Below are 144,179 nucleotides of genomic sequence, written 5' to 3' on the forward strand. Positions count from 1 at the left end.
CGACTGGCTTATTTATTTTTTATTTTTGGCGGGAGGGCAGACAGTGAGAAGAGGATAAGGGAAAACTGCCAATGGCTTTTCGGGGCTTGCCAGGGCTGATCGTCCGTTACTGCGCGCGCGGCTTTCCGGCTGGGCGGCCGGCTCCGGCGCTGCACGAGGCCGCGGTCAAAGGGCGTGCTCGCCGCAACCGCAGGGCACGCGGGCTGGTGGAGTGGGGGCGGGGCGCAAGTGGCGGTTGCGGGGCATGCGCGGCTCAGTGCGCGGCTTCTCGAACATGGCGGCGGCGGTTTGAAGACCGGTGCTGGCTCGCGGGACAGAGTGACTAGTGTGACTGTATTTTCGCCACTTTCGCCAACGATCCCCGAGGTGTGTGGAGATTCCGGGCCCCGTGAGCACCATAGAGGCCGAGCGGTGGCGTCTGGGCTCTGGCCGTTGTCCGCGGGCGGGCGGGCGGGTGGCCGGGAACCCTTCGCGGCGCGTCCCGCGCGAGAAACGCCCCCTTACTGTCCCGCGGTGTCCGGCCTTAGCTTGGCGCTGCACCCTGTCGCCCACCCTCAGTGGCCTCATCCTCGGAGGCCAGAGCTCCCCTACCCCACGTACTGCCCTCAGCTTCTGTCGCCGCGGGGCCGCCCTCTCCTAGTCGCCCCTTGACCTGAAGCGCGGACAGGACCCTCCCGAGCATCCTCCCGCGGTGTGTGGGGCCGGGCCGGGGCCCCGGGGCGGCGCGGGTGGGTGGCGGGGCTTACAGTGCGTGGTCTGGGCTGAAACCCGCCCGGTTGACTCTCCAGGGACTTGTGAACGAACTTTTGGAGTTTGGGAGGGAAACTTCAGCTCTGAAGGATGCCCCCTGTGGCTCGGGTACTGGTGCTAGGTGCCCGTCGGAGTCTGAGCAGGGGGCTCTAAGCGGTTGGCAGGGGGTGGGGGAGAAGGGGGTAAAGGGGTAACGGGGTGGGAGTGGGGAGAGAGGGAGGAGGGGTGGGGGGGAAGGGGGAGCGCCATTAACTTGTGCTAGGGGAGTAGCGGGGCGGTAGGGCGCCGCCCGCTCTGGTGCTGGTGCGGGGGGGGGACGGAGAGCGGGGTTCCTACTCTCCTGAGGAGTAGCCGCGTGCTTTCCCGGCATGACGGGCTAGGGACCATTGCTGCCTTCGTTTAGAGACACCGTTCTCGGTTTTTTCACCTGGATAGTGGTGGTGCTGCATTACCTAGTGTGAATCTCCGTAGCTTTAGGGCTGAACTGTAATTGGTCTCTCCGAAAATGTTTGGGCAGCACAAGTATTTAGTTACAAGTTCCCATTTAAAACTATTGACTTTTTTTTTAAAGGTAAAAAAGGTTGTAAAACATTTGTCATTCATTACAAAGTGTGATTACAGTTTGAAATCGGCGTCTATTTTGAAGAATTAAAAGATTAGCATTTATGATTTACTTGTAGGCTGACTTTGGGACATCTGTAGAAAGTGAATGGATCGGTTAGTGGGGGAAACGGAGGTAAGGAAAGTGAGTATTTCATTATGATCATAAGATTTACAAAATTATTGGAGATAGTATTTATCAATAACTGCTTGGGAATGTTCTTCACTAATGACAATTTTGCCTTTTTTTTCCTTAATTACTCATTAAATACTGTATTTCCAAGGATGAATGTTCTTTCCTTCTGTGGTTTTGTCTATTTGATGGGAGGAATGTGAAAATAAACTTTTGGAAATGAGTCCATTTGGGAGCTTGGGAAACAAGTGAGTTTATAAGCACTCACCTAATAATGGCTGTAACTTTATTCATAGTCTTCAAAACAGTCTCTTAGAATGTTTTCAAAAACTTAAACACATTTAAAATGGTTTTGAACTTTTTAAATAAATTTCATATATATCACACAACCATACAAGCTTCTTAAAGGTGTATACCTGTTTTCCTCCAGAGAATAAGGTTTGTTTTGAAATTGATAATTTGGAAAAAAAGATTAATGTGACTGAACTACATTATCTGTGAAGATGCTTTAAAGCTAATGATATAATGTGTACAAAAAACATTGGGGTCAGTTTTTTTAATCGTTTTAATCATTTATTTTTATTTTTTAAAAGTTTATTGGGGTGGCAATTGTTAGTAAAGTTACATAGGTTTCAGGTGTACAATTCTGTATTACATCATCTATAAATCCCATTGTGTGTTCACCACCCAGAGTCAGTTCTTCTTCACTCCGAGGGATCAGATACATGGTGATGGAAGGAGTTAGTCTTAAAGAGATGGTATCAGTTTTTCTCATGAAGCAGTTGGTCCGTCCTTTTGATTTATGCTTCAACTAACACATCTTTATTAAGTGCCTGTGCTGCCTGCAGTATGGAGTTCAGTTCAGTGTACATTTATTCAGAGGCTTCTGTGTGTGCTGGTTTCTGGGTGTTTAAGTCTTCCTGTCAGTAGTTTATTCCTGAAAAGTTCAAGGTTATAGCTAAGAAAATCAGTATGAACGTAGAACAAGTTTTATTTCAAGGGCGAATTCAGGGATTTTGCTCATAATTCTCTAAACAAAATTCTGGGTATAACTGAATATTCTGACTTGATATTAACTTTGTGCCTCTTTTGTTAGGATTATACTATATTTCCCCGAAAATAAGACCTAGCCGGACCATCAGCTCCAATGCGTCTTTTGGAGCAAAAATTAATATGACTCGGTCTTACATAATACAATATAAGACCCGGTCTTATTTTACTATAATTAAGTAAAATAAGTTCTTAATTTTACTGTAATTAAGTAAAAAATTAAATTTACTATTAATTTTTGCTCCAAAAGACGCATTGGAGCTGATGGTCCGGCTAGGTCTTATTTTCAGGGAAACATGGTATAAAGCTATACATTTTTATGAGAGATTATTTTCTGGGTTGAACAGATAACATTGGGGGAAAATGAATGGTTGGTATAAGTTGAAATCAAAAAGTGCTCTGGAGACTGGTGATTTTTAATGCTAAAAATCTTTGCTTCTATGACCAAGTAGTTAAGGCTGTAACTAGATACTAACTCACTGATAAATTAGAGCACTTTCTTTGTTCAAAATGTTTGAGAAATTTCTCTGAGCTCAAAAATAACAAGTAAGGGTTATGATGGTCAGCTATAAGCCAGATGTGACTCTCATTTTCTTTTGGGTTTGTTCCTTTTTAGTTGCCTGCCTGTTCCTCCCAGATGCTTCCTATCACCCCTCTTCCTGCCCCTGTTCACTTTGCTGTTGGTGTCTGTTTCCGCATCATTGAAATGGTCAGGGTAATCCTGCGCTGCCTCAAGGAGAAATAATTGATGATAGTAAAGTGCCTTGAAAAGGCCAAATAAATACCAAGTCACTTCAGTGAAAATGATGTAGCTCCTTGTTCCATTTAAGTAAGATCCAAATCTCAGTTTTAGTTTGAGCTCTTGGGGAGTGGGTGAGGGGAGAGGGAGGAGGAGGGAAATTTCACTTGAGTATTTTACTGCCCCTCTCTTTGGGTTAATAGAAATGATTTCTAGCTTTAGGAACTGGAACACTGGCAGATGCAAGGGATCCTCTGCTATTTGAGTTATTAGTCACCTCTATCCTTTTTTTTCCTTTTTTTTTTTTTTTGCCAGGTTACCCTGTCTGTAACTTTCCCCCGCTTTATGCCAGCTCTGTTCTCATTCCAGTTGTGAATGGAAATCTGAGGTCATCTTCTCTATTAGCTCCTTTCCCTGGGAGTCTCATTGTCTCCTCATAGTCACATTTCTGGTTTTAGGATATACAAAATATGAACACAGTGAGCTCTGCCAGCCGTCATCAACGTTAGAGCCAGGAGGCTACGGAGTGAATATTGGTCTGGCATTGCCAGATGTTTTGTAGTTTGGAGTAAGCAAATCAAGCACTCCTAAGAATTTTAGGAACATTATTAATGTATGAAAATTACTACATAATATCTTAGAATTTGAAGTGATTGTTGATTTCAGGAACCAATGGAAATTTAAAAAATGGCAAATGTCGGTGATTTTGACAGAAAAAGTTTATCCTTCCTCAGCTTGGCGTGTTATTTATGATCCTTTTGTCTTGGGAACATAGATGAAAGAAACCACTGCTATTTATCTTAGATTAAAATGGGTTGGTACAGTTTAGTGGTAAGTTTCCCAGGCTCTAACTAGTTTGGGCTTTGGCTACTAAGCATAGAAATGCCTTTATTTCAGTGAAAACGTCTTATTTTTAAAAAGAAAGCAGAGGTGGTGGTTTTTAAAGCTGGGTAAGTTGAGAAAATATCAGAAACCATATAGGATTTGATATGTGCATATGTTCTTTAGTTTTCATGAATAAGGCATTTTTGCTTATTTTGTTTTTATGTTTAATATAAGTAAACCTTTCTCATCTTAGAGGTAATAATACTAGTGATTTTGTACTAAGTGATTTCTACTCAACATACCGCTAAACCTTTATTTTTCATTTTTTTAAATTAAAGTTTATTGGGGTGACAATTGTTAGTAAAGTTACACAGATTTCAGGTGCACAATTCTGTATTACGTCATCTATAAATCACATTGTGTGTTCACCACCCAGAGTCAGATCTTTCATTTTTGGGGCATGTAATGGAAAGGTTTTAATGTAAGAAGTAGGGATATCTTATTGTGCTAAAAGGGAAAGATTTGAGATTCCTATAAAGCAGTTTACCTGATGGTGCTGTTCAATTTAATTTCATAGTCATATGACCTGGGCTAGATGAATTCCTTATTTAACCAAGGAGTTAAAAAAGAAGCTTTGTATGAGTAAAGAGCTGGAAAACATTTGGAAATAGAGAGCATTTGACTACTTACTACTACTTGTGACCTGTGTTTATGGCTGTGGCTCTGCCCCTTCCTAAAGTTTATAGGAGCAAATTGTTGTAAGAGCGGAAAGAGAGTGCCCACCTTTTGTGGTAACATCCCATTGTAAACTTCAGAAGGGACAGATATATTGCAATTCTAGGGCATACCTTGAAGATGCGTTCTTTTCTTGGAAAAGTTGGTGGGACTCTCTTTGCTTGTCTTTAGACTACATTATTTGATTTTTCTCGACCTCTGTTTCTCATAAGGATTAACCTGTGTTGAATTCCAGACATAAACAGCTTCATTTGCTTGGTATGTGCCCTGTAGCCTTGACATAGCCTTTTAAGCACATGTATTGACAAAGTTCTTAATATTTTTTTAACATTTGGTTACTTTTCCCACCTTTCATCATTTTTAGCTGCTTTCAGATTTTGATTATATATTTAGTTTTAAATTAAGCAGTGAATGAATCAAATGTATTTTTCCGGTTCTCTTGCCTTTGAATACAGTTGTGATCGCGCCCTTTGCTGTGAAACTGTTGTGTCATTTTTTTCTTTTGATAGATTTAAAGTATTATTTGGAGTATTTTTCAATATACTTTAAAATTATTTGAAAAGTAATGGTCATCTTTATTTTTATTAACTTGGTAGATTTTCATAAATTTGTTCAAATTAAACACTTTGTCTTTGATGGTTATGGTATTAAAAGAAAATATAGTACTCAATAATGATAAATGCATAAATGCATTACTTGGTTTTAGACTAGAAACTCTGATTAGAATTTTTTTGTGTTGAGATTTTGAGAGGTTGCAGAAACATTTAAATGGGTAATTTACTGATACCTGCCTCATATTTGAAGCATTGTCAGAGATGTTTAGTTTTCTGGTTACTTCAAATTGTGGTTTATTGCATGCTTTTCTATAGTCTGTTGTCTAGCAGGGATTGTTGTTGTCATCATTTCCATTATTTCTTGTAGGGCCAGTGTTAGAAACCATAAATCTAGACTGCTGTGATAATAGGAACAGGCTGTAACCTGACCCAGTTCTTTTGTCAAAATGTCGCATGGAGAGCTGCCTGTAGTAAATTGACATGCCCTGCTATTAACTCCAGTCCTCCGCAAATGTCGGTGGGCAGCAGGTCTTTGGACAATTAGCCTGTGGCTGTGCTTTAAAACCTTAGGAATTTACAACTGTGACCTGGGATTTTGGCAACCCTTGACTTGTCTTTCATTTATCTGTTTTCTGATATAACATACTTAACTGAATGCATAGGTTTCACATAAATTATTTTAAAGTTGCAAGTGATTATTTTAACTTGTAGGCTATAATTTTTTAGATAACTTAAAAATTCTTGAAAATAATGTTTTTCTTGAGCTTGTTTTGACATAAAAACAGACTAATTTCTAATTTGTTGGGGCAGACTTTATTAAGCATTATTAAAACTGTTCCTCTAGAAACTTTGAAATAGGAAGCAGAAGAAGGGGAGCACATTTTGGAGAGCAGAAAGAGTTTGGTTCTGAAAATGCGTGGTGTTTGAGACGGTGGTGAAGCATTCAAACTGACGTTCAATTGGCTGGACTAGAAATCTGGGAGAGAGACTGGGACTAGAGATGCTGATACAGGAGTCATCCATATAGTGGCCGCGTCAGCCATGGCCTAGAATGAGATTCTAGACTCTAAAACTTCTAGAATCTAGAGGAACAGACTGAGTGACTGGAGAAGATCAATGGCTAGGACAGAAGGAGGAAGTAGACACAGAGGGATAATAGAGGTGGGAAAATGAGGGAGTAACACATGCCTGAGGCTCAAATAGGAGAGGTGCCCTGAATGAGGGGTGACCTATCATCCTGGGCTCCTAAAGTGTCAGGAGAATGACTGAAATGCTGAAATGGGGTTTGATGGCCAGGAGGTACTTGGAGCCTTGGAAAGCAGTTATAGGAGAGGTGGGAAGGTAGAGACCAGGTTGTAGAAAGTGAGGTATCTCAGCATCTCTTTGTATTGTGGGTGTAACTGTTATTAGGTTGGTGCAAAAGTAATTGCTCTTTTTGCAGTTACTTAAACCGCAATTACTTTTGCACCGACCCAATATATTTATTACCGAAACTCTGGTCATCAGGAAAAAATTCGTCTGGTAAATATATAATATAGTTGAGAATCTTTTGTATACCTATGAAAATTTGATGTCTCAATTTAAGGTCATTTTATGCTTTCAAAAAATGTGGATTTTAATAGCTGCCAAATGGGAGATTCAGTGAACAAGTCTAATAATGAATGCTCAAGTTTGGACATTATCCCCACCTATGGGACTTCTGGCTGAGAAATACGGCAGCAAACCTTGCTGTTGGTGTGGGAACAAATTTATTTTTTTCAGCTTAACATCTGTATTTAGTTTCTTTATACTGTCGGGTTGAGATGCTATAATTCATCCATTTTATAACATCTGAAATGCAAGGGTTCTGGGAGATTTCTTGCTTGTCAGACTTGTTTAGTTGTCCATGTCACCCATATTGACTCCTCAACTAGTAGTCTCTAATTAGAGACTCAAGATATATTATCTCATGTTCCAAACAAAACAAAAAAGGAAGGGCAAAACAAAGCAAAACCCCCAAACAAATGAATAAGGGGAAGGGTTCTGTAATCTTAGAAGTATAGACTCATTAACTTGCTAAGTTGTCCTTTAAAACTGTCTTTCTCAAAAACACTGTAGAATTTTCTCCAGAATCCGATAAAGGCAATGGGAATTTTAGGTTTAATAATTCCACTCTTAATCACTGCCTACATTGTTTAGTCCTGTTGAGAAAATGTTTGAAAACAATGCAAGACTTTTCAAAGTATGTTTTGATCTATTATCAGCTCTGAATTCTATGATAAGATACAATCGACAAAATAAATGGTTTTGTAAGATCTCAGACTATCTATGCTTGGTCAAAGCCTGTTAGATACAACTACTTGATTTAGTGTAATTGTGGTCTTTTGGCAAAAAATTTAAATGTCAGACACTATAAAATATTGCTAACTTAATACCTTTTGGGGGGGAAGCTTTTTTATATTTGAAATTTTTTTTTAATGCGATAGAGTTGCTCCTTATATCCATTTAGTTGAAGCACCTTCTCTTTATGCTGGCAAAAACAAAACAAAGCTTTTAATTTTTTTCTCAATGAGATTTTCTCTCCCATGTAACATGGAGCCCAACTCTGGGGTTCTTATTTGAGTGTTAAAGCACTGAAGCAGCTCAAAGTAGTATATTGAGAGTAATGTTAAACTTTTTCTGCAGTTTTCTCTGGGGCTTTGCACAAACTTTTAAAAGGCACTTATTGTCCAGTTTTCATTTTAGCTAAAAATGTTGGCTGTATGAATTTATAATATATGCAGAATTTCCCTTGAAAATTATATATGGAATTCGGAAAATGTGCATTTGAGTGGTTCAAATGTGTAATATATATGGATTTACATACGTGATTTTTAAAAATTGAAAGGATATACACCAGATGGTTAACAGCAGGTGTTATTGTTTGATGGTGGGATGATAGGTGATTTTTCCTTTTACTTATCTGTATTTCATTTTTTTTGAGGGGGCGAGTGATGAATGTGTAAAAAAGAAGGAAAAAACCGTTCTAGTTTCTAGGAGTCCACAAAGGTTATTTTGGTTCACAAATGGCCACAAGTTATTTTCAGTACTCACTTAAAGGAAATAATATATTCATGAGTAATTATACCTCAGAGTCAGCCAACACAAGGTGACATCAGGTTTCTTTTGGCTTTAGCTAGAATATGTAAGTTTTCTGATAATGCTGGTTAGTAGATAGCAGCTGCTTTCTTTGGTAATTATGTGTCAGGGCATTACAAATATACACACACACACATTTTAAGAAAGGAAGATATTAAAATTGTAATACTCAACATATACCGGTAACAAAAGATAAATAACAGGTCACGCTTGACTTCTGCACTTACAAGAGGTGCTCAAAGTGGTTCCCATCAGCGTCCAGACAATTCTGATGATGGCGAACTATTGCTTGAGCAACGTTGACCAAAGTGTCCACTTGTATACATTTTTTTGGTATCCCTGGTATATCTGTGTGTGTGTGTGTGTGTGTGTGTGTGTATTCATATATGTAATTACTTAATTTAAGAGGGGGTTAAAGTTAGCATTTCTGTCTTTTAAAAAAAGTTTTAATTTTGATTAAATGGGGTAACATTGGTTAATAACATTATATAAATTTCAGGTGTACAACATTACATTACGACATCTGTGTACTCAATTGTGTGCTCACCACCCGGAGTCTGGTTTCCTTCTGTTAACCATATATTTGAAGCATTTCTGTTTTCTTTTTTTTTTTTTAACTTTTACTTATTTAAGTGTGTTTCCAGGACCCATCAGCTCCAAGTCAAGTAGTTGTTTCAGTCTAGTTGTGGAGGGCGCAGCTCACAGTGGCCCATGTGGGGATCGAACCGGTAATCTTGTTGTTAAGAGGACCGCGCTCTAACCAACTGAGCTAACCGGCTGCCCCGCATTTCTGGTTTCTTTAAACACCATTTTGGTCCATACTTTGAAAGAATAAGTAAGTAATGCTCCGGAATGAAAGTAGGAACACAGTGTGATTTTACAACATGATGTTAAGTATTAATGCTAAAACCCACTCATCTCAGGGGTTTTTTAATTAGGGCAGATGGGCTGGAATAGAGAACAGTCTTTGAGCTTCCACTTATCCAAGATACTATGCTAGGTGCTCTACCTGTGCTATCTTATTTTAATTTTCATGACTACACTATGAAATGTAGATGGTATTACATACACATGGGGAAAACCAAGACTCAGATGAAGTAACTTGGGATGGCTTTAGGCACTTGAAATAATATTTATATGTAATTGATATAGCTACCAGTAATCATCACAATATAAATTTTTTCTTTAAGAATGCATATAATTTGTTTAACTTACATGATAGACCAGCAATGCATATATAGAGCTTCTTAATAATGTAACAGTATTTAGGGATTGTTTTTTAAAAAATAGGGCACTTACCCCCTCATGAAAATAACTTTCTCTGATTAATACATACCATTGTAAAGAATTCCAATAATACATAAAAGTAGAAGGAAGAAAATAAAGGTCACCTAAAATCTCATCACCCTGTGATGCAAAAAAGGAAGATCAGCATCTGTGTGTGACCATCCTTCAAGGTTTTTGGACTGAACTCCTTTGCATAGTAATGGGACTTATTTTAATGTAACTCACAAATTCATTGATTGATTGTAACTCACAACTTTTTGTTCTCTGATTAGAGTTGGTAAGTGCCTTCACTCCCTCCCTGGAATTTCCCTTTACTATCTGCTTCAATTCAGCACCCTCTCTATATTTCACTTTGTCTTTTTCTGTAGCCACTAGGCTATAGTCTTTAATTGACAGCATCCTAGCAGTGGTGTTGAATATTCAGTCCATTTGAATATTCCAGTCTGACTTTCAGAAGAGAGGTCGGGGAAAGGGAGGTAGAGAGACTGTAGAGGGAGATGAGAACCCAGAAGGAACCTTAGCACCTCCAGCATTTCATAATCAAGTAGAGGAGGCAGGAACTTCTGTTAGTCTCTGCTCATTTTGTGTCTTCAGCCTGAAACCTCTGTCTTCTCTGCTCATTGAAATGCTCATCTTTAAAGGACCAGTGCAAGTGCCACTTCCTTTGAGAAGCCTTCTTTTACATTCTCAGTTAATTGCACCTTCTATCTTTCCACAGAATAGCACTTTTACCTCTTTTAATAAAGCGTGTATTTTATTCTGTTTTGTTTGAGAATTGTTTGTTAAAATCCTCTCCAACTAGATTTCCAGCTCTTTTGTAGTAGATAGTGAATCTTCTGTCCACATAGCACCAAGCACATAACAAGAATTTCGTAAATATTTGTTTAATAAGTGACTAGATCATAGCCGGAAACAGAGGATAGTAATGAAGAAAGGCTTCAAGAAGGAGGTTGCATGTATGTTAGGCCTTAAAGGTTGTATAAGATTTCAAGAAGCAGAAGAGGAGGAAAGGGTATCTCATGTAGATAAAACACAGGTTAGTGATTGGCAGTAGTTGTCAGGTGACTTTGAAATTGTGAGGGACTTTAAATATGCCCCGCAGAAGATTTGTTTGTTCAATTTAATAGTCAATGAAATTATTGAGGCAGGAAGGTAATTTGGGCAGAAAACAACTCAGACCATATCTGACACTTTGTGTTGGGTCGGTCGCTGCGAGGAAAGACCCTGGTGAGATGAGTTAGGTGGCTATGGTATTAGACCAGATGGGAGCTAATGTGGGTGTAAACTAGTGGCAAGGGAAGGGGAAATGAGACAGTGCATGTTGGCCACTGATTGAATGTGTGAATGAAAGAAGAGAACCTCACACATTCAGTCATACCTGTAGATTTAAGGCCAAGTACCTGGAAAAGTAGTAGTGGTGTTAGTAGGAGAAACAGAAATGTCAGAAGGAGCAAAAATGAGTGTAAGTTGGTTGAATCAGAAGTGCGGAAGGTGTTTTGGGTGGCTTAACAAATGTATTCTCCATAGGCTTCTTTTAAATAAATAACAAATTATGTTGTTATATACATCATGTTCTGACCATAGAATCTGACCATATTACTCTGACCACAGAGTAATAGTAGGTAGATATCCTTATGCCATATTAAGTATTTCCGTGTACATACCTCTTTTATAGCACTCACATTATGCTTTGTTCATATTTCCTATTTCTGACTAGACGGAGCTATTGGAGGGCAAGGACAGTGTGTTATTTATCTTTGTTGTAGAGTACATGCCATATCGAAGATATGCAGGAAAAGTTTGAATGAATTAGTGGCTCATACTACACAGGCCTTCTAACAAGTAATTGTCTCGTTAGACTTGCCGTTTGCAGTTCTTACACGTTTCACCAACACAGTCATGATTCTTCCACCTCTTGGTAAAATGGGCTTGAATGGGCTTTTGGAGCAGGCCTCAGTTTGAATCCCAACTCTACCAACTTATCATCTGCTCTATTTTATTTAGCCATAAAATTCACCCTTGTAAGTGCACAATTCAGTGATTTGTAGTGTATTTTCAAGGTTGTGCATCCATTACCACTATGTAATTCCAGAACATTTTTATCACCTCAAAAAAGATACCTCTGGGGCGGCCGGATGGCTCAGTTGCTTAGAGTGTGAGCTCTCAACAACAAGGTTGCTGGTTCAATTCCCGCATGGGATGGCGGGCTGTGCCCCCTGCAACTGAAGATTAAAAACAGCGACTGGACTTGGAGCTGAGCTGCGCCCTCCACAACTAGATTGAAAGACAACGACTAGACTTGGAGCTGATGGGCCCTGGAAAAACACACTGTTCCCCAATAAAATTATTAAAAATTAAAAGAAAAAGAAAAAGAAATCTCTTACCCATACTCATTAGCAGTCACTCCCCAATCCTTCTTCCCTTAGCCCTTAGCAATTACTAAAACATATCATTTTTATTTAACGGAAAGAGATTAAGCGATAAGGGAAAATGATCTATCTCTATAACTAATTTCTAATAATGTCACCATTTAGAAATACATTGTGCTAAAAGGAGGCATTAATTGGTCTTTCTCTTTGTAGGAAGAAACACCAGAAGGGGATAACATGGGGCGAACAGTGAGCGAAGGTAAGATTTACTTGTCTAAAGATGATAATATTTTAATTCATTTGGAGTGAGTATCTTTTGGTGGACTGAACTTTTGAAAAAGACTTTTTAAAAATAAAAGTTATAGGAGGTTTTAGGTGATTAGATATGGAATTTTAGAACTGAATAGCTATTATTAAAGGTGATCTTGTCTTCCCTTCCTAGTTTTATAAATGAGAAAACTGACACTCAGGGAGGTTAAGTGAACACGTCTTACAACAATCTGTGACAACACCAAAATCCGAATCCAAAATTAACTGTAATATGTGTGATTAAAAAATGCTTCATCCTATCTTGTTCTAGTGAGAAAGCTGCTTACTGTCTTGTGAATATGCCACACTCATTTGCACCACTGTTTTGAATTGTGTTTTCTTTCCCATAGTACATACTTCGCAACTTTGCTACCTTAAATCCTGTTCTTCAAGATTCAGTTCGAGTCCTGTGTCCTCTCATGACTTTTTCTCTGGCTGAATATTGAATGTTGTTCTCTGCTCTTCCCAGTTTTGTCAAGTGTATTAGTTTAATGTAGTCTGTGTAACTATATTCTTAGCTTCTCTAGAGCAGCACCCATGTCTTCACAGTTCTACTTTCTTTCCTATTAGAAAATCTTACTGTAGAACTATTTAGTAAATATAAAGATGTACTTTCTTTGTATTAGCCAAATATTTAAATAGAAAGCAGCCCATATACCCACTCATGTTTTCACATATCTTGAAGAGTCACTCAATCATCCAGAAAGTAGATCTGTTACCTTAAACGCTACACCCAGCATCACTCATAGATCCTTCTTTAAGAAGATCGTCACTTGACAATTCAAGCATTGATAAGGGTAAAACAGCAATAGATGGAAACATATCAAGTATGGTTGAATCCATGAGTTTATAATGATACTGAAAAATAAAACTTATTGGTGATCTGTGGAGAATGCTAGGGGTCCAACTCATTATTTTGAAAACTAGAAAATAAAGAAAAAGAATAAAATGTTGATTGCGACTTCTCTATGTGATCTGTAGTACCTCAGGGTAGCTGGTTGAAGAGTGGAAGTTTCTCTCTATAGAAGTTTTCTGGCTAATAAAGATAGGATGATAAAATTAGAATTGTAACCATTTCTCTATTTTGTAACCACTAATGAACAAATGGATCTAGGCAATAGCCATCTGTGGCTGCTCATATCACACACAAAAAAGAGAACTAGATATTAGGAGCCTCCTGTGAGAAGTAAACAAAACCACCTATGAAGTCATCTTCTGTTCTCCCCCGCCAAAAGCCAAATCTGAATCTTATTAAGTTCTAGAATGTAGTCGCACAACAGCCTAGCCAACTGTCCCCCGTGTCTTTCCTTAAGGAAAGAAGAGTCTGTGAGACTGTGCCTTTCTGGAACTCTGTTCCATCGTGTTTACACCTTATGTCTCTCTGGTCCGCAAAAGATGGTTTGCAGCCAAAGACGGGTAAGATATCTCACGGGAGATACAACCTAAGCCAGGCGGAACCAAGTGGGGACCCCCAATGAGCTGCCGTAGAAAAATGTGGGAAGGGTCCTTGCCTCCCCTTGCCCCTGCCTGGGAAAAACTGTTGCTGGCTCTGGCTTTTCCCTGGCACCTGTTTGTGAGAGAAGTCATGAGGACAACTAAGATCAGTTCTCTCCACTTATCTCAACGGAGCTGTTACAATATGAGAGACTTGACCCTGAGAGGGTACATACCTTAGGTAAGACATCATGGGACCTTGTGCTTCGGCTGTTTGAAGATCAACATAATTGGTTTGGGATGTTTCTATAACGTGATAAGTGAGTCTCACAGACCGTGCCAAAAACACTGCTACTCCCTTGCATACTTATCAATAAAAGCCTCCAGTCGGCTTTATTCTGGGCTCCACTCCTTTGAGACGGAGAGACCCCTGGCCTTCGGAGAGATTTAACTGCATTAAGTCTCTGTTTGTTTCTTTCTTAAGAACTTAACCCAAGCCGCCCCTTCTCGCACCCTCACTGCCCGTGTTGCGCTGGACGCGACACTTGAACAACGTACCAGTGTCAATATAGAGAAAATAAAAAGACCAGAAGAACCCATGAGGAGGCAGTCAGCAAAGTCCAGATTGGAAAACTCTAAATTGGTATCACCAGCAAAAATATTGCTAGAGGAAGGAAGGAAAAGAAATGACGAGGAAGAGCCTATAGATCAGAAGACTTATGAGATATATCAACCATTGCTATGTATGGACTTAACTGGGACCTGATTCAAACAGACACACTTAAAATAATTAAGACAATTGGGGAACTATGAACACTGACTGCTTATTTGATGATATTAAGGAATTATGGTTAATTTTTCCCAGCATAATCGTATTACAATTAATTTTTTTTAAAAATGAGCTAAGAGATATGTACTGTAATATATGTGGATGAAATAATATATCTTAGATTTGGTGAAGCCACAGGTCCAGCATTGTTTGAGGTCCTCAGCTTGGCACAGAAGAAAAACCTGCCTAGTCCATTGCATTACATTATATTCTAGATTCCTTGTTGTACTTGAAGCTCTCAAAAGCATGCACTTTATTTCTAGGGCACATTAATTTGAATATTGTAGGATCAAGTCAGCTTGTTTTGGTTTATTTATTCACTCATCTAACAAATGCTTGAGGGTGTTATTTCCTGCCAGGTCCTGTTCTAGGCACTGAGGATACAGTGAACAAAACAGACAAAGTGAAATAAATAAATCCCTGCCTTTTTGGAGCTTACATTTGAGTGGAGTGAGACATACAATAAACAAAATAAATGAACAAATTATAAGGTACATAGTATTTAAAAAAGGAGTCCTATTCAGAAAATGAGAATGTTAATGATAAAATTAAAACTGGCTCCTATCCAAAAATAGTTTTAGTTTATAGTTTTTCTAAGTGCTCTTTCTGACTATTGCTATGGCCTTACAGTATTGCTCACGATTCATTCTCATTCTCTCTCTCTGTCTCTCTAGGCTCAATGGATGCCGAGAAGGAGAATGAAGAGAAAACTCCTCAATCAGGCACATCTGTGGAAAATGGTAGGTTTTAAAGTAGTTCAATCCAACATATTTTTCTTCTTCACTCAGTGTTAAAATGAACTCTTACTGCTTTTTGTACAGTCTGTGTACAGTAGACTCCTGTAAATATAAAATCTAAGCAATAAGAAAGGTCAAAAAGTATTTTATTTTGAAAATTTTAGTTTCGTTTTAGAGATAAATTGGTATGGGTTTCAATGCAAATTTTGCCAAGTTAAAGATATCTAGTTATTAATAACCATGTAATACCAGTTTAAAATGATTATTAAAAACCCTTCTTCTAACATTAGAGTCAATGTGAAAGTCCTGTTTTGATGCTTTGAAAGACAGTTCAATGGATAAAAGCATAGGCATTGGGAGGTCTGACAGACCTGTTCTAGAATCCTGGCCTCATTCATTACTAGCCTCCTGATCGTGGGCAAATTATTCAACATACTTAGTCTCTTCTTCTGTGGAGCACAGGGATAAGGCTATTTACCTCATGGGATTATTGGAAATTAAATAAAGAAAATGTAAAGCACCTAATATAATTCCTAGGCACATCATAAATGTTCAGTAAATGTTAATTTAATTTAACACTGAGTTATTAATTCATGTTTTAAGTTTCTTATTGTGAACAGTATATGTATAGCACTGAATCAGAGACTCAGGTGATAGAATCTGACCTGTTGTACCTGCTCTTAAGGAAAATAAGTCATGCATACACAAAAAACTGAATAAAAAAATACTATAGCAAACTTACTGTACTTACCAGAGGTTTCAGGCAAACCTGTTGCCCTTTGTCTTTCTGTTGTACTTGTCCTGCCAGCCCCACTCTTGGAGTAGTTCACACATAACTTTCTGTTCCTACAGGAAGGGAATTGCCATGGAATCATTCTCTCTCACTGCTGGGCCCTCAGTGCTTCCATGTTTTTCCCATTGGCCTTATTTGTTCTTCAGCTCTTTCCTCCAGCCTCTAAAACCCTCCAAGGAAATGTATGCCATTAGGTTAAAATGTTCTTCTTCATCCCTCCAAATTTCTCTGCTTTTTTTTTTAAATTTATTGGGGTGACAATTATTACTGAAATTACATAGATTTCAGGTGTACAATTCTGTATTACATCATCTATAAATCTCATTGTGTGTTCACCACCCAGAGGCAGTTCTCCTTCCATCACCATATATTTGATCCCCTTACCCTCATCTCTTTTTCAATATTTTGGAAGAGTTTGAGCAGGATTGGTATTAGATCCTCTTTAAAGGTTTGGTACAATTCACTAGTGAAGCCATCTGGTCGCAGACTTTTGCTTTTGGGAAGGTTTTGGGTGACTGATTCAATTTCGTTACTGGTGAATGGTCTGTTTAGATTTTCCAGTTCTTCATGGTTCAGCCTTGGAAGGCTATATGTTTCTAAGAACTTGTCCATTTCTTCTAGGTTATTGAATTTGGTGGCATATAGTCCTTCATAGTATTCTTGCATGATCCTTTGTATTTCTGTTGTGTCCGTGATAACTGCCCCTTTTTCTTTTCTGATTTTGTTAATTAGTGTCTTCTCTCTTAGTGAGTCTAGCCAAGGGTTTGTTGATTTTGTTAATCTTTTCAAAGAACCAGCTCTTTGTCACATTAATTTTTTCTGTTGTCTTTTTGTTCTCTATTTCATTTAGTTCTGCTCTGATTTTTGTTATTTCCTTTCTTCTGCTGACCTTGGGTTTCACTTGTTCTTCTTTTCTAGTTCCTTAAGGTGTAACATGAGGTTATTTATTTGTGATTTTTCTTGTTTCTTGAGATAGGCCTGTAATGATATAAATTTCCCTCTTAAAACTGCTTTCGCTGCATCCCAAAAATTTTGGTAGGATATATTTTCTTTGTCATTTATTTCTATGTATCTCTTGATCTCTCCTGTAATTTCTTCTTTGACCCAGTCGTTCTTTAAAAGTATGTTGTTTAATCTCCTCGTATTTGTGTTTTATCCTCATTTCTTTTTGCAGTTGATATCCAATTTCAAAGTCTTGTGATCAGAGAATATGCTTGGTATGATTTCAGTGTTCTTAAATTTGCTGAGGCTGATTTTATGTCCCAATATATGGTCTATCCTTGAGAATGTTCCATGTACACTTGAAAAGAATGTATAGTCTGATGTTTTAGGATGAAGTGCTCTATATATGTCAATGATGTCCATTTCATCTAATGTGTCATTTAGGGCTGCTGTTTCGTTACTTATTTTCTGTTTGGATGATCTATCCATAGCTGTCAACGATGTCTTTAAGTCCCCTAGTATAATTGTGTTTTGGTCAATTTCTCCCAAATAGTTATGTTAGTAGTTGCTTGGTATATTTTGGTGCTCCCTGATTGGGGGCATAAATATTGATGACTGTTATTTCTTCTTGTTGTATAGTCCCCTTTACCATTATGAAATGTCCATCTTTGTCTCTTGTTATCTTTTTCACCCTGAAGTCTGTTTCATCGGAAATCATTATGGCTACACCTGATTTTCTCTGGGTACCATTTGCTTGGAGTGTCAATTTCCACCCTTTCACTTTGAGTCTATGCTTGTCCTTGTAGCTGAGATGTGTCTCTTGGAGACAGCATATGGTTGGGTTTAGTTTTTTGATCCAATCTGCTACTCTGTGCCTTTTTATTGGTGAGTTCAGCCATTTACATTTAGGGTGATTATTGATATGTGAGGATTTCCTGTCATTCCATCTTTAGTTTTCTGGTAAGGCTGTGTCTCCATTGTTTCTTTGCCTTTTTGTTGTTGTCTACTATTTCTGTGTGGTGGTATTCTGTGATGTTTCCCTCTGTTTCTTCTTTTATTACAGTATATATTTCAGTTCTGGATTTTGTTTGAGTGGTTACCCTTAAGTTTATGTAAAAGAAAGTTTGATGTTTAGAGTATTCCATTTTCTTCAGCATGCTTACTTTCTCCGTTTCCATATTCCGGTTCAGGCCTTTACTCTTCCCCTTTTTATGTTGCCACAGACTGTCCCTGTTGATGGTGGTCGAATAGCCTCCTTTAGTAGTTCTTGTAGTGCGGTCGTGTATTAGAAGATTCCCTCAGCTTCTGTATGTCTGGAAAGGTCTTTATTCCTCCTTCATATCTAAAGGATATCTTTGCTGGATATATTATTCTTGGCTCATAATTTCTCTCTTTCAATAGTTTGAATATTTGGTTCCACTCCCTCCTGGCTTGTAGAGTTTCTGCTGAAAAATCTGATGATAATCTAATGGGCTTTCCTATGTAGGTTACCGTCTTCTTTTTCCTGGCTGCCTTGAGGATTCTTTCTTTTTCGTTGATTTTAGACAGTTTCAATACAGTGTGCCTTGGAAAAGGGCTGTTGGGATTGAGGTAATTAGGTATTCTATTTGCTTCCTGGATTCGAGGATCCAGTTCTGTCCACAAGTTTGGGAATTTCTCATCAGCAATTTGTTTGAATATATTCTCTGTTCGCTTCTCTCTTTCTACTCCTTCTGGTATGCCCGTTATTCTTATATTTCTCTTTCTGATGGAGTCAGAAAGTACTTGTAGAATTCTTTCATTTATTTGAAGTCTGAAGTCTCTTTCTTCTTCCATCTTTGTCATTTCCAGGTTTCTATCTTCGATGTCACTGATTCTTTCCTCCATCTGTCAACTCTACTACCTGAGTTGGTTATTTCATTCTTAATTTCTTCTATCGAGTTCTTAATGTCCATTAATTCTATTTGGTTCTTTTTAAAAATTTCAGTCTCTTTCATAAAATGCTCATCTTGTTCTTTGATTATGTTTCTGAGTTCATTAAATTGCCTATCTGTGTTTTCTTGCATCTCGTTGAGTTTTTTCAGAACTTTAGTCTTGAATTCTCTATCATTTAAGTCACATGTTTCTATATCTTTAAGTTCCTTTTCTGGAGACTTTTCATTTTCTTTCTGAGCTGTCTTGTTGCCTTGGTTATTCATGGCAATTACTGATTTATTATTTCTCTTCCTAGACATCCAGTTTGATAGGAAGAGTTCTTTCTTTTGTTTTACAGTACTTGTTGGTAGAATGTTTTATTTTCTCTCTGACTGCAGCCTTTTTTTCTGTCTCCCGCTGTAGTGCTATGTTTTCTTTGCACTATTACAGCTTCTCACACAATGGGGGGATTCCCTGAGAGACGGGCTTCTCCTCTGTTAGTTTGACTGGGTCACAGGGCTCAGTGTCCGTGTTGGGATGCGGAGAGCTTTTGAAGTGCCAAAGCTCTCCCTGTACCAGATTCAGAGCCCATATGTGTCAGCAGTTCTGTTTACTCCTGCAGGGATCCGCCCAGATAGGTGGGGCCAGGGGCGGGGTGAGTTGTGAGAGGTGGCCCAGAGCAATGTCGGGGACCACCACCACAGCCGGTCCCGCTTCCACAGCTCCCTCCTCTTTGCCAGAACTAGTTGAACTGCGAATCTGTGTCTGTGGTCCACAGTTCTCAGAACAGTAAATATCCTGTCCTTTTGATCTGACACTGGTACTGTTCTGCTTCTAGCACCGGGCAGGTGGGGGCGCACGAGCTCTGGGAGGGTAGGGAGGGGGTGGCTAGTCTCAGTGCCTAAGGCTTCCGTTCTCTGCTCGGCATTGAGGGCTTAACCACAGTTTTCAGCCTTCTTCCCTCAGTCTTTTCTCCGAGGTCTCTGCCGTGAGCGTTGGGTTCAGCCATGTCATATGCTGCCCCCTCAGCCCTGTGGGCCATAAGCGGAGCCCTAGCAGTCCGAGTTCTTCCCTCTCCTGCAGCTGCGGTAGTTCCGGGAGTAGCGAGCTCAGAGCACTCAGCCAGGTCTGCGTCCTCCGCCCAGGGCTCCGTCTCCGCACTTCTCCCTTTCCTCCTTCCCCACTGGCGCGATTCGCCCACCTTTATGTTCATTCAATAGTGGGCCTCTTCGTCTTGCCTGTCTGTTGTGCAGGGAGTCCTTTGTGGAGTTGTTGTTGTTCGATTAGCTGTAAATTCCAGGGCAGCGCTACAGAGGCTCACCTCACGCTGCCATTTTGACGACGTCTCTCTCTCTCTTTTGTTTTTTAATATAACAGTTTTGTTGAGATATAATTCACACCATATAATCCGCCCATGTAAAGTACACAATTCAGTATTTCTCAGTATATTCACAGAGTTGTGCAACCATCACCACAATCGAATTTAGAACATTTTAGTCACCCTAAAACATCCTGTACCCAGTTAACAGTCACTACCTGTTTTCCTCCAGTGTCTGCCTTTCCCCAGCTCTAGGCAACCAACCACTGAATATGTACTTTTCGTCTCTAGATTTGCCTATTCTGAAAATTTCATAAAAGTAAAAATATCTAAAACATATATATATATTCTTAAAGGTTGAAACTAGTAACTTTTCAACATTCTCCAACTTTTTTTTTAAAAAATGAGACTACTTAATGAAATTGACAGACATCTGCAGGTATTTCTTAGGGTCCTGATCTTAACATCTCATCTTAGAAATCACTGAATGACTGCTGGAAGGTAAGCTCCAAGAGAACCAGGTTTTTTGTCTTATTTTAGTCACTGCTGCTTCTCCAGGACCTAGGACAGTGCCTGGCACATACCGGTGACTTTCTAAGGAATTCAGTGATTAGTAAGACAAATATGGTTCCTGCCCTCTTTGAGTTTAGGAGGCAAGACAGACAGTAAACAAATGCCCAACTGCAGTTGTGATGCATGCTATGAAGTAGTGAGTGCTATGACCATTCTGCTGAGAGGCTTCCAGCTCCAGATATTTTGCCTACCTTCTTTACATAGACTCTGAATGCAAGCCTCACACTGGTGGAGGGCATGATTCTATTTACTCTGGAGAAGACAAGGGAGCTCATATAAATTATGTTCGGTTTACCAAAAGGTGTTTGGACAAATAATGGACTAGAATAGAATACAAGGCAAACAAGAAGGGACCATAAACATGTGCAAATAACAATCAGATCACAAGGTTATGTATGTACACCTACCTCATGAACAAACCTATCAGTTCCCAGGCTTCTTTTCCGAGCGAGCATAACTGCCTGCTCCCCCCACCCCAGTCTGTCAGTGAGGTTCAGATGCAGAGGCAGACTGGGGCCTCAGGCTTGGCTAAGACCTTCTGACTATTTTGGCTCCTGGTCAGGAATTCTAGCTGTGGTATTGTAGATGTGTCAAATCTAAATTAGTAAAGCCTGTTGCTATGCGTATTTCTCCTATGGTATTGGTAAGGTCTCAGCACAGGGACAGCCAAGCTAAACAGTTTTATGGGCTAAAATTTTACCTTATGAATAACAGAATTAAGGTCCCAATGGTTAAATCCTACATATGGGTCATTAGCTAGCAATGTAATAGAAAATGATCATATTATAGCACACTGATATAAAGGATTTGTTAGCTTAAATTATAGTCCATTCGGACATGAATGGTGATAGATTATTTTAAAAACTGTGTTAGAGAGATGCATTAAGTATTTTCCAATGTCATTGAAAAATTTTACAAATGTAACTGGATTATGGAAGAATCTTAGTTCTTTTTAGGTATAATTGTGAAATGGTTTTAGTTTCCAATTCATTATTTCCAACTTAAACTCTCTTCTTCCTGGGATGTCAGCATTAATGACATCCTAGCCAAATTTGTCCGCTATTCATGTTTTGTTTTGTTGGTTTTTAAAGTGCTCTCCAACACCATATGGTGGTCGAGCTTCAGTTAGAATCTTAGGTCTCCTGATTGTCAGGTTAGTGCTTAGGAGGTCACTGAAATATCCTGGTCAGTTTAATTTTGGAGCCATGGGTCTCAGTTTTCACGTCTGAGAAAGCTATCAAGTATTCATAAATTTAGGCACAACTATGATATTTAGTTTTATAATAACACATACTATTTATTGAGTGGCTTACATGTATGCTACTTCACTTAATTCTCAAAATACCTTATACCATATTCGTTATGTTCCCCATTTTATAGAAGAAAGAAGTGAGGCTGAGAAAGTGAAATGACTTGCCTCGGGGTCACATAGCTAGTAAAAGGCAGAGCCACACTGGAAGAAGGCAGGTTCGGTTCCAGAGCCCATATTCTTGACATTCTGCTGTGTGCCTTTCAGCAGTGTGGTAGTACTTGCTTCACATCATCTGGAAGCAGATTTCAACACTGTTTTTTTTTTTAATGGGACAGTCTCTTAGATTTATTGTTAAGTTAAAAAGAAAGCAGGGTGTACAATGTTATGTATGACATGCTTAATACCATTCATAATATGTGTACATGCATCTAAATGCGTGCAGACATGTATTGGTGGTATGCTGAAGCTGTTTCGTACCAGCTTGGGAGAGCTGATTGTGTGCATCTCTTCCCAACTTTGTGGTTGGTGACTTCACCTTGGGACCTTACAGTCAGATATGGTGGTGCTATTATTTACATCACAGAAATCTGCAAGCACTACAAAGAGTCAGGCTTTTTGGTTGTGTGTTCTGAAAAGCTGGTTAAACATTTATCAGCACTTTATGTGTGTGTATATGTGTTTAAGTATGTTATATCCTTTAAAGGATATATAAGAGTCCAGTAACGTAGATTTCCCCAGAAAGGGGAACTGTTAAAACCAATATTTTTATCATGAGGAAATTAGAGGATAGAAAAACTTCGTGGTTGATGAGAATTAAACTTTGTATGAATTAACAGTACCTTTAACATAGCTATCAAGTTTTCTCTCAGTGTCTTTGGCATCTGACTGGCACAGTGAATTGAAGTGTTCAAGCCAGGCAGAGTACACTGCTTTCTGACCTCCTCTAGCATTATCATGTGTCATGAAGACTGAATGAGAGAAGGGACAGCAAGAATTTGTAGAAAATGTAGATCATTAAAATAATCTGTATCAATGACTGTACCAATGACTGGTTTACTGCTTTGTTCTGCCGCCATATTCTTGACACCTGGATGGAGATCTACTAGTCAATTGAGAAACAATGCTGGTTCTCAGATTTTTTTCTTTCCATAAAGCATTGCAGGGGTAAAATTCTGTTAGACCACACCTAAACACCTTTAGCTCCCCATGAAAAACAATGCACCTTCACGTTAATGGGATAAAATGGTAAAAACACACGTCTTGAGTAAATTTGTATTAGAGACAGATGAGTAGAATTTGCTGTTACTCTATAAAAAAATCCTTTAGGTGTTTCTAGAATCTACATTTTTAGAATTACTGTGCTATAGTTTTTATTACATATAAGAGCTGGTTTATAATTTATATCAGCCATTATTATCAGGAAGTGGTCTTTATTTTTTATTTTTATACTGGTAATCAAATGTAGATCAGGAAGTTTGAATTTGCTCTTTAGGAAGTTGTTTTTTTCAATTTTTTTTAAAATCGGGGAATATTGGGGGAACAGTGTGTTTTTCCAGAGCCCATCAGCTCCAAGTCAAGTCATTGTTCTTCAGTCTAGTTGTGGAGGGCACAGCTCAGCTCCAAGAGTCGCTGTTTTCAATCTTAGTTGCAGGGGGCACAGCCCACCATCCCATGCGGGAATTGAACTGGCAACCTTGTTGTTGAGAGCTTGCGCTCTAACCAGCTGAGCCATCCGTCCACTGCTCCGGAAGCTCAGTGGCAGCTCGTTGTCTTCAGTCTAGTTGTGGAGGGCGCAGCTCTCTGGCCCATGTGGGAATCGAATCGGCAACCCTGTTGTTCAGAGCTCACGCTCTAACCAACTGAGCCATCTGGCCGCCCCTAGGAAGTATTTTTAAAGAGAGATTTTGAGCTAAAACCCATTTTATTCCTGAAAGTTAGTATACATGTTGTAAATACTAAAAAACAAAACAAAACAAAACAACCCCTATTTTGTATATATTTTTTTCAGAGGCTTTCCAATGGACCAGTTACTTGCAAGAGACTGATTCTATATCTGCTCCTTCAGAGTGTTTCAGACAGGTATGTCAAAATCCTGTAGATGTTGTACATATTAATGTAAGCTATTAACTTACTGAAGAGTGTGTGATTTTTAGGTTTAGGTAATTTGAGGAGATAGTGGTATTGTGGTAGTGCCATTTAAGAGCCAGGTGGTCTCTATGCATTTGTTCATTAAGAATTTACTCAACGTCAGGTATACTAAGTCCTTATGACTGCCTATCTGGAGGGAAAAAGAGACATGTAAATAATTATGAGAAGTGTGGTAACTTTATACTGCAAGGCTCACAGAAGAGGTGCCGTTGAGCTGGTTGGAATGAGAGGAAGAATGTTCTAGGTAGAGAGAACATCCAAAACAAAGGCACATGGGTGTAAAAGAACCCGGGTATTGAAGGATGGCATGGAATGGCTGGAGCACAAAGTGGGTGGAGGCAGTAGTGTGGGAATGAGGTTAAAGGTTTGGGGGCTTTTAAACTGTACTGAGCACTTGGACTTGATTTTAGGCAGTGGTGAGCTGCCAGTTGGTTTATTTCAAGGGGAGTGGCCTAATCAGGTTCTTATTTTAGAAAGCTACTCTGTGCATTTTAGAGGCTGTATTTGGATTGCCTGGAAGTGGGCAAATGAGTAAGACCAGCAATGGGCAGTGTTTTTGTGCTGCATGTCAAGCCAAGGAGAGGTTTTAGAGATCTTTTTCTTGACCCGTATAGTTCTTTCTTTTGCTCACCATTTGCTGTGACTGTTACTTAAAATGCTCCTCAAGTATTCTGGTAACATAACTGACCATTTGTTTTTCTTATAGTTGATGCATTTTAACAAAATTGTATTTTGTGTGTGTGTATGTGTGTGCGCAGGTACGCGCGCGCACAGACCCAAAACAATATATACACATTTTAAGAAAGGAAAAAACTGTATTAAAATTGTAATACTCAATATATGCTGATAACAAAAGATGAATACAAGTCATGTGTATACATTTTTTGGCACCCCCAATATATAGTCCGAGATTCCACCATCTAATGACTTCAAAGTTGGTATGAAATTGGAAGCCCGTGACCCTCGCAATATATCTTCGATATGTGTTGCGACGATAATTGGAATTACTGGTGTCAGGCTGCGTTTACGCCTGGATGGCAGTGATAACAAAAACGATTTCTGGAGACTTGTCGATTCTAAAGACATACAGCCTATTGGGACATGTGAAAAGCAAGGGGACTTACTTCAGCCTCCACTGGGTAAGGATAAACAGTTTTTAAAATATCATTCTTACCAATGTAATATTCAGTAGAAATAGTTTTAAGTGGCCTTTTAAGAATCTCTTCTCCTAGGTATTCTTGCAAATAGATGGTCAGGTGGTTACTGTGGAGAATGTATGAGAGAGGAACTCACCAGTACCATATGTTCAAGTTTTACTTACGTACGCATTTGGCGTATGTGTGTTCATGGTTCGCCACTCCAGGGCAAGACTCATGCTATCTTCAAACGTGGTCACAAAAGCAGCTCTACCGGATTACACATGCAGATTCAGAAACCCTTCTGGGGGAGAAGTTTGTACCATTTGATATAAGTCACTGCCTCCCTCAGTACATTCACAGAGCCATTCAGCATTTTTGGTATGGGGGTGAGCACTGGATATAATTCCCCATCCAGACTGCAGTTTCAAACTTGGGAATTGCATTTCATCTATAGTGGGAAGGAATCATAGTGAGAAGGTAGGAGTCATTACCTTTAGGTCTTTGAAAAGGGGGAGATGGATGGAATTCAGCAGCAAAGCTTTTTAAGTATAAAGCTCTCAATTTTGACCAAGTTTTTAAAAGGTAAAAGTAGATGATTAATTTGGGGCAAAATTTTTCTCTTTTAAGACCTAGGCATACCATGATGTTCTGTAGAAAATACATGATTTAGTTTATCACTTCTACATTCGAGTGAATGGTGGGTTTTGGTTTTTGTTTCTTTTTTACAATGCTGAAAATGAAAATTCCCTATTGTAAAGCATGAGAGAATGGATTTTATTTTTGTCTCCTACTAGTGAAAAATTCTCTGACAGCTAAAATTTAATATGTTAATAATAACCCCTCTTAGCAATATCTTTTTATACTGTCCTTGCTCTAATTGCTAATTATTCCTAATTTGGCTTAAAATATTTTAAAAAACTAACTAGAGATGTGTTATTCCAAGAAGATGGTTTAGGTTGTGTGTATATGTTTTCTGCTTTTTGCCTTCTTTTTTCATATCATTTATATTTTTTGTTGTTTATTTTTATAACATTTCTTAAATCATACAGAATTCTATAAGAAATATAAGGGTAAACCTGAGGCTTAGTGCTTCCCTGTTTGGATTTTATGTCTCTGTTTGCGATATGATAATATATTCATGTATTTTGTTTAAAGGAAACGCAGCTATTTTGATTGCCAGGATTTCAAACACATAACCAGATTTATGATCATTCTTTTTTCCAAATTGCTTTTAGAGTTTATTTTTTTTAATGTGAAATATGTAGTAGTAAATGCTGATTAGTATATATTTTGACAGTACATTGAAAAATAGTTTTTGTCAATTTGCTCATTAGGTGCTTTTGACTAGTTTAATTTCTATTTTAATATAACATAGCTTTAGTTTTCTTCTTTAAAAGGTTTATTTATTTAAGCCTTAAAGGTTATTATTTAAAACATTTTTGAAGCTTTAATGTACAAAAAGAAAAGTGTATGAATCATAAGGTATAGCTTACAAATGAATACACTTGTTTAACCACCACCCAAATCAAGAATTAGAACATTATCAACACCTAGGGTTTCCGGGTGGGAATTCCTGCCTGTTCTCGGGAATTTGTTTTACTTTCCTGTTCCCGAATCCCGAGATATAAACTGTTTTCTGTTCTCCACGATGAATCGTTTCCACAAAGTGATGGCAGGTACTACCAACCACCTGGGTTCAAGGAGCCGATTTTCCCGATTTCCCGACCAATTTTTCTCAGGATTATGGAACGGGAAAGTGAAAAAAATTCACGAGAATGTGTGGGAATTCCCACCCAGAAACCCTATCAGCACCCCAGAAGCCCTACTCCTGCTGATCCCCCAGTCATAACCTTCTCCTTCCCAAAGGTAACCATTGCCCAGATTTCCTAACATCATATATTAGTTTTATTTGTGTTTGAATTTTTTATATGCACTTTCATCAATTTTTTAGCCTTTTAATCTTAGTTTGACTTTAGGGATTTATAGAATTAAGAAAAATCATGGTACGTGATGTAATAGGGTAAGACGGGAGTTAAGAGAAAGGCATAAGGACCAGTGAATGATTCTCACGCAATATTCAAACCACAGTGTGGAAAATCCATGCTGTGGGTAACTTTATTAGATATCACTAATAATACTGATCTATTATAAGGGAGTGTGCAACAAATCCTTCCCCCCATTTTTTCCTAGCAACAGTTATTTCTCTATTTAGATTAGGAGGTTTTGGTACAGGATTATTTTAGGATGACTTTTCGTCTGAACTTTTCTGCATGTTTTATCCTATTGATGGACTTGTTGCCAGTGATTCATGTGCCTCCCTGTCTTAATGCATGTATCCACCAGGGATGAATGCCAACTTCTCTCTAATTTTGGGATCAAGGCAAGCGAGTGTTTCATGAAACAAATTGCCCCCCAAAAGCAGTAAAACTAGCAGACCCCTAATCTCTGCTACACGTGCCAGGTGCTGCTGTGGTATTCACCATTGATAAAATTTCTACGAAATATACCTGTTGAGTCTGTTTTGATAACCTCTGATACAGATTCTAAGAGAGGATCATGTCTAGTGTGTGTAAAGATTGCTAAAGTGAGAGCTCTTTTTTTCTAACATATTGTGTGAAAAATTTCCATCATGCAGGAAAGGTGGAAGAATTTTACAGTGAACACATGTATGTATACCCACTGCCTAGTTTCTACACTATCATTTCATTATACTTGCTTTATCACTTATCTGTCAATCTGCCTGTCTGTTAGTTCATCAGTCCATCTTATTTTTAAATGTGTTTCACAGTAATTGACATCAGTACATTTCCCCTAAATACTTTAGTATGCATATCATTAACTAGAGTTTAGTGTTGATTTACAATTTTTTTCTTTTGAGGTGAAATTTACATACAATGAAATGTACCATCATAAGTGGACACTTGCTGAGTTTGACAGAAAACTGTCTTTCTGAAAGGAAATAAGGCAGGGGCTCTGAAGAAAAAGAGGGACTGGAAGTCTTTTGCAGCCTTTGCCCTGCTTGAGTGGCTGTTGGTGGGAAATAGAAGCTCTCCTGGGTTCTGGCTTGGATCACCCCGAGCATTATGGCCCATTCCCAACATATATGTGGGTGAACTCCACCAGGGGCTTCTCTAAAATAAGTTTCTACCTCCACTGTAGTATTGTTGCCAAGTTGTACAGTGGGTACAATAGCACCGATTGGAGGGTGCAGCTGCTCTTCTTGCCCATTTCCTGAATTCGTCAATAACAAAGTCATTCTCTGGAGAAGAATGGTAATCAAAGCTATTTTTTAATACCAACTAGCTGTAGTATCATAGGGAGGCTTTTTCATGATATCTGATTTATTTTATAAAATAGGATACCAGATGAATACATCATCTTGGCCAATGTTTCTCATACGTACACTGAGTGGATGTGAAATGGCACCTGCAACATTCTTTAAGGAGGTAAGCAAGATACTAACAAAAAGCTTCCATCAACTGGGCTGTGGTTTTATTGTTTTAATACTTTGTCTTTTTTGACATGGAAAAGTAAAAATGCTTTTTAAATTACTGGATTGGCAAGTGTATTAGTCTGCTAGGGCTGCCATAACAGTACCACAGATTGGATAGCTTAGGCAAAAGAAATTTTATTTTTTATTAAATTTTTTTTTTAAATTAAAGTTTATTGGGGCGACAATTGTTAGTAAAGTTACATAGATTTCAGGTGTACAATTCTGTCATACGTTATCTATATCTCACATTCTGTGTTCACCACCCAGAGTCAGTTCTCTTTCCATCACCACATATTACATCCCGTTTACCCTCTTCTAGAGCCCTGCTCACCCCTCCCCCTTTACCCTCTGGTAACCCCTAAACTATTGTCTGTGTCGATGAGTTTTTATTCTTTCAGTTGTTTGTCTTGTCCTTTTGTTGCTTTTGGTTTATATACCACATATAAGTGAAATCATATGATTCTGTACTTTTTCTGACTTACTTTGCTTAGCATTATGATCTCAAGATCCATCCATGTTGTCACAAATGGTCCTATTTCATCTTTTCTTACCGCCGAATAGTATTCCATTGTGTATATATACCACAACTTCTGTATCCATTGATCTATCGAAGGACATTTTGGTTGTTTCCATGTCTTGGCCACCGTAAACACAAAGAACAAGTCAAACGAGACAAGTGTCCATCGGATACGCTGCAAAATCTTTACACCATTACTGATTACATTCCCCAAATTAAATTTCGTATCCCCGTGGCAATCTTGTGGTTACCTATTGTACTTTCTAAACCCCTCACCTTTCCCCTTATCCCCATCTCCCTCTTTCCATCTAGCAACCCTGAGTTTTTCCTCTATGTTAAAAGAGCATTCTTTACCAGCCACTTTCAGAACAGAATCATTTTTTTCTCACAATAAAAGAGAATGATCCCTTGTTTATTTTAGCTATTGGCTTTTGTAAATTTTATCTTTGTGTTTAGGAACTGATGTTGACAAATCATATTCTTTAAAGACATATTTAAAAGCAACTAAAATTACTTGGATATAAATGATGTATCATTTGATATATGGTTTGATATAATGACATAATTATCAATGCCTTTTGTGGACAGCAGAGGGAACCATTTTGCCAAATATCTAAATCTGGAGGTAGCTTGTTCTGAGATAATAAAATCCTTTTATTTACTATGTTATGCAAAAAGAGCAGTTCCTTTGATTTTTTTAATAAAGATTTGTTTTCTTCCAGAGCTCTGTTAATATTTATTTGTATGGCTATACTGATGTAAGTAAATTTGATAGACTATTTATGAAATTTAGAAGAATTAATAAACACTATGAAAATCTTCAGAGAATAAATTGCATTTTGTCCGTAATCACTTTTTGGTTTTTGTTACTTGCTAGCTAATAGTGGCTATTATTAGTTGATAACATACTGTCACATTGGGATATATTTTAAAGTTATACATTTGAGTTTTAAAATTAGTTCAGTTTCTCTGCTATTCCTAATTCTGTTTTGTATCTGAAAAATGTGTATTGCCATTTGAACTTCATTTGCTACAGAAAGTCTTACTCTGTTATATGATAGTGTAAGGTCCTTACCTTGAATGTTTTCTGCATTCTGTGAGTGTCCAGTGCAAATTTATCAAATACCAAGGTTATCCTTTGTTAAATCTGCCCTACACTCTTTTCCCCCATATGTAGTAACAGACAGTTGATCCTTAGCCACTTCATAAAGTGGCAGTATGTAACTCTGCTTCTTAACAGCTATTTAGTTATTGAATACTTTTGCTCTGCTAACTTTGAGGGTGGTTTTAAAGAAACAAATTAATATGTAATTAAAAGGCCTTTGAAGGCTAATTAAGGAACTTTCAGATTGCACGGGTATAAAGGATAACAGTGGAAAAGTATGAGATGATGAGATGGGTTTAAAGGGGGCATTTAAAAAAGGAACCAACCTACAAGATACGTTTTTTAAATTATATCTTGGTGAAAGAATTAGTTGTGAGCTTATTTACTGTTCTTCAAATGATTCCTTGGTTCATTTAATTTTTTAAAACAATATGCTTGTTCTTGGGTAGGTACTGTGCTGGAAATAACAGTATGAATAAGATATACCTGCTTTTGAGAATCCTTGAATTCTTAGAAGAGTGAAGACATTACAACAGTAGTTTCACAATTGAAGGCAAGAGTGTCTCTGTTTGAAGTGGGCCTAGGAGTGAGCAGGAGTTGGTCGGGGACGCCTAACAGAGGCCAGGAGAGCGGGGCTTTGAAGTGGATGAGTTGGAGTTGGCCAGGCAGATGATGGGTTAGGGTGTGCCAAGGAGTTAGCTGCCTAGGTTTAAAATCCATAGTGTACTCTTAGGCAATTGTGCATCAATTTTATCATCTGTAAAATGGGGATAATGATTACACTGACTTCACAGGGTGTTGTGAGAATTAAATGAATATATAGAAAACATTTAAAACAGTGCCTGGTATATACTAACCAACTGAAGATTAGCTTTTAATGTTATTGTAGAGATCTAGGGGGTAGAATTGGCATGTTGTGGTCTTTGAATGTGAGTATTAAGGGCAAAGGATGTCCCTAGGACAGTGGTTCTCAGCCTTGGATGTACATTAGAATCACCTGGGGAATTAAAAGGTGCTGACCAGTTTAATAATTTCTCTGATGGTCTGGCCGTAGGGGTTCTAATGTTCAGTTGGGCTGAGAATCACTGGTCTAAGACTATTTCCAGGCTTCTGCCTTGGGTGACTGGGTTGCTGATGGTGCCATTTACTGGCATAAAAAGCAGACTGAAAGAAAAGATACTGCTTTTAGTGTAGCATTTGGGCTTTCTAAGAATCCTGTTACCATTTGCTTGCTTTAACTTTTTGAAAGAGGAATACGTTTTTAATACTTGTTTCTGGATTGAATATCACAAATGACCTCAGACTATATGACTTTCATGTTCCTGTGTCTGCATTTTATACTTTGAGTTTCTTTTCGGATAGTATATGCTACTGTTCCTTCTCTTTGGACTTAATCACCTTTCAACATACCCTATAATTTACATATTTACTGGTTTGTTTGACTCCCTCTTTCAAAATTTCTTATTGATTGCTTCTCCCTCTTTTCTCTTCCCCAGCCCTTAACCAGTATTACCACCACCACTAGGATGTAAGCTCCTACAGAGCAGGGATTTTTGATATTTTTGTTCACCAGTGAATCCTAAATTTCTAGTACATAGTATATAACACATATTTCTTGAGTAAATGAATGAATGAATTACTTACTGTCAGGCTGGTTTTGTTTCCTTCCAGGTTATTATTGGCTCTGTTTCAGAGTAAGATATTGTAGAGCAGAATTTCAGAGAGCTCTGTGACAACTGTTTTATTCTTGTATTTAATTGATAAACATGGAGTACAATTTTTGGTTGCTAAAGGTTGTAACAGTACAGTTGAGCAAATGCTTCTTAGTACATCTAAACAATGAAAACTTTTTTTTTAATGTTTTGGTAGGAACCACCAAAGCCACCTCTAAATTATTTTAAAGTAGGAATGAAACTCGAAGCTATAGACAAAAAGAACCCGTATCTGATCTGCCCAGCAACTATTGGAGATGTTAAAGGAGATGAAATTTATATCACATTCGATGGCTGGGGTGGAGTTTTTGATTATTGGTGCAAGTACTATTGTCGAGATATTTTCCCAGTTGGGTGGTGTAATCTGACAGGAGATGTATTACAACCACCAGGAACTCACGGTAAGATAATAAATAACAACATTTTCTTTTATTTTAATGAAATTGGGTTGCTCAGCTTCCTTTATAGTTGATGTTTAATTTAAAATCACGTGGTATTTCATTGTTTATATCTAGAAGATCGTTTTTGAAAGGTTGGACATAACTGTTACATGCATGTTTTTTTTAAATTAAAGTTTATTGGGGTGACAATTGTTAGTAAAGTTACATAGATTTCAGGTGTTACATGTTTTACGTGATTTGGGTCATTTTTTCAAGTTAAGTGGATATTTTGATAGTCTTAAGTAAAATCTGTAAAAATTTTGACTCTGGAAGCTATCGTAGATTAGTGTGTTATTTTAGTAATGTGCTTATCAGTTGTAATGCTGTGCTTCGTAAGTTGAATACTATGATTGTCTAGATATTTTCTTTCAGAGAAAAGTCCTCAAAATATTGAAGCTCCTTTGTGACTCTCCCAAGGCCTTAAACATGCCGAACCTGGTCTTCTGCAGTGGATAACTGCTGAGATTTAAGAGGAGTCTAAGCACAGAACCCAGTCACTGACCTAACTTAAATATAAACTTATTTGTATAGTCAAATGGAAACACACTTAAAATTTACCTCACTATATTTATTTATACCATAAAAAAGAAAGATGGGTATAGAAAATGAGTAGGTCAGGTGTGGAGGAGGGCAGTGGCCGGGTAAGAGCAGATGGCCATATTACAGTTGTCCCCCCTTATCCGTAGGGGATACAGTCCAAGCCCCCCAGTGAATGCCTGAAAGCGTGGAGACTACTGAACCCTATATATCCTATGTTTTTTCCTATACATATATATACTTGATGGCTTCTCTGAATTACCAGCATCACTACTCTTGCACTTTGGGGCCATTATTAAGTAAAATCAGGGTTATTTGAGCACAAGCACTGCGATACCACGATACTTCGATACTTCGACAGGTGATCTGATAACTGAGATGGCTACTAAGTGATTGACGGACGGGTCGTATATAGTGTGGAGATGCTGGAAAGAGGGATGAGTCATGCCCCAGGTGGGATGGAGGCGGACAGCATGAGATTTCATCATGCTACTCAGAACGCCGTATAATTGAAAACTTAGGAGTTTATTTCTGGCATTTTCCATTTAGTATTTTTGAACTGTAGTTGATCACGGGTAAATGAAGCCATGGGAAGCAAAACCACAGATCGGGGGACTACTGTATTCTCGTAACTTCTGTGATTTGGGACTTAAGCACATCCCATTATACTACAGTGTTTCGTACGGTGACGTTCTTTTTATTAGGTACCTCTGTTACCAGTTCCCTGCTGCCGTAATTTTAGGAAGCAGGTATTGATTCATTTTTGTAAAATTTAGTATGTATAGCTGTACGTGCATGTAAGGTAAATGAGGCATAGTTTCTGCCCTCAAGAAATTCACCTTTTTTCAAAAATAATTTATTAGGGAATATTGGGGAACAGTGTGTTTTTCCAGGACCCGTCAGCTCCATGGCAAGTCATTGTTTTCAATCTAGTTGTGGAGGGCGCGGCACAGCGCAGCTCCTGGTCCTCCCTTTTCAGTCTACTTGGGGAGAGTGCAGCTCACTGGCTCATGTGGGAATCGAACCAGCGACCTGGTGTTATGAGCACTGCGCTCTAACCACTGAGTGAACCTGCCACTCGAAATTTACCTTCTAATGGGAGAGGTTTGAATGGAAGGATGGGCTTAAATATGATATGGAATTAGCAGTGCAAAAATAGAGATATGTGCTAGGTATGAAGGTGGCCCAAAGACATCCAGTCTGTTTAGGTTGGAGGGAAAGGTGGTTGGGTAAAGGAAAGCTTCACCAAAAGACACATGATGTATTAAGCGAGCAGAAGGAGTTTGTCAGGCAGAATGGCGGTAGGGTGGACACATCACAAAGGTTAAAATTGCAGTTTATCCTGAAAACTGATGAGTTCAGTGTGGGACACAGTGATTTTGGGATGTGTGGCCAAGAATGCTCTCCAGTGTTTACTCTCCCTTTTTTCCCTTAGTAATACAATTTGACTGCCTAACACAAAAACTGTATTTCTAGTCTCTAGCAGTTAGATATGGCCGTGAGACTAAGTCCCGGTCAATGGAATGAAAGTACATGTAGTGTGTTCTACTTCCGGGAAGTACATTACGGAGAGATGAATGTGCTCTTCTCTTTTCCTTCTTCCTACTTCTATCCTGATGCTAGGAATGTGGTGGTTTTGGGTGGAGCTCCATTTGGACCATGAAATGGGGCCATATTCTCGGCATAGTGGAGTGGAGAGCAGAAAGGAGCCAGACTCCCTGAGTACTCTGTGGAGTGGAATTTTCATCCTAGCCTGTCACAGACTGCTGAGAGAAATAAACTTTTATAGAAACCACTATTCTTTTAGGTTTTTCTGTTACTGTTGGCTGAACTTAATCCTCCTAACTGATTCAGGGAAACTTCAGGACATCCAGGTGGACATGTCCATTGGATAGCTGCATGTGCAGGTCTGGAGCCTAAAAGAGAGAGGTCGTGGTTGACAAAGCATTTTTGAGAGGCGTCATGTTCATTTAAACAAATACTCTGTGTCGGGGGGATTATAGGTGCTGGTAGCGTGCGGGTAGGCAGCTTGTATATCCTATTGATAGCAGTAAGTGGTGGAAGTTTGGGGTGTGGTTTTCATTGTGCACGTGTAACAGGTGGAGGTAGAAGAGGACCAATGACAGCCTTGTAGGTCAACATTTAAAAATAATAATTTTCACGCTTCACCTGGTGGAGCTTGTTACAAGGCTGACCCCGTGGAACTCACATCCATGGGTTCTGAATCGGTAGGTCCAGAGTGGGGCTCAGGTGTTTCCATGACATGGTTTGAGGCCCAAACTTTGAGAAACACAAAAATCAGGGGTGGGTAGAAGATAGAAGTCAATTTAGGACACTGGGAAAAAGTATACATAAATGTAGGAGTCACAAGTTTGGTTCCCCCAACAACAGGAGAGGAACGATTTTAAGGAATAAACACTATCAAATGCAGCATAAAAGTCAACATGAGAGCTCACTAGTGGTCTTAAAGAAATGCGTGGTTCCTGGACTTCTTTGAAAAGCCAGATTTCAGAGAGTTGAGTAAATGGGAGATGCAATGTGTTTAAAAAAATGTGGCATTTCACCAGTTAAAGTGAAATTTAGAAACTTTTCGTTGATTTACGTCCCTCTATCCTGCACCGTTTATAATATAATTATCTTCAACATTTCCTCTACTTTCATTGAGAACAATGGCATTTAGACAGTGTTATATTTGATTCAGCCATTAAACATAATTTAGAAATCTCAAGAGAAGGAAAGACTATTGTATATACTTCCATTTTTGCCCTTTTGGTTCTTTCCTAATTTTCAAGGAGCCCTTCTTTTATCATTTTCTTTCTATTCAGAGAACTTTTTGTAGTCATTCTTTTAGGGTAGGTCGTCTGGCTGCAGATTCTTAGTGTCCCTTCATCCAAGGAAAACGTGTTTAATCTCCACAGTTCCCCATAATTCTTGAGAGATTGTTGCTAGATATAGAATTCTAGGTTGACAGTTATTTGGTTGGTGCAAAAGTAATTGCAGTTTTTGCAATTTTTAACCTTTTAAACCACAGTTACTTTTGCACCAACCTAATATTTTCTTTCAGACCTTGAAAAATATTGTAGAACTTCTTTCTGGCTCCCATGGTTTCTGATGAGAAGTTTGCTGTTATTTGAATTGTTTTTCCCCCTGTAGTTTGCATCACGATTCTGGGTTTGCGTTTCTTTGTACTTCCGGTGTTTTCTTTATACTTTAATTGCTGCATTGTGTACAAGTTTTGAACTATTATAACTTCCTGGTGAGTTGAACCTTCTGTAGTAACTCTCTTTTTTATTTTGTTTTTTATTTTTTATTAAATTTATTGGGGGTGACAATTGTTAGTAAATTTACGTAGATTTCAGGTGTACAATTCTGTATTACATCGTCTATGAATCCCATTGTGTGTTCACCACCCAGAGTCAGTTCTCCTTCCATCACCATTTATTTGTGTAGTAACTCTCTTAATGGTAACTTTAAAAATATATCTTAAAGTCTGCTGTATTTTACACGAATGTAGCTATACAGTTTTTGTTTGGTTGGTGTTCTTGTTTTCTTTCTGTTTGTCTAATGTTCAACCTTTTTCTATTGTTATATAAATAGATGCATGTCTTGCACACAGTTGGATTTTGATGTTTTGTCCGATCAGTCTATCTGTCTTAACTGGAGCTTTAATCTTTTTGTATTACAGTTACAGCTATACTTGGTTTTCAGTATGCCACCTTAATTTGTGTTTTTTATTTGTCCTGCCTTTTCTGTTTTATTTTACTTTTCTGTCCCTTTTTGAATTTTTAAAAAATTTTTTTTATATTGGGGAACAGTGTGTTCTTCCAGGGTCCATCAACTCCAAGTTGTCCTTCAATCTAGTTGTGGAGGGCGCAGCTCAGCTCCAAGTCCAGTTACCGTTTTCAGTTTTAGTTGCAGCGGGCGCAGCCTACCATCCCATGTGGGAATTGAACTGGCAACCCTGTTGTTCAGAGCTCACACACTAACCAACTGAGCCATCTGGCCGCCCCGATTATTTTTTTTCTCATTCCATTTTACCCCCTTCTTGTTTAGAAGTTATATACTATATTTTCTGTCATTTTAATATGCTAGGAATTTTAACATGCTTTCTTAACTTAATGGAAGTCTGAAATTAATCAATACCTTTATTTTGCAATTAGATAATAAAAGGAACTTAGAATACTCTACCCATCTACTGCCTTCCAATTCATGTTGTTAGTGTTATATATTTTAATTCATTATATGATATCTTTTTGTAGTCTGATAAGCTATTGTTGTTTATATAGTCAGTATTTGCTGAGATTCATCAACATAGTCAACATATTTTTTACTCTTTATTCCTTCTAGGCGTCATCTGGGATTAATTTTCTTCTGTCTGAGGTAGATCCTTCAGACTTTCGTTTAGTGTGGGTCTGCTAGTGGCACTCTTTCAGTTTATGTGCATTTGAGTATGTCATTATTTTAACTCCTTCCTGGAAAGCCATTTTCTCTGGATATTGAATTCTAGGTTGACAGTTTTTTTCTTGCCTGGAAAGCCATTTTCTCTGGGTATTGAATTCTAGGTCGACAGCTCTTTTCTTGCAGCACATTGAATATATCCTTTTGCCTTTTGGTTTCTATTGCTGTTGAGAATTCAACTGTCAATCTATTTTTTCTCCAAGTGTAATCTGTCAAGTTTTTTCCTCCAGCTACTCTTAGTTTTTTATGTCATCTTTGATATTTTGCAGTTTCATTCTGATACTTCTAGGTGTGAGTTTCTTTGAATCTTGATATCTTAGCAAAACCACACATACACAAATAATGTTTGTGTACCTTCAATGTGAAAATTTTTTAATGTTTGGTAATATATTTTACTGTTTTATCATTAAGGATTTCAAATGGCACGAGTAATTTGATGTTGTAAAATGCTTTCATGACTACTTTTTGAATATAAATAATCCAAACCATGTTAAAGTAGAATTTGTAAGCGGAGGAGTAGAAACAAAGATGTGCCCACTGGTACCATATTCTGTTTTGTAAAGATTCACAGAAGTTCTCAGAAGAACTTTAGGATTTAGGGAAAAGTATAGTTAAAAATTGTTAGTTGATACTCACCCAAATATATTACATATATGATTCATTTTGATTTTTTGCTTTTAAATTACAGATAGATTAATAGTGTTAGTACTGTACTTACACAAGGTGAAATAGTCTTTTTGAGTAGAGAAAACATTTACTTTAGCCAATACATCATTCATTAAATGGCAGCTATTATAGAAAAGTATCATTTCTTAGATATGTGATACATTCTTGAAAGTAAAATACTGTAAAATTATTTTTCATTATTAATGTAAAAATTTTTCTCTAATAGAAAATGTAGTAAGTGCTCAGAGGAAAAAAATGAGAAAAGCATGCAGAGATAACCATGGCAACCAGTTTGATTATTAGTTGCTTTCGTACTGCTTTTTTCTTTTTGTCTTACATCTTTAGAATACACACATGGCCAAATCAATATAGAAATGTTGAAATAAGTTATGGTATAGTTATTCTTTAGAATAATACAGAACAATTTAGAAAAATGGAGGTGTTCCTATTTACTAAGAAAGAAAGCTCTCCAAGATAATATTAAGTGAAAAAAACAATCCCTCCAAATACATAGAGTATACCGTTAAGTCAAAACAAATATGTATTTCTATATGTAACTATAGATACAGTATGTATATAAATACATAGGAAACATCTGAAAGGCCATATATTGAATCTGTACTAGTGATTATTTCTGGAAAGGGGTGTAGGGTGATGAAGGAAATGGTAAGGGGAACTTTTGTTTTTATCTGTGGCTTTTTTCTAAAAAGAAGAATAATTGCATTTTACATTTGTACTTTAAAATTAATTAACAATTTTTAAAAGTTTATTGGGGTGACAACTGTTAGTGAAATTACATAATTTCAGGTGTACAATTCTGTATTACATCATCTATAAATCCCATTGTGTGTTCACCACCCAGAGTCAGTTCTCCTTCCATCACCATATATTTGATCCCTCTTACTCTCATCTCCCTCTCCCACCCCCCTTACCCTCTGGTAACCACTAAACTATTGTCTGTGTCTATGTGTTTTTGTTTCTCATTTGTTTGTCTTGTTCTTTTGTTGGTTTTGGTTTATATACCACATATCAGTGAAATATAGGGTTCTCTGCTTTTTCTGTCTGACTTATTTCGCTTAGCATCATACTCTCAAGATCCATCCATGTATACAGATTTAATGCAATCCCCATCAAAATCCCAATGGCATTTTTTAAAGAAATAGAACCAAAAACCGTCAGATTTGCTTGGAACTATAATTAACAATTTTAGTTTGAAAAGGGATTATCCTGCATATTCTATTTTCTTGCCTACATTTTCATAATATATTGTGACTGTATTCCCATGTAAAATATCCCTATAAATTCAGTTTTATTTGTATGTGTATTCCATGACATGGCTATACCATAATTTATTTAACCAAATTTCTATTGTGTTTGACATTTAGAACATTTCTAGATTCATGTTATTAAACTAGCTGATATGATGAATATATATTTGCATACCTCTCTAGTTCCATAGGATAAGTTTGCTGAGTCAGGGGGTATGTTTCTAGGGCTGACAAATTGTGTTTCAGAAAGGTATATCCATTTCCACTCCCCTCAGAGGTGGGTAGAAAATGTTTTTTTCCTTCTCTGGTCAACTTTGGGTATTATCTTGTTTTTGCTAATTTAAAACATTATTTTAAAAATTTCATTTTCTAGATTACTAGTGAGGTTAAATCTTTTTCTTTCCATGTATTTTGGCCATTAATATTCCTTTATAGTTTTCTTGCTAATTACCTTTTCCTACTTTTTTCTTAGAATGTTCCTTTTCCTTGTTGACTTGAATGCTTTATTTATTGCACATAGCAACCTTTTGTCATAAAAATAAAAAATTTTTCTCAGTCATTTCCTTCTTAATATCATTAAAATCATACAGAAATATTTATTGACTTGAATATTAAACAATTTAAGGGCCTTAGAGTTAGATAATTTCAAAAGGTACACATAATATTAAATTAATTGAACTTCATAAAATTTAAAAAATCTATTTTCATTAATTTTGAATATTTCTTAAATCACTGAAAATGTTTTTTAACCTTTATATAATTGCTTTTTCAATTTTTAAAAAAGGATAGATCACTTAAAACTGTTTCAAATAATTAATGACCAAAGAGAATTCACTTGCATGGTTTCTTAAAGAAATGTAGTGAGGCATCCATGAATGCTACTTGATTTGACTTTAGATTAAAAAACTACTTATTAAGCTTTACTGGTTTTCTGTTCATGAATAGTAATAAAGTTTAATTTACTTTAAAATTTTTTCTAACAAAAAATTCCCCTTATGTTAGCACTACTATAATCAGCAACAGCCAAGCTTTTATCATGCTTATCATTGGTAGAAAAATACACTGAGAAACGTACCTTGGATAGAAAATTCAACAAGCTGTGCAGCTTTTTTTCTCGTTTATTTAGGTTTTCCTTTCTTGGTTCTTGTTAGGACCCTACAATTTCTCAAAGCCCTTTGCTTTTGGTTGGTGCTGTCATAGCTCATCAGATTTATTCTAGAGACCTATACAGGGTGTCTGGTGAGAGAGAGAGCAGTATTGCTCTGTCCTTGGCAACTTAATGAAGGCTGAGTCAAGTAAACCAAAACCAGGTCCGTTGTAGGTTTTCTTCTTGAATTTATTTGGTCTTGCTGTTTTCTGTTTCGTCTTGTTCCCTGGACCCCCTTGTATCTTCTATCTTAGTTCTCTCTAAAACAATGATAAATATTTAGGAATGCCCGTAAGCTACTGGTTTCTTCCCATTATTGCCCTTCTTTTGTCTCTAGCATATACAGTTATAGGAATTTATAGCTAGTCATCTCATTGAAGTCCAAATATTTAATACATGAAGGAGCAAGAATTAGAATCCAGCAACTTAGAACCAGAACTGGGACTACCATTATTTTAAAGGCTATATGTGATTTTAAAAAAATATCTTTTCTTTTTCCTGTCCTTATTTGGGAAAGTTTACAAACAAATAAGTTACTATTTTGTTTTCTATAATTTTATTTACGAATATAGTAAATGTAGGATGCTTTTCTGCCTTTTGAGAAATTGGACCAGTTCAGAAGCAGAGGATTCTTTTAAAAATTTGCCCCAGTATTAATTTTTTCGAATATTGTAGGATATTAAAAATGTTTTTAATAGATTGCTACATTGTAAGCCATTATGCCTGGTTTTAAAGGTACTTAAATGCTTTTGTTTTATTTTTGAGGGGAGGGAGAACTGGATTTTTTCTTTTTTTAAAGTATGTTAAGTGTAGTTGGTATACAATTTTATATTGGTTATATTAGCTTCAGGAGTACAATATAGTGATTTGACTTTTTATACCTTACAATGTGATCACTCCACTAATTCTAGTAATCATCTGTTACCGTGCCAACTTATCACAATATTATTGACTATATTCTCCTTCCCCTTTTCACTCATGCCCCCACCCCCTCCTTTTAACCATCCATTGATCTCTGTTTTTATGAGTCTGTTTTTGTTGTTAGATTCAACATTTAAGTGAAACCATATGGTATTTGCCTTTTTCTGCCTGACTTATTTCACTTAACATAATATCCTCCAGGTCCATCCATGTTGTCACGAATAGTAAGATTCTTTTTTTATGGCAGAGTAATATTCCATTGTGTATACTATATATACCACATCTTCTTTATCCATTCATCTGTTGATGGACACCTAGGTTACTTCCATATCTTGACTGTTGTAAATAATTCTGCAATTAACATAGGGGTGCAGATATATTTTCAAATTACTGTTTTCATTTTCTTTAGATAAATACCCAGAAGTGGAATTGCTACGTCGTATAGTATATCTATTTTTAGCTTTTGGCGGAATCTCCATACTGTTTTCCATAGAGGCTGCACCAGTTTGCAGTCCCACAAACAGTGCACAAGGGTTCCCTTTCTCCACATCCTTGTCCCAACACATGTTGTTTGTTGACTTTTTGATAATAGCCATTCTGACTGTTGCGAGGTGGTAGGTATCTCATTGTGTTTTTGATTTGTATTTCCCTGATGATTAGTGATGTTGAGCATCTTTTCATGTGTCTGTTGGCCATCTGTATGTCTTCGTTGGAAAAATGTCTTTTCTTGTCCTCTGCTCATTTTTTGATTGGATTGTTTATTTATTTTTGTTACTGAGTTGTATGCACTTCCTATATATTTTGGATATCAACCCTTTGTTGGATGTGTCATTTGCAAATACATTCTCCTATTCAGTGGGTTTCCCTTTTGTTTTGTTGAAGGTTTCCTTTGCTATGCAGAAGCTTTTTAGTTTGATGCAGTCCCATGTCTTTATTTTTGCTTTTGTTTCCCTCGTTCAAAGGGACGTGTCCAAAAGATATTACTTAGACTGATGTCAGATACTTTACTTTCTATGTTTTCTTCTAGGAGTTTTATGGTTTCAGGCCTTACATTTAAGTCCTTAACCAGTTTTGAGTTTATTTTTGTATATGGTGTAAGAAGGTGGTCCAGTTTCTTTTTTTTTTTTTTTTTGCATGTATCGGTTCAGTTTTTCCAACACCATTTGTGGAAGAGACTGTCGTTACTGCAGTATATATTTTTACCTCAAAAGGTACTTAAATACTTTTAAAGTTAACTATATAAATTAAACTTTGAGCTTAACTGATTTTATTTAACTTAGCTTCAATTGATTTTATTTAACTTAGCTTCAGATTTATGTATCATTGATTGTAAATTAATGACTCACACTGGCGTGAAGTGTCTGTCATCTTGTAGCCTAATTCTTTAAGCAATTGTGACTGTACAGACCAGGAAGGAGGGCAGCAAACTTCCAGATGCTTTGAGTATAAAGTTGCAGAATCCCAAGGGTATAAGAGGAATTCTTTGGGTCCAAAGAGAACTGTGGAGGAGGGGAAACGTAGAATCAGGAAGGTATAGCCAAGCATTCCTGTCTAGTGGCACCACAGGCTATCAGTGACCATCTGAACTCTTTTCTTGATAAAATCCTTCATTTTATTGGGTTTCTCACTCCCCCCTCCACTTTTCCTCTCACAGAAACAGCTTTAATGTACAAGTGAAACTCAGTAGCAACGTGTCATTTTCTTCACAACTTTGTAAAACATTTCTGATAATGTTTGATAGAACTGGCAAGTTAGATTTTCTTTGTTGTTAATTCAGACATAAATTGTGTGAATAGGAGTTTTCTTCTTAGGATTAGGGTAAAAAATTTAAATAGATTTTAAATGCAATTATATTGGGTACTGTTAACTTCTTTGCTGGTTTATGTTATGCATGCGTATGCACATGCATATAGTTTATTTTTTCTTAATTAAAATTCTCAGGGAGCGGGTTTTAAAATCTAAACTTTTAAATTTTTTTAAAAAATTCAACTAGTCAATTTATATAGTAGTAGTATTTTATAAAGCCCTTCCTATATAACATTTTCCTTTTGAACTGTTTTAAAATTAGTCTTGAGAAGTATTTCAAAGCTTCCATTAAGTAAGAAGTAGCTCTACTCCCCACCCCACTGCATTCTCATTTTAAAAAAACAAAACAACAAACCAGAAATTATAGTTGGTTTTGCTCTTTGTTCAGAGGTGTGCAGAGGAATAAGTGGTTTCTGTAACTTGTGCTTCCCCTCTCTAAATTTTGAAATTAAGATTTTAGTTTTTAGGACATGTCTTTACCAACTTTTCCCCTTTTTTTGTACAACTGTATATGTTCAGTAAAAACCACATAAAGCAGCACTTTTTCTTTCTCTGTTTTATAGTGGGTCAGAAGTAACAGGTACATGTAATGAAGGCTGTAAAAAGTTAAAGGTGTGTCAGTCCCATCAGAAAGCTTCTGAATAAACACTCAAGTATTTGTTTAGATTTTTGCCCTTGATGTAGCTTATAATAAAATATAGACTACTAAGCATATTTAGTACTCTTCTTGTTTGGTATAAGTGAAATAGTTAGAAATGCTATCAACCCAGATTATTCACTCAAATCTATGAAATTTAAAAGAGCTGATATTTTCTTTTTCATATGATCAGCTTGGAACACATGTTTTGCTTGTGAAATGAGACAGCTATTATGATGCAAAGAAGTATCTTAAAAACAAAACAAATGTCCTTTTTCTGTTTTAAGTATTTCAGCTAAATACTGTGATTATTGCAAGCAGAGCCTGGAGCTTCTTTCTTATTTCTGTTGTATGATATATTTTAACAAGTCCTCTTGAGACTATTAAAATGTCTTGGTTTTTAGGACATGTGGTCCAGCGGGGATAACTTTGTCTACATATGCAATGGGTTGGCAGTTAGATTTTGCATGTCTTGTCATTTCTTTCGAGTCTCTGACCCAGGTTAACCTTTGGTTCTTCTCTGAAGGCAGGAGTGAAGGAAGTTTGAACAGGTGACTGATGATCACTGTCTATACAGCCCACAGACAATATGTGAATTACTTTCGCAGTCCTTAGTCCCCTCCTCCAACCCCCACCCCCTTAAACCAACAAATGCAAATAGCTTCATCCCCATTTGCTAGAAATTCTGGCTTGCTTGGGCAACATGGGCTTTGTTGTTGGGGCTTTCTTCAGAAAGGCAGTTTTATTCCTGGTAAAGGAGAAAGGCTATCGAGTGGAATCTGAATCACCTTAATGGTAAATGCAGCAACAACTTGTTTCTCTGGAGTATTTCCAAAGGTAGGAATTACCCCCAAAGTTCCTTTATGTTGTAGTTGAAGTGTGGTTAAAGAAATTCATTGTCTGCTTTGTTAGCTTTTGTATACTAAACATCCCAGTTCATTTCTGTTATCTCAAAAATCCTGTTTTGTTCTAAATATCACATACTGAAATTGTTGGCACTGTTATTTGATTAGTCACCTCTAAAAATTGTTTTATGATAGAAGGGAGAAGTCAGTCTTTGGTTATTTCCACCATAAAAAATGGTTTAAAATAATAAAAAATACCCAGCCCTATTAGAAGTCAAACTTGATCATTTAAATGCCCAGTTTGAAATGAAAAGTGTTGCAAAATTATTTTCTGTAGTTTTGAGAAATATGATTTTCACCGATATTACATGAAGGTTATTAAATGTATTTTTATGATATAGAAATGTGGATAACATTTTACTAATTTAATATTGTATCAATACATTTAATGTATTTTGTGGAAATTATAGCAGTGACTGCTGTGATTTTTATAAACAGCATAATGGAAGTCACTCCACAGAAGTCAGTCAATAAGAAGAAATGCTATGGTTTAAAAATTGAATGGCCTTTAAAAGCTCAGTGTTGTAAGATGAATTATGAATTGACCTGAAACAACTGAAGTTGTTTCTTTTTTTGTGAACTTTCTTCTGAAAATATTACAAGTTTTGGAAATGGTCATCTTCTTTAACAAGATCATTGTGACCAAAATCTTGGTTCTTTTGAAGTGAGCACCTATGAGTAGGGATTGTGAAACAAGTGGTCTTCATGGAAGCACCTCCATGAAGCTGAAAGGAGTTGTGTCTCACGCATCTATGATTGGCAAGTAGAAAACAAATACATTTTAAAAGCAACTCTTAAATTTAAGCCCTTCTAAATTCTAATTGTGGTTTCTATAATAGCTTGTTTTTTGCATTTTTATGATTTCTATGCTGACTATTTATGATATATTATATAACAGGGTAGGAAAACCATGTAAATTCTACTAAATTAGATTTTTAAATTTTAATTTAGCATGCATGCCAAAGAAAAAGGCACTGTCATTTAGGTAGGGAGATAAACAACTTTAACTGGACTTTTGTATTTTAAGTTACAGAACTATCCTTTTTCCTTTCAATTGTGTTTGGGACAGTAGGAAAGTGAGAAATAGAGTGAAAAAGCAGTATTGTAGAGAAGTCTTTAAGTGATGATAAAAGGAAGAATGATAAGCAGAGAACTGTGAGAGGCAGGATTGAGGTTTGGGGAGTGTGTGAACAGGAAAGAGAGCACCTCTGCTGCTGTGAATGGAAGTAAATACTGTGTCTCTCTGATGGTCAACTGCTTGGGCAATAGACATGATTTAAGATTATGTTCTACTGAGTCTGCTTGTGGTACTGAGGGGATCTACTCTCTCTCTCTCTCTCTCTCTCTCTCTCTCTCTCTCTCTCTCTCTCTCTCTCTTTTTTAGTGTGGGCAAGTCTATTTTATTGCTGTGTAACAAATTGCTAAAAACGAAGCAATGAGAAACAACACACATTTTTGAATCTCACAATTTCTATAGGTCAGAAGTTGGAGCATGCCTTAACGGCGTCCTCTCATAGACTGGAATCAAAGTATGGGTAGGGGGCCTAGGTTCTCATCTGGGACTTGGGGTCATCTTCCAAACTCTTATGATTGTTGGCAAACGAGGGGATCTACTTTTGAATACCTGTTTTCTTTAGAGACATCTAAGTATTTAGAATGGCTGGTTCTACTGTTATTCAAAAAAGTGGCTAGGTGGTTTATCTTTGTTGGGGTATTTTATATTTTTAATGACAAATTTGGTATTTATTGTAGAACATGTAGAAAACAAGTAAAATCTAAAAATTGCTTATATTCTTGCCATCTGGATATAATCACTGCTAATATTTTGGTATGTAAGCCTTAAGATATTTTAACTAAAAAATCAGGAATATTAATTGCCAATAGTCATTGAGACTGAGGACATCTTCAAAAGCATATGTTGTATTCTATATACACAGAATTGTATTGGTTCAGTCTCATCTACTTAAGTATTCTTATTCTGTTATTTCAATAATTAATAGACATAAAAATTGTTATGATTGTAAATATTTGAATTAGAGAAAATCCACGAGAAATTTAAAGAAAAACTATCAGAAAGTACTCCTCCAATATTTGATGAATTTTTTTCTTCTTAAGGGTATATTCAGCCAAGAGAATTGAAAATGCTAAAGCACCTAAATACTGAATTGTTAAGGACATGTTGATAATTTGTTTTCAGTTCTACTTTAAATGTTTTTCTTTGTGGGCACACATAAGCTCCCTCAAATTTGAACCTGAAAAAATGTTTAACCAAACTATTTAATTCTGCATTTTGTTAAGTTTATAGAAGAAAATATTTAATTAAAAGACCATGTCTTTTCATTCCCCCCACTCCAGTAATTAAAAGTAGTACCCAGTTTAAGCAAATGGGCTTTTGGGAGAGTTAGTCCTGAATTTGAATCCTAGTTCTCTCGCTTTCAGACTAGATGTGTGATACTGGATTGGATGTTACTTATCTCACTGAGTCTTTCTTTATATGTAAAATGGAGATAATAATACTTGCTTTACAAAATAGAAAAGACAAATTTTAATATATGCAAAGTCTCTGGCCCTTTTGAGGTATACGTAGTTCTTTTTTTCCCCCTCTCAGTGTGTTCTTTTTAATGAGGTGAAATTCACATAACGTAAAATTAACCATTTTAAAATGCACAATTCAGGGGGACATAGTATATTCACAGTGTTGTGCAACTACCACCTAAGTCTAGTTCCAAAACATTTTTGTCACCCTAAAAGGAAGCCCAGTACCCATTAAGCAGTTGATCTTCATTCCCTTCTACTCCTCACCTCTGGTAACCACCAATCTGTATTCTGTTTATGTGGATTTACCTTAGACATTTCATGTAAATGGAATCGTAAAATATGTGATTTTTGTGTCTGGCTTCTTTCACTTAGAATGTCTTCAATGTTTATCCATGCCACAGCATGTATCGGAACTTCACTTTTTTATTATGGCTGAATAACATTCCATTGTGTGGATATACCACACATTTGTTTATCCATTTATCCACTGATGGACATTTGGATTGCTCCACCTTTTGGCTAGTGTGAATACTGCTGCTGTGAACATGACCATACATGTACTTGTTTGAGTCCTCTTTTTCATTTCTTTTGAGTATATACTTAGGAGTGGAGTTGCTAATTCATATGAGGTGTGATACAAAAATACGGTGAATATTTAAATAAAATTTATTACAGTAAAAGACACATTGCCATTAATCCCCCTCAAGATACTTCCCCTCCCTTCAAACACACTTATCCCATCGTTCTTGCCACTTTCTGAAGCAGTTCTGCAAGTCCTTTTTCGTGACTGTCTTTAGTTGTGCTCTTGTGGCTGCCTTGATGTCCTGAATCATTTTGACTTTGGGGGCAGAGCCAGAAGTTGCACGATGCCAGATCTGGAGAACAACGCACATAAGGACACACCAACATGCTTTTATTTGACAAAAGTTGCTGTATACCAGAACCGATGTGTGACATGGAGCATTGTCATGATGAAGGATGACTTACAGCACACTTTGAAACACACCTTCTCTCAACTGTAGCTCACACCCGACTGCACCAAGCAAATTGGAGCTTGTCACACACTGTTACTAAGGTTCTAGGTGCCGCTTCCCATCTTGAAGATCCCTGCCTTTCCATTGGATGGCACTCGGCAGCAGTACTCACCGTATTTTGTGATCACTACAGGGAAAGGCTCCGTGTCACACATCGCTTCTGATATGGCAATTTCTGTCAAATAAAAACATTACCGTGTGTCCTCATCCACCTTATTCACCGGATCTGGCACCGTGCGACTTCTGGCTCTTCCCCAAAGTCAAAATGACCATGAAAGGTAAACATTTTAAATCGATTCAGGACATCGAGGCAGCCACGAAAGTGCAACTAAAGACACTCAGGAAAGAGGACTTCCAGAACTACTTCAGAAAGTGGCAAGAATGATGGAATAAGTGTGCTCGAAGTGAGGGGAAGTGTTTTGAGGGGGTTTAATGGCAATGTGTCTTTTACTGTAATAATTTTTTTTATTTAAATATTCACCATATTGTTTGATCATACCTAGTCTGTTAATTCTATGTTTAACTTGTTCAGGAACCACCAAACTGTTTTCTATAGCACCTGCATCACTTCACATTCCCACCATCAATGTACGAGGGTTACAATTTCTCTACGTCCTTGCCAACAGTTGTTATTTTCCTTCTGTTTTTATTATAGCCATCTTAGTAGATGTGAAGTGGTATCTCATTGTGGTTTTGATTTGCAGTCCTTCCTTTTTGAGTAGAATATATTCTAGAAATAGATTTTTAAGTTGGTTGATTGGTATTTGAAGCAAAATAACTAAAATGTTGTGATCAAGCCATGGTAGTTTATTTATCACATCACTACCCAAATTGTTTCTTTGGGAAGTAAGATCCAGGCGGCTGGATGGCTCAGTTGGTTAGAGTACGAGCTCTGAGCAACAAGGTTGCCAGTTCATTTCCCACATTGGCCAATGAGCTGCGCCCTCCACAACTAGATTGAAGACAACGAGCTGCTGGTGGGGCGGCCGGATGGCCCAATTGGTTAGAGCATGAGCTCTTAACAAGGTTGCTGGTTCAATTCCCGCATGGGATGGTGGGCTGCGCCCCCTGCAACTAAGATTGAACATGGCGGCTGGACTTGGAGCTGAGCTGCGCCCTCCACAACTAGGTTGAAGGACAACGACTTGGAGCTGATGGGCCCTGGAAAAATACACTGTTCCCCAATAAAAAATTAAAAAGAAAAGATCAGGGACAAAACTTGAATATTAAGCATTTATTCATTTCACAAACATTCATTGTATGATCATTATATGGCAGGCCGTAGACCAGATGTTGGAGATATAACAATAGGACTCACATGGTTCCTTCCCATAAAGGAATTCACAGTGTGGTAGGACAGATAGATATATAAGTGAGGATAAGATGCTATAAGATCTGTACCAGTAGAGAGAAATGCGATATGTGTGGTAGATGAGCATTGAGGCCCTGTGGTTGGGGAGCTTAGTGCTCCCAGAGCTGAATTTTACGGAGCTGGTAATTGAGCAGAGTTTCAAATAATGTATAGTAATGTATAGCATTGACAAGGGAGGGAAGGCCTTTCTTGGACCAGCCTCTGCAAAGGTAGTGAGGGTCAGAACGTTTGGGGTCCGAGAGCAGGTGATTGTGGCTGAATGTATGACGATGTTTGGGGAAGGGAGGGGTTGAGGCTGTGGAAATACAGTGAGGGCCTTGGACACCAAGCCAGGGAGCTCACAGGGGTAACGTGGCGTCATGAAGCGTTTTTCAGCGGAAACGTGACCTGCAGTTTGTATTCTAGAAAGATCATGCTTTGGGGCTAGAGTACGGACTGGAAAGGGCAGCCAGGAATGCCAATTAAGAGGCTAGCGTAGCTTATGTGAGAAGTCATAAGGTCCGGAACCAAGTCATTGACAGGCATAAAGAAGAGCACAATTGGAAAATACGTAGGAGGTAGGCTTGGGTGGACATCTGCAGAAAAGGAGCACAAAGGCTACTTCAAGATTTCTGATCTCTGATGATTGGGTGAGAAAAGGTAATGTCGTTCATCAAGATAGAGCATATAGGATAAGCACCAGTAACTCTGCTTTTGGATGTGCTGAGTTTGAGATGCCTATTTAGATGGCCTCATTGGCTGCTGAAAACACAGCTCTGGAACCGGAGACAGTTCTGTGCTGGTGGAGCAGTGGTGGCATGTGGACGCTTGAGTGAGCAAGAGGACCTGAGAGCAAGCGATTTGGGAGTCATTATTATATGTAGGCAGTAGCTGAAATGAAGGAGTGAACTCTGCGGTACTCAGAACTCAGGTTGGGGTGGGGAGAAAGTGGCTAATCGTGGGGCACGCCACAGGAAATGTGACAGGAGGACTAGGAGGGGGTAGCTGTGTGAGACCCAAGAAAGAATTTTAAAATGACATTATCAGAAGTGTTTAATGCTGGAAGTCAAATGAGATCAGGAAGAAGTGTCCATTGTAAATGGCTGTTAGGAGGTCGTGGGTGACCTTAACACCCAGAGGTTCCCTAAAAAGAGCTGCCTGGACGTATAATTGCAGAGTTGAAAAATGAGAAAATGGAAGTAATAGTGAACATGGGCTAGTCTTTCAAGAAGTTTGGTCATAAAGGAAAGGAGCAGAAGGAGCCAAGGTATTAGCTAGAGAGAATGTAGCTAAATGGGAGTTCCTTCTTTGGAGGAAACTTTGTCTTCACTTGTTAGGCATTTACAACAAGGTTTCCCCGATATCCAAGCCATGGGTGGAAGAGGACCAGAGGCACCTGCAGGGCTCGAGAAGGGAGTGTGACTATGGAGACTGGGTGGCGATGGAGTTGATGCTGCTGTAGGGGCACTAACATTCATCGGTGTATGTACGCTGTGCCACACGCACAGTTTAAACCATTTGCCCAAGATCTCATAGCTATTATGTGGCAAACAGGAATTGGAACCTAATGAATCTGGACCCAGTGTCCCTGCACTAGATAGTAAGAAGCAGTGGAGAGAGAATAGATGTGAAAGGCAGTTGATACCAGAGTCCCATGTCCATCTGATCTCTACCCCACCCCTTCTGTGAAAATTCAGTCCTCAGTGGGCTTCTGGCTTCCAAATACTGCTACGAGTGTCAGAAACATGCTTCCTGGTTTCTTTTTCCGCTGGGAACTACCCCCTGTGGTTTCCTTCAAGAGTTTTTCTTAGCTTATTTGAGGTTTTCTAAAAAGGATTTTTTATTACTGAAAACAGGAAAGAAACATGCATTTAAAAGAATCTCAGTATGCCTATGGAAGGCTAAAGTCACTCTTATGTGACAATAACAGTCCCTGGGTATTCAAAAGGCTGACGTTAGAGGAAAAGCGGACTGGCTGTTATGAAGGTTAAATTCTTGACACAAGGTTAGGCTGCTAGGATTGGACGGGTGGCTCCTCTGATACAGGTTGGGGGAAGAGAGAGAGAAAATGGGGCAGTGTTTGAAGACTCCAGTCAAGGGAGCCAGTGCTATGGCACGGGATGGCAGCAGGAGTGAGTGGAGGAAGCTCAAGGGGTTTACACCTGACCCTACCTTCCCTTTGCTCTTATTGCTCCCAGGACAGATTAGTTTGTGGCAATGTGGGCTCAGTGGGACAAGGAGCAAAACTCCAGGTAGAGAGGCATTGGGTACTCTGACTTGAGTTTCTGTGAATACCAGGTTTCAAGGTTGGATAGTTTAGGTGTAACTATCTCTGTCTCCATGTTTTTCAAAATTGAGGTTTATGTTTTTTCTTTGGTTTTATAGTTACCAGTGTGAAAGCTGCTTAGTATAAATGATAGTTTCATTGTACATGCAGTTTTAAGAATAAGGAAGATAAGCATTTCTAAACCTGAAAAAGGTTCCAAAATCAAATGTTTATTATGACAGATGTTTTTTCTTTTTTACTCAGTTTTGGTTTCTCCAAACCATGTCCTGCTTTTTTGTTTTAGGCTATTCAAATTCTGATTTCATTTATTTCTAGCCTCAAATTCAGGGCATCTATTAAGATAGTAATTTCTGCCCTTGTTGCTTGTTGTCATATGGTTACAAATAAAGCATTCAATCTATTTCAGGAAATTATATATCTATTTGAGATAGGAATTTTATGCATACACAAACACACACGAAATATGAACTGTATGACTGGGATCCTATTTATCTCTTCTTGATGTCCTAAATTGCTTAGTTTGATAAAAAGAGCACTCTAGGTATTTAGTAAATGGTGAATAGAAAATCTGGAGAATGGTAAGCAACTATACCTCTATTAAGTCTTTTTAGATAAAAAACAAGATGCATATTAACATCTGTCTATGTATTTATGTCTCTCTCTCTCTCTCTCTCTCTCCCTCTCAATCTCACTCACCCTCGCACTCACCCATTTTAGTTCCTGTTAAGGTCAGCCATGTGTAAGCTAAACTAGCACATGTGTAACAATAACTGGAAATAGGAGGTTGCTATTTAAGTATATTTTCTGTGATAATTTTATGTGCTACTGTCTTCTCAGTTCAGAGAAGGCAAGCTCTACCTTTCAATAATAAAGCATCTTCACATGTCAGCAAAAATGTATATTTAATGAAAGTACTATTTGGAAATAAATATTAAATAAGGTTAAGTCCCCAGGCATGAAAAGTGTGTTTTTGTCTATGCTTAATGTTTTCTTCATATAAATATACCTCCACATCTGGTTTAAAACACACACACACACACACACACACACACACACACACAAAACCAAGACTTCCTCTGTCAGAGAGTACCTATTGACTATCTAGTGAAATATCACATAGGAGTTCACAAGGTTGTCTTTTGGGCATTGTTTTTTAAAACGTGAACTTTGACTTAGGGAGTAAATTTAATAAGAGGACAGAAAGCAATGTGGCATATTAGAAAAGCATGCACTTAGGAGACAAAACTCTCTTAGCCAAATGGATGATCTTGGCTAAGTTACCCAACCTTACAAAGCCTAAGATTCCTTATGTATAAAGTGGGGAAACAGTATCTACCTTACAGTGTGTTTGGGAGGATTACATGTAATAATGAATATTGAAGTGCCTAGCATGTAATGGGCGGCCAATAAATATTGGCATCTACTTTTTTTCTTCATTTCCCCTATTCCAGGCTTTCATGCCACCTCTTGGCTTTATATCCTGCTTTCTGATTGTTTCCCAAGATTTATTAATTTCTTTTGTATTTCTGCAATTCAGTATCTTCTCATCTTCTAGACATTTTTCTGTTCTATCTGAAGATAAGCTGAGGAACCAGATAAGTTTTGTGTTAGGTATTCACACAAAAGTTTTATTAAAGTTGATTAGCATATCCTTCTATATATTTCCCATACTTTTTTTAAAAAGATTTTTATTCACTTTGTAAACCACTGTGAATATATGCTTATAGTGCTATATATAAAGTTTTAACCTTGTCATTTAAACAAATCTATTTGAACTGGTTTAATTAATACCGAGCAAAATTTCAGCATGGTAATTATAATATTGTTTTTTGATGGAGAGATAATAGATACAGGTAAAATATAATATATAGTATATATATATATCATTTAATTTTGGTGTCTAATATATTGAATGGTTACTCTTCCTCTTTAGTTAAATTAGTTTAAAAAGTGTTTTTATTCTAGGTGCCAAGGATCTGGCAATAAACAAAACTGAGTCTTTGCCTTTGAGAGCTCACTTTCTAAAGTGAAAAGATGTTTTCATACATAAAATTTTTTATACTGCATTTTCTTACTTTGCTCGTACGTAGCGTATACTATACATCCAGGAGTTTTTATTGGAATGTTGTGTTTTATTGGAATGTTGTGGAATGTTGTTTTATTGGAATGTTATGTTTTAGGGGAATAGTTGAAGCTATAGATCAAATATTTTTCAAGATTAATTTCAAATGCAAAATTTCAAATTCCAAAATTTTTAGATTAAATATTGATTGCGTTAAATTTGCCACATTCCACAAAGTTACTATTTTATTCATTATGACTTACTTATTGTATATAGAATATACTCATTTTGGAGGTATAACATCGACTTGCAGGTTCAAAGAATTTTTCATTAACTTAGTAAATATTGTTTGAGGATCTCCTATACTCCTCTAAGTTCTGCCTTATACCAACCTGGCTCAAGAATTTAAACTCAGATCCAGAGCCCAATTTATTTCCTTTTCTTCATGCTGTGTATTCAGAGGTAGGGGCCAGAACTGTGGAGATGAATAGATTGGTTAAGCGACTGAAGATTTATTTGGATTTAGTAACTAGGAAGAGGTCATTAGCGACCTTGGAAAGACTTTCTTTAAAATATATTTGGCAGAAGAAACAGTTATTTCAGGGAGCTAAGGAAACAGAATAATAAGGAAATGGAAGTATCAGATATAGGTGATGCTTCATATTTTGGTAGTAAGTAGAAGGAGGATTCATGCAAGGACTTGAAAGTATAACAGCAACTAGGGGCTATAACTTCAAAATAAGTGGTATGTGAGGGTTATAAGAGAGCAAGGAGTTGGGGATCAAGTGATTAAATACATGAAGAGAGAGGAGATAATTGAAACCATAATGTCCCGGAGGAACCAAAGAAGATAGTTAATAGGACATAAGTAAAAGGGAATTGGGCTTACAAGAGTACAGAGAAAACTTTTCATTCTATACAAGAGGAAGAGATGAATGAAAATAAAAGTATTTTAAGGTGGAGAAATGGGATGGTTATGGTCACTTCTGAAAGGTAGCCTTTAATTTTCTCATACAGTAAAAGGTAAGGTCATTTACTGAATGGAATAGGTGACAGGGAGATGGGAACTGGGGAAAACGTTCTGCCATGGAAACATACTTGGAAATCAGCGATTTTGCAGCAGTACCACCCCAGTTGAAGTTAATGTGGATTTTATAGTGATCGATAACATCCTATTGTTCTATACCAGGAGTTGGCGAACTACAATCCAAGGGCCACGTCTAGCCCATGTAGCCTGTGAGCTACTGTAAGAATGGTTTTTATATTCATGAAGGGTTTTAAAAGATAAGCAAACAAAGAAGAATATGTGACAGAGACTATATGTGGCCTTCAAAACCTAAAATGTTTGCTATCTGGCCCCTTACAGAAAAAAATTGCTGACCCTTGTTCTGTAGCTCAGGATGAGAGAAAACAAATGCTACTGTGATTTAGAGGTGGGAGCTGACGTGCTGGACATGATCAAAGATGAAAGGGCGATAAAGTAAGGGATACTTACTTGGTGTTGGTGGAGATGGACAGTTGGGTGCAGATTGATAGGGAATAAAGTAAAGCCAGAAGAAAGCCAATGGATTGGATTGAAATGAAATGGAGAGGACTTATGGCTGCATCTCATAATGAGAATAAAAAGCATGGTCAGTTGGTATGAAGCAAAGATGACAGGCAAAGAAGTTGGAGGTAGAGAAAAGGGGCACATTTGGTTATCTTGCAGATAAAAAAGAGTTCCAGAAATTGCTAAGTATAACTATTTCAGTAAGGAGATGAAATCTCCAAATATGAGGTCAGGATGATGAAGTATCAGAAGTACGATAGCTAAATTTCTGAAGATGGTAATGGGGAGACTGTGTAAGAAAAAATAATGTGAATTAGGTTACTGGAGTTATTGAAGAAAGTGGAAGTGAGCATGGAGAATGAGGTAGATGATGGTAAAGAAGTAAGAAGAGACTTATGTAAGTAGGTGAATTACTATAAGTAAGGGGGAAAGTGAGGGTGGTAGTTAAGTGGCCCTCCTCTTGTCCTGGCAGCTGACAGAAGTCTGTTCCCTCCTCTTGGCTTGGTAAGTGATAGAAGGTAGATAAAAAAGCTGCAGGGAAGGTGTATTCTCTATGGGAAGTCAGATTTACACATAGTCTTTGAGTACGGGAGGAGCAAAGTTGTAGATTTGTCTCAAGTTGTAAAATGAAGCCCTCAAAATAAAAGTAGTTGATTTTTTTGTGTGTGATTCTACTCTTGCAAATTTTGATTGTACTTTCACAAGAAAAAAAATACAAGAAGAATCCATTAAATGTTAACAGAAATTCTGTTTATTTTTTAAATTATTTTCAGGTGTGCAAAACAATGTAATAGTTAGACATTTGTCATTTATTTCCTTCACACAGTGATAACCCCTCTCTCCCCATCTACTACCCCTCTGACATGGCATACAGCCATTACATTTCTGTAAAGAAAAGTAGTTGATTTTTGCATAGATGTATAAATGTTTTACATACAGCTCTTCCTATAAAGAATTTTTATTTGACATTAGTACTTCTTACTATGTATAAAATTCATTTTTTCAATGAAATTATTAAGGGATTAATACTAAAGATACCTCTTTTGACTGTGAACATGAAGTAACCTAGCAGGTAACCTTCATTTGAAATATTTAAACTGTCTGAATTGGGCTACCAAGTAACTTAGTAGATACCAATCACTTGGGCATGGTAGTGGTCCTTTGCATGACAACATTAATGTAGAGTCAATATTGTAGTATCTGAAGCTCTGTTATTAGACATACATATAAGGACATAATATGCTTTAGCCATTAAAAATCCAGTGCAGGAGATTTCCCTCCCTTCTGAAAAATGAAACAGGAGCAGTCGGTAGCTGCTTTATGTTTTTCTATATTGATGGGCAAAGTGATTCCTGCATATGATATACTTGATCAGCATTTTTCTAGAGGAAAATCTCTTTTCTGTGCTAAGGACTAAAAATAGAAGCAGATAAAATGTGTTGCTAGAAATTTTCACGGTGCTAACTTTGAAGTTACTGGCTCCTCTTGTAAAAAGCCTCTTCATTTTTTCTGGAGAATTAGATTATTTTCTGATAATCAGAAATCTTAAATACCTAAAACTTCATTTTAAATGATACCTTTATTTTAAGTGGTTTTCAGTGAATAGCTTTTGGAATGTTTTTAAAGATTGAGTTAAATTTCTTTTCAGTCATAAGAAGACAATACCTTAATTGTGTCACTTACTTTATTTTTATTTTTGTATTGTGTTTTTTTCCTCAGTTCCCATTACAAAGAATATAGCCAAAACACAGTCGTCTTCTTCCAAAGAGACCGAGCCCATTACAAAGAATGTAGCCAAAACACAGTCGTCTTCTTCCAAAGAGACCGAGCCCATTACAAAGAATATAGCCAAAACACAGTCGTCTTCTTCCAAAGAGACCCAGCCCATTACAAAGAATATAGCCAAAACACAGTCTTCTTCTTCTAAAGTGACCCAGCAGTCAATGCAGTCTTCACAGAAAACTGCTGTAGCATTACCTACACAGCAGATCAAGAAATCAGGTCGGACTAAACCACCTGCACGTACTACAGTCCCCAGGAAGGGAATTCCTGTTAAAAATCCCACAGCAAAGAAAAAAGGCACAAACACAAGAAGAAAGGTTAGTTGTATCTCCTACTAATTTGTATTATAGGTCTCTGTAGTGCCTTATTATTTATAACATACAGTTTAGGATTTACTAAGAGTATGATGAGGCCCTTCAGGATGTAGCAAGAGTATGTATATAAGGCTCTTTAAGGCTTACATAGCTATTAAGATTGGTATTTCTTTTCTTGGGTAAACTTAAAACTTTGAATAGTGTTCGACCTCTTCAAAACCACTTTAAAAGTACTGCATGGGTATATTTATGTTCAGGCCAGCTTATTTAAAACTCAGTAAACTTTAAAAGAAAAAAGCAGTATGGAGTAGATTTTACTGTACATAAATTATACCTTAGTAAACTGGGGGGATGGGAATCAGTGTGATAAATTCAATGATTCTAGAGTCACATCCTATTTAACTGACTCCCCCAAAGAAAAAAATTCTTAAAACCTGAAAATAATAGAAAAAGCAGCTACCTGAAGACACTGGAGAGTAAATGGAAGCAGACAGACTCTGGTGGGGGCAAGCGCACACACAGGAGGAGGGGTGTTATATAGAATTCACTATAAATATAAAGACATAGAATCTTCCTAGATCTATTAGAACTGAATTAAATTTCAGTAGTATTATCTTAAACATTTCTGAGTTCAGCCATTTGATACCAATTGGTATAACATTTCTGTTTCAACTTACCGTGTTTCCCCCCAAATAATTTTTGCTCCCAAAGAGGCATTAGGGCTTATGTTCAGGGGATGTCATCCTGAAAAATCATGCTAGGGCTTATTTTCTGGTTAGGTCTTATTTTTGGGGAAACATGGTAGCAGTATGGATCAAAATGACAATACCATTTTGACTTAATACTTACATTAATACAGATATTTTTATTTTAAAAATCATTCAAAATCTATAAATTAAAACCAAAAGTCAATAAAACTGAATATATTTCTTATATAAAATCATAAATGTCGAAAAAATCAAATAAGCAGATTATTCTAATGTAAATCATTCGCAGATGAAAATTTTCAAATTAAAAATAAATTATATAAAATTAAGAAAAGTTAATGAAATTTATAAAGGGAAACAATATTTTAAACGCATTTTAAAAATTAAAATATATCAAAAATGTCATGATTCATGTGTTTAATACATATTTTCCAGCTGCTGAAAAAGTCTTTGTGATTCGTTGGTGTAATGATGAAAATAGAAGATAATTCCAAAGTATTTTTTAAATTCCTTTATTTTCAAATTATTCCAATATTAATTTGACAATTTTGAAGAGATCTTTTTGAAAATGTGGTGCTCAGGATGGGCAAGGGACAAAGACTGTAATTTTTTGGATAATAAGCTATTTTGTTTCAAAGAAAGCATTTCAATTCACCTTCATCTTCATTATTCATCTTCATTATTTCATCGTGAAAGGATGAAGGCTCTCAGGCAGTCACCTATATCCCTGTTTCAGTACTGCCATGTGGTAGTTTAGTTTAAAAGTCTTTGAACTAGAGTAAGAATTATTCTTGCAATAGACTCTTTCCTTTGTCAACTGTTTTCTCCCCCCACCAAAGTATTCTAGAGGTATGGAAGCATATTTTCCAAATATAGATGTACCTTTATCATGTTAATGCAAATATACTATTTTGGTATGTCATAAGTCAAAGGATTCAGATTTCAGATTTTTAAAATACTGAAAGAACAAGAAATATCAACACAATAATTGCGATTAAATACTTAAAAATTAACATGATTTAAAAATGCTGTGAACCCAAATGACAGTTACTCATGTAAACAAATCAAGAAAAATTCAACAACATTGAATGTTATCCTAGTTTTTCGTCCTTTGTCCCTGCCTATTAAATATCCTGTGTTATTACCTTTTCTAGGCACAAGAGCCTCTTCTCTGATATTGGAGAGCTGTGTTTTAAGGAAGCTCCAAGAAAACCCCAAGAGTTGATACAAAACTCTAGTGATATCTAACAATGGCCAGAAGACATTTGGTTCTTATATACAATAGGCATAATTTTGTATGCAAGCCACTTGTAATTTTGTCAAAATCATCATATGTAATATGGAGAAATGCAGACTAGATACAGTAAAAACTAAATGAATGACTGCTTTCTAAAGGCAAATTCTGTCCTCTGCTTTGTTGAGAGGTCCCTCACCTCCATTTGATGTATTGCTGTATTAGACTTACAGATGTTTCTTTAGCAGTGTGATAAAAACTTGTCTTATAGGGAACCTCAAAAAATAAAACAAGTTACAGAGTGAACTATTTTGGCTAAAATGTGACCAGTTAGAGCACTGGGAATCATAGCCTCTTGGTCTCTTGCTTTCCCACCTGACCAGGTCATGGAGCATTCTGAGGAGCACAGTTTGGAAAGTACTAAGTTTGTGACAAACTCCCACGGCTTTTCAACCCTGAGGACTTCTGACAACTGATCATTTGTGAACCATTGACGCCGATAATTTTCTTACCTCCTCATGTAGCATTTTTTTAAAGCATAATGTATACTTTGTTTGTTTGTTTACGTGGCTGGTTGTTTTTTTACAGGAAAAATGTATTCCTGTTGTGTGTTCTACTTCTTCAGTTTCTGTAAAGATGCTGATGAGAGGCCGTGGTGTTCCATATAAGGATCCCTCTCCTGGCTCACCTAAAATAATGATGTCTACAGGTAAATTAGTATTTTTAAAAGAGTATAAAATTACTAATCTTTTATTTGGTATTATTTTCCGTGTCTGAACTCCTGGGAATAAGAGGAAAAAGATGATGATAAACATTTCCTTTAGCATTTTTTGTATTAAAAGTATTTTGAAATTCTCGCTGTTTATTTCGATGTTAAGGAAAAACGGTCTAAATACACGAGGCACTTGAAAAGTCAATACCCTTAAAGTTTTTTATCCATCTTTGTAAGATTTACAAAATTTACATCATTAAATATATTCTTGTTTTCCCCTCTCTCATTTCACAATTTGTATTTTTTGTCTTATATGTATTTTTTAAACAACCTCAAACCTTTTTTTAATGCCTTTAAAAATCTTGACAGATCATTGCCTGTCAAGGGACATGATGACTTGGAATTGTTCTCTATGTGAAGAGTATGAAATGACAGAGACCCAGACTAATCAATGCCTTTTATTTGTCATCTGCACATTTTCTTATTCCTGTCCTATTTTTAAAAGCGTGTTTTATTGCTTTATCTCCTAGATCCTTAATTACCTCCCTTATACTCTTCTGTTCCCTGGGCTTTTTACCCCAATTTGTCTTTCCTGACTAAAAAGAAATTAAATTTTAATTTTTTGATATACAAATCACTTAAAAAATGATTATTGTAACATAACTCATTTTGTCAGTGATTTCTGATTTTTAGTCCATTAGTAGGAGAGACTAGCTAAATAAGTATAATGCAAATGAGATAAAACATTGACATCCTTCTTTAGCTTCATTTGTGTTCATTAGAACTTTGTCCATGTCATCAGCACCACAGGTGAAGTTTTTTATAGCTGTTTCATTTCTGTAACAGTCCATCCTTCCTCTGGCTATTGCCATAACATTGAATTACATATTTCAACATCATGAAAGTGAGGTTGATGGGTTTTTATTGGGCTGAATATATGAAAATTTATATATGAAAATTTTCCAATATAGGTTAAGTAATGGGGGACAGATAAAAATAATGTACTTCTTGATTTAGGGAGACAGTATATTTTTACATGTGGTAATAATGTACCTTCATATTACATTATATGTTGATTTGTATTTGTTGATCCTCAGTGAAGAAAAACTATGGAAACTTGACACTTGTGTGATTACAGATGATTTGCTTCTAAATCATATGTTTTTGTTATACTAAAGAAAGCATTTAAATTTTCTTCAATGAAACTTGGCATGTATATAAAGAACATTTTTATTAAAGTTAATGAAAATTTCTCTAGGTCATTAGAATTTACTGTGACATGTGTCTTAAGTTGTTTGGTTACATTAGGCAATATAATGAAGGTACAATATCGGTGATCTAAAATAAATTCAGTTCAAGAAGGAGTGTATTAACATGTACAGTTTTGAAAGAAAATTCCTACACTGTTTGCACAGTTAAAAGGTAAAAATACCTTTATGTCATTTTATATAATGTGGGAATGTGTGAATTGTTTTGTGATGCTACTAAAACTTCTATAGTTTTTTTTTTTATTAGCTTCAGGTGTACAAAACAGTGTAATAGTTAGACCTTTACACCCCTCACAAAGTGAGACCCCTCCCAATCAACTACCCCTCTGGCATCGTATATAGCTGTTATAGTTCCATTGACTCTATTCCCTGTGCTGTACTCCACATCCCCTGTCTCTCTCTCTCTCTCTCTCTCTCTCCTCCCTCTCCCCCCCCTTCTACCTACCTACCATCTATCTACCTACCTACCTACCTACCTATTTATCTATCTATCTAATTGTAGTTGACATTCAATATTATATAGATTTTATTATAATCAGTTTGGGAAAAATTCTAGAAAATTGAACCAAGTATTTGGATTATTTCTAGGTTTAATATTTTTACTCAGATGTAAAGTATAATTACATACATATTTTTAGGTAGAAGAAATGATCATTCATCTTTATTTAGGTTCTCTTTGAGTGAAGTGTGGCTACTGGGATATAGTAATTATGTAGTGTTTATGTTCCTTTTAACCAATTTCATTGTTTGTTATTTCCGTATACACATATTTTTGTCAAGTCTGTGTTTATATAAATAAACATGGAAATGTTGGCCCTTACCTGGATCAGAAGAAAATCCAGCAGCTGCCTGACCATTACGGCCCTGGCCCGGTGAATGTGGTGCTCCGGCGCACTGTGCAGGCTTGTATGGATTGTGCCATTGAAAGTAAGACAGTTTTTGGATTTCTTAAGCCAGATGATCGTGGAGGAGAAGTGATAACTGGTATGCTCAACTAATCAATCCTTCATTCCGCTTTTTTTCCAAATTTGATTTCAGGTTTTGAGAAGGCAAGCGTTTTATGACATATAGATTATTTTGTAATATTTCTGTGAACCATTTATAATATTGGCATATTTATTATATTCATAGAACATTTATTAGTTATGTAAGTTTATAGACTTTTAACTGTTTGGAAAGTTGAACTTGACTTTCAAAATAGGCAATATCGGAGTAATACTGTAAATTGAGGTAAGAGGTACATATTTTTTCCTTTTACATGCTATATTAAGCTCACTGCAGACAAAATACCTTGGTTGATAATGTATTTTTAATTTTTTTAGAAAACAGACTGATCAATAAGCTCTGAATAAAAATGTGACTCAAGAAGTGGTTAAGAGTTAATTATACAGTTTCATGATTATGTGATAAGACATTACAACTTTGGTATCCGTGCAGTGTTTGGAATAGTAGATAGTGTTATAGATCAGTAGGTTTCTGTTGTTTCCTTTATGAATATTTTTAAATGAGAATACTTTTACAAACACAGGCTGTTGTGTTTTAATGAAAGGAACTTTTTTTAAAATTTTTTTGGGGGGAAAAGTGTGTTTTTCCAGGACCCATCAGCTCCAAGTCAAGTCATTGTTTTCAATCTAGTTGGGGAGGGAGCAGCTCACTGGCCCATGTGGGAATCGAACCAGCGACCTTGGTGTTATGAACTCTGCTCTAACCATCTGAGCCACCGGGCCAGCCCCAAAAGGAACTTTTATAATTTAAGATTATTCCTTTATAAATAACAAAAAACACAAATTAGAGTTATGTTACGTTTCCTAAATTGATGGCTTTTTTGTTGATATTGTGGATCTCATTTTTGTATGATATAACTTACATCTTTTTTCTCTCAATAGCCTTCTTTGATGGAGAAACTCATTCTGTCAACCTCCCTCCAGTGAACAGTGCGTCATTTGCTCTTCGTTTTCTTGAGAAGTTATGCCACACCATGGAGTGTGATAACCTTTTGAGTAGCCAGCCTTTTAGTGCTTACAGAGGTAATACTGATAGTACTGCGGAGCTTGATCAAAATAAGTCAGGTAAGAGAAAATACAAAATTTTATATTGTGCTTTTATTACATTCTATTACATTTCACATTAACTTGAGAATCTTGTGTAATTCAGAATTTTTCCTCGTGTGCTCCTCAAAGTAAACATTTTAGCCACAATGATAATTAGACGTGTGTGTGTGTGTGTGTGTGTGTGTATGTACACACACACATATATAACATATAGTTGTTTTTGTTCATTCAAAGCAGGAAAAGTAATTTCTTATATTTGTAATTGACTTCAGAATCAAAACAGAAAGCCATCTCATTGTGGTTTGATTTGCATGTTGTTGATTTGCATGTGGTTTCATTTGCATCTTTTCATGTGCTTATTGGCTATTATTTACGTATCTTTGGAGAGCTGTATTCAAATTTTTGCCCATTTTTAATTGGGTTGTCTTTCTATTATATAGAAATATAATACATTTACATGTATCATATATACTATATTGTATAGTTATACTTGTTATATATAAATACAATACATAAATAATTTTTTATATATTCTGGATAAAAGTTCCATATCAGATACATGGTTTGCATGTTTTCTCTCATTCTGTAGGCTATCTTTACACTTTCTTGATGGTGTCCTTTGAAGCACAAAGTATTTAATTTTGATGTAGCCAGATTTATCTATTTTTTCTTTTGTTTCTTGTACTTTTGGTGTCATAGCTAAGAAAACATTGCTTTAATACAGGTTCACAAAGATTTACTCCTGTGTTTTCTCCTAAGAAGCTTATCATTTTAGCTGTTATGTTTAATTTAGGTCATTGATCTATTTTGAATTAATTTTTGTTTTTGTTTTGGCACAACAGGTGTTTTACTTTATACAGTTAGTTGAAGGTATCTTTAATTAGATATGATTATAAACTGTCAGTACAATCCCCTTATCCATGGTTTTAGTTACTCATGGTCAATCGTGGTCTGAAAATATTAAATGGAAAATTCCATAAATAAATAATTCATAAGTTTTAAGTTGTGCACCATTCTGAGTAGTGTGATGAAATCGCACTTTGTCCTGCCCAGAACACGAATCATCCCTTTGTCCAGCGTGACCACACTACGTGTTACCTGCCCATTAGTCACTTAGTAGCTGTCTCAGTTGCCAGATTCACTGTTGTGGTATCACAGAGCTTGTGTCCAAGTGACCCGTATGGTAGCCGAGCACTATGTCATAATGCCGGCGTCGTTCACCTCACTTCATCTCGTCATGTAGGCGTTGTGTCGCCAGGTCATCACAAGGCGGGGTGAGTGTAGTACAGCAGGATATTCTGGAGACCACATTCACTTAACTTTTGCTATGGTATATTATAATTGTTCTATTTTATTTTCAGTTATTGTTGTTAATCTCATACTGTGCCCAATTTGTAAATTACACTTTATCCTAAGTAGGTATGTATAGGAAAATCATAGTATATAGAGGCTGTGGTACTTGTCATGGTTTCAGGCATCTACTGGGGGTCTTGGAACATATCTGCCATGGATAAGGGAGGACTGCTCTACTGCTTAGTGTGCTTTCTTTGTAACTTGACGGAGTCCCTTGAGTATTTCTTATAGGATAGCTACGCAAGTGAGGAATTCTTACTTTTTATTCATGGAGAAGTTTTTTCATTTTCTCCAGTTTTTAAAGGTTAGTTTTACTGGATATAGAATTCTTTGGGGTTTTTTTGGGGGGCGGCGAAGAGGAGAACAGGACTTTATTGGGGAACAGTGTGTACTTCCAGGACTTTTTTCCAAGTCAAGTTGTTGTCCTTTCAGTCTTAGTTGTGGAGGGTGCCGTTCAGCTTCAAGTTGTTGTCTTTTTCAGTCTTAGTTGTGGAGGGCGCAGCTCAGCTCCAGGTCCAGTTGCCGTTGCTAGTTGCAGGGGTTGCAGCCCACCATCCCCTGCGGGAGTCAAACCGGCAACCTTGTGGTTGAGAGAACGCGCTCCAACCAACTGAACCATCCGGGAGCTCAGTGGCAGCTCGAGGTGCCGTGTTCAATCTTAGTTGCAGGGGGCGGAGCCCACCATCCCTTGCGGGACTCGAGGAGTAGAACCAGCAAGCTTGTGATTGAGAGCCCACTGGCCCATGTGGGAATCGAACCGGCAGCCTTCGGAGTTAGGAGCACGGAGCTCTAACTGCCTGAGCCACCGGGCCGCCCTGGATGTAGAATTCTTGATCAATCTTTTGTTTCAGTGATTTAAATGTGTCATACCACTTACTTCTAGCCTCTGTAGTTTGTAGTCAGTTGCTAATCTTACTGAGGGATCAATCCGTCCTATGTGCTTTTCAAAGTCCCCTAATGGGTTTGCTTTCTCTTGTTGATTTCAAGATTCTCTTTGTCTTTTGCTTTTGATAATTTGTGTTTTATCTAGGTGTAGATATCTTTGAGTTGGAGATTGTTGAGCTTTTTGGATATACAGATTAATGTTTTTCATCAAATTTGGAAAGCTTTCAGCCATTATTTCTTCAAATACTCTGCCTGCCCCTTTTTCTCCTCTCCTGGGTCTCTCCCATTGTGTGTATTTTGGTATGCTTCATGGTGTTCCACAGTTCTTTGAAATCTGTTCATTTTTCCTCATTCTTTTTTCTTTTTGTTCTTCAAACTATACAATCTCAATTGACCTTTCTTTAAATTTGCTGATTCTTTCTTCTAGTTCACATCTGCTGTTGAGCCTCTTTAATGAAATTTTCAATTCATTTATTATACTTAAGTCCTGAATTTCTTTTTGCTTCTTCTTTATTGCTTTATTGATGGTCTCTATTTGATGAGACATTGTTCTCATACTTTCCTTTAGTTCTTTAGACATGCTTTTTTTTTAAAGTTCTTTGAACATATATAAAATAGCTTATTTAAAGTCTATATTTAGTAAGTCCAGTGTCTGGGCTTCCTCAGAGGCAGTTTCTATTAACTATTTTTTTTCTTGTGTACTACCATACTTTGCTGTACCTTTGCATGTCTCCTAATTTTTTTTATTGAAAATTGGACATTTTTAAATGATGCAGCAACTCTGATAATCAGCTTCCCTCCCCATCCCTAGGGATTTTTGTTACTGGTGCTGTTTGTTTGTTTAGTGACTTTCCTGGACTAATTTAATGACTTTTCCTGGGCTAATTTTGTCATGTGTGGCCACTGAAGTCTTCTCAGTTAGCTTAGTGGTCAGTTAATGATTGGACAGGGATTTCCTTAAATGTCTGGAACTGGTATGTCTCCCAGCCCTTGCCAAGGGGTTTGTGTTCTCTCTCTCTCTCTCTCTCTCTCTCTCTCTCTCTCTCTCTCTCTCTCTCTCTCTCTCTCTCCCCCTCCCTCCCTCCCTCCCTCCCTCCCTCCTTCCGTCTCCCTCCCTCTTCCTCCCTTCCCGTCTCTCCCCCTCTCCCCCCCTCTCTTTTTCATCTCTCTATGTTGGGACTTACCTTAAACAGTCCAGGAGGCAGTTTACAAGTCTGCTTTGTGCAGAGCCTCAAGGTCAGCAAGAAATGAAAACTGAGGACCTTCTCTGGACTTTCCTGAGCATGTGTGAGTCTTTGTAGATCCCAGGAGTATCTCAGTGCTTTTCAAAATCCCCGAATGTACATCTCATTCTCCAGTTTTCCCTTTCAAGTTTTTTGGTCCACTTCTTGTCAGCCCCTACTGGTAGCACTGCTTTAGGCAGCTGCAATGTTAAACAATTGCCACTGGAATTTTTTGTTTATTTGTTGTTGTTTTTTGACCAATGCCTTGGAGATAGGGCTGTTCAGACAAAGTAGGCTCTAATTCAGGTCAAGTAAAATAACCCCTGAGATTCGAGCGTTTCAGTTATTTGCAAGATTGGTCAAATAGTGACAGTTCTCTGGGGATGGGACTTTTGGAGAGCTCCAAACCCATTGTGCCCCCTCCAGTGTCTGCTACGCTACTGGTTTTCATAGATACTATAGTTGTGAAGGTGTTGGTTTGCAAAGTTGCTGCAAAACTGGGGTAAAGGTTTTAGGAAGCTAAAATGCCATAAAATTTGCTGTTCTGTCTGAGATCCAGCTTTTTTTTTTTTTTAAATAAACGCTTTTTGGATTGTTGTAATCCTTTAGTTAATGTCCACAGTTTTGAAAAAAATTAATTTTGCCAGTATTTTCATTATTTTTATGAAGGAGTGGATTTTCAGAAGTTCTTAGTCATCCTGGAAGTGCCTCTCTATCGTGACTTTAAATGATCTGGCTTTATTTAGTTATCTTGGCAGGAACAGTTCCATGCCTAAGCTTACTATTATCCCCAGAAGCAGAAATCAAGACATTTTGTTTGTATCAACCCCAGATAGTAGACCATACACCAACTTCATTAACTTTTCACACAGAAAGCATTAGACTATTATCAGTAAAAGATAAATACTTTTTCTGATCTTGCTAAGACATTATAATTGGTTGTCTCACTGCCTCCTGAAATATTTAGAGATATGTGATGGCCCTAGAATAAATAAAGCCTAGACATAATGCTTAAAACTTCTGAATATGATGTCACTGAAATATTTAATAGGATGAAACGAACACATTATTCATAAAAATCAAATAATTGATAAATTGTTGATGAAATCATAGTAGGAATATGATTTAGAAACAAGTGTTTTATGCTGATGTGAAAATGCTAGAGTATATTAGTTATAACAGACACTTTTTTTGAAAACAGTAAAAGAAGACATAACAGAAAAACAAAGCACCAAACGACCTCCTCAGCAACCTCTACCTTATGTTGCTACTCTCTCTCCTAAGCTCCCCAAAACAAATGTCTCTCCAGGTAAATAGTATTTACACGTCCCCGGATTGGACAGAAAAGTCACTCTGTACCACTTATGTATGCTCTTGGGTGGTGGTGTTGGAAATAGGGGGGCGTATTTGCTCAAATCATTTTGGCAATTAGGCTAATACTTTGGCAGCTTTGTTGAGCACTTCATTCACTTCAAAAGGGCACAGTTGTAGTTTCTCTTCAGATTAAAAACAAACAATCAGAGTAAATTTTTCCATTCAGCTTTGTACTGCTAAAAGCTGCTAGAAAGAGAAATAGGGGGGAAAAAAGAAAGAGGAATAGAAAAACCTAGTACTTTTCTCCTTGGAAAGTTTTAAGTGCCCAGGTAGTCAGCAGATGTTAGAAACCAACTGTGTAATCACATAACAAATAATTGTGAAGAATGTCATTTCTAAAAATGAGTGCTTTGGTAAGGTGGTCACAGCCTTGGTGGCAAGACTTTTGCAAGAGATAGTTTCCCTGAGAAATATAGGTGATGTCATAGAATCAATTTGGATTTCAGGATAGGGTCCATTTCTATAAACGCCAAGAAGGGATGTTAGAGGTTTGTAGTTCAGTATAGCATGGCTTAAGTGAACTGTTGTTGCAGATGAGGAGATTTTTGACCTTTTAATAGCATTTGAACTGTAAGTCTATTGAAGATAATTGCCTTTGTCTTTTTTCTTGTAGAACTGTCATTTTCTCAGGGAGATGACATATTCAGAGAGGAGGAGCTTCCTGAAGATCCTGAGAACTCACCACTAGATCCAGCATATTTTTTGACTCCTGACGATACAAGTACTGTAACTATGGTGGGAAGCCCACACTTAGAACTAGCGGAAACCGAATCATCTACCCACAGCAGTTTTCATGAAGTTGAATGGCCAATGGAGAGCGAAAATGAAGGTATATTTAAAAACAGTGATTCTCAACCAGTGTATTTGTTTTTTCCCTTAAGGTTTCCATGTCTAATAACATCCCCTGAGACGGTATCCCATTGGAGAAAATGCCAAATTGAGGCGGTCGAGTCTTCCCCTTCACTTCACTGTCAGTGCCAAGCCACTACAGATGCTGAACTTTGCCTCTGTGTAGATTGCCTCTGCTTTTAGAGTGGAGGTATTTGCAGGGAATCTGAGGATAGATGTTTCTTCCATAAAGGGGAAGTATACCCTGAATTCTTAGTTATTTTCACAAAATACGAGCTTTTGAAGACAGGCCTTCTTAGTAGAAGATTCTAAAAGGTTGCCTCTAATGCTGAATATCTCACTTCCAAATGTATGTCTAACACTGCCATGCCAAAGTAGCCTGTGTTTGGGCTTGAGAAAGCTAGCTTCTGGTCTTCCTAGGGTCCTAGTAGAACGGCTAATAGTGATAACATTACTTACTAGTATTTACTTAATAGTAATAAAAATCGTCATTTTCATCACTATCTGACATTATGTGCCTGGCACATAATATTTTACATAGCCTTACACATTGCATCTTTACAACAATTCCTTGAGGTGTAGGTGCTGGTAAACATTTTTAGGTGAAAAATCTGAAAAGTCACTTGACTAAGGTGTCCCCCAGCTAGAAAGTAGCTGGGCCAATACTTGAAACTAGGCACTCTGGCTCCTGGGCTGTACTCTTAACTGCTGTGCTGCTTGCATCTCTACAGCATAGGTAAGCATTTCACTTGGAAACTGTCTAGAGGTGTCATTACTATTATCTTCTTTAAGGTATTAGAACTGTTATTTGAAGCTGAGTCTACACCTGATTGCCAGTAATGTTCACACAACCTTCTGCCCTGCCCCATTACTTGAATGAAGCAAATTGTTGATATTCATTATAGGAAAGAAATCCAATAACATCATTGGGGATAAAATCAAATCACTTTATTTCAGAAATATTTACTGATATCCTAGTATACACAAGACAAACACATGCAGGAGAAAAGCATGAGCGGACTTTGATTGTTGTTTACAGAGTTTGTTTTATGTAATTATTTGAATAAGATGATGTTATTAATGTTTGTAACCATCTCTGATTGTTTTGAAGATAGGGGCCCAATTAAATTATTTTTCCATAATAGATTAAAAATAGATGATCTTTTCTTTCTTTCTTTCTTTCTTTCTTTCTTTCTTTCTTTCTTTCTTTCTTTCTTTCTTTCTTTCTTTCTTTTTTAAAAATTTATTTATTGGGGTGACAATTGTTAATGAAATTACATAGTTTCAGGTGTACAATTCTGTATTACATCATTTATAAATCCCATTGTGTGTTCACCACCCAGAGTCAGTTCTCCTTCCATCACCATATATTTGATCCCCCTTACCCTCATCTCCCTCCCCCCACCCCCTTACCCTCTGGTAACCACTAAACTATTGTCTGTGTCAAATAGATGATCTTATAGTTCCATTTTAATATAAAATTACAGTTTTATACCAGAAATCATATCTTTACGTAGAGTTTATCTGTAATAATCTGTAAAACTAGTTATACATTATTTAAGACATAACTATATCAAATACTTATGACAGAAACCAGAAATACCACAGAAACATAATTTAGAGGTATGATTTACCTTGCCAGTAACTTTATGTTAAATTGAGTCTTTCTTGAGTTAAAGGAGAAGACTTTTCTGTCTAAATTGTTAGCATGCCTTAGGTAAGGCATGGTCTACACCATCATCGTTTTTATTTCAGTTGATTCAGCCCAGTAGCTTTTCTTGGTCGATATAAGCAACATTTTTATCTCTGACAAGTGGAAGGAAGGATATATTTTAGTAAAGAGTTTTTGTTTCACATCAAAGTTGTGATACTGAAAAAGAAAAGAAAATTCTGAGTCACACACACACAAAATGGACCATTCTATATTCTTTTATCTTCTATTAAAATGTCCCTAACGTGCCAGAGCCCAGATGATAGGAAAGAAAAGGTATACCTATGTCTAATTCACACAAAAAAACATCAAAATTGTGTGGAAGGTCTTTGGTTAGACACAAATCTTCCTAGTGAATTATAAAACTCACTTTTGTTATCACACACTAACTTAAGGGAGTCAAGTGCTCTGGTTGAGTAAATTAGTACTTGTCCAGACACAGCAGTTTTAGCACAACTTAGTGAACAGCACAGCTAAAACTTCGAGGTCTGAGCACTTAAATTGTTTCATGTCTCAGCTATTTCTTTTTTCAACATATAAACCTTCAACCAAAATATCTATTATATGCAATTCAACTTGAAAGAGGTATTGAATATAATGTTAAAGTTACTTCTGACCTAGCTAAGCAGAAGATCTTGTTTTTGTCAAAATTCAGATGAGCATGTAAGCCTTGAGAGACAGGAATTTAAAGAGTAAGGTAATGCTAAAAATGTCCATATTGAATACATGGGAGCGATTCGGTAAAAGAATAATTTGGTTCTCAAAATAATGGAGTTACTGAAATTCATTGATTAAAGTGAAGAAATGTAAGCAGTTAAACTAAATTTGGGACATCTCCATTGTATTTGGCTACTAAAATAAATGTAATCTAGACACACCAATAGGAGAGAGAGAAATTCATTGAAATATTTAAAAAAGAGAGTAATAGGTTAGCTTAGATTAACCTAATTTAACCCAAGTAACAGGTCTTTTACTGTATTTGCCTGTAGCCAAAGAGACCTTGAGTTGCTCAGTCTGTTTTATGATCTTTGAAGCTTTAAGATAACTTCTGAGGATTCTTTTGTTGTTCAGGGGGGGTCAGATGGGATGCTCGTGGGTAGCCATCCCCACGTCATCTTTATCTAGGCTTTCACTGGATTTTACACGTGGAGCCCTGGGTCCTTGCCGGGATATTTAACAGATGGTTCCAGGAATGAAACCATTACTCTGTACTTAACATCTCTTCTTTCAGGATAATGATCAGGTCAAGTATGATTTGTCTTTTTTCCCCCCATTAAAGCTTCAAATTATGTAGCTGTACCTGAACAAGACTTCTATAAGGACCCTTCAACCTGGTCTGTGGATGAAGTGATAGAGTTTATGAAACAAAAAGATCCTCAGATGTCAGGCTCCCACACCGACCTCTTCAGGCTTCATGTAATGTATCTTTTGATCCGGTTTTCCTGCCGTAATGCCTTTGAATGACCTCTGTGCAGCCCCTTCACTTGGTTGCTGATGAGTGTGGGTGGTGGGGGAACCCTATCGACTGATTTTTTCCATATGTGAGAAAGGTTACTTTGCCCAAGTTAGATCCTTCAGTGGTAGAGGCTGGATCTATGCTTTAAATGAGTCCCCGAGTATCTGAAATACTACAAGTCTTCAAGTTCTCAAGGGAAGATAATTCAGCATGGTCATTCTTAGGTGTCTTCTCCTTTGTGAGAACAGCAACTAGGATCCTCCTCCCCACCTGCTGCCTGCTCTGCCCTAGGGCCGTCAGTAGGGGGCGGACCACAGGCTGTGACAGGGTGTCCTTGTTAGGATGCCCGATGAATCCAGCAACTATAAGATTAAGTGCAGCTTCATTTTAAATGGAACTCATGAATACCAAATAATATGCTTCCATGACATAAATTGGTTAATTAAGGAAATAAAGAATTTTAGGAGGATGCCTTGTGTCTATTAATATGTTTATAGTCTATTCTAATACATCATATTTGTGACCAAATATCTGATGTATCCTTTTCAGTATTTTTAGAAAATTAGTGATTATTTTTAGCACTTAATTAGCTTCAGACACCTGATAACTTTCAGCATAACACTGTATAGCACATTTACAGTTTGCATTGATGCTGACATACTCATAATTCCCAGCCTTTCTAAGAAAGTTAATGACCATCTGAAATTCATTTCTACCGGTCATAGTTTTCTACCCTTTGTCATCGATAACGTAGTATTTTTTTTGACACATAGTATTTAAAATCAGATAGTTTGATGCTTGGGCCATTTTTGGGTTAAATTTCCTTTTTCCTAAAATTTGAAGTGAATTTAGAAATTACCAAATGATGCTTGACTATAAATTGTATTTTAAATAGTTTTCAGGAAATAAAGTTGTATTCAGAGAATATGTATCAAGAATACACAGCTGTTCTCTATTTTACATGTTCTTATATATAAATAAGTTTTGACAAAATACGAAAGCATTATTAATTATAATTTCTTTCTCTCTGTAGGAAATTGATGGGAAGGCCCTGCTACTACTCAAAAGTGATATTATGATGAAGTATCTGGGGCTGAAGTTGGGGCCAGCCTTAAAGTTATGTTACTATATTGACAAACTTAAAAAAGGAAAACACAATTAAAAAATGTCTAATTTTAGATTAGATATAAATCTCAGTTGTCATGATAACTTAATAATTTAAAAGTATTTTTATTCTCTTAGCAGTTTTAGTTTTCTAGACAGTTCCGAAAAAAAAATTATTATATCCAGAATTGCAGAACTACGGTCTAGTCCAGTCTGCTTCTTTATAAACCATTTAACATGTTAATATTAGCATATTTACATTGGCAGTTTGTTCTCTATATCTTTTTATTATTTTATCATACAGTTGACAAGTATACTTCATGTAGGAAACAGAAAAACACCTTTGATTTCAGTTAACGTTTATATAAAAAACCAAAACAGCTAAATCCAAAGGGGAAAGTATCAGGGATTGACAAGTTGTCTAATGAATAATCCATGAGAAGCTTTCCTTAGAAGAGAATTTCAAGATGCAACTGCAGACGCTGTCTCTTTTTTAGATAGTGTATGTCTGTTAACTGCAGTGTTCCGTTCGTGTTCTACCAGTTTCCAGAAAGGGAATGGCCATATAAATTGTTTTCCTTTTCTTAGTATTTCTCTGTATGTTGTATTTGTTCCTATTTAAAGGAAAAAAACAAGCTTATAAACTTTCATAAAGTGTTCTTACCAGTTTTTGATGATTCTTAAACAGTTATAGGATAGTTTTATGCAGGAGATATTATACTACAAGGGTGGCTTGGATGGAGTCTGATTTTTTTCAGTAAAACACCTATTATTTTAAAACTACATATTTTTGCTAAATTTAGACATTTAACTGGGCATTCATTTTTCACATTTCTATATAAAAAAAAACCTGTGCCCAAATTTTTAAAAGATATATATTTTGTTGTCTGCATTTATTCTTCATATTGATACTATACCATATTTATATATTCTATAGCTATAAGTATACAAACAAGTAAACTGTCCTTTTTGAATTTAATATGGCACTTTACACTGCCACAGAGGTAATGATAAACTATTTATATAGTTAGACGTTTTTATTCTGTAAAAAAATATGTGCATCATTTGCTCTTACCAGTACCTCTCAGCTGAGTCTTCAGGGGTTAAGAAACTGTGTCCATAGATTGGTTTCCACACAGGGAAGTTCTCTGTTCTATGCAGTGTTCCTAGTTAATTTGCTTGGTTCTGAGCCATTGTACTACTCTACATTTTGGAGGATGATCATTTAGGGCTTCATTTTTAAAGTTAGAAATTTCAAGGGAAATGGTGCTATATGTTTATTGTTATCACTCTGTATAACTTTGAAGTCATGTTTATAAGCTATGAAATTCTGTGCTAAAAGTATTAGCCATTTGTTGTAAATGCCAATAAAATACACACCAGGGGCAAGAATGTACATTTTCTTTTAAGAAAACCAAATGTACTTTATACAAGAATGAAACTATTTAAAGGATGGTTTCATCTACGTTATTGCTTTTTTGTTACAAGATGAAATTCTAATTTAAGTTTATTTAGTCTTCTCTCAAATTGTTTGTGTGAAGATGCTGTGCCCGTTGAACAGTCCTCAGGTGTTTGTATAAATACTATGTTTTACAGTTGTCAGATTTTAAAATATAATAAAGTTAAATAACTGCAACAATTGGTGTCAAAGCTTCAGGTTTCATTTTGTTTGCTTTCACCACATTATTGATAAAGAAACACTCTAAAAAGTTTGTGGTTTTATATGTCCAAATACTTGAATTTTAACACTTGACCTCATTCTATTGGTAAACAGATTCCTAGGGGCAAAGGGCTGATCTCTTGAAGGGGCCTTAAACGAGACCCCAGGGGAACAGTAAGAAGTTAAATCAGTGAGCTTTATCTGTGCTCAAAACCTTACTTGCACTGTTACTGAGGAAGCGAGTATGCTAGAAAATGCAGTGCCCCCTAGATATCGTCCGCCTGAGTTCATGCGTCTGACTGGCAATTGTGGCTACTTTTACTTGCAGGGGCCAGAAGTCAAAGTGTCTTGTCTTCAGCTCTCCCAGCTCACTTGGTGGAAAGGGTTAGAGGCTCAGGGTTGTGCTTGAGTCGCCTTCAGGACCCGACCCCTCATCCCATCCGCTCAGCAGCCGCTGCTTGGTGCCTGGGAACCCAGAAACTTCCTGCTGTTGCTTCTCAGCAGTGTGTCCTGTAGTTCCTGGAGGCGACGGGCCCTAACAGGCTCCAGGGGAGATTCTCAGGTGACTGGCATGTGGTGTCCATTTGCTGTCCACACTTGGGTCATTCAGAACCACTTGTTTGTTCACTGTCAGGTTGGTCAATTTGAAGTCCAGAGAATAAATAGCATGCTAGCCTCCTGTGAACTTTCCTGTAGTTTTGCCTCTCAGTCCATCCTTGGACACTCTGTAGCCAACAGAATTGCAACTCGGGCACATCGAGTATTTGTTTTCTTTCGTCTGCGTGATTTCTGATCATGGGAATATCTTGTAGTACGTGTTCCAGAGAAGGATTTCCCAGACTTAAATCCGGGCCCCCTCTGTAAGCATGAAAAAGCCATGCATGCCCTTCTGTAATATTAGAAATGGAAAATTAAACATTATGACTAGGAACAATGTAATTGGGGGAAAGCACTGCTTTTTCAAGCTACAGGAGGGACTGTACTCATAGTGGGCTGAGGAAGTGAAGTACAGTTCTGTTTCTGGGGCAGTTTCCACAGTGATGCTGGGCCTTGCTTGTATGTCTAAGTCCTGTGAGGCTGATCCAGGGAATGAGGGGGCTCTACGGGAGGGAGGACGTGCTAACCAGGGCCCACCTTCGAAATGCATGGCAGACACTTTTCCCTTCCTTCCCTCCCGACGTTCCCTCTTGTCCGGCAGCTTGATGACACTGAGCCTTGAAAGCACCTCTCCCCAGTGAGCGCAGACTCAGCTCGAGCTTGTCCACACTGCCTGCTCTACTAGAGGCAACTTGAAGGTAAAATCTTGTGCCCACCCCTTTGTTGGCCCTGCATCCTGCTTGGGGCCATGGGATGTAGGTGGACCTGAACAACATCAGGTCCCAGCAGGAGCTTTACAATGGCTTCTTGATCATCTAATTCATTCCCCCTCTGCTCTGAGCACAGAGTGTGCCATAGGGGCTTCTCCTTCAGACTGGATTCTGGAGCCACAAGGCAGTTGGGGCTGGGCCAAGCCATCCTTTCACTTCCTACAGCGTTCCTGAGCAGGAAATCGAAGTGTATGGTTGTAACTTAACTGGCTTTGGGGGATAGTACCACAATTCAAAAATGTGGTGAAATGTACCTGATGTACTTCCTGACATCGTGTACATTTATCTGTACATTAGATGTTCAGATAAATGTGACTTTGGTCACATTACTTCAGCTCTCAGAGTTGGGGGGAGTCACTCCTTCCCCTAAGGGTCTGAGAATTCAGGGAGATGCGGCCAGGAAGCAGCTTCACATGGCGGGTGCTGAAAGTAGCTGCTCCTTTATTCCTGCCTTGCCCTCCCCTCAGCCCTGCTGCTCCCTTTTCTACATCCTGTTCACAGCTCACCCCCATTATACTGGAGCCCAGGAAAGCAGCTGTGTGGCCTTGATACTCAAGAAGACTTTCATTTTTGAAATCCAATTTCAGCATGGGTTCTAGAGAGCCGAACAAGGCCTGGAACGGGAAGGTTGTTGGGTCAGCTTTGGATGGGACCCTAAAGGCTGTGGGAAGCAATGAAAGGGTTATAAATGAGGGGGTTCGCACAGCCAGACCTGCATTCTGGACTGATCATTCTGGCAGCCACAGAGCGTGGGGAGAAGAGCTCTCAGCGAACAGCACCCATCATCCACTCTGCACAGTACCAACCACGTAATCCCATCCTGGTATTTTCCTTGGGGGCGACTCCAGCCATTTCAATCTACTTTTTTTCTTAAATTATTTTTTTCAATTACAGTTGACATTCAAGATTATTTTATATTAGTTTCTGGTGTATAGCATATGATTAGACATTTATATAATTTACAAAGTGATTCCCCCCAATTAGTATCCACCTGGCATTCTATGTAGTTGTTGCAACATTATTGACTATTCCCTGTGCTGTACTTGACATCTGCCTTTTTCTGGGCTGTTCTCAGTAGAGTAGGTGTCCCTCTGAGGGTGGCCCAGTTGTTGAGTTAATTACAGCCAGCAAACGGTCAAGCACAACCATGCTTTTCTTTCAAATGGTAAAAGCAGCTACTTGAAAGATGGCCTGAGGTCTGGGAAGCCCAGCTTTTTGCTGGGGGCTTAGGTGAACTTTCAGGCAGAGCTTTTAAATGTCAGTCTCTCCCATTTGCTTTCTCAGCATTCAAATGTCAGGTTAAGAACGGGGAGGGAACCAGCAGCCTTGAACGCCTGTGATCTGGATTCCAGGCTGCAGATTCCCTGTGGCCCTGCGCTCAGGATCAGAAAGTTCTGGGTCTGGTGGGGAGAGCTGTGTGTGCTGTGGCCACTCTCTCAGGTGTGAACGGTGATGGGGTATGGGTGGGTCCCCCCACCCATAGGCACCCAGGAGCCATGCACCTCGGCCAGGAAACGACATGAGACTCAGATCACTGCCACAAAGAAGGCAAGAGAGGAGAGGTCCCTAGTTCTACCCCTGGTGGCCATTGTCATCCGAAGGGGCAGGACAAGGTGTCAGCCTGGGGACCAAGCTCCTCGCCACCCGCTCCTGGAGCTGGGCCGCCCTCCGTCCCTAGCTCCCTCGGTCTCCACCAGGGTCCCAGTGCAAGACTAGCCTCGGTCAGATGGTCAGACGTACCTTGCTGAGGTCACCTACTATAGGTCACACAACAACGGGGAGATGTTTGCTCTTATTTACCTGTCCTGTCTCCTTCCCGGGTTCTTTCCTGTTCCCAGCTCCCATCGCAGCCCCATCTTCCCCTCAGTCTCTGTTTCTCACGCACACCGTCTCTCACACACAGACACACACACAGAGAGACACACACAGATACACACATAGACACAAAGACACACACACACACACACACGCACACACACACATTCATCTCTGCGTGTTTGGGATCCAGTCGGTGGGATCTAGTCTCATCACCTCTAGGACACAGCCCCTTCTGGGCCTTTCCCTGTCCTTACAAGAAAACGTGTTCCTCAAACTTGCTCTGTCCCTAGAAGTGTTCTGACGGCCTTGGAGCCAACAAGTCCATTGTGGCCCCTGTGGGGGCCGGGAGTGGGAGAGAGTAAGGCAGCAAGAACACGGGTGTTAGTCAAGTGTGAGGTTTCATGCCTGGGCTCTGCAGCCCCCAGCATTTCACACTGGGATTGGTCACTATTAGTGGTGCCTGGTGAAATCCAGCCCATTGGGGGTTTCTGGGAGATTCAATGGAGTCAATGGGAACCATCAGAGTGTGCTGCACACCTCAGGGTGTGTGCTGTTCTGTGAAAAGGCCGTGTCCGTCTTGTGTCTTGTGGGCTGTGGGTGGCGGTGCTGTAGGTTGCATTAAAGCCACTTCACGGTCTCTTCAGTCTGCTGGCTTCCACTGCACATAAACCAGCGGTTAACATGAACGTGCCCAGGTGACGTCAGGATGAAATGCGATGATCCTATGACTGAGCTGCATGGCGTGAATAGCGGTGCGCCTCAGACTGATACTCGTGAGAATCCCCTGGAACTTTTCAAACCCGCCCCCCCCCATGACCCGTGACATGGGAGTCTCTGTGGCCCAGGCCTCGGTACCAGGAGTTTTTACAGCTTTCCTGGTGATTCTGGGTACAGCCAGGCAGGCATCTAGAAGAGTGACCAATGTCAGTTATAACATAGCTGGGCTCCCTGCCTGCCTTCCCTTGGGGACAGTGGCTAGAGTCTGGGTCCTGCGCTCCCCAGCCTGACCGCCCTTCTCCTTCCAGTTCCCTTGGGGACTGTGCAATGTTTTCCTTGCTCTATTTTTCTTGTCCCCCAAACTGAGGTTGTCACTTCAGCTCCATACACTTACTTCAGTGTGAGGCATCCCCCAGCTCATAGCTTAGCTTGTACAGGAAGCTGGAAAGGCCTGGGCCCACAAGGAAGCCTCACTCACTGGGTTTGCTGCAACAGTTTTCTGTTGTTAAAGGGTGAGGAGGCTCCTTTCTGAGAACTTGGACCTTCAAGATTTTCAATCTGGATCTTTCCCAAGATGGAAGATGCTTACAGACTAGCTTTCTCGAGACCAAGATCACTAGCCAGGTGCCTGTGTCAGGACCACTATGTGCAGGAGTGTCCTGGGATTGTTGTGTGGGCTGAGGGTGCAGCAGAGGGCGCGGCCCCCCAGCATAGATGTTTTTATTCCTTCTTTCCTCTATAGTCTTATCTTCTATACCTGGTTATATTTCACTTCGTGAGGGATATTTAAATTTTTTTTTTTTAAAGATTTTATTGGGAAAGGGGAACAGGACTTTATTTTTAGTGTGTACTTCCAGGCCTTTTTTCCAAGTCAATTTGTTGTCCTTTCAATCTTAGTTGTGGAGGGTGCCGTTCAGCTTCAAGTTGCTGTCCTTTCAGTCTTAGTTGTGGAGGGCGCAGCTCAGCTGCAGGTCCAGTTGCCGTTGTTAGTTGCAGGGGGCGCAGCCCACCATCCCTTGGGGGAGTCGAGGAATTGAACCGGCAACCTTGTGGTTGAGAGCCCACTGGCCCACGTGGAAATGGAACCGGCAGCCTTTGGAGTTAGGAGCATGGAGCTCCAACCTCCTGAGCCACTGGGCCGGCCCTATTTAAATATTTTTTGTAGAAATAACTTGATATTATCTCCAGAGGAAAATAATTTGTGTTTGCTTATGCCGAGTACCTGGGAGTGTTAAATCCCCAGATGAAATGAGACTGAACTACAGTTCATGTGTTTAACTGGATGCCTTTTACTCCGAACTGATGGCTCTTAGTGGACCCTGTCCATTGCGGGGGTGGTTTCCCAGCTCCCCTCCCTCAGTAGGTTCCAGACTCTGACTTTTGTCCCTTAGTCCCACAAAGCCACCAGAAGTACAGTCTGGCCTCTTCAGCCTTTTCCGGATCAGTAAATGCCCTAGAGCAAAAACAGTCCTCTCAGCTTCTCACACCTGTCTAGGTTTCTAGTTTTTCCCAGCTCTTAGCTCAGTAGTTGCTCATTGTTTTGTTAACTTTTTGATGTTCTTGAGACTATCTTAGAACATTTCATCCAGCTTTTGTAGTTGTCTTTCAGGGAAATAGCTGCTGCGTGTTACCCAGTCAACTGTTACAGGAAGCAGGACTCCTGGTTCTTGTGCCTGCACTGGGTATTGATAGAAATACCTGGTCTGTTTACAGTGTCTGTGGCTCGGCTCGCACCTCAGCACAGGTAGGTAGGAGTACCAGCATCTCCTCCCACTTCTCTCAGTACTGCGAGGTCTCCCTCGCCTGTCAGACACTATGTTCTTCCCTACTCAGGTTGATGTGGCTTAAGCAGACCAGGAAAAGAAAAGCTAGACTAAGGGGTGACAGTAAGAAAGTATTTCCTCCTTCCATTCCATGTCCATCCATGGAGAAGAGGGGTTAAGTGAATGGATGGTGAGGACTGAGTGGAAATGAGCATTGAGCATTGTGTACCTATTGAGTACTAGGTGCTAGAAGGAGACCCAAAAGAGTGAGTGCATCAGTCTGGGTCTAGGATGGAGAAAAATTACACAGTAATTTGAACAGAGAAAGTTAAATCTAAAAAAGTATTAAGTATAACAGAGGATTGGCATAATGAGAGATTAGCTAGTAAGAAATCAAGACAACTCTAAAGAATACAGGAATAACAGCTATAAGGAACAGCAACTACCTCTAGTGCTGAGATAGTGCATCGAAGAGGCATAACTATGACTTACAGAACGAGACAAGTCACTATTGTGCTGCACTGGGGGAACTTGCTTTAAATCAACCCTCTGGAACTTGCAGGAAAGGGTGTGTGTGTGTGTGTGTGTGTGTGTGTGTGTGTATGTGTGTGTGTGTGTTGCACTCTGCAGCAGCCTGCCTAGAGAGCAAATGGGAACCAGGAAGCAAAACTCATTTCTTCTACAGTCTCTCTCCAGCACATCCTACTGAAAAAAGCTTTAATTGTGCTACTAGCAAAGGGAAAAATATTTAAAGGGCCTATATCAATTTTCATGGAGCAGGCAAAAGGGGTGAATTTGAAGCTGAGAAGCGACAAGTGAATAACCAGCACAGTGCATCTTTCCACTACTCAGCTCCCCCATGCACCCTCCTACACACATTTACACTGCCGTGCAACAGCCAAGCGGCCCTGCATTTCTACCTAAGAAGATGCAGCTTTCCTTCTTACAGGTGAAGAAACTCTCACCCTTCCCCACTCCTAAATGAGGAGACACACAGTGCCAAGAGTCACTGTATAACTGACACAGTGAAATGGGACCAAAATCCAGGCACTGTGCTGGGTGCTTTATATTTTATAACATTTCCTCCTTAGAACCTTCTGAGGGAAGTGCTATTTTAATATAAATAAGACATGATGCTACTCTCCAGGAACTTAGGAGAGCTGTGTTGACAAAGATATAGTTTTTTTCCAATTTTGTTAAAGATATAATTTACATATACACGCACCCCACATGGGAAATAATAAAATGTTAATAGTAGTTAACGTCTACAGAGTTAGCATTTCAAGTCCAAGAGGTATTGATGGATGACCACAGATTTTATCTTGCTAAATAATTTTTTTCTGTATTTCCTAAATTTTCTATAATGAATTTGCATTATCTTTATAATAGGAGAAAGTATTTTAACCCCACCCCCATATATTCTTAAAAACAAAGTACAAAATGTTTACACTTATTTTCATCTTCACTGTCAAAAGAAAAGAGGCTAATGTTTTTGATTTGCTTTTGTGCTGAGGCTGGATTCTCTTGGTCTTTCCGGTCGGCCCTTCCCCGTAGCAGATCTGTTCCTCGAAGCTGGCCAGGAATGCAGGCTTGGCTGGCTGCAAGTATGAGACCTGGTTCCAATTGGTCAGGGCCGCTCTGGGGGAAAACTGGCTCAACAAAGATTTCTAATATCAGGCAAAGTGATTTAAGTGCTAAAAGGAGGTGAAGGTAACCTGCCTTGGAATCCTAGAGGAGTTCCTCATTCTTACCAGGGAGCTGTAGGAAAGTGTCTTGGTGCAGATATTATTAGAACAGATGTTGCACTGGAACAGGCTTTGAAAGATGTTTAAAATTTCCAGAAGCAATTAAGTAGGAGGTAGAATAACATAGGGGATGTGATTTTGTGCAGTGTGTGTGTGTGTGTGTGTGTGTGTGCCCGCGTTATGGGTATTCATATCATGACTCTGCCAGTAGCCATGTGGCTTTGAGCAATTTAAAGTCTAAGCCTCAGTGTCCTCGTCTTTAAAATGGGACAATAATATCGACTTCTTACAGTGCTGGGGACCACATAAGGTCAAACGTTAAGTGGCTGGCTTGTGGTGAGCACTTGGTAAATCTTAACTATTATTATTTTATGAAGGAATGAAGTACATGGCTGTTTGGAAAATGGCAAGTAGAAAGCACTGCAGTGGAAGGGCAGGGTGGCATGGATTTAGTAGGCCTTATTAGGGGCACATTTTAAAAGTTGGGTTATTTTGATTTGTTCCCAAAGCTGGCACTGGACATGAGTATGCAACCTGGAAAACATTAGAAAATTTGAACTCAAATTCTTACATTCTACACTTTTCCTATGATGTGTTATATATGTGAAGAGCATTCTCGGAACGGCAGAGTTACACTGGTGGCTACTGGTTCACATTTTATTTTTTAAAGTACACTTAAAAATATATGAATATAGGTAGAAGGTGAGGGAGGCAAGGCGCCACATTTGTAGTCGTCCCTGCCCCCCCAACGCCCATCCCCCACTCCCCGGCCGCCCCACCCCCACCCCAGCCTTCGCAGGTCGTCAAGGTGGTATTATTGCGCAGCTGCAGAAGCGCCTCTTCTATTTGGCGCCTCAGTCCGCCGCAGTAGTGCCGTGTGCAACGTCGGTCTCCAACCGCAGCGCCAGCGCCAGCACCGACGCCGACGACGCCGATCCCGAGGAACTCAGAGCCGATCTCCTGCCTCACGATGTCTAAGGAGCAGGGTAAGGGACCCCCCTTGAAGCAGCCCCACTAGTTTCTGCCTCTTTTCTCACCCTGTCTGAGGAAAGGTGGACGGGATTTGTACCAAGCCCACCTAGCTGGTCGTCGATCAAGGCATGTCCGTCATCCCCCGATTAGTCAATGCCCGTATGGGAACAGCAGGTGTGGTGGACAGGAACTGGGCCTGGGTCCAGGGTGTCTCTGGGGCTTGATGTATCCCAGGAACTTGTGTTTTCCCCGGGGTTCATGGTGGCCCCACGGGCTTGAGGAGTCCAAGAGCCTCGCCCTATCTTTGTATTTCACGGCGTCCTCCGGCCGTGAGGTGTCCGAGAGGCTCAAAGCGCCTCTCAGGTTCATGGCGTCCCACGGCCGTGAGGCGTCCATGAGGCTCAAAGCGCCTCTCAGGCTCATGGCGTCTCACGGGCTTCAGGCGTTCCAGAGGCTCGCCCTGTTTTCATGGTTCATGGCGCCCCCATGGGTTTGAGGTGTCCCAGAGGCTCATAGGTATCTCTCGAGCTTATGGTGTCCCACGGGCTCACGGAATCTCTGAGGTTTATGGCGTCCCAGGGCCTTGAGGTGATACTGGGGCTCGTGGCACCAGCGCGTAGAGAAGCAGGGCCGGGTTCCCTTTCAGCCCTTTCAAAAGGAAGGTCTTAATTCTTTCCAGGAACCCCCTAGTGGCCATGAAACAATCTCAGCCTTCTCTGCTCCTGAGATGTGCCTCCACAATCCATTTCCTAGCGCCCTCTGTGTAAATCCATTTCCTAGCGCCCATGATGTAAATGATACATAAGTTGTAGCATTTAAAAGTTAGAAACATACATTGAACATGTAATAGAATGGGCCAGGCGGTCATGTTTTTTAAATGAGAAGAAATTTATTGTTCTATAAAATCGGAAGTACTAGAAATAATACTATATGTGTCTGTATACATATGCATAAACATACATATATATCTCAAAGCTTCATACTAAGCAACTGATTTCTTAGTTAGCTTGCAATGATTAGAGATATGAAAATATTTAATGTAATTTTTCAGCTAAAATGTGTTTTTTAAACACTCCATAGCTTTATAAGGTGGTTTCCTATAGAAACTATTTATCGTGGTATCTAACTTAAAGTTTCTCTGTGCTTATTCTTAGATTATGTTGTTGTAACTATTGATGACAGTGAAGACGACGATAGTGATGATGTTATAATAATAGAAGATTCTGACACAGAGCTTACTGAGAACACAGTTTCCGCCAATGGCATGCTGACCATACAACCAAATTCTCAAGGCAGCAGTGACAACTGTCAGCCACCATCCCAAATGTTACATGGTAATTTTGTTAAATCCCCCCCTGTATGAAATTTTGCTTCTGGTCCCCTTTTCCAGTAAATTGATTAAATATTCCTATATCTTTTACATTAATTAGTTATTAGCAGAGGGCCAAGCTTCATAGTAATATCACAATGCTTACTGTGCTTGCATTTTTCCTTCATTTAAGCCTTGGCATGTCTCCTTTTCCATTTTTGCTCTGCAGCGGATGGGGAAGAAAGCATTGGGGAGGATAAGTTCTCTGTCTCTGAAAAGTTATTTATACCTGGGAACTATAATTATAACTGTTTGGTGGCAAAGCTAAAGCTGAACTTATGGGAAAAACAGCTTGGGTCAAGAGTGCATAGAACAAATGACATGATTGTTTATGTGGACTATCTCAAAGAATCAACAACAACAACAAAAAACTCTAGGAATTAATAAGCAATTACAGCAAGATTGTAGGATACAAGGTTAATATGCAAAAGTCAATCCCTTTTGTATATACCAGCAATAAACAATTGGAACTTGAAATTAAAAACACAGCACTATGTACATTAGTATCCAAAAAAGAGTCCATGAAAAGTAGAGTCCTGCTTCCAGAACTGCTGTAGCTACTTGTCCTTCCAATGGTTGCTTCTCAACCACAGTGATGAAGGAAATGTGAGGCCATTCATCTCCTCACTTACATACAGAGTCAAGAGACATTAACCCCTTGGAACATTTTTTCATTAGCTACATGAGAATTTGATTTTTGTCCTTTGCTTAGAGAATTGGGTTTCCTATTTAAAACATTGAGGGCGGCCGGATGGCTCAGTTGGTTAGAGCGCGAGCTCTGAGCAACAGAGTTGCTGGTTTGATTCCCACATGGGCTGCTAAGCTGTGCCCTCCATAACTAGATTGAAGACAATAGATTGCCGCTGAGCTTCTGGAGGGGTGGCCAAATGGCTCAGTTGGTTGGAGAGTGAGCTCTTAACAACAAGGTTGCTGGTTGAATTCCTTCATCAGGTGGTAGGCTGCGATCTCTGCAACTAAGATTGAAAACGGTGACTGGACTTGGAGCTGAGCTGCGCCCTCCACAACTAGATGGAAGGACAACGACTTAGAGCTGATGGACCCTGGAGAAACACACTGTTCCCCAATATTCCCCAGGAAAATTCATTAAAAAAACAGAACAAAAAACAAAAGAAACTCCTTAAAAACATTGAAATGTTATTGCGTAGATTGGAGGTTGGCAAACTTTCTGTAAAGGGCCATATAGTAAATATCTTAGGCTTTGCAGCCATAAGGACTGTCTCAACTACTCCACTCTGCTGTTGAAGCTTAAAAACAGCTGATATATAAACAAATGAGTATGGCTGTTTTTCAGTAAAACTTTATGGACACTGACATCTGAATTTTCTATAATTCTCCATTTCATGAAATATTCTTTTGTTTTTGTTTTTTAATCATTTAAAATTGTAAAAAAAATTATTAGCTCGTGTGCTATACAAAAACAGGTGGCAAGGTAGATTTGGTTGCAGGCAGTAGTTTGCAGAACCCTGATCTAACTGAGGTCCAAAACTCATTTGACCATTTGTCATTTGTTCTGGTTCTAAAAATATGTGCAGGACCAGCAGGATACTTCCTTAGTGTGTTATAGAACATCTGGCTGACTCCAACAGTACTTCTTAGTGGGAATGAACTAGTGTAGAATTTTCAGATGTGAATATCTTTGAGATATCATTTCTACTTCTAGAAATTTGTCCCATAAAACTACTTGCAGGAGTGCAGGACTGATCAGCAGTGTTCTTTGCAAGAGCAAAGCTTTGGAAGTAATTTGAATATCTATGAATCAGGGACTGGTTAAATGAATCATGGCCTATCTTCATGATAGGAAACTATGGAGCTGTTAAAATGATTGCAGTATATCTAGAGGTATTGCTTTGGAAAGGCAAATGCATGCTTAGTAAAACACAGAGGTTTCAGAGCAATACTTATAGTCTGATCCCTTTTATTTATCTGATGGAAAAATTTAGAATAGGAGATTCAGTAACGGTGGTCAGGTAAATTTTTTTTATTGTGGTAAAACATGCATATATCATATTTTTCATTTTAGCCATTTGTAAATGTACCATTTAGTAGCATTAAACAGCCTAATAGCTGGCTAGTATTTTCAGTGCAATGTTGATAGCAGTGGTGAAAGCAGGCATCCTCGTCTTGTTCCTAAATCTTAGAGGGAAAGCTTTCAGTTATTCACCATTGAGTATGACGTTAACTGTGAGTTTTCATAAATACTCTTTATCTGTTTGTGGAATTTTCTTTCTGTTCCTAGTTTTCTGAGAATTTTTATAATGAGATGGTGTTAGATTTTGTCAAATGCCTTTTCTGCATCAATTGAGATGATCATGTAATTTTTTCTCTTTGTTTTATTAATGTCATGTGTTATATTGATGGATTTTCTTATGTTAAACTACCCTTGCATTCCTGTGATAAATCCCACTTGATCATGATGAATTATCCTTTTACTATGCTATTGGATTAGATTGACTAATGTTTTGTTGAGGATTTTTTCATCTATATCTATAAGACATACTGGCCTGTAATTTTCTTTTCTTGTAGTATCTTTATCTGGCTTTGGTATCAGGGTAATTTTGGCCTTATAAAATGAGTTAGGAAGTATTTCCTCTGCATCAATTTTTTGGAAGAGTTTGAGAAGAACTATTGTTAATGCTTCTTTAAATTTTTGGTAGAATCTACCAGTGAAGCCCTCTGGTCCAGGCCTTTCTTTGCTGGGAGGTTTGTGGTGACTGATTCAGTCGCTTTACTTGTTACAGGTCTGTTGAGTTTTTCTATTTTTTTTCTTGAGCCAGTTTAGATTATTAGTTTTTTTAAATTACAACAACAAATTGTTTTCTCTAACATTCAGCCAGAACTCCAGTTCTATTTGAGTTGGCATTCTGAGAACATATCCATAGTAAATTTATTGAGGTCATAAGTGTGTGAAGTAACTTTTTTATGTGTTGCTTTTCAGAAGCTGAAGGTTTAGCAGGGCTAGATAACCAAGGAGTTTCACAAATGAACCATCCAGCAAATTTAAAAAGATGTAACCCCAATTCAGCAGAAGTGGAGTTTGCCCCGTTGAACAAAAAAGGACATTTATCTGTACCAGGGAAGGATGATGAGGTTTGTATAGTAAAGTGAAAATCTTTTTTTTTTTCATTCTGCTTTAGTTCTTTTTTAAAAAAATTGAGTTTAATTTCATACAGTCAAATGCACAGATCTTAAGTGTATAGCCAATGAGTTTTACAAATATGTATACTCATCACCCCTACAAGATAAAGAATATTTTAATCATTCCAGAAATTCGCCTCATGTCTCTTCCTAGTAAGTCCCTATCCCCCCCAAACCTTGGAGAAATACCATTCTGATGTTTTTTCCATTATAGATTAGTTTTGCCTGTTATAGAACATCATATAAATAGAATCATACAGTGATAAGGAACATAAGGAACTGTTTTGTGTCTGTTCCTTAGAATAATGTTTTGGAGATTTCCTATTTATTGCTGAGTAATATGCCATTGTAAGAATATCCGTAATTTGTTCAACAAATTTGGGTTGTTTCCAGTTTCTGGTTGTTATGAGTAAAGTGGCTATGAATATTATTATGGAAGTCTCTTTGTGCGTGTATACTCAGGAGTGGAAATACTGGGTCATGAAGTACATAAAAGTTTATAAGAAACTGCCAAACAGTTTTCTAAAGCAGTTGTACCGTTTTATATTTCCATCATATTCCGCCATGCTTCTTCATTTCTGAGCTTGAATAAAATAGATTATTAAACTATATATAATTTGGCTTAACAGAAAATGCATTTATTTCCTTATGTAAGGAAATAAATATATAATCCTATATAAGATTAAGAATAGTAATACCACCTAACTAGTATAGGCCATTCTCTTAATTTCTGCCAGTCCCAATATTTTCATCTTTGGGGATAATGTTAATCGCCTACCAAGAGTCATGGTTTCTAACAAAAATATGTGAGAGCACTTTGAAAAGCCTAAAGCTGTATACAAGGGTAAGAGGGCAATATTGTTTTTGTAATTACTAATCTGTATTATAATTCCATATAATTTTTGCTAATAAGTTTATAATGCAGGGCCAATTCAGATAACTTTTTAAGCAGATATATTATTGATAACAACTTGTTATATTTATATTGAAATTATTTGTGTAGTCTGCAGTTCATACTTAGACTAAAGAGTTATTATAGTTGAATGTAATCATTTGTCTATTTACTTATTTATTCCCTGTTTTATTACAGAAAAGGATTTATAGTGTCTTAGCGATTAATTTATTTAAAAAAGTAGGTGCTTAAGTGTTTCCTATTTTGTCCACAAAGTGTCACTGTTGGATTATTTGAAAATCAAAAGCCATATAACATTTGGTTCTTTGTTTGCAGTCAGAAATACTTGCTTTTAAAGTCGTTTTGGTGCCAGATTACCAAAAGACTAGTCTATCTACCCTGAAGTACATAAGGGGCTAAGCTTGATGGAAAATGGTGCCTTAAGTGTAGTTGGGTTAATGAGTAAACAGTTCTGCAAGTATATCTTTTCATGCTGTTGTAGTATTTGCAGTGGGCAGAGGTCCTCTAGGCCTTTGGCGCTGCTTGAAAGTGAAATTGAAGTCCTGAACTTTTCTTTCATTTCTTTCTTTCACATTTCTTTTTGGTTTATGGATAAATCTTCCCTAGACATGAATATGAATACCTGATTGTGAAGAAGGTGAAAGTGTCATTAATAAATATATATCAGACTGAATATGTAATATTAATTGCTAACTGCCACATATATATATATACATATGTGTATATATGTATATGTATTTAATATCATAAAGAAAATGATTTAAATTTCTTTTCAGCCTTCATATACTGTGTAGTTACTCTGAAATCGTGAGCTCAAGAAATATTTCTCTTATGAATTTGTATGCTTCCTTAATAATGAGCACCTAACAAGATAGTGAACACTTAATCATTTTATTTTCCTAATCTAATAGGAAATTCATAGCAGTTTTGAACCGTTTCAGTAGTGTTTATAATTTTTGAAATAATTTTAGGTTTATGGAAGAGTTGCAAAAATGTTACAGAATTCTCATGTATACACTTCACACAACTTCCCTTAATGTTAACTTACCTGTATAACTTAAAATTATGGTAATTGTATAACCACAGTGCAGTTTTCCAAACCAGGATGTTAACATTGATACAGTACTATTAGCTAAACTGCAGTCCTTGTTTGAATTTCACCATTTCCCTCCTCCCCCATGCCCTTTTTTTCTGTTCCAGCATCCAGTCCAGTATCCCACATTCAATTTAGTTGTGTATCCTTAGTTTCTTCCAGTCTGTGACAGTTCCTCATTCTTTCCTTGTCTTTCACGACCTTGGCGTTTTTGATGAGTGTACTCATCAGTTATTTTGTAAAACTGTTTCTCAATTTTGGTATGTCTGATGTTTTCTCTTGAATAGAATCAGATTGTGCATTTTTGGCAAGAACACACAAACGATGTTGTCTCCTCATTGAATCATGTCAGAGTAAATGGTGTCCACATATCTTTTTACTGGTGATATTAACATTGATTACTTGGTTAACATGGTGTCTTTTGAATTTTTCCACTGTAAAGTTACTATTTTTCCCTTTGTAATTAATAAATATCTTGAGTAGGAGGACACTTTGAGACTATGCTAATATCCTGTTTCTCCTCAACTTTCTGCCCACTAAGTTGAGTTGTTAGCTCATGTGTTTTGCCTACAATATTCACTACTGTGGTGTTTGCCTAATGATGACTATTTCCTTCATTGCTTCGTATTTATTCATTGGAATTAATTTGTAAGGACGAGCTGTTCTTTCTCCCCTATTTATTTATTTATTTATTTATTATTTATATATTTTATATCAATATGGACTAGTGACATTTATTATATTTTATGAGTAATAATACAATATTGTCATTATTTTACTCATCAGATTTTCTAGATTTGGCTATTGGGAGCTCCTTCCAGTTGGCTCCTGTGGCCTTTTGACATGACTCTAATTTTTTGAGCACTTTCTTATTTTTCTGACATCACAAGATGTTCAGGCTCATTTATATTTTCCCCGCCCCAGCTCTGGAATTCACCTCTCTCCAAGAAGCCCTGGTTCCTTTTATTGGAGAGTGGTACTTAGAAACCAAGGTTTGGACACTAGATGTGTTCATTGCTACTCTTGTATCATTGATCTTAGGCCCTCTTAGTGGACAGAGCTAGGAAGTAAATGTATGTATACTAATCCATGCATACACATAAATCTATATTTCTATAACAGGTTTTATATCTATTATAAACTGTGTGTTCATACTGATACTCACTAGCTTTTATTAAACCTAAGTTCTTATATAATAACTTCTTTCCTTATCCTCCCTTTTAAGCAGGTCTTTTTTTTTTTTCTCATATGAATGTAGGTTTTGGTTTTACTTTATCTCTGTTTTATAAGACTTGTGAAATCTTTTTGGAATGTAGGTGAAAAAGAAAAGCAATTAAAATAGATAAATAAATAGTTTTTTCAAGTGCTTATTTGGCTCCTAGTGCTATGACGCATTAACTGTTTATTTTTATGATTTTAATAGGAAGGCAATGCATCTGGCTTTATCTGTAGTGAAAATCATCGAATCCATCTTAAGGAACTCCATAAATTCTGTGAGGTATCAGTGTTCTGTTTCTTAAATGTAGTTTTCCAAAAATATTGAGCTAAAATTTTGTTTACCTCATTTAATGCCATTGTACTGTTAATAGACATTTTGCTATACTAAGTTCTGTATGATTGTGATACATTAAGAAATTCTAATTAGAATAGCATTCCTGGTTGAAATAATAAAAATATGAAATAAAAAATATGAATATTGTAGCTACCCCCCCCCAAAAAAAAAACACAACAACATCCCATAACTGGTCAAATGTTGTTAAGTCTCTTTCATCTGGATTGCTCAATATTGAATTAATTTTTCCTATAAAAATCTTTAAAGAAAATAGTTTAATTTGGGTAAAATTTAGTATGTGCATGTCATTTAGTATTTAAATGCATGTCAAGAGATCTTAATTGAAACAAAATGGCAGCCTACCGTTGTTTTTACAAGAGTATATCTTACATAATTTTGAGGAGATTTTATAAAAACCAGCATGTTGGTAGAGATTGATAGAAGTATGTAACTATCAAGGATTTTGTGAGCTGTATGTCCTAGAGGTAATCAACATTTACAAAAAAATAAATGTTTTTTAGCATATCTAGTGTCTTGAGTAAAATGAGCTAGCATATGTTGAAAAGTAAAGAATATTTATGCGAGTCTCTATCATTGTTATCACTGAGAGCAGAAGTGGAATGCTTAAAGGGAAGATACCAAGTCTTCTGGGGAAGGATGCACAGAGGGTGGGCCGTAGTGGGGGAGGGAGGAGGTTCTGATTTTGAACAGGGCTATCCCTGGCCTGCCTTACATAAGCACCCATGACAACCTAGGGACACTGCTCTGCCAGGGCCTTCTTAGCGATTGTGCAGGATGTGGTGGGGTAGAGCATCTATAATAAGAAATGCTCAGCTTCCAAAGTCACAGCCCTGAAATGGAGTGTAAGGGATCCACTATATTTCTCCTAATGTGCGGGCACTCTCTTTTCTTCAACTCCTTCCCTTACCAGTCTAGACCACATGGTGCAGCACTTCCATCTTTTCTTATCCTGGCCCAGCATCCTCTAGTAAAAGCTTAGCCATGTCCAGGCTGGGAAGCAGAGGGGACGACCTCTGATGGGACCTGTCTACTGCTGGGTAGTCCTTCAGCAGTTCTCTAGTCAGCTCCCTCTTCCATCCGCCACGAGCTCCAGACACCCCAACCCTTGCCTCTTGTTTAATGGAGAAAATGCAGGGCATGGAGCAGAAATCCCAACAAGTCCTGATTCCTCTCCCTACAGCCAACAAACTTGCGGGAGAGCCATCCCTCTGCTGACCTCCTTCCCGGCCCTTCAAATGGGAAAGGTGTCTTCCTCTGTCAGGCTAACACCTTCACTGGTTTCTGCATCTGACCGTCTATCCCTGGGCTCAGACACCTCCCTTCATGGGTCATGCTTCTCTCCTATTTCTTCAGCCTCTGTCTTACCACTCTCAGCATATTCTTTCACAGTTAAAAAAAAAAAGTCACTCCTTTTAGCCTCCTATCCCTCTTTAGCTGTCATTATTTCTCCTTCCCTTAGTAACCCAGCTCTTTGAATGTCATTTATGTTCACTGTCTAAATATCTGACTTCCTGTTTTCTCTGGGTATTTTTGAATATACTGTTCCTTTTGTCCTGTATGCTCTTCCATGCATCTTTAACTAGTGAATACCTTCTCATCTTTTAATTCTCAGTGTAGACATCTCCACTGAAAAGCCTGCTATGACTGCCAGCCTGTGTTAGGTCCTGCTCTTCTATGCACTCTTAGCCTCCTGTTCTTACCTGTCATGGCACCGGTAATAATGATAATAATAGATGACAGAGTGCTTGCTATTGGACCCATCATCATGCAGTACTGTTATTCTGTTAGTATGAAAATAATGCTATAGCACCCATTTAGTCCTCAAGGTCACAGAGTCAGTAAGTGGCAGAACTGTAGTATTTAAGCCCAAGTGTGTTCCCCTAGAGCCGGCACTATTTACCTCAGCGCTGTAGCCCAATGGGTCTCACACTTGATGGTACATCAGAATCACCTGGAGGGATTGTAAAAACGAAGCTCGCTGCCTCCACTCTCTGAGTTCCCAATTCATTAAGTCTGGGGTGGGAGATTTGGCATTTCCAACAAGCTAGTAGGTCATGTTGAAGCTGCTGGTCCACGGCCCACACTTTCAGAACCACTGCTCCGGGCTTCTGGTCACTTTCTCTGTTGCAATTGTCTCTTTACTTGTCTATCTCTCCAGCTAAAATGGGAGTTTGTTAGGATAGCTGTCCCCCCCCCCCCCGCTCAATGTTCACATTTCCAGCATCTAGCAAAGTAGCTCTGACAGGTGATAGGACCTCAATAAATGTTTATTGGAATGAATGAATAAGGAAATGGTTCTAGTCTTTTATTTAGGTGTAATTTTTGTCCGAATGAAACTTCTGGGTATTTCAAGAATTCTCAGGTTTTATCAGTCACATACCTGGTTGGCATATAGGGGATGTGTACTCAAAGGTTTTATGAAGTTAATTGTTGATTACATGATTTTAAAATACTTTGAAGCCAACAGTCACATCTGTTACATTGGGCTCACTGTTCTTTCAGTGGAACACTCATTGCCCATTCGTTCATGCCGTCATCATGTACAAAGAGGCTCTTTGGCCTTTTAGCAAATTGGAAAATTTTTTTCTTAAGTAGTACCTTCCTTGATGTAAAATGACTCCATCATAAATGTGATGGATTCTAGGAATTGCAGTACATTTACTTTTCCAGAATTAAAACTTCTTAAAATGCCTGAATGACGTGGAATAGTTGCATAGGAGTTTGGGGCTCCTTGTGTCAGCCAGCTGGGCTCTATGTCACCAACAACCAGGTATCAAGTGAGAAACAAGAAATTTCTGACGGCTTGAGAACTTTTCTTTGTTCCTAGCAGTTAAAATTTGGCTAACTACTGTTTTCTTATATGTTGCTTTTATTTTGCAATAGAAACTACTAAAATATTTTTCATTATCATAGCGCATGCAAGACCTTATGAAAAGCATGAGTGCGCAGGTTAAAGAGTTTTGTGAAATCTTTTCAAAAGTACAACATTCTTTGGAGCTACCATGGTTGTCAAACATTGTAAGTGTTACAAAAATATTTTTACTACTTTGATAAACCCCTAGTTCCTAAAGATCCCAATTAGTTAGAAGTAGAGAGAACTAATAACTGTGAGATTAGCAAGTTGATCTATACTTATTTTAGCAGCAGATGGGAGACTAAACCTTTGTTGAAAGAATGATCAAGTCTAGTTTTGAGAAATTATGATACTGAATATTTTTACTTTTGTGACCATACTATATAAAGTGCAATTAAAACGTAGGGTTGAATAGGAATAAAAACCTTGCAATAAAAATTCAGCATTTATCCTTAACTGTGGAAAATGATGTTGCAAGGAAAATAGGTATTAATGTTTTTACCAACTTTTTCATTTTTACTCACAGATGATTTATACTAGGTTTGTGTCATTTGGATTTACACAAAAAAGTTTCTATTGTATGCCTCATGGGGAGAGTAAAGTCCAGGAACCAAAGAAAAGAGCTTAACTCATTCTTTTCTCTTACCTCGGGCAGGGAGGTTGTAGCTCATCTTTACCAGTAGAAAGGCAGGAAAACCGTGCCTGGACCAATCCTGTAGGAATGTCTCTTCCATCAACAGCACTCCCTGAATTGCTGCAGCCGGTCCTCAGGGAGAGTCCACCACTTACCCACATTGCCCCCACATATTCATTACAACCACGTTATCTCATCTGTCCAGGCTTCTCCAGCAGTACGTACAGCAGTTTTGCCAGAAGAAGAACCCAATTTGGCAAACATCCCTGAGACGTTGAACTCCGCCACTTTAATGGAGAATAAGAGCATGGGACCAGACACTGCCTCTTCATCTCTCTGCATTTCTCCCAAGTTGGGTGAGTTTGAAAAGGCACATATTATAAATAACATCCTTTAATCTTGATTAATGTAAGCTAGTGATAGCTTTTAGTTTTCAATGAAAAGTTTTATACATATTGAGATAATTGTAGATTTATGTGTAGTTGTAAGAAATAACAGAGTGATCTCCTTTACCCAATTTCTTCCAATGGTCGCATCTTGTAAAACTACACTGAAATATCACCGCCAGGATATTGATGTTGATATAATCCACGGATCTTATTCATTTTGACTTGCATTCATTTGTGTGTCTCTGCATTTAGTTTTATGCAATTTTATCACGAAGGTTTGTCCACACTGTAGTGAAGGTACAGAACATTTTATCACAAGGATCACTTGTGTTGCCCTTTTATAAGGACACCCATCACCCTCAGATGGCCCTGCCCTTCCCATTCCCCAGTCCCTAATTCTTGCCAACCACTGATCTATTCTCCATCTCTAGAACTTTGTCCCTTTAAAATTGTTGTATAGTTGGATGCATATAGTATATAACCATTTGATACTGGCTTTTTTCACTCAACGTAAGTCCCTAGAGATTAAACCAAGTTCCTTCCTTTTTATTTGCTGAATGGTATTTCATGGTATAGCTCTGACATAGTTTAACTGTTCATCTGTTGAAGAAAATTTCGTTTTTCCCCCCATTTTTGACTGTTAGGAGTAAGGCTGCTATGAATATTCATGTACAGGTTTCTTTCTTTTTTTTGTAAACAGAAGTTTTCATTTCTCTAGCATAAATACCTAAGAGTGCAATTGCTGGTTATATGTTAATTGCATGTTTAGTTTTATGAGATACTACCTGTTTTCCAGTGTGGCTGTACCATTTTATATTCCTGTCAGCTATGTATGAGTGATCCAGTTTCTCTGCATCTGTATTTCTGCCCTTTCCATTGTTCTTTCTTCCTTCTGATGCTTCGTGATTCCTTCTTTTATTATATGCTTACTGATAGAAGATTTCCTTTGACATTTCTTTAAGTCGGCTGGGGACAAAATTTTTTAGTTTTCCTTTGTGTGAGAATATCTTTATTTCCCATTTTTTTCTGAAGGATAGTTTCACCCAGTATAGAATTCATGGGTGAGAGTTCTTGTACTACAACCTTTGAAAACTCTTTTATTTATAGAAATCCCAGGAAAAGTAGAAACTAACCTTGAAAATAGAGTCAATATATTACACAACTTTATTGGGAAATGACAGTGGTCAAGATATTGCTTTTTCATCTGTATTCATCCTTCCCAATTTTGATGAGTTTGAAATGATGCATTATATAAGATAGCACTGTTTAATCTAGACTTACCAATATCCTCAGTGCAAGTCAGTGGTAGCTCTTCTTTAATTAAGCTTTTTATTTTGAGATAACTTTACATTCATGTGTAGTTGTACGAAATTATACAGAGATTCTATTTATGCTTATTTCCCCCAACAATAACATCATGCAAAACTGTAGTAAAATAACACAACCAGGATACTGACATTGATTAAATCCACATTTGTGTATGTATGCATGTATTTAGTTCTATGCAGTTTTATTCCATGAGTCAATGTATCTGTCCACCACCACAGCTGTGATACAGAGCATTTCCATCATCACTACAAGGACCCTTCATGTTGTCCTTTTATAACCACGACAACCTCCCTCTGATAACCCTTCCCTCCTACCCTGCCCCGTCCTAACCCCTGACAAGCAATAAGCTGAACTCCCTTTCTATCATTTTGTCACTTGAATATTGTTATTTAAATGGAATAAAATACTATATGTATGGCTTTTTCTTTTTTTTGCTAAACAATTCCTTGGAGATTCATGCCAATTGCTGCATGTATCAATAGTTCCTTCCTTTTCATTGTTGAGTACTAGTCCATAGTATGGATGTACAGCTGTTTGTTTGTTTCATCTGCTCACTCATTGAAGGACATACGAGAAGTTTCCAGTTTTTGGCTATTACAAGTTAATCTCTATGAACAGTCATATACTGGTTTTTGTGTAAACGTAAGTTTATGTTTCTTTGAGATGAATGCCCAAGAGGACACTTCTGGGTCATATGGCAATTCCATGTTTAGTTTTATAAGAAACTGCTAAAAATTTTTTTCAGAAGAGCTGTACCACTTTACCTTCCATTTGTAATAATATATGTGATACAATTTCTCTACATGCATATTTCTTCTCTTTCCGTTGTTCTTTCTTTCTTCTTGATACTCAAAGATCTATTCTTTTACCATGTTCTTTCCATTTGAAGACTTTCCTTTAGTCTTTCTTTAACAGTAAGCCTGCAAGGGACAAGTTCTTTTAGTTTTCCTTCCTGTGAGACAATCTTTGTTTCCCATACATTAATGAAGGATAGTTGCACTATGTACAGAAATAATGGCTGGGAGTTGTTTTCTTAAGCACTTGAAAAATATTCCTTCTGTAGATATGCCAAAAATAGCAGAAACCATTGTGGACAACAACCCTGAGACAATGAATTACCCAATTTCATTGGGAAATGATGGTGGCCAATGTTCTTCCTCTTTATCTGTCTGCCTCCCACCTAATTCTGGTGAGTATCAAATTATAACTTTCACAGGTAGTAATATTTAATCTAGATGCATCAAAATCCTTAATGCAAGCTAGTGGTAATTTAGTTTTTAAATTAAACTTTTTATTTTTAAAGAATTTTAGGTTCATATATATTTGTAAGAAATAATATAAAGAAATAATATAATATTTGGATCATAATAATGATCCAAACCTTTTACACTTTACCCTTTTCTCCCAATGATAACATCTTGCAAAATTATAGTAAAGTATTATAAACAAGGTTTTGACACTAATACAACACACAGATGCTCTTAAGATACCCCAGTTTCACCTGTAGTAGTTTGTGTGTATTTGTATCTATTTCTATCTGATCTTATCACATGATTAGGCTTGATACTTAGCACCACAGTCAAGATTCAGAACATTTCCATCCCTATAACCATGCCCACCTCTTTCAGGTCACTCTTTCCTTCCCCACTGACCCCCACCCCACTAACCGTTGGCAAACACTGATCTCTCTAAGTTTTTCACTTCAAGAGTGTTATGTAAAGGGAATCTTATGGTATGTAACCTTTGAGGATTAGTTTTTTTCATTCGGCATAATTCCCTGAAGATTCATCCAGGTTGTTGCATATATCAGTACTTCCTTCCTTTTTGTTGCTGCGTGGTTTTCCATATCTTCACTATATGATAGTTGTTTTTAACCATTCACCCAATGAAGGACATTGCTTTTTCTTTTTTCTCTCCAATTTTTGGTGTAAAGCTGCTGTGAACATCCATGTAGTTTTTTTAAATATCTATAAATGTTATTTCTCTGTCATGAATACCAAAAGTGCAGTTGTTGAGTCTGTGGTAATAGCATGTTAGTTTTATAAGAAACTTCCTGTTTTCCAAAAAGGCTGTACCATTTTTTATTCTCACCAGCAATATATGAGTGATCCAGTTTCTCTGCATCCATATTTCTGTTCTTCCCATTGTTCTTTCTTCCTTTCCAATATTCCAAATTTCCTTCTTTCATCATATCCTTTCTGTTTTAAGGTTTTCCTTTAGCTTTTCTATATGCGTAAGTCAGCTGGGAACAGAGTCTTTCAGTTTTCCTTTGTTTTGGATTGTCTTTATTTCACCCTTTTTCCTGAAGGATAGTTTTGCCTCATAGAATTCGGGGTTGAGAATTCTTTTCTTTCAACAGCTGAAAATTACTTACTTGTAAAACTACTAGGAAAAGGAGAAAACAGCGTGGGAAACAGCTCTGAGACAATGCATTACCCAGTTTCACTGGGAAATATCAGTGGCCCAGGTACTGACTGTTCTCTCTCTTTTCCGCCGAATTTTGGTAAGTTTGAAATGATACATATGAAAAGCAGTGCTGTTTAATCTAGATCCATCAACATTTTCAATAAAAGCCAATTGCAGCTCTTTTTAAAAACCCATGGGTATCCTACTGGAGAATTCTCTAATAAAAAAAGTAACAAAATAAAAAAAAATCTTATTATTTTGAAGTGATTAAAGATTCATATGCAGGTATAAGAAATCATACGGAGAGATCCCATTTATCCTTTATCTATTTTCCTCAATGATAACACCATGCAAAACTGTAGTACAGTGTCACAATGCGAGTATTGACACTGATGGAAGTCACAGATGTTATTGAGATGCCTCCAGTTTTACTTGTATCTGTATGTGTGTTCATGTGTATATTTAGCACTGTACCATTTTATCACATCATTAGATTTGCAAGTCCACCACCACAGTCAAGGTAGAGATTATTTTCATCACTCAAGGATCCCTCATTATTGCCCTTTTACAACCATACCCACCTTCCCTTCCCCTAAGAAGCATCCCTAATACCTGGCTTCTATTGATCTCTTCTAGATATAAGTTTTATATTTAGTTTTATTTATAATAAATAAAAATTTTATTAAAACTAAATATAAGTTTTCACATCTTTGTCACAAATGCCTTAAGAGCGCAGATGCTTGGTTGTGTGGTAATAGTATGTTTAGTTTTATAAGAAACTGCCAAATAGTTTTCCCGAGAGGCTGCACCATTTTACATTCCCAACAGCAATGTATGGGTGATACACTTTCTCCGCATCCATATTTCTGATCTTTCCTTTGTTATTTCTTCCTTCCTGATACTCCAAGATTCCTTATTTCATAATAGACTTTCTGTTTAAAGATATTTATTTAGCTATTTTAGTCTGCTAGGAACAATGAAACATTTTTTTCCTTTGTGTCAGAATGTCTTTTATTTCCCCTTCTTTCCTGAAGGATAATCTCACTCAATATAGAGTTCACAGTTGAGAGTTTTTGTATTTCAGTACATGGAAATGTTATATTTACAGGAATGCCAGCTAACGCACAAATCAGCGTGGAAAACAACTCCCAGACAATGCATCACCCAGTTTCATTTGGAAATAACAGTGGCCTAGCTACTGCCTCTTCATCTGTCTCCATCCTGCCCAGTATTGGTGAGTTTGAAATGATACATGTTTCCAGTAGCACTGTTTAATCTAATCCATCAATGTCCTTAATGTAAGCTAGTGGTAGCTTACGTCAACTTTCAATGTTGTAGGTAATTTAAGATGTACGTGCAGTTGTAAGAAATAATACAGAGAGAACCTGTGTACGCTTTACCCAACAATAACATCTTGCAAAAATATAACATCATAACCAGGATATTGACATTGATATAATCCACGGATCTTATTGAGATATCTGCAGTTTAATTGTATTGCTTTGTGTGTATGTGTTTATTTCTACCCAATTTTATCACATGAGTAGGTTTGATATCCAGCACCACAGTGAAGATACAGAACATTTCCATCCCTATACGGATGCCTCACTTTCGCCTTTTGTAACTACACCCACCTCAGCGTAATTCCCTGGAGATTCATCTGACTTGTTGCATGCATCAGAATTTCCTTCTTTTTAATTGTTGAGTACTATTCCATGGTATGGATGTACCACAGTTTGTGTATTGGTTCACCGCGGAAGAACATCTGGATTTTTTCCAGTTTTCAGTATTAACAAGTAAAATTGCTATGACCATTTATGTATAGGTTTTTGTATAAACATATGTTTTTATGTCTCTTAGGTAAATGCCCAAGAGTGCAGATGCTTGGTTGTATGGTAATAGTATGTTTAGTTTTATAAGAAGCTGCCAAACAGTTTTCCAGAGAGGATGTGCCATTTTACATTCCCAACAGCAATGTATGAGTTACCTAGTTTTTCCATATCCATATTTCTGCTCCTTTCATTGTTCTTTCTTCCTTTTTGATGCTCCAAGATTTTTTCTTTCATCATTCTTTTCTGATAGATATTCCTCTAGCCATTCTCAAATGCAAACCATCTAGTGAGATACACTTTTAGCTTTCCTTCATGTGAGAATGTCTTCATTTCCCCTTTATTCTTTTTTTTTTAACAGTTTGAATGCTCATTTCTGTTTTTCAGCTTTATTGGGGTATAATTGGCACATAAAATCGTAACATATTTAAAGTATACAATGTGATGATTTGACGTACATATATATGATGAAAGGATTCTCACTGTTGAGTTAATTAACACATCCATCATTTCCCATATTTACCTTTCTATGTTTTGTGGTGAGGACGCTTACGTTCTATTCTCTACGCAAATTTCAGTTATACAATACAGTATTATCAATGGTAGTCACCATGTTAAACATCCTTGGTCCTTAGTTCATTTTATAACTGATAGGTTGTATCCTTTTCCCGTCTCTCCCTATGTTTCTTACTCTTCGGGCCCTGGCAGCCAACATTCTACTCTCTATTTCTATGAGTTTCACTTTTTTATCTTTTTAGATTCCACATATAAGTGATACCATACAGTATTTGTCTTTCTCTGTCTGGCTTACTTCACTTAGCATAATGCCCTTTAGGTTCGTCCATGTTGTTGCCAATCTGCTTCATTCTTGAACGGTACGTTTTGCCTAATATGGAATTCATGGTTGAGATGTCTTGTCTTTCCATACTTGAAAATATTTTATTTATAGAAATGTTGGTAGAAGTTCAAGCCATCCTGGAAAAGAGCCCTGAGACAACAAATTACCCACTTTTATCGGAAAACAGCAGTAGCCAAAAACATTTCCTCAGGATGTTGCTGCATTCCTCCGGTTTTGCTGAGTTCGAAATGATACTAATGACATGTAGCATATTTAATCTAGATTCGTCAACATCCTTAGTACATGATAGTGACAGTTTTTTCTAATTAAAAATTTAGTTGTCCATGCAGTTATAATAAATAATACAGATTTATTATGGAGATTTTGTATTCCCATTTCCCAAATTTCCTCAATGGTAACAACTTGTAAAATGATAGAAAATTATCACAACCAAGATAGTGACATGATACCCTCCACAGATATTATTGAGATGTCCCCAGTTTTATTTGTGTTAATATTAATGTGTGTGTGTGTTTAGTTCTATACAATTTTATCACATATCCTCTACCACAGGCAAGCCCCTAAACAGTTCCATCACCACCATGACCCCTCGTATTGCTCTTCTATAACCACACCCGCTTTCCTCTGGTTGACGTTCGCCCCCACTCCCACCCCCTGCCCAGTTTCTAACTGCTGGTAACAACAAATCTGTTCTCCAGATCTATAATTTGTCCCTACATCATTGTTATGTAAATGGACTCATGTGGTGTTTGAGTTTGGCTTCTTTCCCTCAGTGTAATTTCCTGGAGACCCATTCATATTGCTGTGTACATCAGTCGTTCCTTCTTTTTTATCGCTGAGTAGTATTTCATGGTATGGGTAGACCATGGCATATGTATCTGTTCACTTGTTCAGAACAGGTTTCCTGTTTTGGACTGTTAGGGATAAAGCTGCTATGAACACTCATTCATAGCTTTTAATCTTGCTTCATTTCACTCTTTCACACAAGCTTTCATTTCTCTAGAATGAATGCCCTTTTAAGAGTCTAATTTCTGATCCTTTGGTAATCACATCCTTAGTTTTTTATAAGAAACTGACAAACTGCTTTCTAGTGTGGCAGTACCGTTTTCCATTCCTGCCAGCAGTGTACAAATGATCCAGTTTTTCTCTGCATCCATATTTCTGGTCTTTCCATTGTTCTTTGTCTTTCTTAATGCTCCAGGATTCTGTTATATCCTTTCTGTTTGAAGATTTTTTTTTTAAGCCATCTTAAAGCATAAATTTGGATTTCCTTTGTAAATATATTTTTGCTTCATTACTGAAGGATAATTTCATCGGATGTAGAGTATAATGTTGAAGTCTTTTCTAAGCATTTGAAAAATGTTTTCCTTATAGAAATGTTGGCCAAAGGAGAACCCATCCTGGCAAATAGCACTCAGATGGTGAATAACCTACCTTCCTTGAAAAATAACCGTGGTGAAGATACTCAGTGTGTCTTAAACCCTTCCAATTTTGGTGAGTTCGAAATGATACATATTACAAGTAGCACTGTTTAATCTACATTCATTAACACCTTAAATATGAGCTAGTAGTATCTTTTTTCCTAATTAAAAATTAAGTAATTAAAATTCAAAACTTTTATTTTGAGAAAATGTTAGCTGCACATGCAATTGTAAGAAATAATACAGAGATCTCGTGTACACTTTACCCAGTTTCCCCCAATGATAACATCTTATAAAACTATAGCACAATATATTAACCAGGACATAGACATTGATGCAGTCCACAGATTTTATTGAGATGTCCTCAGTTTTATTTGTATTCCTATGTGTGTTTATATATATTCAGTTTTAGATAATTTCATGACATGCGTAGGTTTCCATGTCCTCCATCATAGTCAAGATTCAGAACATTTTCATCACCACAAGGATTTCACCTATTGCCCTTTAAAACCACACCCACCTTTCTCCTCTTAGCCTCCTTACCCCTGCCCTGCCCTGTCCTTGCCCTTGGAAGCCACTAATCTGCTTTCCTTCTTTATAATTTTGTCATTTCAAAAGTTTTATATAAATAGACTCATGTAGTATGTAACCTTTTGGGATTGCCTTTTTTCATTCAACATAATTTCCTTGAGATTCATCTAAGGGACTGTGTATATCAGTAGTTCTTTCTTTTTTATTGCTGAGTACTATTTCATGGTATGGGTGTACTAAGGTTTGTTTATCTGTTCACTGGTTGAAGGACGTCTGGGTTGTTTCCAGTTTTCGGCTATTAGGAGTAAACCTGCTATGAACACTTGAGTGCAGGTTTCTGTGTGAACATCAGTTTTTCATTTCTCTGAGAAAATGCCCAAGGGCACAGTTACTGGGCCCTATGGTAATGGTAAATACAATTTTGTAAAATATTGCCAAACTGTTTTCCAGTGTAGCTGTACCATTTTACATTCCCACCAGCAATGTTTGAGTGATCTAGTTTCTCTGTATGCGTATTTCTGCTCTTTCCATTGTTCTTTCTTCCTTCCTCGTGCTCCAGGATTTCTTCCTTCATCATATCTTTTTGGTGTGAAAGATTTTCCTTTAGCCATTTCTTAAAGGACAGGTCAACCAGTGGCAATTTTTTTGTTCAGTTTTCTTTTGTCTGAGGATGCCTTAATTCTCCTTCATTCCTGAAGGATAGTTTTGCCTGATGTAAAAATCACTGTTGAGATTTCTTATCTTTCAGCACTTGAAAATGTTTTACTTACGTTGTTCAAACAGACTCCAACACAGAAATGAGGTCTGAGACAGTGGTTCATACAACTTTAATGTAAAATGGCAGGGATGAAAATACTGACTTAGAATCTTTCTTCCTCACTCCCAGTTATGGTGGGTTCGAAATGACATGTATCATAAGTAGCACTTTTTTTAATCTAGATTCATCAACATTCTTTTTAAAAAGATTTTTATTAAAATATAGCTAATATACAATATTATATTAGTTTCAAGCATACACCATAGTTATTTAACATTTATATACCTAAAGAAATGATCACCATGATAAATCCAGCAACCATCTGACACTGTATCACACTATCACAATATTATTCACTATATTCCCTATGCTGTACATTACATGCCATGACTTGTTTTATATGTGGTCTTTGAACCTCTTATTCACCTTTATTTCCCTCCCTTTTAATTTTTTAGGTTACAGTTTATGTTCAGTAGTATTTTATATTAATTTCAGGTGTACAGCAAAGTGATTAGACATTTATATAATTTAAGAAGTGATCCCCTAACTAGTCTACTACCCATCTGACACTACATAGTTATTATAGTATTATTGACTATATTCCCTAAGCTGTATTTTACATCCCCATGACTTACTTGTTTTATACCTGGAAATTTGAACCTCTTATTACTTCCCCCCCATTTTTAAATTTTTCAATTACAGTTAATATCTTACTATTAATTCTTAGTGATAACGTTTTCAAAATTAAACTTTTCACTTTGAGATATTTCAGAATCACATGTAGGTGCAAGAAATAATACAGACAGCTTTTGTGCACCCTTTGCCCAATTTCTCGCAATAGTAATATTTTGCAAAATAGTAAAATATCAAAGCTGGGACTTTGACATTGATACAATCCACGGATCTATTCAGATGTCCCCAGCTTGACTTGTATTTATTTGTTTGTGTGTGTATTTAGTTCTCTGCACTTTAGTGACATATTTAGGTTCAGGTATTCTCCACTATAGACATGATACAGAACTAGTCTATTACCTCCAGAAACCCTCTTGGCCTTTTTATAACCACACCCACCTCCTTCATGTCATTCCTTCCCTGGCTTCATCCCTAACTCCATCTTTATACTAATATCTTCTCTCTTTTTATAATTTTGTCATTGCAAGAATATTATATTGATGGACTCTTATAGTATTTAACCTCTTAGGATTACCTTTTTTTCATTCAGCATAATTCGCCGGAGATTCAGCCAACTTGCTGCATGTATCAGTAGTTTCTTCCTTTTTATTGCTGAGTACTATTCCATGGTATGAATGCAGCCTGATTTGTTTATCTGTTCACCCACTTTAGGACATCTGAGTTTGTCCAGTTTTTGGCTATTAGAAACAGCCAAAACACTCATGTACAGGTTTTTGTGTGAACATAAGTTTTCATTTCTCTGTGATAAATGCATAAGAGTGCAATTACTGGCAGGTATGATAATTATATGGGTAGTTCTATAAGAAACTGTAAAACTATTTCCAAAATGACTTTGTTATTTTATATTCCCACCAGCAGTATAAATGATTCAATTTCTCTGCATCGTCATCAGCATTTGGTGTTTTCACTATTTTTAAATTTTAGCTATTCTGATAGGCATATACTTTGTTGTGGGTTTAATATACATTTGCCTTTGGATAATGCTGCACAATATCTTTCTATGCGCTAATTCGCCATCTGTGTGTTCTTTTCTCTGATATGTATGTTCTGTCTTCTTATAACAATGTTTATATTTTTACTGCTGAGTTTTGAGAGCTGCTTAGATATTTGTAGATACTAGTCTTTTGTTGGATATGTGGTTTGCAAATATTTTCTTCTTCTCCAGCTTGCCTTTTCATTCTCTACAGAAAGTTTTTAATTTTCATGAGGTTTAATTTATCAGCTTTTCCTTTTGTAGACAGTACTTTTGGTATCAAGTCTATGAACGCTTTGTTTAGTCCTTGATCCCAATTTTTCCTTTGTCTTTTTTCTAAAGGTTTTCTATTTTACATTTCACATGAAAGTTTGTGACCCATTTTGAGCTAATTTCATAGAAGGTCGAGGTTCTTTATTTTCCCCCTGCCTATGGGTATCCAACGGCTGCAGCACCTTTATTTGAATGGCTTTCTTTCCTCCATTGAATTGCTTTTGTACCTTAATCAAAAATTAATTGGGCATATTTGTGTAGGTCTATTTCTGGGCTCTCTATTGCATTCTACTGATCTATGTTTCTGTTCCCCTGCCAAACCACAATGTTGTAATTACTGTTGTTTTACAGTAAGCCTTCTACATCAGGTAGAATGATTCCTCCTACTTTATTATTTTAAAAAATTGTTTTAGTTATTCTAGGTCTTGTGACTTTCCATCCTAATTTTAGAATAACCTTGTTTAAGTTTCCAAAAATCTTTCTGGGATTTTGATAGGAATTGCGTTAAACCTACAGATCAACTTGAGAAGAATTGACATCTTTAGTATGTTGAATCATTTCATCCATGAGCATTGGATGTCTATGTATTTATTAAGGTTTTCTTTGATTTCTTTTCGCAATTTTCAGGATATAGACCCTGTACATTTAAAAAAAATACGTTTCTACCTATGTATTTTGTTTTCTTTGAAGATGTTGTAAATGGCATTATGTTTTAAATTTTGGTTTACACATATTCATTGTTAGTATGTAGAAATGAGCTTGATTTTTTTTTTTTAAGGAAGGCACAGCTCACAGTGTCCTATGAGGGGATCGAACTGGCAGCCTTGATGCTACCAGCACCGCGCTCTAACTAATTGAGCTAACTGGCCACCCCGAGCTTGAATTTTTGAGTGTTGATCTTGTATCCTGTGACCTTGTTGAACTCAGTTTTAGGAGACTTTTCTTGATACTTCCTTGAAATTTTTTACATAGCCATCTTTCTTGTATTATGCCATCTGCAAATAGGGACCGTCTGATTTCTTCCTGTCCAATCTGTCCTTTATTCCCTTTGCTTGTATTATTGCCGTGGCAAGAAATTCCGGTGTTACGTTGAATAATAGTGGTGATAATGTAGCTCCTTGCCTTGTTTCTGATCTTGGGGGAAAGCATTCAGTCTTTCACCATTTAGTATGATGTTAACTGTAGGTTTTTGATGGATAATATTTATTAACTTGAGGTAGTTTCCCTCTATTCCTGACTTGCTGAGTGGTTTTTTTTTATCATAAATGGGTATAAATAATTAATATTATTGATTTGTTTTGCAAATATTTGATTAAGAATTTTTGTGTCCAAGTTCATGAAAGGCATTGGTTCTGTATTTCACCTGTCTCTGTCTGGTTTTGGTATCAGGGAAAACTAGGCTCATACAATGAGTAAAGGTTTCCTTCTCTTCTATTTTATGGATGAGTATATGAAAAATTAGTGTTAGTTCTTTAAATGTTTGCTAAAAATCTCCAATACATTTTGCCACTTAGAATGAAATGTTGAAACTTTAATTCCTCTCAGGTTCCTTTGCCCTTCTCACTTTTAACTATTATAGTTTAGGTGTCAGATGGTATTTTCATTTTTGTTTTAGTCATCACATATGATTTACAAAACTCATGATAATATTGTATTTGCCCATATTTCTGCTCTTTCTGTTCTTTATTCCTTTTTATTGTTGAATAGTATTCTATGGTATTGGACTTAACCACAGTTTAACCATTCATCTGTTGAAAGACACCTGTGTTGTTTATAGATTTTGGCTATCAAGAATAAAGCTGTTAAGAACATGCATGTCTTAACATGGCACTCAGGTTTTTGCGTCGTCATGGGCTTTTATTTCTCTGGAATAAATACCCAAGAGTGAAATTACCATCACACAAAAAACAAACATATACGTGTGGTAATTGCAGGTCTAATTTTATAAGAAATTGCCAAACTATTTTGTCGTGTGGCTGTTCCATTTTACATCTCCTCCAGTAATGTATGAATGATTGAGTTTCTTTGCATGTATACTTCTCCTCTTTCTATTGTTCTTTTTTCCTTCCTGATGCTTCAACATTCCTTCTGTCATCATAACCTTTCTGTTTGAAGCTCTTCCTTTAGTCATTTTTAAATAGTAGGTCTGCTAGTGACAAACACTTTTATTATTATTTTTGTTTGAGAATGTATTTATTTCACCTTTATACCTGAAGAACAGTTTGCTGGATATAGGATTTGTAATTGAGAGTTCGTTTCTTTCAGCACTTATACCTATAAAAGTACCGGCAAGACCAGAAAATGGCAGGGAAAACAGCCATGAAACAATGACTTACCCAACTGTACTGGAAAATAACAATAGCCAAAATTCTTCCTCATCATCTACCTGCAACCTTTACAATTTTGGTGAGTGTGAAATGACACGTATTACAAGTAACACTATTTAACCTACATTCATCAATATTCTTGTTACAAGCTAATGGGAGCTTTTTGTTTTCTAACATGCCTCTTCTCCATTTATAGCCCCCTTAATGTAGGTACCTTTATTACCCCCAATTTCCAAAACCACAGAGCTTGTGAGTGGCAGTTCTGGAACTCTAACCCAGTTTTCTTTGACGTTATAGAATGTGTTCCTTAACAGTTTCCTGTATTGCCTGCCAAGCCACAGTGACAGAGATGATGAGACTCCAGGTTTCGTGGCCTCTAAGGGCAAGCCTTCCTAATGTTTTACAGTTCCTTTGCGTCTCTACTTCTAAGTAGCTAATCTCTTATTTATATTCTAGTGCAGGGCTCAGCAAACTTTTTCTGTAAAGGGCTAGATAGTAACTGTTTTAGGTTTTGTGGGCCATCTCATGTCTGTCACAACTACTCAACTCAGCTGCTGTAGTATATGAAAGCAGCCACCGATATAGGTAAATGAATGGGTGTGGCTGTGCGCTAATATCATTTTATTTATAAAAACCGGTGGTGGGATTGGCCTATGGACTGTAGTTTGCTGATTCCTGTCCTAAAGACCCTTTTCCCTTAAATTATTTTGTTACCCAAACTAGAAGAAATTTCAAAAAATTGTGCTCTTTGTACTAAATGGGTACTGTGATATGCTGTTATTAGCAGTATAAATTGGTGAAAACTCTCTGAAAGGTAATTTGTATAAAAATCCATAGAAGTATTTGTGACAGTTGACTCAGTAATCCCACTTCTATCTGAAGGTATACTTTAAAACAAAGATTTGTATTAAAATCTGGGTCCAAGAATGTTCTTTACAGAATCAGGAAGAATTAGAAACAGCCAAATAAGCAACCATAAGGAATTAGTTAAGTGACTCCTGGCATAGTCGTGGTATGTGAGGCAATAAAGCATAATGGTTAAGAGCCCTGGGTTCCTGAGTCACACTGCCTGTGTTCAAATCCCAACTCTATGTCTTACTAACCATGTGACCTTCAGCCACTTCTCTAACCTAAATATTAGTTTCTTTATCTGTGAAGTGACAAAAACTCTAGTACCTCCTTCACAGAATTGCGAGGATCAAATGAGTTAATTCATTTGAAACACCTAACACAATTCCCAGAGCATAAGTAAAACATAAATGACACCCATCAGAAAAACGTGATGACCAGGAAGCAGACTTGAAAAAAAAAAAAAGAAAATGGAGAAATGCGCAAAGTATAATGTTAATTGAAAAAGCAATATTCAAACTATATATAAAGTATGATTTCAATTTTGTGTTTTTAAAAAAGAAATAGAAAAAGGAATGGGAGACGTTAGCAGAAGATTAATGGTTCAGAGCCCCTGGCTTATAAACAGACTTAGATTTTAAAACTGGCTCTGTAACCAGCAGTGTGATCTTGTTCAAATAACTTATCTTCTCTGGGCCTCAGTTTCCTCATCTGCTGAGTGGGATTAAATTGTTAGGATGATGAAACCGAGCTTATAGATGTAAAATATTTAGCACAGTGCCTGATATATAGTAGATATTCAATAAATGCTAACTATTTTTAAATTTTCTTTTTTTTTTTTTTTTAGCAGGCCAAGGATTTATTTTTTAAAAAAGAAAATATATTCCCAACATGCAGGAGTGGACAGGCCCAGGAGGAGAGAGACCGCCTAAATTTTCTTAATTATACTCACCCAAGCTTTCCAAAATGTCTTCAGGGAACATATATCATTCAGTAATAGTGTACTTTCAGAGTGTCAAAGGGAGCAGTGGGATCTCAGCGCAACATACTCACATATGCACCTGTGGCCTAAAAATTAAATTTATTCAAGACAATGACCAGATTAGTTCAAGTACAGCAAATTCAAGACTAGCAAAATTATGCAAATGGCATTGGAGAAACTTATTTAAGGGAAAGGAGAGATAAGTATAGAAAAAAAATTCACCCAAGTAGAAATTTGTGAATTAGAAATCAATTAGATTAATTTTCTTCGGCACTTTCATAGTAGTCTTGCATGGAAAAACAAGGATTTTACTTTCTCTATATATTTTTAAAGGATTTCTTGGTGATCCAAGAAGAAATGTCCGTGTTCTTAATTTTCATTTGATGACCGCACAAAGGAAGGTTGAACCTAGACAGGCAGCCCGCTACTTGGTTCGTGTTATATTCTCCAAGGAAGTCCTGATTTGCAGCTCAGTAGGTGTCAATTCCTACCTACCAACCTGTAGTGGCCAGCGACCCCTAGATCCAAACAAAATGGCTGCAATAAGAGGTATGTAAATTCACTATAGAATCTTGTTTTTTAATCATTTGGTTACCTGATGGATGTTATTGGCAGTTGAACAAATAATGAATAAGTCTTGGTAAATCTTAGAACTAATCATTTTTTACCTGTCTGACCCAGATTTTACAATTTAATAGTATGTAATGGGTAACAACTTCTAAAGAATAAAATTTGTCTATAGATTGGTTGAATAAGACAAGCTTTATTGATTATAGTTGCTTATGGTTAGTACTAAGTCAGTTCTTCAGTGCTGAAACTTGGTACTAAAAAATAAAGAAAAATAAATAAATGTGGGAGAATAAAACAGTGCTAGTAAATGGCAACACAGAAGTAGAATCTCATGATTAATCCACGTTAGCCTTCTTCCTTCCTGTCTTCTAGAAATGTGTGTGGAGGTCCTAGAACTCATGGGCATTGAGGATATAAGGAATAAGTATTTCTGCCCTCAAGGAGTTCACAGTCTAGAAAGGGACACATTGAGAGAAACAGATCAATCCATCCCAATCCAGTGTGGTAATGTGGAAGCTCAGAGGGCAGAGCAACTACTTTGAGGGCATTAGGGAAGACTTACTGAGGACGAGACATTTGAGTTGGATTTGAAGGATTCCTTAGCTAGGTAAAGAAAATAGGAAGGGGAAATAGCTTATGGGGAAGATAGACATGTAATGTACACAAATAAATAGACCACGGTGTAATAATGTTTGCAATAATACTATTTTCTCTTTATAGGTTTTCTTTTATTTTTAGTTCTGACTTATCCATTGGGCTATTAAATGGCATTAGCACCTGAAATGGTTGACTTTTTGTTAACACTTTTTTTTTTTTAAAGCATCAAAACCCTCTTTACTGGCTCCCTAGGTATTTTAGGAAATTGCACATTGGAAGAAATGAGATATTTAGCAAAGCATCCTCTTTGGGTGGAATTTCTAAACTCTCAGAGTTAGAGAAAAGAATGACAATTAAAAATAGTCATAAGAATGTAAAGTATAGCATAGAGAATATAGTCAATAATGTTGCGACAGCTATGTATAATGCCAGGTGGGTACTAGACTTATCAGGGGGATTATTGCCTAAATTATATAAATGTCCAGCCACAATGCTGTACACCTGACATAAAATAATATTGAATGTCAACTGTAACTGAAAAAATAAATAATTTAAAAAACAAAATAAAAATAGAAAGTTTCAGTATTTTAAATAAGTTTCTTGTCAGTTTCTTTGTTAATTTCCCCCCCTAATTTTCATGAATGATTTTTACTATTTGCAGAGTATCTGGCAGAAGTTTTTCCTAACCATGATTTGCGTGAATGTGGAAAAGACTGGAAAGCCTGTATTACCTATATCAATGCTCTGATCCGCTATTTATGTTTTTATAACACCAAAAAAACACCAGTAAGTTATTTTTCATCTAAATATGGTCACTTTTGTATAAGTGTATACAGTATACAACTCAAGACTGAAAGCATGACACACAGGATCTACCAGCACGTGCTCAAAATCCTATTTAATTTAGGGGCAGGGCACATTCTCTCAAAAGCATACTGCCTGTTTACTTCACTCTTTGGTGTTTATTCTCCATAAAAATATCCTTAAGATAAAATAAATCAAATATAGTATTATAATTAGTATGTTTGAAATTGAGGGCTATACTAGAACAAAAGTTTTGGCTACAAAGATATTTGGCAAATCTTTTTCAGTATCCCACTGAGTAATACAGAAAAGACCAGACTGTGGTACTGCTTCGCTGTTCTAGTGGTCATTAAGGGTGGTACAGGAGAAAAGGGAGGCATGTGGTCACTTGTTCACTTTCAGTGATGGCAGAACCTAATGAAAATAATGCATGTCATGAGGTTAAGTTATCAGAGATACTTTATATTCTGTATGGTTACATGGTAAATGGGAATCTGGCTTCTCTCTCATCCATTCTATCTTCAAAGTCCATCAGAGATTTTTTAACATGAATGGACCAGTGGAGAAGAATGTCCTGTCTGTTGCCGTCTCCTGACGAATTTAACGACAGTTCTTAATTTCCACCCGCGTCTCTAAAAACTCCATTTTATTCTCACCATGTCTAGTCACTCCTGTGTCTCTAGAGTAAGTTTATGGAATCTGTTTGCCAAGAATATTTGTAGCTGAGCTTATGTTTTCCTGGTGAACGGCTTGATTTTAGTGATAGCTCAAGCACCATCTGTCTGAAACCAAATCTGCTTATTTTTCACATTCCCTTTTATAGCCTACAAAAATTGCACCCTAAACATTTGAATGTAAAATTAAGGTACTGCCTGGAAAATTATAATTTGCATATTTGCTTAGGCATCAAAAGAGAAGCAGCATCTGCCAAGTGCCTGCTGTGTAGTTGACTAAGAGTAGGGTAGGCTCTCACCACTCAAAGTGGGTACGTGGACCAGCAGTGGCACCACTGGAAAGCTTGTGAGAAATGCACAGTCTTGAGTTTCACACCAGACTCACTGAGGCAGGATTTGCATTTTAACAAGACCCCCAGGTGATTTGTGTGTACATGGAAGTTTGAGAAACCCTGACCTAGAGCTGTGGTTGTCAACCCTGGATATTAAAATCATGTGAGACACTTGATAAAAAGTTAGTAATGCCTGAGTTCGCCCACTTACTCCATCAGAGGTTCTGGTGGAATTTGCTGAGTGTGGGGCCTAAGGAGAGCTTTTATTTTTTTTTAAGATCCCTAGGGTAGTTCAAATGTTCAAAAGTGTAGCCAGATTTGAAAGCCACTGGGGAAAGGGAAAGCAAACATTAAAAAAACAAACAGAAGTTGTCATCTTCAAGAAACTCATGTATTCGTTTATATTCTAAATATTAAGTACTTATTTCTATCAGTAATTATCATTCAGTTCTTTAGATAGAGCTACCAAGTCCCCTAGGAAGCAGCAGTCATGGCAGCTTGAGGAAGAGTCCACACCTATACTTCTTTGATAGTGACACACAATATCTCTGTGCCTTAGCTCACCTTATTGAAAACAGTTGCTTCCCTACCAGCCTAGGGGACCCTGGTTGATGATGGAGCATGTCCATACTTTCTCACTATGGGACTTCATTTATAGATAAAATTTTGTGTTTCAGGGGAACGCTTCTGTCAACAATAGAGTCCCTATCAACCCCAATACACCAGTGTCTGCAGGTTTGAATTATAGAAAGGATGGTGATAGCTATGAAAACATTTTCCAGTTATCTCCGGGAGCAGCTGCCTTAGAAACCAGAGCAAATGGCAATTCTCAGCAGAACAGCAGTGCTTTCCCTAAAGGATTTATAGAACCTTCCACTGATGATTCAGAGATACCTTTGGATGCCCTGGGTGAGTTTTAAAATAAGTTCTCTTGATGAGAGATATTGAATCTGGGTGATGCTTTTATGGGGCTCATTGTACTACCTTTCTACCTTTATGTGTCTTTGAAATTTTACATTACAAGAAATCTAAACAGCTTAATCTGCTATAGTAATGAGTTAATGAAATATAGGTACCTAGTTCTGAGAATGATAGTTTTAACGTTAAGTGAAATCTGCTATTTTTCCTTTGGGAAGCAGTTCTCAGCCGACTCTTTTGACCGAGTGTGAACTCTTACTTAGGTTAGGCACCTTGCTCAGCAGGTAAAGATGAAGGAGCTACCGGACGAGCCAGAAGCAATTCAGGGCTCTTGCTGTCTGTGTGCCGGGCATATTGCAGGCGCTCCATGAAGCATGAGCTAATGAATCCCACTCCTCAGAACACTGTGCCCTCATGCTGGCTGTCTGCCAGACGTGCTTCCTGCTTCATTAGTGTCGAGTGGCAGTGGCTTCTGTAGGTGACTGTGCCACCTGCCCCTCATGCTTCCCAATGCCCCCTTCCCAGGATGCTGGGGTTTAGGCTCACCTGAGGTAGCAAAACTATTTTCTGTCTCTCCCTTGCCCTCATGTCAACCCTAGGTAGACCATTACCTGTGAGCCTATTCACATGAAATTATTTAAATGATACATCTTCATATTAATAGTATACTATTTCCATTATAAAAGTAATAGAACTATTGTATTTGTTAAGGTCGTACACCGTAGAGACAGACTCCGGCCAAATTAAACCAGCACAACCAAAATCACTAGACGAATAGCTCCTAGATTTAAAGAAGCAAAGAACAAACTGAGCCGCAGGCAATAACCAGAGTGGCCCCAACACTGTGGCACCTGGGGTTCATCTGGGTTTCTGCGGCTCTATGTCTGCAGCGTCCATGAAATCCAGGTTCTAGGTTTCTCTTGTCACTGTTCAGATTTTCAGGAGAAAGAATCCGATTTGGGGAGGTTGGGTTACAGGTCTCAGACCCCGACTCAACTAGAACCAGGGGCAAGCACATTGTGAGTCAGCCAGCCACTCCAGTTTGTATGTAGTCTATGATACCGTTTTATTAAAAAAATGGAAAATATTTAGGAGGGAAGAAAAGCTCCATCAAGATGCCATAACAAAAATTATTATGGACGTTTTAATTTTTTCCAGTGTTTTTTCTTACCCTTTAAAGCATTATGGTCTTTATATAGTTTTTCTTCTTTTTAAACCTGCTATGTATATGTTTTTTTCTCAAGAATCTCCAGTCATCATATTCCTTGCTTTTAACAAGTATGTAAAATTCCATCCAGTAAGTGTACTCTAATTTATTTAACTGCTTCCCTCTTGTTGTCATTGTATTTTTTGGAGGGGATTATCAATCACGCAAATCATGCTGCCAAAAAACCCCAACTTCATTAGTATAGTTTTTTTTTTTTTTTACATATTTTGGATTCTTTCCTTAAGTGAGGTTCTCAGAATTTGAATTACCAGGTTAAAAAGTATAAACTTTTTTGCGACCCGTCATTAATATTGCCAGGTTAATCTTCCAGAGTTAATTCTATGGACCCACTGAGTGAATTTTGAAGTAATTTAATCTCTTTTAGTAAATGTTGTGGCTGAGGGATTTAACAATTTATATTGTCATCTAGTAAATGATGGATGTTCCAAGATGAAAAATCTACTTCTTGACTTGTAAGGATCAAATTGTATTTCTCTAATATATTTTCTTCAGCAAATAATTCTTTCTTATGTGTAAAACACAACATTTTTCAAGTATGGTTCATTTGAATCAGTATAGACTGAAGAGAGGTGGTGATTAGGGTATAGAGTTGAGGAATGAAAACAGGCTTACAATTTATTTTTCAGTTCAAATAAGTTATCTAAAATATGATATTTAAGATGAGTTTGTTGATTTTTAAATGTTTAATACCAAATAGAAAACCTACATTTTAAAAATTATAAGTATTTCAGTAAACCTCATGGTGCTTACTTTTGAAAAGGCCTTTTTTATAAGTAGGAAAACAATGCACTAAAACGACTTAGAATTTGTCACTAAATGTAATGAAAACCTGATTGTGACCTAAAAGGTAGCAGAACACTGAGTTGTCCTCTTGAACAATCAGGGCACGTGTAATCACATCAGCAGTGATTCCCGTCTCATTTCTCATGCTGTCTCATGATACACTAAAAACTTAAGGCTTGAATTTTTTTAACATCTCAAATTCTTGAGCCTAAAAATTCAGAAAAATCAACCTTTTGGTTACAGCCTTTTTAAAAACTTGAACCTAACATCTGCCATGAAAATCGACATCTTTCTCTTTTGCTTCTAGCATATGTTGGAAATCCAAGTAGAAATGTACTGGTACCATATAAAGTACTGAGTACAGCAAAATTGAAGGCTTGCCCAGAGCTGTCAGCCAGATACCTTATTCGCAACTTGTTCCCAGAGGACATCCTGATGAAAAGTAACGTCCACGGCAATGTGACACATGGCATACGTCCCCTTAACCCCAATAGGATTACCGCTCTTAGAGGTTTGTTACAGGCTGAAAATGTGAGAATAAATAAAAGTCACTTGTCTTAGAGAAAGGCAAAAAGAAAAATCCATTCAGTTTTCGTGTGTTTCGAGGAGAGGGAGCTCTTACATATCCCTCATTAGGGCACAGCAAGGACCATGTTCATGAATTTTTGTATTTGGGTTCTCGGGGCTAATTGCTCTGTCTTGAATGGCCATTATTAGTACAGGAAAGGCATTACTGACAATGGCTCCCTGGTATGGACTGTCAGGAGTATGGAAACTCAAACACCTTCATTTACTGAGGATCAAGGTCAAAGATGCTGGGGCTATGTCAATTTGCAGAAGTGTCAACAATAGCACAGCGGGCTAATTTGCGAGTTTTTCTTGTGCACACGAGCCTGGTGTTGTCTTTATCTATGACAGATATAGATGAAGCAATAAAGCTTCCAAGAGCAATTCTGTGAAATCTTACATTTGGACAAAGTAGGAAGCAGAATATTTCTTAGTTGTGTCACTGGTACCCAGCAAAGACATAGTTCTGAGCCCCAGCCTGATCTCAGTTGGTTCCTACCTTCATTTCATGTGTGTTTGCATCCAAAAAATTTGAACAATACTTGTGTTTCAGGCTAAACTAAAGAAGCCTGGCTTACAGCACCTCTCATAAGCATTTGCTGTCATCTAATCCAATTGTTTTCAAGGTTTTTTCCCCACTGCAATCCATAGTAAGATATACATTTTACATTGTGACTTAGTACATGTGTGGTTTTTAAAAAACTGAAGCAAAAATTTTCAGAAACAATACTTTTTCTATGAGAATTACATTCCATTGTTTTCTATTCTATTACACTTTTTGGAAAGTCCTGCTATCACTGATTTCATGACCTAGTAATTGGTCACAATTTGCAATTTGAACATCACTCAGCTAATCCTATGGGCAAAAAACCTGAAACCCAATTCCTCTTACCTTATAGTAAAAAAAGAATACAGAGTTTGTAACCAATTTGGATGTTTATAGAAGAAGTAGTGTCTTTCTAATTTAAAAAAAGTTTATAAGTGAGAAGGAAAAGTGACTTTTATAGTTCTTTAAACATCTGGACTACATCAATTCCTTAAAAGTGGACTAAAGATATTATTCTATGTATTTCATTTTGTTTGATCTATTACTGAATTATCTTACAAATCAAGATGTCTTTTGTAGTAAAAAATATTTAGCATGAGTTGGACATACTATCCACATGGGGCACATTTTAATAGATTTCCCATAAGACTCAAAGTTCTACTCCTTTGTAGAAGGGGAACCATGTGAGTTATTTTAGCAGAGAGAATACAGTAGAATCATCATTATCCTGGTGGGCAGAGCCAGGCCCAAGGAGGAGACGCTGGCAAGAAAGCATATTTTAATTTAATATACGGGCAAAATGAACTTGGAAAATGAAAAGAGTCAGAGCAAAGGTTGAGTGACCAGACATGAGATTCCTGCACTCGGAGACTGAGCTTTATGACCTCCAACATTTCAGTTCAGTATAAACTATTTAAAACATACAGAAATGTACAGAAAATAATATAAATAATGAACACTTGTCTGCCCAGGACAGATAAAGACATTTTACCTTTTTCAAAAAAATTAAAAAGTATTACTGATATCATTAAAACTCCATCCCATCGTCCCTTTCTCCCATCTTTCTCCCCAGAAGTAATCACAGTCTTGGAGTTGGATCTATCATTCTCATGCATATTTTAAACTTTTGCTACCTATGTTGATAGACTCATAGATAATATGATATTGTTCTTTAGCTGTGTTAATGTACATGAATGGGGATATATCGTACATATCCTTTTGCAGATTTTTTCACTTGACATCATATTTCTGAGATCTACTTCATACATTTTAACTGCTGGTTGGTTTGCCATTGAATGAATAAACCAGTTTATTCTATTCTAATGTAATTTCTTATCCTAAGATTTTATTATTTGGTGTTGGGGGGGGAACACTTCTGGAAATTAGTAGTCAAAAGTAAATATATCCAGAAGCCAAAGGTATTGATTTCATATAAGAAACTATTATTTGATGCTCTTTGATGAGAGTTCAGTATCACTTAAGAGCTCTTTAGAGAATGGTTTATGTGGAGAAAGTTAGTAGGCTGTAGATTTGCAATCAGTGAACAACCTTTACTCTTATACCCTCCCATCCAGTTCTGCATATTATAGAACTGTAAAATCTTAGCAATAGGAAGTACATTACAGGTCCTCCAATCCAACTTTGTACCCAAGCAGGAATTCCCATCTTAGCTTTGACTTACAGTTGCCTCTCTTTGGCTTGAACACTTCCATTGATGGCAGTCCACATTTTAAAAGGGCTCTAATTCATAAGAAAGTTATGAACGCGGAAGCCAAGCGTCTCAAAATTTACCTCCCTGCAGGTAAGATACATTTGTTCTAATATCCCTTCCAGAGCTAATTAGGGCAGATCCAATCACTTTTCATATGATAGGCCTTCAAGTATTTAAAGACAGCTATTATCTGTCCTAGCTTTGCTGTCATGGGCAGATGGGACAAACCTACTTTCCATAACTTCTTTTGTTGTTAATGAAAATGTTCAGGATATAGGTAATACCAAATTTAGTGACATACCACTAAAAACCTCCTTCTAGGCTACCATCTATTAATTAGTCCTTTGAGTATTAAAGCCTTTTAACTTCGTTGGATATGTACGTGTTTATGGCTTTGTCCTGATTTCCCAGTTTATTAATTCTATTGAAAAATAAATGAATTAATGTAGCTAACTAATGCTGGCCTGTAGTGATCACCAGATCCTTTTCTAAGGGCTCAAAGGAAGTTACCTAAAAATGTATTTGAGGGCAGCTCCGCTCTTCTAGTTAATACCTCTCTTCCCGACCTTGCCCCTTGCCTTCCCACTTTCTCTAAGAGTGATCCTTGAGCTTTGTTGCTCTGTCTCCCTCCCTTATGGAAGTTTTCTTCTAACTGCAAGATCTAGACTCTCATTCCTTTTTTCTGTGATAAACCAAGCAGTACCACAAAATTTAGTATTTGTAGCTTCTTGACTCCAAGAGTATGAAAGACACTGCAGTCCCTTGTGTGTTTCAGAGCCTTAGCATGTCTTTACTTGATATAATGAATAACATGCACATTTGATAAATTTAAGAATAAGAAAAGTTTACGTTGGGTACTGAAGGCGGCAGAGGATTTCCATTCTGGTTATGTAGCAAAATCAAAATCATGGGATGTTATTGTGATTTAAGAATGGTGCTTTTAGATGAACAGATTTGTTAAGCTAATTTAATGATAGTTGTAGTCATGTGTCTTAATTAGTTAAAGTCTAATGACCCTTTCACAGCAATAGAACTAAGGTGGAATAAATTAATTTCTCTGAGAAGTGATTTCTAAGTTAGCTTATGTTTTGTGACTTTATCACCAGAATTTCTCCGAGACAACTACCCGAACAGGGATCTAAGAGAAGCTGGATATGACTGGAAGTTGTGTGTGACAGCTATCAATAGCTGTATCCGTCATCTTAGATATGAAATCAACAAGTCCATATCTAAAGCCCAGCCACTCCCACCAATGACCCCTTAACAAAGTCAAAACAAAAAAATATTGAATGAAATTATATTGACTGCAATACTCGAATGTGAGCCGTCCTGTCTTTTTTTTTACTGTTGTGTTGTCTTGTAACTTTCTCAAGTTATAATTCCAAAATTAGCCTGTTGTAGTGACATTGTAGGTCTGCATTCACACTTGAAATAGCCAATGTTCTTTTTCTGCCCACATACGAGGGGGAATTGCACGAGGAAGATGTATAGTGTTTCACCTCATGAGCAAAATAAAGGGCAGTAATCTGATACGAACTTCTGATTAAAGGAATGGTAGTAAACTCCGTAAGGTTTTCATTGCTGTTCTTTTTTTTGTTTCAGGTGTACAAAACAACATAATTATTAGACAGTTTATATACCTCACAAAGTAATAACCCCAATGTCTGTTACTCATCTGACACTGTTATTGCATACATAGTTATTAGAATATAATACATAATTAATACATAGTTATTAGAATATATACATAGTTATTAGAATATTATTGACCATATTCCCCATAATGTACTTTACATCCCTGTGACTCTTGTAACTACCAATTTGCACTTATTCCCTTCACCTTTCTCACACAAGCCTCCAGCCCCTCTTCCATCTAGTAACCATCAGTTTGTTCTCTGTGTCTGTAGGTCTGTTTCTGTTTTGTTCACCTGTTTGTTTTGTTTAGATTTCACATATAAGTGAGATCGTATGGTGTTTGTTTTTCTCAGTCTGACATTTTATTTAGCATAATACCCTCTAGGTCCATCCATGTTGTCCAAATGATAAGATTTCATTATTTTTTGTGGTAGAGCAATCAATTGTGTAGATTAGCTTTTTGGATTCCTTTGGTTAAATGCCCAGGAGTGAAATTGCTGGGTCATTAAGGTAGTTAGTTAGTTCTGTTTTCAATTTTTTGAGGAACCTCCATACTGTTTTGCATAGCGGCTGCACCAATTTGTAATCCCACCAACAGTGCACAAGCGTTCCCTTTTCTCCACATCCTCCCCAACACTTGCTGTTTTTTTATTTATTGATGGTGGCCATTCTGACAGGTGTGAGGTGATATCTCATTGTTTTAACCTGCATGCCTCCGATTAGTGACATTGAGCATCTTTTCATATGTCTGTTGGCCATCTGTATGTTTTCTGTGGAGAAATGTCTATTCAAGTCCTCTGCCCATTTGTTAATTGGATTTCTTTGTTGTTGTTGAGTTGTATGAGTTTTTTTTTTAAATAAATTTTGGATATTAACCCCTTATCAGATATATCATTGTATATGGTGTAAGAAAGTGGTCTCGTTTCATTTTTTTTGCAAGTATCCAGTTTTCCCAATGCCATTTATTAAGAGACGGTCTTTATGTGTATTTTTGCCTCCTTTGTCGTGAGTCAATTGGCCGTGTAGTCATGGGGTTATTTCTGGGATCTGTCTGTTTCATTGATCTATGTGTCTGTTTTTATGCCACTACTTTTCTGTTTTCTTAAATTATTATAGCCTTATAGTATAGTTTGATGTTAGTTAGTGTGATCCCTACAACTTTGTTCTACTTTCTTAAGATTGCCATGGTTATTTGGGGTCTTTTATGATTCCATACAAATTTCAGGATTATTTCTTCAAATTCTGTGAAAAATGCCATTGGTATTTTTGATGACATTTTAACTACTGTGTTTCCCCGAAAATAAGACCTGGCCAATCAGCTCTAATACGGCTTTTGGAGCAAAAATTAATATAAGACTTGGTCTTATGTTAGATAAGACCAGATCTTATAGTAAAATAAGACTGGGTCTTATATTAATTTTTGCTCCAAAAGACTCATTAGAGCTGATTGTCTGGCTAGGTCTTATTTTCGGGGAAACACGGTATATTAATTCTTATCCATGAGCGTGGCATAAGTTTCCATTCATTTACCTCTTCTTTATTTTTTCTCTTCAGTGTCATTGCTGTTTTAATGTAAAATGAGAATAGCATGTTATTAATGACACATAAATTAGGTAGTGAGGTAGAAAGCCATAGTTGGATAGGCAAACCATAATGCTGAGTTTAGGAACTTGTAGGCAGTAGACACTCAATATTTGTCAAGTGAATTGTCACCATAGAGCTGAGGTCTAAGCTTCACTGATTCAGAAGGGAGGTATGGTTCACATACAACCACAACACCCATGCTGGCTTTCTTCTATATCCATCAGTAGGGGATTTCATAAGATTGACATCATATTGTTTGACCTAAGCTTTCCAGAGATGAGACCTAGGTTCTTTAGATTTACTCCTGATAAGAACAGCATTCTTTTAATTACCTCCTGATAATATTTTATCACAGAAGTTTGCTAAGAGTCGACATAGAAAATCATATCAGGAGACTTTTGGGTTCCATTGAAGTAATTTGACTTTGAGAATACACCACTATGAATAAAAAGAATCTGACCAGCTTTAGACACTAACTTTTTTTGTTTGGTTTCTGAAATGTTCACTATGTTTTTCTGATTGATTCTACTAGTTGAGATGCATACAAATTTAAATCTTCTAATGTTTAAACATTAAAAAAATACTAATTAGAAATTCAATTAGAAAAAAGTGATCTTACAGGATGTTGGCCCATTGAGGCAGGCATATTAGAGAATTAAATAATAAATCCATTTTGCTCATGAGTAGGATTTTATTTTTAAAGTTCCTGAGTGTTTATTTTATTTTATTATTATTTTTTAATTAAAGTTTATTGGGGTGACAATTGTTAGTAAAGTTACATAGACTTCAGGTGTACAATTCTGTATTACATCATCTATAAATCACATTGTGTGTTCACCGCCCTGTTTATTTTACTTTAAGCACTTTAAAGTTCTTGAATGTTTTGGCTATAGAAAATACTATCTAATTTTATTTTATCATTTGTGTTTAAGAAACGTTTTGTCAGTTACAATGCCATCTTTTAGCTTTCAACCTATTGAACAGCTCTCAGTTACATTCATTTTATAGCATTATTAATTATTCTTCAAAAAGAAAATTTTTTTCCTTGTGAGAATTCAGTTTTCAGTTGTGGCCATTTGCTTGTGACCCATAGCTTTGTCTTAGATAATTGATGTTAATTAACTTTAGGTTTTTTGATAAGGCAAAGAAGAAATTCAATAGAAAGTAATTAGTAGGGCAGTCAAACAATATAAGTTGTGTGGAAGTTGACAAGTCATTTTATCTTTGTGACTTGTGAGATAGTTTAAAATGGTTTTATATAATAAATTTGTAGAATAGATACATTATTTTCATATGATACGTATTTTGAAAATTTAACTTCTAGAGTATTTTAATAATAGTATAATTAGTTTTATAAAGATAAAGGATTTACTTTTTAAGACTGTTCTCCAAACTGACTCTGGGTGGTGAACACACAATGGGATTTATAGATGATGTAATACAGATTTGTACACCTGAAATCTATGTAACTTTACTAACAATTGTCACCCCAATAAATTTTAATTAAAAAAGAAAGACTGTTCTCCAAATAAATAATTTGCTGTTAGTTTCAGTTAGCTTAATAAAACTATAGTATTTCTACACATACCTTTATATCATTAGGCTATGCCTACAATGGTCTTAAAAAGTAGATAATTCAAGCCCAAAAATCTTCCATTGAGGGCAAAAGAGTTTTGCATAGTTATTGAGATTAATTCATCTAAGGTATTCTTTGGCTTCACCATTCATATTCACAAATAATTTTACAAACTGCTGGGAATAGAGCTAATGTGGAAAAGTAAAATTATATCCTAGGCAAGATTAAATTTCAAATTGTATATGCAGATTTCAAATTTGATTTGTATGTTGTGGTATTTGAAATATTCCCTGAAACTGTTTCTGATTAGTTCATACACATATTCTTTTCTTTAGATTCCACATATAAGTGAGATCATATGGTACTTGTCTTTCTCTTTCTGACTTATTTCACTTAACATAATGTTCTCTAGGTCCATCCATGTTGCTGCAAATGATAAGATTTCTTTCTTCTTTATGGCTGCGTAATACTCCATTGTATAAATGTACCACAGCTTCTTAATCCAGTCATCGACCGATGGGCATTTCGGTTGTTTCCATATCTTGGCTATTGTGTAAAGTGCTGCAATAAACATAGGAGTGCATACAGATTTTTGAATTGGAGTTTTGGATTTCTCCAGTGTGAGGTCGGGGTGGTGGTGGATGGGGGGAGGGGGGTTCACAGTGTGAGGGATGTAAAAATAAAATAAAATAAAATAAAATAAAAACTAAAACTAAAAAAAAAAAAAGAAATATTCCCTGGATTGGAAGCAAAATTACAAAAACAAAAACTTCATATTTACAAAAACTTTTCAAGATTTATATGGTTAACTTTGTTATGGTGGTTGCTTATGTAAGTTATTAGTCCAGCCTGAACTTTCCATTATGTTGGTAATGTTCTATAATTTTACATTGTCCAGTATGGTAATTGCTAGCCACATGTGGCTCTTGATCGCTTGAGATGTGGCTAGACAGGGGAACTAAATTTTAAATCTTATCTCATTTTACCTAATTAAAATATAAATTTAAATAGCCACTTATCCATCGTGGCTACTGTATTGGAATGCACAGTTTAGAATTCCCCACCCTCCCTTTTTAAAAATGTGTTTAAAATGGTCCCCCCCATGGGTTGAATCATAATAATAAGCACATAACTTCTTTTTTTTTTTTGCCCTCACCACCCCCACTCTGGTTCAAGCTGTTGTTTCTCAGTCTAGTTGTGTAGGACACAGCTCCCTGGCCCATGCTGATCTTATGAGCCTTTGCACTGCCCGGCGGCTGAGGCAGTCGGTAGCCCGTGGTTGGTTGCCCTCTCACAGCAGCTCATGGCAGCTCTCTCATAGGCTGCTGGCCGCTCACAGTGGCTGTCGGCCACTCACAGTGCCTGCCGGCCACATTCTGGCTGCTGGCCAGCGCAGCCACTGGCCATTCATGGTAGCACACATCAGCACACAACAGCCCACGGGAGCACATAGCAGCCCACGACAGTCTGTGGCAGCACACAGCAGCTCACACCGACCTCCGGCTGTTCACGGCAGCCCAGCTCCAGGGAGAGCCGTTGTTCACAGTCTTAGTCGTAAAGGTCACAGCTCACTGGACCGAGTAGGAATCGAACCGGCAGCCTTCAGACCATAGCGCTCCAACCACCTGAGCCACTGGGCCGCCCCAACACATAAATTTAAAAATACTGATTGAGCAAAATGAATTTCATAAAGGTGCTTCATATTTTAATTTATAGTATTTTATTTTTTATAGCATTTTATTTTAAATGAAATTAGATCTTTTCAGAATTTACAGGTTTATTTATTTATTTTTTTAAGATTTTTTTTTATTGGGGAAGGGGAACAGGACTTTATTGGGGAACAGTGTGTACTTCCAGGAATTTTTTTTTTTCCAAGTCAAGTTGTTCTTTCAGTCTAAGTTGTGGAGGGCGCAGCTCAGCTCCAGGTCCAGTTGCCGTTGCTAGTTGCAGGGGGCGCAGCCCACCATCCCTTGTGAGAGTCGAACCAGCAACCTTGTGGTTGAGAGCCCGTGCTCCAACCAACTGATGATGCATCTGGGAGCTCACCGGCAGCTCAGCTCGAGGTGCCTGTTCAATCTTAGTTGCAGAGGGCGGAGCCCACCATCCATTGCGAGACTAGAGGAATTGAACTGGCAACCTTGTGATTGAGAGCCCACTGGCCCATGTGGGAATTGAACCGGCAGCCTTCCGAGTCAGGAGCATGGAGCTGTAACCGCCTGAGCCACCGGGCCGGCCCAGGTTTATTCTTTTATTATATTAGTCCAATGTCAAACATTTTTTTAAAATTTATTCGGGTGACAATTGTTAGTAAAATTACATAGATTTCAGGTGTACAATTCTGTATTACATCATCTATAAATCACATTGTGTGTTCACCACCCAGAGTCAGTTCTTCCATCACCATATATTTGATCCCCCTTACCCTCATCTCCCTCCCCCCACCCCTTACCCTCTGGTAACCACTAAACTGTTGTCTGTGTCTATGAGTTTTTGTTTCATTTGTTTGTCTAGTTATTTTGTTGTTTTTGGTTTATATACCACATGTCAGTGAAATCATAGGGTTCTTGCTTTTTCTGTCTGATTTATATCGCTTAGCATCATACTCTCAAGATCCATCCATGTTGTCAGAAATGTTCCTATATCATCTTTTCTTAACACCGAATAGTATTCCATGGTGTATATATACCACAACTTCTTTATCCATTCATCTATCGAAGGACATTTTGCTTGTTTCCATGTCTTGGCCACCGTAAACAAAGCTGCAATGAACATTGGAGCACACGTGTCTTTATGTATAAATGTTTTAAGATTTTTTGGGTAGATGCCCAGGAGAAGGAATGCTGGGTCAAATGGTAATTCTATTTGTAATTTTTTGAGGAACCTCCACATTGCCTTCCATAGCGGCTGCACTAGTCTGCATTCCCACCAACAGTGTATGAGGGTTCCTTTTTCTCCACAGCCTCTCCAACACTTGTTGCTATTTGTCTTGTTGATGATAACCATTCTGACTGGGGTGAGGTGATATCTCATTGTGGTTTTTATTTGCATTTCTCTGATGATTAGTGATGTTGAGCATTTTTTCATATGTCTATTTGCCATTTGTATATCCTCTTTGGAGAACTGTCTCTTCAGGTACTCTGCCCATTTTTCAGTTGGGTTGTTTGTTTTCTTATTGTTGAGTTTCATGAGTTCCTTGTATATTTTGGATATTAGACCCTTATCGGAGGAACTGTTTGCAAAAATCTTTCCCATTCAGTCTGTTGCCTCTTTATTTTGTTGATGGTTTCTTTTGCTGTGCAGAAACTTTTAAGTTTCATATAGTCCCATTTCTTTATTTTAGTTTTTACTTCCATTGCCTTTGGAGTCAAAATCATAAAATGCTCTTTGAACCCAAGGTGCATAAGTTTAGTACCTATGTTTTCTTCTATGCAGTTTATTGTGTTAGGTCTTATGCTTAAGTCTTTGATCCATTTTGAATTAATTTTGGTACATGGTGTCAGATAACAGTCCAGTTTCATTCTTTTGCACGTGGCTATCCATTTCTCCCAGCACCATTTATTGAAGATGCTGTCTTTCCTTCATTGTATGTTTTTAGCTTCTTTGTCAAAAATTATCTGTCCATATTTATGTGGTTTTATTTCTGGGTTCTCAATTCTATTCCATTGGTCTATGTGTCTGTTTTTCTGCCAATACCATGTTGTTTTGATTATTGTAGCCCTGTAGTACAAGCTAAAGTCAGGGAGAGCGATACCTCCAGTATTGTTCTTTTTTCTTAAGATTGCTTTGGCTATTCAGGGTCTTTTGAGGTTCCAAACAAATCTGATGATTTTTTGTTCTATTTTTTTCAAAAATGCCATTGGGATTTTGATGGGGATTGCATTAAATCTGTATATTGCTTTGGGTAATATGGCCATTTTAACTATGTTGATTCTTTCAATCCATGAGCATGGAATGTCTTTCCATTTCTTTGTGTCATCTTCAATTTCTTTCAAAAGTGTCTTATAGTTTTCAGCATATAGGTCCTTCACATCCTTGGTTAAGTTTATTCCTAGGTATTTTATTCTTTTTGCTGCGATTGCAAAGGGAATTGTTTTGTGTATTTCTTTTTCTGAGATTTCATTGTTAGTATATAGGAATGCAGTGGACTTTTGTACGTTGATTTTGTAGCCAGCAACTTTACTGTATTCGTTGATTGTTTCTAACAATCTTCTAACAGCTTTTTGGTGGAGTCTTTAGGGTTTTCTATATATAGCATCATGTCATCTGCAAAGAGTGATAGTTTAACTTCTTCATTCCCAATTTGGATGCCTTTTATTTCTTTCTCTTGCCTGATGGCTCTGGCAAGGACTTCCAACACTATGTTGAAAAGCAGAGGTGATAGGGGACAGCCCTGTCGTGTTCCTGAACGTAGAGCAAAGGGCTTCAGTTTTTCACCATTAATTATGAGATTAGCTGAGGGCTTGTCATAGATGGCCTTTATTATGTTAAGTTATTTTCCTTCTATACCTATTTTATTAAGTGTTTTTATCATAAATGGATGTTGTATCTTGTCAAATGCTTTTTCCGTATCAATTGATATAATCATATAATTTTTGTCCTTTATTTTGTTTATGTGATGTATCACATTGATGGATTTGCGGATGTTGAACCGTCCTTGTGCCCCAGGGATGAACCCCACTTGGTCATGGTGAATAATCTTTTTAATGCATTGTTGTATTCGATTTGCTAAAATTTTGTTTAGGATTTTTGCATCAGTATTCATCAGAGATATTGGTCTGTAGTTTTCTTTTTTTGTGTTGTCCTTACCAGGTTTTGGTATCAGGGTAATGTTGGCCTCATAAAATGAGTTAGGGAGTACTGTCTCTTCTTCAATATTTTGGAAGAGTTTGAGCAGGATTGGTATTAGATCCTGTTTGAAGGTTTGGTAGAATTCACTAGTGAAGCCATCTGGTCCCGGACTTTTGCTTTTGGGAAGGTTTTGGATGACTCATTCAATTTCCTTACTCGTGATCGGTTTGTTTAGATTTTGTGTGAAATATCTTATTCCATCCCTTTACTTTCATTGTCTGAGGTGGGTCTCTTATAAACATATGGATGCATCTTGTTGTCTTAACCACTCAGCTACCCTATGTTTTCTTTTTTAAATACGCTTTAAAAAAATTTTTTTTACTGGGGAATATTGGGGAACAGTATGTTTCTCCAGGGCCCATCAGTTCCAAGTCGTCGTCTTTCAATCTAGTTGTGGAGGGCACAGCTCTGCTCCAAGTCCAGTCACCATTTTCAATCTTTAGTTGCAGAGGATGCTGCCCACCATCCCATGCAGGAATTGAACCGGCAACCTTGTTGTTAAGAGCTTGCACTGTAACCAACTGTGCCATCTGGCTGCCCGTCTGGCAGCTCAGCAGTAGCTCGTTCCCTTCAATCTAGTTGTGAAGTGCACAGCTCACTGTCTCACGTGGGAATCGAACCAGCAACCCTGTTGTTCAGAGCTCATGCTTTAACCAACTGATCCATCTGACCACCCTATCCTATATTTTTTGATTGGAGCATTTAATCCATTTACATTTAAATTGATTATTAATTGGTACATAGTTATTACCATTTTATTATTTGTATTGCTGGTCTCATTAGTTTGTTTTCACCTTTCTTCTGCTTAAAGAAGTACTTTTAATACTATGCAATAGTATTAAATACTATTCCTGCAATACTAGCTTGGTAGTAATGAATTCCTTTAGTTCTTTTCTGGGAAGCTCTTTATCTCTCCTTCAATTTTAAATGATAGCCTTGCTGGGTAGACCAATCTTGGTTGTAGGCCTTTGTTTTTCATCACTTTGAATATTTCCTGCCGCTCTTTTCTGGCCTGCAAAGTTTCTGTAGAAAAGTCAGTAGATAGTCTGATGGGAGCTCCCTTGTAAGTAGCTGTCTTTCTCTTGCTGCTTTTAGAATTCTCTCTTTGTCTTTAACTTTTATCATTTTAGCTAAGATCTGTCTTGGTGTGGGCCTATTTGGGTTCATCTTGTTTGGAACTCTCCGTGCTTCCTGGGCTTGTATGTCATTTTCCTTCACCAGGTTAGGGAAGTTTTCGGTCATTATTTCTTCAAACATGTTCTCGATCCCTTGCTACCTCTCTTCTCCTTCTGGTATTCCTATGATGCAAATGTTGTTGTGCTTGATGTTATCCCACAGGCCTCTTAAACTATTTTCATTGTTTTTTATTCTTTTTTCTTTTTGTTGTTCCAATTGGGTGAATTCTACTACTTTGTCTTCTAAATCACTGATTCGATCCTCTGCTTCATCTAATTTGCTGCCAATTCCTTCTAGTGTACTCTTCACTTTATTGTATTCTGTATTTCTGACTGGTTATTTTTAATGGTTTCTGTGTTCTTCATGCTTGCTATCTCTGTTGAAATTCTCACTAAGTTCCTTCATCATTCTTATCATCAGTTCTTTAAACTCTGTATCTGGTAGGTTGACTGCCTCTGTTTCATTTAGTTCCATTTCTGGAAGTTTCTTCTGTTCTTTTATCTAGGACATGTTTCTTTTTTTCCTCATTCTGGCTGTTGCTCTATGTTTGCTTCTATGTATTAGGTAGATCATCTATGTCTATCAGTCTTTGCTGGGTGACATTATGTAGTAGTGACCTCTGTAGTTGAATTGCTCAGTCTCCTTAATCTTCTGTGTGTGTTCCAGAGGTGTCCCTTGTGTTTTCTCCTGTTGTAGTTGAGCCTTGATTGCTTTTGGCTTGTCAGTGAGTGACATTGACTCCCAGGCTGACTAGCTATAAGGATTGGCTATGCCCACAGTGTATGAGCTGCTGTGTGAGGGCTGACTCCCTCAGCAGAGGCTTCATCCCCTCATGCTCTTGTGCCTATTGAGAACCCACTTTGGATGTGCTGCTTGTAGGTCAAACCAGGTAGTGCTCTGGTGTGGTCTGAATCTGGTTTCTGGATGTATTGTTTCTGGTACCTCTTGGGTGGGGCTCCCATGCAGGGCAGTTTCAGCCCTGTGTGTTACCGGCCAGTGGCTAACTGGTAAGAGCCTCAAAACTGTATGGGGTTGGCTGCTGCCTGTGCTGTATCTGGAGGCATGTAGGGGTGGCCTCTCTGTGAACTGAGTCTGGCTGCCATCAATATTGACCTGGGGCAGCTTAGCAAAGGCCCAGGTCTCCCTATGCCTGTTGCCACCTGTCAGCTGCCCATAAGGCCCAACTGTGGAAAGAAGCTCCTTAGGAACATGTGTCTGGTTGATTGACCTGATGTTGAGAGTGTCCTGGGCGATGCTGCACTAGCTTGGAGGGGTGGAGTTCAAGTGAGTTACCAAATGTGACCAGTAGTTTTTACAATGTTAATGCAGATTCAGATCTTATGCCTATACCAGGCCTGTGACCACCTTGTATCATGCCCCGAGGACACTGCTGCCAGCCTCCATCTCAGGCTTGCAAATTCCTGAGAGCTGCTCCTGAGTAGTTGTGGTGCAGTTTTTGGGTCACTATTCACCACCAAAATCTCCCCAGGCCGTTGAGGATTGTTTACTGCTGTAAAAAATCTCTGTGGTTTGTGGGAGAAGGGCCGATCACCCAGGTGCCTAGAATGTCCCTGGCAATGTAGCTGTAGGTGGGCAGGGCGGGATTACAAGGGGTACAGGATATGGTCAGTGGTTTCTACAAATTTGGTGTGGTCTCAGCTCCTGGACTCGTGCTGGGCCTTCGACCACCCCACAAAACGAAACAAAAGAAAATGAAACAAACCAACAACAAAGAAAAACAAATGCACACTCAAAAACCACACAGAACAAACAAAGCAAACAAAAATATTTTTAAAAAACAACAAAACAAGACAAGAAAACAAAAGCAAAACAAATACATACTCAAAAAACAGAAAAACTAAAAAACACCAAAAAAAACAAAAACAAAAGAAAAGCAGAACAACAAAAAGAATAGAAAAAAAGAAGAAAAAGAAATAGAAATAGAAGACAAGAAAAAAAAAAGAAAAGGAGAGAGAAAGAAAAATAGAGAAAGAAATGAAAAAAAAAATACACTAAGTCCAGCCACTGCCCATCTATGTTGCAGAGCAGGTCTTGGCTTAACACCATCTAGCAGTCTCTCCAGGCCATTGCGGGTTGTCCTCTGCTATAAAAAACCTCCATGCAGCTTGCAGAGGTGGGGCGGCCAGCAGGTGCCCAGAGTGCCCCAGGAAATGCAGCTTTAGGTGGGCAGAGCAGGCTTCCAGTGTGTGTGGGGTGTGGACAGTTGTTTCTACAGAGTCAGTGCAGTTTCTGCCCCAGCCTGAGAACATGTGCTGAGAACATCATGGCCAAAGCTTCTGAAATCCCGAAGCTTCCCCTGCAGCACGATGCTGAGCCTGTGTGTCTCTGCTGCTCTGATTACCCCACAGGGATCTGCCCGAAAGATGGGCTGGGGTAGGATGTGGAAAGGCAGCTGGTGCTTGCCCAGAGCTCTCATCACCTCCACCCCCAGCTCTCTCCCTGTTGCCAGCGTGCACAGGACTGTCGTTGCAGTTCTCAGGGTTGTACATATTTTGTTCTTTAATCCAAAACTGCTACCTGTTTCTTCTGGAGCCTACTTCTAACTCTGGGAAAGGTGGGCATGGGGAGAGCTTTGTGAGGGTGGGAGGGAGGCAGCCAGGTTCTGTGTCTTTGTTTTCTGATTTCTGCCCAGCTGTGCGGGCTTAAACCACTGTTCTCACCTCTGGTCTCTGCCTCAAATTCTGGATTCAGCTGCCTTATATGCTGATCCTTCAGACAGGACTGTGGGTCACAAGGGGTACGGGCGGAGCCTGAATTCTTCCCTCTCTTGAGGCTGTAACTCCTGTCTGTGTTCTGCGGCTTTGTGGTCCATGTCTTTGCACTTCCACCTCCCTTCTCCTCCACTAGCCCAATTTGCCCACCTTTAGCTGATTCATAATGCGAGTCTCTCAGGCGTACTTGTGTGATGTGCAGGGAGTCCTTTGTTGAAGTAGAGCTGTTCAATTTGTTGTAAATTCCAGAGGAGATTTCAAAAAGCACTCCTCATGCTGCCATTTCTGTGATGTCACTCGCTTCCCCTAAATGTTAACAGCTTTCATAGCCACGGTACAATTATCAAAACTCAGAAATCAACACAGATACAATACTATGAACTCCAGGCTTTATTTCTATTTGACCAGCTTTTCAACTGAAGCTCTTTTTTGCTTCTAGGATTCAATTCAACATCCAATTTTGCATTTAATTATCATGTCTCCTTATTCTCCTCCAATCTGTGGCAGTTTTCAGTCTTTTCTTTTTCCCCCCTGACCTTGACATTTGAAGAGTACTGGTCAGTCATTTTGTAGAATGTCCCTCAATTTGGGTTTGTCTGATGTGTTGTCATGATTAGCCTGAGGTTATGCATTCTTGGGAAGAATACCCCAGAGATGATGTGCTTTTCTCAGTATCACAGTCTTTTCAATTTTTCAATAAAACAGTTTCAAGAAAGTTCCATGGTTTGCCCCAAACCACAGAGCTGCTAGCACCAAGCCAGGACTTTATGCTAGAGTTGTTAACACAAACCTATAAATCCTTTCATATATTTTCAATACTACTGAATTGTTCAGCAGTTGTCTTCTAGGATAGTAGTTGCCAAGTCCTTGTTTGGCCCCTGCACAATAAAATGTGGAAAAGGGGATGCTAGGTGATGGACAGAAACCATAGCAGAAAGATAGCACTTTCAAAACTGGTGAGGTTCAGCTAACATCATACTCAATGGGGAAAAGCTAAAACCATTCCCCCTAAGATCAGGAACAAGACAAGGTTGCCCACTTTCTCCACTTCTATTCAACATAGTGCTGGAAGTTCTAGCCACAGCAATTAGACAAGAGAAAGAAATAAAAGGCATCCAAATTGGTAAGGAGGAAGTAAAATTATCACTATATGCAGATGATATGATACTATATATAGAGAACCCTAAAGACTCCACCAAGAAACTATTAGAATTGATAGATGAATTTAGTAAAGTAGCAGGATATAAAATTAATATTCGGAAATCAGTTGCATTTGTATATACCAATGATAAAATAGCAGAAGGAGAAATTAAAAAAACAATTCCATTTACAATTGCTCCAAAGACTATAAAATATCTGGGAATAAATCTAACCAAAGATGTAAAAGATCTGTACTCAGAAAATTATACAACACTGAAGAAAGAAATGAAAGAAGACATAAATAGATGGAAACACATTCCATGTTCATGGATAGGAAGAATTAATATAGTTAAAATGTCCATACTGCCTAAGGCAATATACATATTCAACACAATTCCTATCAAACTACCAACGACGTTTTTCACAGAAATAGAACATATAATCCTAAAATTTATATGGGACCATAAAAGACCCCGGATAGCCTCAGCAATCTTGAGAAATAAGAACAAAGTGGGAGGTATAACGATACCTGATTTCAAACTATACTACAAGGCTACAGTAATCAAAACAGCATGGTACTGGCATAAAAATAGACACATAGATCAATGGAACAGAATAGAGAGTCCAGACGTAAATCCATGCCTATATGCCCATCTAATCTACGACAATGGAAGCAAGAATGTACGATGGGGTAAAGACAGTCTGTTCAATAAGTGGTGTTGGGAAACCTGGACAGACACATGCAAGAAAATGAAGCTGGACCACCTCCTTACACCATATACAAAAACAAATTCAAAATGGCTGAAAGACTTAAATGTAAGATCTGAAACCATAAAATATCTAGAAGAAAATATAGGAAGAAACTTCATGGACATTACCCGGAGTAAGATTTTCACTGATATATCCCCTCGCGCGAGGGAAGTAAGAGAAAAAATAAACATGTGGGATTACATCAAACTAAAAAGTTTTTTCACAGCAAAGGAAACCATCAATAAAACAAAAAAGGGTCCTACTGTATGGGAAAAGATATTTGCCAATGATATATCTGATAAGGGATTAATATCACAAATCTATAAAAAACTTACTCAACTCAACTCCAAAAAAACAAACAACCCAATTAAAAAATGGGCAGAGGACTTGAGGAGACATTTTTCTAAAAAGGACATACAGAAGGCAAGAAGACATATGAAGAAATGCTCAACCTCACTAACCATCAGAGAAATGCAAATAAAAACCACAATGAGATACCACCTCACTCCAGTCAAAATGGCTATCATCAATAAATCAACAAACAACAAATGCTGGCGTGGATGTGGAGAAAAGGGAACGCTAGTGCACTGTTGGTGGGATTGCAGATTAGTGCAGCGACTATGGAAAACAGTATGGAGGTATCTCAGGAATCTGAAAATGGAACTACCCTATGATCCAGTAATTCCACTCCTAGGCATCTACCCGGAGAAATCCAAAACTCCAATTCAAAAATCTGTATGCACTCCTATGTTTATTGCAGCACTTTACACAATAGCCAAGATATGGAAACAACCGAAATGCCCATCGGTCGATGACTGGATTAAGAAGCTGTGGTACATTTATACAATGGAGTATTACGCAGCCATAAAGAAGAAAGAAATCTTATCATTTGCAGCAACATGGATGGATCTAGAGAACATTATGTTAAGTGAAATAAGTCAGAAAGAGAAAGACAAGTACCATATGATCTCACTTATATATGGAATCTAAAGAAAAGACTATGTGAATGAACTAATCAGAAACAGTTTTGGGGACTCAAAGAAAAAACCGAGAGTTGTTAGATGGGTGTGGGGGGGGGTTGGGGATAAGGGGAAAGGTGAAGGGATTTGGAAGCAGCTGGTAACCACAAGATGGCCTCAGGGTTTATTTGAAAATTAATTTGTGGAAGGTATTCAATAATGTTGTAAAGATTTTGTTGGGTATCCGATGGACATGCGTCCTATTTGGGAGACCACCTCAGGGATACTGTGGATACCTGATCATGGCATTGTACATCAGAAGCTAAACATTAATGAATGCCAACTATAATTTTATATATATAATGTGATGGTTCAATGTGAGGTCGGAGGGATAGTGGATGGGGGGAGGGGGGTTCACAGTGTGAGGGATATAAATGATGAACGTCTAAGTATTACCTTGTCTTGTACACCTGAAACTAATAAATTAAAAAAAAACAAAAAACAAAAAACTGGTGAGGTTGAGCTTTTGCTCAGTGTCCCTGCTTCTTCGTGGATGGTGGTGATCATGATCACTCAGTGAGCCCTAGCTCTATGTCAGGTCAGCATTACCACTTCCCCCTTCTAGAATCGCTGCAGAAGAGAGGCTGATAACCACATTTTCCAGAACCCCTGTCTCAGTCTGGTTCCGGTTTAGAGTTTGTTGATGAGAGAAACTTGACTGAAATTTGAAGGCGAAAGAAAAGGAGAAATCATCTCTCCACAACCAGGTAGGTACATGGGCAGATATGAGATCTACAGAAGCTTCCTGAGGAACTCATGAGAATCACATACTTTTCTGCTGCAGGTGGGTGGGAGTAGGGTGAGGGGATTTTCAGAGATTCTTCAGCAGCTTCCCAGTCATCTTTCCAGGATTTTCCATCTTGGTGCTTCAAGTTGAGGTCTCCAGTGTCAACTCTCTTGATCTTTGGTGGTATCTTCTTTGACCTTGTCTTTCCTACCTCTTTCAATAGTCCTGTAAACCACTAATTCCTATACTAAAGCCCTTTATACCTGATATAAGTAACATGATATACGTAACATTTCTGCTTTCCTAACCAGAAATATTAATGCATTTAATCCTCTCACGACCCCAGGTGTTGGGTGCCATTAGAAATGAGGGAACTCACGAGTCGATTGTGCAACTCCCACATCTAACCAGGAGCAGTGTAATGAATATTTCAGATATTTCTTAGCAATAAAGATGAACTTCTTTCCTATTGGAATATGTGAAAAGAATGAAGACCAAGACTTTCCTTTGTCTTTTATCTTTCAAATATAAAAACCTATTTCCATATGAAAGCATTTCCAGGCACTCTGAAAGCTTTGAGAGACCATAACACGAGGACCAGAGATTGATAAACTCCCTTTCTTCCCATCGGTATATTAGAGCACACAGAGCCTGTTTTTACATTACTTAATTGCTTAAATATTCATCTGCCCCTCTAGCCTGAGTTTCTTGAGGGTAAAGATTTTCTCTCCAGTGCCTAATACAGTGGTCTGGGAGTAGTGCACACCCAATAAACAAAGGCATTTCTCATTCATTCTGAAATTCCACCATTAGTTTGATTTCTTTGGTTTGAGCCTAATTTGATCTTTTCTCCTGTCAAAATATAACTTCTATCTGTATTAATCTTCTCTGCCTTCATGTAGTTGAACTTGTTAAATTCTATTCTTCAAAGTTGGTTTGATTTGGAGTGTGACAGAGCATGAGAATTTCTTGGTCTTGAGAGAAACTTCTGCACAAAGATATATGTGCAATAAGGGTTGCAGCATCCTCTGTAATAGGATAAAACATTGGAAACAATGTGTTAAAAGATAATTTTTTTAAAAGGTAAAATTATGGCTTTCATTCAGATATAAAATGAACACATGTTAGAGATTTTATTGAATGCATTACTAATGAGGGAACCAGTAAGATGTCACAACCATTTCAAAGGACAATCCAAAGAACAGACATTTATAGATTAGGAGTATTAAATGAAAGTTCAAATGGAGTCAAAATTGACTTCTTCCACAGCTGGGGAGGAAAGTCAATCAAATTGCCACCAGACAATTTATTTGCATGTCTATAGATAAGAATTATTTTGCAGTGCTATCAGTTTTATACAATTTACAGAGTGGAAAATCAGAGTCAGATAACCAAGAACAGTGTGCTCTAAATAACATAGTTTTCCACTGAAGTACAGATTTTCCCTATGAGTGTAAATATCCATTAATAGAGATCCAGTAACACAAATTAAACTGCTACAACAGTGGGAAAATACGCATCCATTAAGAAGAATGTGGCAGATATCATAGTAAAGGCAAGCCATAGATTGAAAATCACAATGCATATGTCTGATAGAGGACTTGTATCCATTATATATTACAAGTTCTATAAATCAATAACAAAAAGATGAATAACCCAATTTAAAAATGGGCAAATTCTTGAATTGGGCACTTCATAAAAGAAGATATAGGAATAGCCAATAAGCACATGAAAAAGTGCTCAACATCACTGGTCATCAGGAAAATGTAAATTCAAAAAATTGTAATGAGATACCAGCATAGCTACCATGTTTCCCCGAAAATAAGACCTAGCTGGACAATCAGCTCTAATGCATCTTTTGAAGCAAAAATTAATATAAGACCCGGTATTATATTATATTATTATATTATATTATATTATATTATATTATATTACACCAGGTCTTATATAATAGTAAAATAAGACCCGGTCTTATATTAATTTTTGCTCCAAAAAATGCATTAGAGCTGATTGTCCGTCTAGGTCTTATTTTGGGGGAAATAGGTAACATTGTAAAGACCGACAATACAAAGTGCTGGGAAGAATTGGAAATACTGGAAAACCATATACTACTGCCAGGAGAGCAAAATGTCATAGTCACTGTGGGAAAATGTTTGGTAGCCTCTAAAAAAATTAAACATACACTACCTATGATCCAAGAATTATATTCTCAGGAGAAATGAGGGCATATGTCCACAGAAAGATTTCTAAAAGAATGTTCCTAGTAGCTTTATGTACAAGAGCCCCCAACTGGAAACAACCAAAATTGTGGTGGGAATACTGCTCAGCAACAAAACCAAAATACCCCACAAAACTACCGATACATGCAAAGACATGGGTGAATTTCAAAAATATTATGTTGCATGAAAGAATCTAGACAGAAGAAGAGCTACTATATGAGCCCATGAATGTGAAGTCTAACAGAACGAATGCACAGTGTCAGAAGTGTGAGTAGTAGTTAACCTCTATGGGGGTGATATTGACTGGAAGAGGCATGAGGGAGCCTTTCTGTAATGATGGAAATTTTCTGCATATTGATCTGGATGGAGGTCACACATGGGGTACACATATGTAAAAAGTCCTCAAGCTGTACTGAAGTTATTTGAAGGTAACATTTACTCAAGAAAGTACTATTTACTCAAACATTTATTTGCATTTACTCAAGTAAATACTATTGAAAAAAGAACGTAGTGAATCTAAATAATCTGATTTGAAAATTGTGTTCTGACTCACAAAGGCATATCTCTTAAATTCAAACAGCAAGTCACAGAACAATAAATGTAATACAATTCCATTTACATTATTAAAAACTGTATGTGTGGTTGTGTGTCATATGTGAATGCATCGCAAAAGATGGAAGACACTTGTCTGGATATTTACTATGGCTATTCTGAGCAGTGGGTAGGAATAGGTATGGAGAGGCATTATTGTTTGAATCATTTACAATGCGAATGTATGCATCAAGAAAAATAGGCCAATTTTAATTCAAATGCTATTAATAGAAAATGGAATACTTGATCTAGAAGAAGAGTGTTGAATGGGACAGTTACGCAGTTAGACCACGCTGACCCTGAGATCTCAATTGGATGTCTTTTGAATAGAGGTTCCTTTGGTTAAACAGTGGGATTTTAGTCAGCTCTAAATAAAGCCATAGCTGAAGACCTTCTGTGAATCCACTGTAGCACAAAACTACAATTTTGATCTTGACCCTCTAGCATTGGGTCATTTCTCATCAGTGGGTGGTGAAAAAGTTGAAGTGTCAACATTCTTGGGAAATGGAGTATACCAGTGATGCAAAAGTACAGGGGCCTCCTTGGATTGGGCTTGGATGGTACTGTTCACCTCAAACAAATGAGAAACAGAAACTCGTAGACACAGACAATAGTTTAGTGGTTACCAGAGGGTAAGGGGGTGGGGGTGGGAGATGAGGGTAAAGGGGATCAAATATATGGTGATGGAAGGAGAACTGACTCTGGGTGGTGAACACACAATGGGATTTATAGGTGATGTAATACAGAATTGTACACCTGAAATCTATGCAATTTCACTAACAATTATCACCCCAATAAATTAAAAAAAATAAAAAAGAAAAAAAGAAAAATATCTGAATGTTACTCTGGATAACCAGTAGCATCTTCATACACCCATGCCTGTCCCTAACCCACCAACATAAAGCCTATTTTGCCACCAGGGCAGCAGGCTGAAGGTGGTGGGAAATGAAGGCTCCCCCAACAGTCCCCACCCCAGAAATGATAGGATTTGGTATATAAATGCTTCAGCTTCCTTGCCCTCAAGTGGAAAACTCTGAAGCACATTTTCCATATCACCTCCCAAAGATCCCCAGCAGGCTTCAGCTCCAGTAGCATGCTATATTGGCTCCTTGCTTGTCTCCTTTCCCCCACTCCCCGCCTCCAGTGTTTCTTTCCTTCACCTTTCAGTTAAATGATTTGAACTTGAATCCTTGTCTGTGCTCTACTTCTACAGGATCCCAAACTAGGACAATCCTTCATTCTGAAAAAAAAATTGCAGTGCATGTCGCACAATTTCTACTTATTGCTTAACATCAGAGATAATTGAGTCATTAATATTTGTTTTTGATCTCCTGAAATGTAGAGAATTCATAGTAAAATGTAACCAATGAACACGGTATTTAGTGAGCACCCAAGTTATACTATACTATACTACACTATACTATACTATACTATACTATACTATACTATACTAATGTTATGTTGTGTTGTGTTGTGTTGTGATGTGTTGTGATGTGATGTAATGTGATGTTATGTTACAGACCCCGTCTTATATTATAGTAAAATAAGACCGGGTCTTATATTAATTTTTGCTCCAAAAGACGCATTAGAGCTGATGGTCCGGCTAGGTCTTATTTTTAGGGAAACAGGGTATGGGGAGAAGGAATTAAAGTAAATACAGCAAAATGAGAGTACTTAATTGGATGCAGGTATAGGCTACATGGCTATCCATTGTACCTTTAGTTGTCTGAGACGCTCATACAGATGCTTACATGCAGAAGTTAATTGTGGAGTGCTCTTGTAGAGGAATGAAGGCAGCAGGATTCAGCAGCAGGAGGAGTTGAGCCATGACACTGTCCCAACAAAGGCCTCAGCCCAAATCATAGGAGCTCTGCAGCTGGGATGGCCCTTCCCACTTGCCAGGGCTTTATGCCTCCTCACACACTGGCCACTGGATATGAGCTACACCAGGACAAGGGGACTCTCTTTGGCTGGCAGCAATTCCCAGATGGGCCTCAGCTGGGACCTGTGAGCGTCAAACACTCACAGCAGCTGGGGGAAGGATGTGTCAGTCCTGGTGGGCAACTGTCTGGGTGGCTCACCACAACATCCACTACACAGCTTTTCTTTATGGCACGCTAATTTGTTTAGGGAAGTCATATTCTTATAAATGTGTCCTTATTTTGGGAGGTTATCGCTTTGCCATGTGTTTTTGTTTGGGTTAGTTTTTTGTGCTTTTCTTTCTTTCTTTCTTTCTTTCTTTCTTTCTTTCTTTCTTTCTTTCTTTCTTTCTTTCTTTCTTTCTTTCTTTCTTTCTTTCTGTCTCTCTCTCTCTCTCTCTCTCTCTCTCTCTCTCTCTCTCTCTCTCTCTTTCTTTCTTTCTTTTTTTTTAGTAATTCAGGCCTGTGGATTAGCGCGCATGTGAAACACTGTCCCATCTCATGTGTACTGCAGTCAATTAAATATCATCATCCCCAACCAAATAAGGGAACTTGTAATAGCTCTCATTGTGTCAATATCATATTACATAGAGTTGGAGGCATTAGGTTTTTCCTTTTCTTTCTCTCCTTTTTTCCTTTTCCTTTTTCTTCTTTAGTAAACCTTGGGTGCTTCTTATCTGATTTAGAACTTATAAAATAAATTTAGACAAACAAAATACCACTTTTACATCTGTTTTATATGTTGAAGATTCACATGAAATTTATTTTATGTAAAGAGGAATTTGCCCCTTGAAAACCATTGACCTACAATCCCTCTATTGTCTCTCGCCAAGGTGGGACAGTGCTAGGCTTCCAAATATGGAATGTGAAGTGTGAAAACAATAAAAGATAGAAAGAAAAGGTTTGTGATGCTAAGTATAGTTGGCATCTGACTGCTGCGCCTCCATCCTGATGAGAACTGAGTAAGAACACTTGGCTTTTTCCGTCTGCACTAGCCCCTTTTGGAACAAGGGCAAGAAAGAACAAGGGCCGTTCTTTTCTACTTGTTATTGTAAGCACTTGTTTCCTTCTGATTTCCTTGTTTCCCTCTTTGCCACAGTTTTTAATATGTGCTTCATTTATTCTGACAAGGGGACAATATTAGCCCACTGGACAAGAAAAACAATAGTCCTGGAAGCAGACCCCAGCATTGCAAAGTACTCAGAGACGGTTTTCCTGGGGGTAAAGCCTTATTTATCTGAGAATGTATTTGGCCTTTTAAAACATGGATACGAAGCAGGAGGGGAACTTAAACATAGCCCCCAAATCACTATAAAGCTATTTAAACTATAGAGTGGTGAAGCAAGATCGTAAATTCTTTCTGAAAATAAAAAATCCTTTTGAGCGATTTTCTATTGTCCCACCTGTCACTGCAAAGGAAGATTTGGCATGATCTTTAGAGACTTTCTTCTGTTCAAGGAAGGGTGTGAGGATGCTGGAACAGGCAATTTGAACTGAGCAACCTATCCACAAATCTACCAGCTTTCCCCTGCATTTACTCATTGACCATTGTATGGAATGAGCAACGAATAGTTGCGAATCATCTGGGAAAGAATAAAGGGCAGAAGAAATGTTCCTTAATAATTTCCTCGTTGATGATAGCCATTCTGACTGGGGTGAGGTGATATCTCATTGTGGTTTTTATTTGCATTTCTCTGATGATTAGTGATGTTGAGCATTTTTTCATATGTCTATTTGCCATTTGTATGTCCTCTTTGGAGAAATGTCTCTTCAGGTCCTCTGCCCATTTTTCAATTGGATTGTTTTTTTTGTTGTTGTTGAGTTTCATGAGTTCCTTGTATATTTTGGATATTAGCCTTTTATCAGAGGCACTGTTTCCAAAAATCTTCTCCCATTCAGTCTGTTGCCTCTTTATTTTGTCGATGGTTTCTTTTGCTGTGCAGAAGCTTTTAAGTTTCATATAGTCCCATTTGTTTATTTTAGCTTTTACTTCCATTGCCTTTGGAGTCAAATTCATAAAATGCTCTTTGAATCCAAGGTGCATAAGTTTAGTACCTATGTTTTCTTCTATGCAGTTTATCGTGTCAGGTCTTATGTTTAAGTCTTTGATCCATTTTGAATTAATTTTGGTACATGGTGACAGATAGCAGTCCAGTTTCATTCTTTTGCACGTGGCTATCCAATTCTCCCAGCACCATTTATTGAAGAGGCTGTCTTTCCTCCATTGTATGTTTTTAGCTTCTTTGTCAAAAATTATCTGTCCATATTTATGTGGTTTTATTTCTGGGTTCTCAATTC

At 37.6% G+C, this 144,179-nt stretch overlaps 1 protein-coding gene across 2 annotated transcripts; it reads left to right on the top strand.

The window, feature by feature from the left end:
- The first annotated feature begins 219 nt into the window (after positions 1–219).
- On the top strand, positions 220–75,629 carry SCML2 (Scm polycomb group protein like 2). 2 transcript variants are annotated; one of them, XM_081042296.1, is made up of 15 exons: positions 220–366; positions 12,373–12,418; positions 15,406–15,471; positions 24,248–24,318; positions 25,292–25,526; positions 28,884–28,972; positions 32,511–32,754; positions 57,679–58,058; positions 60,585–60,705; positions 62,757–62,960; positions 63,863–64,045; positions 68,690–68,797; positions 69,476–69,691; positions 72,702–72,838; positions 73,912–75,629. In XM_081042296.1, the coding sequence occupies exons 2-15, from the start codon at positions 12,397–12,399 to the stop codon at positions 74,038–74,040; spliced, it is 2,205 nt and encodes a 734-aa protein (XP_080898422.1). In that variant the 5' UTR covers positions 220–366; positions 12,373–12,396; the 3' UTR covers positions 74,041–75,629. The 2 variants fall into 2 exon arrangements, with proteins under 2 accessions (XP_080898422.1, XP_080898423.1); XM_081042297.1 differs by lacking the exon at positions 68,690–68,797 and having other exon boundaries at positions 73,912–75,616.
- Positions 75,630–144,179: the final 68,550 nt, after the last annotated feature.

This window comes from Rhinolophus hipposideros (genome assembly GCF_964194185.1).
Source record: "Rhinolophus hipposideros genome assembly, chromosome: X".
Classification (NCBI taxonomy): Eukaryota; Metazoa; Chordata; class Mammalia; order Chiroptera; family Rhinolophidae; genus Rhinolophus; species Rhinolophus hipposideros.

Excerpts from the sequence above, each read along its gene's own strand:
- SCML2 (XM_081042296.1), top strand. The coding sequence starts at position 12,397 with ATGGGGCGAACAGTGAGCGAAG. Across the intron at positions 28,973-32,510 it reads CTGCAACATTCTTTAAGGAG|GAACCACCAAAGCCACCTCT; the intron begins GTAAGCAAGATA and ends ATGTTTTGGTAG. Across the intron at positions 32,755-57,678 it reads ACAACCACCAGGAACTCACG|TTCCCATTACAAAGAATATA; the intron begins GTAAGATAATAA and ends TTTTTTCCTCAG.